At 40.7% G+C, this 144179-nt stretch overlaps 2 protein-coding genes across 2 annotated transcripts in view; both read left to right on the top strand.

The window, feature by feature from the left end:
* LOC123762316 (calmodulin) overlaps positions 1-8294 on the top strand; it is a 16449-nt gene extending 8155 nt beyond the window's left edge. The window contains exons 2-3 of the mRNA XM_045748768.2: positions 5768-5967; positions 7438-8294. Of these exons, the coding sequence (XP_045604724.2) occupies positions 5770-5967; positions 7438-7677 (438 nt within the window). The 5' untranslated portion in view covers positions 5768-5769 and the 3' untranslated portion in view covers positions 7678-8294. The remainder of the gene's footprint in view (positions 1-5767; positions 5968-7437) is intronic.
* Positions 8295-37379: 29085 nt separating this feature from the next.
* Positions 37380-132680, top strand: LOC123762313 (uncharacterized). Its single transcript, XM_069325147.1, is given in 16 exon segments — positions 37380-37594; positions 79306-79514; positions 98044-98168; positions 115380-115674; positions 115923-115960; positions 115963-116051; positions 116318-116425; positions 119811-120359; positions 120690-120830; positions 123064-123273; positions 126641-126889; positions 127369-127599; positions 128409-128563; positions 129091-129207; positions 130523-130601; positions 131418-132680. Coding segments are annotated over 15 exon segments (2562 nt in total). The 5' UTR covers positions 37380-37594; positions 79306-79386; the 3' UTR covers positions 131466-132680.
* Positions 132681-144179: the final 11499 nt, after the last annotated feature.

The following is a 144179-nucleotide window of genomic DNA, read 5'->3' as shown; positions in this document are numbered from 1 at the left end:
TAAATCTCACATATGTAATTATTTACTTTACATATTTTTTGTTAATTTTTTACCTTACATTTTAATTTTTACTTTACAATGAATGTAAATTTTTGTCCAAGGCATATAAACTTTATGCTGGAGGGGTAATGCAGGCGGGACGGGGTTTGGGCGGGGTGATGCGGGCGGGGTGATGCAGACAGGAGACGGGGGGGGGGGGGTGATGCAGGAAGGAGAGGGGGGGGTGATGCGGGCGGGGTGATGCAGACAGGAGACAGGGGGGGGGTGATGCAGGAAGGAGAGGGGGGGGGGGGGGTGATGCAGACAGGAGACGGGGGGGGGGATGCAGGAAGGAGAAGGGGGGGTGATGCAAGAAGGAGAGGGCGGGGTGATGCAGGCGGGAGAGGGGGGGGTGATGCAGGCGGGAGAGGGGGGGGTGATGCAGGCGGGAGAGGGGGGGGGGGTGATGCAGGCGGGAGAGGGGGGGTGATGCAGGCGGGAGGGGGGGTGATGCAGGCGGGAGGGGGGGGTGATGCAGGCGGGAGGGGGGGTGATGCAGGCGGGAGAAGGGGGGGGGTGATGCAGGCGGGAGAAGGGGGGGGTGATGCAGGTAGGAGAGGGGGGGTGCAGGTAGGAGAGGGGGGTGATGTAGGTAGGAGAGGGGGGGTGATGCAGGCGGGAGAGGGGGGATGATGCAGGCGGGAGAGGGGATGATGCAGGCGGGAGAGGGGGGGTGATGCAGGCGGGAGGGGGGGGGTGATGCAGGCGGGAGAGGGAGGGTGATGCAGGCGGGATAGGGGGGTGATGCAGGCGGGAGGGGGGGGGGTGATGCAGGCGGGAGAGGGGGGGGTGATGCAGGCGGGAGAGGGGAGGTGATGCAGGCGGGAGGGGGGGGGTGATGCAGACGGGAGAGGGGGGGTGATGCAAGCGGGAGAGGGGGGTGATGCAGGCGGGAGGGGGGGGGGTGATGCAGGCGGGAGAGGGGGGTGATGCAGGCGGGAGAGGGGGGGGTGATGCAGGCGGGAGAGGGGGTGATGCAGGCGGGAGAGGGGGTGATGCAGGCGGGAGAGGGGAGGTGATGCAGGCGGGAGGGGGGGGGTGATGCAGGCGGGAGAGGGGGGTGATGCAGGCGGGAGAGGGGGGTGATGCAGGCGGGAGAGGGGGGTGATGCAGGCGGGAGAGGGGGGTGATGCAGGCGGGAGAGGGGGGGTGATGCAGGAGGGAGGGGGGGGGATGCAGGCGGGAGGGGGGGTGATGCAGGCGGGAGAGGGGGGGTGATGCAGGCGGGAGAGGGGGGTGATGCAGGCGGGAGAGGGGGGGTGATGCAGGCGGGAGGGTGGGTGATGCAGGCGGGAGAGGGGGGTGATGCAGGCGGGAGAGGGGGGGTGATGCAGGCGGGAGAGGGGGGGTGATGCAGGCGGGAGAGGGGGGTGATGCAGGCGGGAGAGGGGGGTGATGCAGGCGGGAGGGGGGGTAATGCAGGCGGGAGAGGGGGGTGATGCAGGCGGGAGAGGGGAGGTGATGCAGGCGGGGGGTGATGCAGGCGGGAGAGGGGGGTGATGCAGGCGGGAGAGGGGAGGTGATGCAGGCGGGAGAGGGGGGGTGATGCAGGAGGGAGGGGGGTGATGCAGGCGGGAGGTGGGGGTGATGCAGGCGGGAGAGGGGAGGTGATGCAGGCGGGAGAGGGGGTGATGCAGGCGGGAGGGGGGGGGGTGATGCAGGCGAGGGGGGGGTGATGCAGGCGGGAGAGGGGGTGTGATGCAGGCGGGAGGGGGGGGGGGGTGATGCAGGCGGGAGAGGGGAGGTGATGCAGGCGGGAGGGGGGGGGGGTGATGCAGGCGGGAGGGGGGGGGGTGATGCAGGCGGGAGGGGGGGTGATGCAAGCGGGAGGGGAGATGATGCAGGCGGGAGAGGGGGGGTGATGCAGGCGGGAGGGGGGGGGGTGATGCAGGCGGGAGGGGGGGTGATGCAGGCGGGAGGGGGGGTGATGCAGGCGGGAGGGGGGGTGATGCAGGCGGGAGGGGGGGTGATGCAGGCAGGAGAAAGGGGGGTGATGCAGGCGGGAGAGGGGGGGTGATGCAGGCGGGACGGGGTTTGGGCGGGGTGATGCAGGCGGGAGAGGGGGGGGTGATGCAGGCGGGACGGGGTTTGGGCGGGGTGATGCAGGCGGGAGAGGGGGTGTGATGCAGGCGGGAGGGGGGGGGGGTGATGCAGGCGGGAGAGGGGAGGTGATGCAGGCGGGAGATGGGTGATGCAGGCGGGAGGGGGTGATGCAGGCGGGGGGGGTGATGCAGGCGGGGGGGGGGGGTGATGCAGGCGGGGGGGGGGGGTGATGCAGGAAGGAGACGGGGGGGGGGGTGATGCAGGAAGGAGACGGGGGGGGGGGTGATGCAGGCGGGAGAGGGGGGGGTGATGCAGGCGAGAGAGGGGGGGGTGATGCAGGCGGGAGGGGGGGTGATGCAGGCAGGAGGGGGGTGATGCAGGCGGGAGATGGGGGGTGATGCAGGCGGGAGGGGGGGGGTGATGCAGGCGGGAGGGGGGGGTGATGCAGGCGGGAGGGGGGGGGGTGATGCAGGCGGGAGGGGGGGGGGGTGATGCAGGCGGGAGGGGGGGGTGATGCAGGCGGGAGGGGGGTGATGCAGGCGGGAGGGGGGGGTGATGCAGGCGGGAGGGGGGGGTGATGCAGGCGGGAGGGGGGGTGATGCAGGCGGGAGGGGGGGTGATGCAGGCGGGAGGGGGGGGTGATGCAGGCGAGAGGGGATGACGCAAGGCGGGGGTGACGCAAGAGGGGGATGCATGGCGGGGGTGACGCAAGGGGGGGTGACGCAAGGCGGGGGTGACGCAAGAGGGGGATGCAAGGCGGGGGTGACGCAAGAGGGGGATGCAAGGCGGGGGTGACGCAAGGGGGGGGTGACGCAAGGGGGGGGGGTGACGCAAGGGGGGGTGACGCAAGGGGGGGGTGACGCAAGGGGGGGTGACGCAAGGGGGGGGTGACGAAAGGGGGGGGTGACGAAAGGGGGGGGTGACGAAAGGGGGGGGTGACGAAAGGGGGGGGGTGACGATAAGGATGACAGAGGGGGGCATTGCCTAAATATTCCATATACCAACGAATAAGCCTAACTAAATCAGATCACCCTAGTTAATATTGATTTTTCCACATATAACCCTCAGAAACACATTAAATTATCCTTCTTGGCATAACTACAATTCACGACACCATACATAAACATTAAACATAAAAAATAAAAGAAATCACGGTAAAAAAAAAAAATGACAATGACCAGAGGTCCGAGCAGCACGACCTACCTCTGTTGAAGATCAAGGTGGACTGACGGCGGGGCGCCGCACACGCCTTTTATACTTCCCGCCCATTTTCCCGCCCATTTTTTCCGCCCGCCCGCAGTGTCCAAACACCTGTCTTTCCTCACATATCTCTACAAACAATTGTCTAAAAAATATGAATTTATTTTTCAAAGTTGTCAGAATAAATAACGTGAACATGTCATGAGTTCTGTGGCAAAATACTTTTTATTTTTTTTTTAAACTGAAATATATGTGAGATGCAAAAAGCTAATTCACGTTTTACCAAATGTCATAATTTCCGTGACTATTTCACTTTATGCTACGGATGTTTGTTACTATGACACAAAAACACCATCATGACTAGGTTGCTGCTATTTTTGTCTAAATAGGCCTAGGTTACATCCATTTCTGCAATATAATTTGACTGATCTTGCCATTATATTTTTAAAAGATGTTGCCACATCAAGTGGAACTATATCATTGCACGGGTTATGCATGCCTCACCACGTGGAAAGTACGCCTGAGCTGGGAAAGGCATGCTGTGGCAAGGAAAGATATGTCATTTCAATGGTTATGCATGCCACAATGCGTGGAAAAAGTGCCAGAGCAGGGAAGGGCATGCTGTGGCAGGAGAAGACATACCATGGCACGGGTTAGGCATGCCACAGCACGTGGAAAGGATGTCAGAGCAAGGAAATGCATGGTGTGGCAGGGAAAGGCATGCCATGGCACGGTTTATGCATGCCACAGCACGTGGAAAGTACGCCAGAGCATGGAAAGGCATGCTGTGGCAGGGGAAGATAAGTTATAGCAATGGTTATGTATGTCACATCACATGGAAGGGAAGGGCATGTTGTGGCAGGGGAAGACATGCCATGGCACGGGTTATGCATGCCACAGCACGTGGAAGGGATGCTAGAGCAGGGAAAGAAACGCTGTGGCAGGCGAAAAACATGCCATGGCACGGATTATGCATGCAACAGCACGTGGAAGGGATGCCAGAGCAGGGAATGGCATAATGTGGCAGGGGAAAATATGCCATGACTGGTTATGCATGCCTCAGTATGTGGAAGGGATGCCAGACCAGGGGAAGGGATGCCAGACCAGGGAAAGGCATGCTGTGGCAGGGAAAGACATGCCATGGCACGAATTATGCATGCCAAGGCACGGATTATGCATGCCTCAGCACGTGGAAAGCTTGTCATAGCAAGGAATTACATACCATATCAAGATAAATGTATGTCAAGACGCTTTTAAGGAATACCATAACAGCAAAAGGCATACCGCAGGAAGAAAAAAGTCATGCCGCAGCACATTTTTGTTATGTCACGACATGGTAATACATGTAACACTAAGAGAAAAGTATACCACAGAATTGGAGAGGCATGACACAGCATGGACAAGGTATGCCATTTTTTTGAGAAAAGTCGCCATTGCAAGATGAAGTGAAAATGAGACTATCCTGAATGAAGACAAATTGTGAACGCGATATTAATTCCACGTCTTAATCTCCCTTCAGACTTGATCATATCGTTCATTATCTTGCACAAATATAGACTGTGTGTTTAACTAGCTGCAAAATGACATCAACACATAAGTAACATTTATTTGACTCACGAGTCCCGAGGAGATTTTTTTAAGCCTAGTCTGACTGGCACAGCCTAACGTCGCTGCTGAATTTTCTGCCAAGTGGCAACATATGGCGATTGCTTGTTCAGTTTAATTGAAACCAGTCAGCTAGAATGGGGGTTCAAGTGGCCATTATTTTGGTGGGAGGTCCCCAGTCCATTGTTTTGCCCAGGATCTGCAATGCTGTTAGAACAGTCCTGCATGTTGTGAGACGATTTGAATCTAATATTTGCAAGTCGAGTTATTGATAGTAATCCGTGAATACTAGGAGACGCCTAGATCATAGCCTATCATTTCAGCTTTTCATTTTTGTTGGTCTAGTTACAAATAAGAAAAAAACTGAGACTGATTCATTTTTCCAATAATAATAAAAATAAAAAATAATGTACAAGTATCATTATAAAAGTGCGAATGTATTGAAATTTATTGAATATAATTTTGTTATTAGCCTATCATTTACAAAACGTTTGAATTTTTGAAGTGACTATTGTATATATGTTTTGGTTACCAGCCTATTACCAAAAGGAGTTCCATATTTTTGTTTATTTTGGATGATATAGACGTCGAAATTGGTGTTCATGCCAAGAGAACAAACTTCTGACAATCACATGTAGCATCTTTGGTTTAGTGATTTTTTTGGGGGAGGGAGTTATGGAAAGGCTGAATGAGACGTGATTTTTTAAATTATACCATACACAGAGATTAAACACACTGAAAAGTCTGCATATAAAATATGCATTATTATTAGGATTACCCTTAAACATGTTTACGTTTAGTAGAAGGATGCAAAACCCATTTTAAAAATCAATTTGTATTGCAGTCATGAATAATGACCAGTTGGACCATTTTCCTTCAGGTATGCCACGGCAGTTGACCCCAGCTCAAATATCCGAGGCCAAAGAATGCTTCTCCATATACGGTCGGGACGGGCGGATCCCCATAAGAGATGTGGGCAATGCACTTCGATCTCTTGGCATCAATCCTTCCAACTCTGAGATTGCGAAAGTGATCCAGGAAATCGGCTCTCCGCCTTTTGTCAACTTCGAAACATTTATGGTTTGTTCTGCTGGAAAAGCATTTATGAGTCTTATTTTACCGTATACACAACAAAGGCCGAGTTTTGTAAGGTTGGGTAGAGGCCGGGGATATTAGCTAAGTAGTCTGACGACATGTTATATAGAATCACCACAAGGATTAGTGATGTGAGTTAGATTACTGTCAAATTAAATTGCATGGGTAGCGGAAATGCGGATGATTCTGATTAGACTAAAATGATTCAGGCGAGTTTAGATTAGAGTAAAAATTAGAGTCCTATAATTATGAGGTCGATGGAGCCATATAAATATAATGTGGTACAAAATTAATACACGGCGGGACCTGTTCACAGATCGTATGTTAATATGTATGTAACAGTCTTGGCCAAATTCTTCAACCAATTGAAGCATTACTACTTGCCGCAGTAGGATATGGCTTATCAAGAGGATTCCAGTGGGTTTAGAAGGTTTAAAACGCTTTTAGTCTGTGTCCACTTCAGAAGGAGAATAGCACATGGAAATGGGGAGGAGTTGGGGGGTAGTCGTGTCAGGCACAACTGCTCCCACAAAATTTCCCAATGTGTAAGAACAAGGGATGTAACAAGACGGGGGATGGTGTGCACAGCTGTCAGTCTGGTTAAGCACTGAAAGTTCTGGCAGTAAGTGAAAAAGCGGTGAATTGTACGAATGGCTACTTTGTCTTCATTCCCAATTAATTCCTCTTATTTGTGTTTTAATAATTTTGTGCTTTTCTAGTTACTGGCTGTGGATAATTAAGCTATGGTGTTCTTTTACATGCGCTTTTCTAACTATAGGTTAGGTTGAGTTTTAAACTGCAATAGCCAGACCGATATTCTTCAACAATGGTTTATCTGACACAACCATAAAATATAATTACCAGTATTCCTATCTGTAAAATTCCCAGATCATTATCAACAACAAAAACAACACATACCATGAACAAACAATTATTATAAATATTTATTTTTAATTATATGTTAGATTACCTGTTTTTAGTGATCCAATCCTTTCTGTAAGCCTGGGTTGATACATCAGTATGTAATAACCCTTTTATGAATTTACTTTACTATTCTTGCCATTTGCGTAAAGATGTATTTTAGATAATCTTTTCAATATTTGATAACCATAAGCGTATCCTCCCATTTCTAATAATAGCCTAGCAATCCTAATGTTTATCCATTTTGTGTCAGTATTATTTTGCCTTAAATACTTATGTGGAATATTAAGTTTCTAAAATATTGCAGTTGCTAACTCATTATTCTTATGATGGTTGGAGGAGTGTGTGATGGAAACTATATCTTGGTCTAGAGGATGGTAGACAGTAACGGAATGTGTGATGATTGTTAATTAATAGTTGGTTAAGATTGTTTCATATGTAGACATCGGTGAAACACTATAAGATTCGAGCTAGAATCATTGATCTAACACTTTCTGTTACGTGTATATAGCTTATGTATTCTCCTCTCCCCAGTCGCTACTAAGCAAGGACTTCCCTGTCGAGTCCCCTGAAGAGATCCGCGAGGCATTTGGGGTGTTCGACAAGGACGGCAACGGATACATATCGGTTTCGGAGCTGAAGCACGTCCTCATGACCATGGGGGAGAAGCTCTCGCAAGAGGAAGTCGACATAATGATTCACGAGGCAGATATCGACGGGGAAGGGCACATCCAATACGAACAGTTCATCCACATGATGTCCGGCCCTAAATAGAGGTCTGAGATAGATTATAGGCCGTCCCTTTGTAGACTTTGATAGGAATTTAAGAAGCTCTCGTGGGAGATGCTTTTACAGGACTGTCATTGAAGCTTTTCAATGAGAAAGGAAAAAATACCATCTGGATTTGCAATTCAATGAAAGATTAAGATTTAATCTTAATATAAGTGGATTAAGTTAAATAAATGGAAAGAGATCTGGATTGTTATGTGAGAAAGCTTTCCAACATGCGAGTATAACCTCATGTAATCCCAAGCTAATGTTAGCAGGCAAAACCTAAGTTTACCTACCAATAAGAAAGAGAAAAATAAAAATATTATATTATCACTGTAAATAACGAAAGGCATAGTACCAAATACATATATGTTCTGGTTTTATATTATTAGTACTGAATTGACTATATATTGCATACTAGTTAAAGAAAAACTGTACAGCTATTTAATTTGAGTCTAACAGATTTGAATAATTAACTTATCTTACATAGCGACCTGTATTACTAGAAATTCTAGTATTTAGGAAATAATGATGTTATCTTACGCTCTCTTTATTGTCAAATTGACAGTGCCAGCAGTGTATCTAAGTTAAAACTATAAATAAAGTGATATTGCTCACAAGCCTTTGTTAGTTATACCTTACAATTAAAAAAAATAGTTATAACTAGGAACGCACTCACACACACACACACACTCACATTAGGCTGGGAGCCTAGCTCGACCCTGCAAGTTCATCTAGGTGAATACACACGTCCTCCGGAACACTGATACCAGCACTGATATGAGAGATACCATTCCTGATACGGTTTAAAACCGGCTTCAAAACGTCTGGGTTAACAACTTAACTATATCCAGCACAAATAATATCAATGATTACATCAGAAAGTTTGCTTCATGAGTTCACTCCATTTCGTTCTTTAACTATTTTGTTCCGAAAATAGGTGCAATAAAATTATAAGATTGATTTTTGAACAGTTTAAAAGACAATTTAGAAAAAATCAATATGAATAATGAGGGGAAGTATGATTTCTTAGAAACCCTACTATACGTGCTTATAGAGCCCATAGTATATGGTCATATACTCTGTAGCATATGCTCATGTAAAGTCCCAAGTATACACTCACGTAGAGTCCGTATAATATGAATTCACGTTAGAGCCCGTATAGTATACACTCATGTTGAGCTCCTAGTGTACGCTCATGTAGAACCCAATAATATACACCCATGCAGAGCTCCCTAGCATACGCCTGAGTATAGAGACCCTACACTATCCGCTAAACGTTTAAGATGAATTTAGATTTGGAAAGATTTAGGATAACAATAATGAATTACATTCATAAAACTATAATAAATTACAAAGAATTACTGAGGGAAGCAGAAATAACTTCTAATGACAGATGACAATGTTAGTTAATAAGGGCTTGGTCAAGTTTTGTACTTGAAGCCTATTGACACCCCACGGGGGTCATTATAAGGCCTATCAACAATGAGTCAGTACATAAGGGCTATCAATCGCGAGAGTCATTGTAAGGCATGTGATCTGTGAAGTTACTGTCAACCACGAGAATGGTGAATTAAGGCTGCAATTAACAACTTAACTTTCAGTCTCTGTGGTGCAGTGGTAAGACACTCGCCCGGCGCATCGCGATCACTTTGGCCTGGGTTAATTTTCTGGCTGGGGAGGATTGACAGGGCGCCAATCCTTAACAATAGCCTCTGTTCACACAGCAGTGAATGGGTACCTGGATGTTAAACTAATTGGTGGGTCGTATTCCAAGGAAAATTGGGATTAAGGACCTGGCCTAAGCCCTATGTGTGCTGGTGGATTTACAAGAATGTAAGAACTCTTGAATATATAAATAAATAAATATATAAACTAGCTTAATTATTAAACTTGCATATATATACTTCAGTCTGAAGTATGTTGATCAGGCCACACACTAGAAAGTGAAGTGACGACGACGTTTCGGTCCGTCCTGGACCATTCTCAAGTCGATGAAGTCAAGTCATCGACTTGAGAATGGTCCAGGACGGACCGAAACGTCATCGTCCCTTCGCTTTCTAGTGTGTGGTCTGGTCAACATAATTTTAGCTCCTTCGCCGACATTAAAATACATGAATGCTAAAAAGTCAGCCAACCTGTCTTTTGACGTAGTCTACCTTTTAAATGTGCAGCGTCGCATTTTCTCTAAACGCAACTAAGAAAATTAATTTGGTAGCATATTAACGAAAAATATAATTTTGTATAACAATGACCAGCTGTTTATTAAAGTTAACTCAACAATTTAAAGTTAAATTCACGAGGGAGTAGGATATATAGCCTACTGCCAGTTATTCAATAAATTAATTTGTTTAACTGGCAGACGCTGAAAGAAAACGGAACTAGGATTTTTGCTTTTAGCAAGCAGAGAGCGCGTTTAAAGAGTTGTCAGTGCTTCTTGTGCCAGTGTTGTGAACGTGCCGGGGAAGGGAGAGTGTGCGAACTAGTTTAAACAATATATTACAAACGTATGTGTTCAGTGCTCATTCTGAAGTGGCATAAACATTTAACTATGGTCTCGTGTATAACTACATAAAAGAAGATCAGATTTAATTTTCTTTAGGTGCCACGTGTATTCGATATTAAACTATAATTTAATTGCACCTGTTGTAATTTTGGAAATATATAATTGAATATAAAAATAGTTTAAAATTTTAACACACAAGCAGTTTTGAAATTTATTTAAATAAATTGCAGCTATATTCAAAATGTAATCTCTCCTGTAGTTTAAATAACCAAAATGACTCAAAAACATTAATATAATTATACTTACACTAATGTGTGACACATAACCTGAAAGGACATATTTTTATATTATTACTTTCTTTGAGTATTCTTTAAACTCTCGATTGTGAGTGGGAAATGAAGCCAACGTGTATTATGTGTGTTTCATACACATACAGTACGCACATGCAACACCGACTCATACAATACTCACACGTATAACGTTCAATCATACAATAGTCTCTCTCTCTCTCTCTCTCACACACACACACACACTCAAAACATTCGCTGATGCAACGTTTACATATACAACATCTGCTCATACAACGATCACATACATTGGCTCCTGCATTGACCATACATTTAACATCAATACGTAAATACATACAACACAGTCACATACAACGTTCATGCAGATAACTCCCATACTTATAACATACACCTCAACATTAATGTATACTGTAACTCAAATTTCATAACATTATTAAGAGCAGGAAAAAAACATGAACTGAGACAACGATTTTCTCACTCGTTAAAACCATCAAGTATATCATGGAAGACACTTAAGTGCATTATTTGGAAGACACTTACAGTAAGTGTATTTATCCGTAAACCATAACACTGTATAAGAGTTACGTAATACAGGTAATAGTAGGCTTCCTAAATATATCATTTGTCTGGAAGATTGGTTTGGAGTTGAGCTTAACGCCTTTCAAGCTATGTGAGGTTATTAAGGCAGCAACAACAACAGTTTACTGACCAAAAAGCAAGTATACTTTAGGCTAGGACTAAAATATAGAGTAAAGTTGTTCCGGTTGATGTTTTAGATTTAGCTACTTGGAACAAAATTTCCAAGTAGCACGGGCTATGTTGAGCTCGTAGTGGACTTGTTCTGGTAGAGCCAACAGCTCCTTTTCCAGGCAGCCAGCTGAGTGCCGTCTCTCATACGATATTCTTCTTGAAGAATATTTGCTTTGATTGACTCGCTAAACTCGTAATTTTTCCGGTATAGCGAACAGAGATGCTTCTTCCTAAATAGGTCATTTACAGTGACATACGCTTTCCATTTAGTCTCGAACCAATAAGCAGCTTTCACATTTAGCATGTTCAAGATGAACGTGGCTGTTTTGTAACTTGTTTCCCGAGTTACTGTTTTCTTCTGTTTCATAGCTATTTGTGTAACTGTGCACTGCTCTCCACCCCTGTAATATATAAGAAGCCATTGCACTTTACATCTCATTATATAAGAAACCTTTGCGCTCTACCCTTATTATATATGAAAACATTACATTACCTATCATTATATCAGAAACTAATATATACACTGTTCTTTACATTGTATAAGTAGCTTTTGCACTGCACAGCATGCTTCATTAGAAACCATTTCACTGCACACTACACTTCATAAAAACATATTGAACACTATACATAATATAAAACCATTGCAAACACTGTACCCTTATATTTGTAATTAATAAAGTACATGTGCTGTCTCTACCATAATCCGCCAGTGACAAGTAATAATTCCAGTTACAATCCAGATTTCATACAATCATCGTAATTTTCAAGATTTAAAATCAGGGGCACTAGATTGCCGTCTGATGTTAAAACCACTCCACCAATATTTATATAATATACATTATGTAGATATAGTTGAATAAATATATCATCCTGCTGGTGTAAACTTAAAATTCATGGAACGCGGAAAGGCTTGGTTTACTTTTAAACAAAGTCATGTACCGACTGCAGCAGACCATTACTAACACAGCAATCGCATTCCCTTCCATTAACACGTATTGGTGTTTTAAATGTCATTTAGCGCAGATGTGTATCTTTATAAACTAGTGGGTGTAGAAACCTGTATGTACTATTTGTTTACACTAAGGGCTAAATTAGTGGGGACCACTATCACCAGATTTGATAACGTTAGTCAATAAGTTGCCATAAGTTGCGTTTGTCAATAAGTTAGGCTACTAGGTTTGTCACTAGTCAGTCACTTAGTAGGAACTTGAAAAACCACTATATGCAGCTACTTGATAAACATTCAAAGCATACTCGTTCTATATTATACTAACCTGCAATGTATCGCTCATTTTCTAAAATGCTACAGATAACGCTTCACTTCCTACATACAGTATATCACACATATCAGTAAATAAAAATATGGTATATTACGCAGAATAACAATATCTTTAACAATGTATTTTCCTCTGTGCGCTGACACCCTAAACTAACACCGTAAAATTGAAGAACCGAAAAAACTATATATTAAATTTAGACAAACTTTCCAAACTAGTAATCACAGCGGGTCATAAGTGGAACGTTTGCAGTGTTAACCGCAGCGATATATAAGGGTGGAGACTCCGGCGTACACTTAGCTGTATCATCCTCTTCCCGTCCCTACTGCTCACCAGGTCATATCATGAGGCATCACCACATACAGACATCTCTACGCACTCAGAGACACATACGCACACGTGTCCTCGCGGTTGAGCGGACAGCGTTTGTGAGTCGTAGCCTAAAGATCATGGATTCGATTTCCGGCCGCGGCAGAAACAAATGGGTCGTTTCTTCCACCTGATGCATCTGTTTACCTAGCAGTAAATAGATAGCTACTACATGCTGTATCCTGGGAATGTGCGTGTGTGAAAGAGAAATGCATGTAGTACATATGATAGAAGAAAATAAGTACGGAGTCGGCACATTTGATAACCGACAGTTAGAAAGGTCGGGTCCAAGAGTTAACAGCTCGATCCTGCAGGCATAAATAGTAAATATATTCTTTCTCTCTCTCTCGTTGCACCTGTATTGTGCCAGACACACTAACGTTCCATGGCAAGTCTCTGAACCTTTTCCAGTTTCCTTTTATCCTAAAGCTCCACTCTAGCCTCACAAGTCTGTTCAGATCCCGCAGTAACTGTCTTCAGATTTCTTAATGCTATCCTAATATTTGGAAGGATGTACTAGCAGCTGTCTTTATCCCGATCACATGGGCCTTTGGCGTCGGTTTAGGTGTGGAAGGCATCCTTAAGTCTTTGTCTGACTGTAGATGCCATTTTTCTGAAATCTAATACGATATTCATCGTTATAATAATTGTGAATTTATAAGGGTTAAACTCCATGTCGTGTTGCACTTCTCGTCAATAATAATTCTTCTCGTAAATTTCAAATAATGCTAGTATCGACATGACTAAATCGATCGTTTTAAGTAGGTCGTTCATGTATGTCAAGAATAGAATGGGTCTGAATGCTGACTATTGTGGGACACCACTTGTTACACAGCAAATATAATCTCAGTCTGTCATTTTCATCACTGCTTTCTTTTTCCTACTCGTCGAGTCATTTACCCCTGTTTCATTGGCCATTTCCCTATTCACGGGTTTTCTCCCTTTTATTCTACCTCTCCATCGCATACTGTCTCTCTCTGTTTTTACTGTCCATAACCCTTTTAATTATCCCTCCCCCTTTATTAACTGATCATCCAAACATTTAACTTTTCGTCCCATTTTCTGGTCTTCCTCCTTTTACCGCCTTTCCCCCTTTCAGTATTCCTTTTCCCTTGTCTCTATCCTAGCTCCACTTTTCCCGGTTCTCAAACCGGTAGCCAAGAACAGTGCAACACTGAGTGTGTTAGTGTTGGCTGCGGGGCTTGATCGTGGCCCCAGAGTCACGATCGTGAAGACTGATCACCCGCTCAAACATCATGCTTCTTGAAGGTAACGTTAGCCAGTCAGAAGTAGCCTGTGGGACAGCCTCACTTCCATTGGTTCCTGCAACAGGTGTTCCTTCAGAGCCATTTTCAGGTCTTTAGTGTATGATGATTAGCAAATTATTGGCCGAGACAGCCGCATGCGGATTACGACACTAATAATATTAATGACTGAACCTTCGTGTCTGGGTTTGTTTAACCGTATTGGAAGTCGGCCACCTGTGGGTAGGCACGTACTTATCGCCTCATATTTCACTCACTGGCTCTGCACTGCACACATAGCTAACTCTTGACATACTATGTAGCCCTGCATATAGTCTAGGGTAGCTGCATAAATACATTGTACCTATGTAATAAGAAAAACGGTACATTTTTCTAAAATTGATGTAGGTAATAAAATGCCTAAGAGAGAGAGAGAGAGAGAGAGAGAGAGAGAGAGAGAGAGAGAGAGAGAGAGAGAGAGAGAGAGAGAGAGAGAGAGAGAGAGAGAGAGAGAGAGAGAGAGAGAGAGAGAGCGAGAGAGAGAGAGAGAGCGCGCGTTTAAGTGTGTGTTAACGCGCACCAATTCAAATATAAACATAGGGTGGGACGAAGTCACCCCGTACATTCAAACGTTAACAAAGCAGCTATGGAAAAGGCTGCTTTCAACGCCCCATTAAAAGAACTCACTAACCAAATTAACGGTATCTCTAGCCTGGTTAAGTTACTATACCTGCGCTCACATTAATTATAAGGGCGGAGGTAAAGGGGAAGCTTTACCAAGCGTGAGCTGTAGCTATATATTATCAGGGCAAGAACATCTATATGTCTGGTGACTTTCTGAACTGGGTCATGACGCCCTGTATGAATGATATAATTATAGATGCCAAGTTTAGAAATAAGCTGAAAATGATGATGAAGAAAGTAAGATGAGTACCACAACAAAAAAACAAGAGAGAGGGTTTCAAACATACGTCAAGGATAGGATTGAAGATAGTCTTAGTGGCGCTACATAGTCTACCCGGCTTGGTGCTTTCTTTTGATAGTTACAAGCCTACTCTAGTAGTAAAGAAAAGGATGCAAGCCTACGATCAAAATTAAAGAAAAATTTGAAATCTTGTGTAGAAATATAATAGAGCAATTTCGACGCTTGTATCATCCAAAATACATATATATACATGGAAATCTTTTAGTAACAGGTTATCAACCAAAACATAGTCACTTCAACAATTCAAGATGCTTAACTGTATATGAATGTCTAAAGCAAAAAATGTAATTTTATATATGTCAAGCCTATGACACTGTTACAGATAATTGCATATAGAAGTGCAACTGTAGCTTGTACTTTTAATAAATAAAAAGCAATTATAATGAAAATAATAATAATAATTACTTTGGTATGTAAATCTTATCCTAAGTGCAGGGACAGAATATTTAAATCAATATAGTTTCTGTATGCACGAAGAAAGTATTAGACAATTACTTTCATGTTTGCATCAGATTTATTAATAACACTGTAATTTAAAAAAATCATTGGATCTGGATTGGGATCGAACCATGCAACGTTCTGGGTCACCCCAGATTCCCGAATCCCAGGTTAAATAACCTTTAGCACGTCGTAGCCTAAGAGTAAGGCACGCGTATGGGGTGACCCGGGACTTCCTTGTGCAATACTACTTTATTTAAGCTGAAAAAAGAATCAGCTTCGGATTTTCCATATTTCTTGTCCACATTTTCACATGATTTCTCTATTCTTGACCTACAGACACAAGAAACCGAATGTGAAGATGTGATCTCCGATTGAAGGAAATAAAGCAATGCCCGCTGAGTCAACATCTACAGTAGCCTCAACACCTCCGTCATCGGAAGCAGGTTCACAAACAGCCGCAGCAGCAGCATTACCAACGCTTGAGATAGCAGTTCCATTACCGGCAACACCACTTTTGTCATTAAAAAAGGCAGCTGCACCATCAGTGAAACCCCACCCACCCTCCTCTTAAACAATAACCAAATTCTCGTTAATCCAGCTGTTAAACTCTCTGTGAAAGAAAACCACTTTACACTTAGAGCTGATTTCGTTCGAACTTTTCTTAAACAGTGCTTCGCTCTTTTTCTGTGTTCGAATCCTAAATACCTCAAACAATTGAAAACTGAACGAAAATACCAAACTTACCATATCCTGGGACTATCTAAAGACAAAATTGTAGTATGTATTAATATTTTATTCGAGAAAATCCCGGTTTCGGTTACACGTGTGTTTAAATTGACGAGTGTCTTTTGGGGTCGGTCTCAGGTTGGACGAGCATGCCCCGAAAGTACCATCAACAACATTTACCTCTTCAGACGGTGAGGTCACCAACAACAATGAGTTTTTTTCAGGGTAAAAAATGAGAAGTTACAATGACATTATATATGTGCTTATCACGCGCTTTGTTCGTAGAGTTTAGGACACTGATAAAAGTCATAATATATTACAGACTGCAGCGAGTGGCAATTATATATTTAAAACGAGAAAGCAGGACAGGAAAAAAAGTGACTAAGAGGACAGACATACTGATACGAACACTAAATGCCGTAAATTTGGCATAATTATGACCCTTGATCATGTATGAGATAACGCACATCCCGAGCGTGCATGATTAGCTTACTAAACACTTGTACTCACCACCAAGCTGATGCCTACCAGGAAAATGGGGGAACCCAAAACTTCGATTCCTTCTGGCTCGGTGAGGTGGATGGTGGCTAGCCTCGCCCAGGCCAGGGAGGACGAAGGCTACAGGAACGAATATCTGGTTAAGGTAGGTGCTGTGACTGAATGTTGATTTACAAGTCTTAGTTGGTGTGATGTGTGAGTTATGATGGATTTAAGTAAATATATTTCAACTGAAAAGAATCCGCTTTGTATTTTCATATTTTGTATTCTCATTTTCATATGATGTTTTTTTTATCTTGACACTGCTATTGTCGGGGACTGGAACTTTATTATCTACGTGCTTCATTAGGCCAGCAACTGCATGACCTCCCCTTATAGATAAAACTCACTGTTGTCTAATTTCCACGTACCTAATAACTGCTACGTGAACAGAGATATGAACTTGGAACCATTCGGACCACTGTGTTAGCCTTGGTTCAACTTATGCATCAATACACAATGAATTATACAAAATGAATGATGGACCTGTACATAAATAAGTTTGGATGGTCATGTCTGAAGACATTATGCTTGGGCGAGGCATTAATTTAGCTTATTAGTTATTGCCCTACATAAGCAGAGAAATAACAATTTCCAGTGTTACTCCAGTAATTTACTTGGGTTAGTGAAAGTAAGCAATAGTTTTCCATGTAATTAATCCAGTGCCTGATGTCACTCATTCGTATCAAGAAAGATTAAGCAATATGGAATATGGCCAGTAACTTGATGGGATAGAGCAGAAGTAGCCTCGCTCTTCTGTAGAAAACCACATTTAGCCTAACAGATTTCCTGCTCCAAACAATAGTATACCAGTACACAGTATCTAATATAGAAATGATAGAGCCCAGTAGGCTCAGGAATCTGTACAATAGTTGATTGACAGTTGAGAGGCGGGACCAAAGAGCCAGAGCTCAACCCCCGCAATCACAACTAGGTGAGTACACCGTAACTTAATTAGTTACGTTTATAAAAGTTACCTGTAGAAAGCTGTGCGTTTTTTCTTATGAATTTAGACTTCCATTTTCTATGAAACCTGAATCATTTCTCACAGACTTATCAAATCTTAATATTATTATTTTTAATAATAATTCATTGAGTCGGGGGACAGGAAGCCATAGTGTACTGATACACGTTAGACTTATATAGAGGTTTTTGAGAGTTATGAAGTCTAGCTGTTAGGTTGATCTAGGGAGTGATTATATCATATTACCCTACAAGCTAAAACATATATTGCTTTAATTATCATATTTCCTTGCATTAATTTCACAATTCTTTACATTGGTTTTCAAACATTTTTGCATTTATTTACATACGTCTCGGCATTCATTTTCACACATCTCTATTGAGTTCTCAGTTCCTCCAAATCAGAGTTTATCTACCTTTGTTTAATTACAAAGATAGATAAACTAAAATCGCGATCCACATTTGACTTCCTGAATACATTATTGATAAGTTTACCTGCATGGTCATATCTTATAAGGCTAAAATAATACGTGATCCACGCTCCAATTGCTTAGCTCATGGAACATTGTGTTCAAGTTTCTAAAAAAAATATATAATAATAATTATAATAATAATAATAATAATTAATTATAATAATAATAATCATATTTTATTATTGTAAAATACATAAATCTGAAACATGAAATAATAGAGAATTCGTAGGTAAGAAATATACCTTACATGAAGTCACTATACACAGAGCGATTACGGAATAACCTAAAAAAAATTAGAAGTATTTATATGCTTAATTTAGACAAATCCATTACTGTTGACCAGACCACACACTAAAAGGTGAAGGGACGACGACGTTTCGGTCCGTCGTGGACAATTCTCAAGTCGATGGTAATACAATCGACTTGAGAATGGTCCAGGACGGACCGAAACGTCGTCGTCCCTTCACCTTGGACGGACCGAAACGTCGTCGTCCCTTCACCTTGGACGGACCGTAACGTCGTCGTCCCTTCACCTTCTAGTGTGTGGTCTGGTTAACATTCCTCAGCCACGTTATTGTGACTCATCGCCTGCAACTCCATTACTGGCTCTACCATAGCCCGTGCCACTTGAAACTTTTTGTTCCGAGCATCTGAATCTAAAACAACAACATGGCCAAATGTGCTGTACAACCATTCCTTCTGAGCCCCGCAAGTTAAGTATCTGGTCTATTTTTAAATAATTCCATACCGCTGAATGTAAAACCACAATTACGAAATTAATTCAGTTGATTCCCACGATGTATATGTATATGTATACAAATGTATACAGATTTGTATACAAATATGTGTAGTAGTAGGCATTCATCAGTCTCAGGAGACTATGGAGTTGCGCTCTGGTTATCGGTCCGGAATGGCCTCTCCAGGGTGCAAAGCCAGGGTAGATTGATACGGAGGAGAAGCTGTTACCCAAGTAGCAGGTCCTCCCTCTCCAGAGCACCGAAAGTCTCCAATGGAAAGGCAAACGCATGAACGTGAACGAAAGCCTCCATAACCAGTGCAACATTTTCGGTCGAACTTTTTCGAGGAACGCGCTAGCTACAATTTAGTTTGGTGTTGGGCTAAGTATTCACCACTCTCTGGAGAGTTATTAGGGGCATAACGATAGTTTACTTGTCAACCAGCATTTATACTTAAGCCATGATTCCAGGACCATTAAAGTGCTAACTACTGAGCTGCGCCATGTTTTACACTTGCTCCAGTTCTCTCGGTAATATTTACTTGATTTGGATTCCAACAGTTTTTGAACTGTTTTTCCAGATTTCCCATCTCTGTGGAAATTTTACCTCAAGGACTCGAACCCGTTCACTCTCTTTCGGTTCCATGTCATCTACTCGACAACACCATTTTCTTAATCCTTCCTCTCCACGACCAAACATCCCTTCATTCCTTTCTTCACCAACCTCAAAACCTCATCATTACGCGTAACTCTGGTGAAGATGGAGCAAGTTCAAGTTCAAGTATGTTTACTGGAGCAGTGGCTGACGTTGCCCGCCGCCTGGGCTGGTAGGCATAGCGTCCCGTCGCTCCACGGGCTCCCGAGTCTCCTCCAACACATCACTGTTCCTAGTCAACCCGATCTTTTCAACTAATAAGTCTCATTTTGCACGTTTAAGTTAAGACTTTGTACGTTATATGTTGCAACATCACCGATATCTCAACTACCCACCACCAGCGTTCATTCATTACCACCACCACCACCGCTACCACAACCCTCCACCACCACAATCATCCCCACCACCACTACCATCCACCACCTACCCACGAACATCATTACCGTTTCATAACACCTCCCATCTTCGAGGCTGAGCCAACTACACGTATGTAGTAAACATGAAATAATTAGCATATATAATTCAATCAGACCATCATACAGTGCCGTAACGGTACTTATCAACGCTGACGCGGCCCTTTCCCTCCCCCTCTCCCTCCCGGCCAACGCTGGATGTGTGCCATGAACGTCACGGGCAAGAAGCCTGCGTAGTCCTGTTTGGTCAGATGAAACACTTAACTCTTCGAACTGGCAGCGAACCGTGGGGTTTATGCACGTTGACGGTGGAGGGGGATTGTTGAGGGTGGGTGGGGGCTCACTGGTGGAGGGGGGTGTACGGTGGGGGCTCACTGGTGGAGGGGGGTGTACGGTGGGGGCTCACTGGTGGGCTCACTGGTGGAGGGGCTTCCCGGCGGAGCGTATATAGTCATAATCGCTATTCGGAAGAATGTGTGTACAAAGAACTTAGAGTAATGTACAAAGGTAGGGACAGAAATTACACAAACTAATGATGCCACTATTACGCAAAGCGTATCTGGCAAATGCTTTAAAAACACCGTTATACTTAATTCGTTATACGTGAGTAGGTGATGAGGATGGCCTGAAGGTATTTAAAAAATCTAAATCCACCATTAAAAAAATCCAAATTCGAAAATAATTCCAATCAGTCAACAACAACAAAAAAAAAAAATACAAAATCCGCCAACAAATATGAACAAGACGTCATAGAGATATGAAAACAGGGAGCGTATGGCATAGTTAAGATCCACCTGTTTGTCTAACATAGAAACGTTTCACTAACCTCGCTCCCTGGCTCTCACTGGCGTGTCCCCCTTATTCCACAACTGCAGAAACCAAAGCTAACTCACCACGAAGTCTATCTTATGTAATTAACTCCAAGTCTGTCACACGTTAAGTAAGCTTGAGGGAGTAAGGAAGCCACCGACGACCTGTCGCAGCGCCCGGGGTCAGTTAGTTCCCATGTAAATCACAAGTTCACTGGATTGGTTGCCGCATCAGTGTATACTTACGGGTTTACGAGTCTTCGTAAATACTAAGTTATTTAATACTGATTTATTTATACTGTTTATAAAGTTACGGTTTACAAATTATTTATGTTATATACTGTTTACATAAATATATATTTTTTATTATATACTGTTATATACAAGTATACTATTTATAAATTATTTATATACTGTTATATAACTAAATTTAATACTATTATTTAATACTGAAATACAAAGTTATTTATATAATATTAAGCATTCCCGATGCTAAATATTTGGAATTATGTTTCATATTCAACATCATTGTTACATCTAATTAGATCAAACAATAATTCACAGCTTTAAAAATTTTGTACGTGACTATTACGTACCATTAATTGACTACACGTCTTCATCGTGAGCTGGACACACATATCTGACACTCACGTTGGTCCAGCGGCAGGCTCAGTCAAAGTTCAATTCCCGATGGTTCAAGTGGTTGAGCATCGTTCCTTTGATTTGTCTTCTTATCCCAGCTTTCGTTCGATCCCCGTATCTATTCCTATATCTATTCCCCGTGCTATATAGACATACTAGCTTGGCAGGAAGTACTTCTTACGTGTGAGGATAACGAACTGCAGAATGAGTTAGTAGGTAATAACTCAATTAATAAGAAGGTAGAATGAGTAAGCGAGGCTTTGTATAACTCCAAGAAGCATGGGATCTGTTATGGGTTATTCATGCCCATGCCACCGCTTCGATGGCTTAATCTTTATCAAGGGATCGGAATCACTGCATCAGACGCTCGAGTCCTAGCAATTAGGGTCCCGGAAGTTCCGGTTCAACCCTGCAAACATTACCAGGCACTCGACGAAACACTCGCGGGGTACTTGGATCCTTTCTGCTTTAGGAGTGTAACCACTCTGAGGACGCTCGCAGATGATGACGTGACCTGGTAACTCTGGCGTCACTAATACGATAAAATCTCACCAGAGTGCAAATTATTTCCTGTTCAAGCATCGACGATTGACCGTCTCCCACCCTCTTTATTCTTTCATGGTCTGTACCGTCGCCACCACCAGGACCACCACCATCACATCTGCCTCACCATCACCACCACCACGAATACCACTATGATTACGGTCTCAACCTCCACCACCACTTACATAACCACTACAATCAACACCAATGCAACCTCCAGCACCACCATCATCTGCACAACCACGACCACCTCAACCTTAAGGACCACCACAACCTCTGCAGCCATTACTACCTCAACCTCCAACACACCACCACCACAATCCCCGTCCAGTACCACTATCTCCGCCTCCTCCAACACCATACTCACACACACACACACTATAACCCCATCCGCCATTACCAAGACTACCACAACCACTACTTGGTCGAGGTCACTGATGGGTGACTCTCCATCCCTCCCCCACCTCTCCCGCTCCCCCACCCCACCTCCCCCCTTACCTCATCCTCACCAGAAGCCTCCCACAACGCTGCTCACTCCTCCCCGTGAGTCTGGAAGCGTGCGTGTGTGGACCTCCCCAGTTAGCGGCAGTCATCACTGGGCTGGACACTCCCGATGGGGAAGGAGACGTCCTTCCGTATCCCCGCGGCTTAAAACTATATCTTTGGTGTTTCTTCGCTGCTGAAGCTGGACTTTGGATTAACCGTAGGAAGGACTGGTGTTACTGACTTGAGAGTGAAGTGGAAGTTGGAAATTTGCATTGAGAATGATCTGAGTGCTGAAAAAATTAAGTGACCGGTGTTTAAGGGTAATTTCATTAAGGATAGAGTGTCCAGTGAAAAAAGGGACTTTTGTGGAGATTCAATGCCTATCTGAAATAATTACTCTAAATATATTTGGTTCACTGGTGTTTCAGTGCCTTTATTGACTCACGAAAGGACTTATTGTCCTTTTTTAAAACATTCTCTTTATGAATCCAGCGTGTTGGCTTAGACCGAGTGATTTCAGATTCAAAACAGATACATTGTCTGGGTTAGAGGTTTGGTGATTGACGGCTTACTCTTCGCACGTCAAGAAGTGTATGCATCTTGCAACAGTGATTCGATAACTAAGTGCATGATTCAGCGTTGATTGTGAGAATCGATTGCTCACATACTGATGCCGTGTGTGTGTGGTAATGTCCTTGGAAGAGTGTTGTAAGTGTTCCTAGTGGTGAGATAAAGTTAGTCTGTGGCAAACTGACAGTGGTTTTCATGATGCATGTCTCAAGAATGAACGTTGACGCTGAGAGTGTTCTGGCCTAACACCTAAACACTACAGTTCCTGGGACGTAGTGACTTTCCTGGGACGGAGCGACATTTATGGAGCGTAATGAGATCCCTGAAAGGAACGTTGTGCAAAACTTGAAGCAAAGTTTTCGGTCTTGGAAAGTAGGCATATCCACGGAACATAGTGAAATTTTGGAACGTATTGATATCCCTGGAACGTAAAATAACTGAAAAGTACTGAAATTCTAGGTACAAAGTACAATCTCTGCAGTGTAGTGAAATCCATGTAACTGTACGATTTGTGGAACGTGCTGAAATTCCTGTAACGAAAGTCTGTTTCTAAAATGTGTTAAAATCCATGGAACATTGTGCGCAACTCACAACCCTGTAGAGTTGTGCAATGCCCGGAACGTACTGAATTAATCAAAAAATATTTGTTTAACGTAACATCGAAATGCAGAAATATTAACGTAGTTGAATAGCTGAAAGATTTCAGTTAATGGAACACAAGTTGAGTCTATTAGGAATTTTAACATTGTGAAATGTTGTGAATGTTCAGATCTGTGAATGTGAACTTTTGTATCTTTGTTGTTCAATTATAAAACAGCGGTTGAAATGCTCTTATTCCTTTGAAAAAATAAAGTGAATCACATACATGGATGGTAGATAAGTACTATTCAATTAAAAAATATGACAATAGTTTCGAGCAAAACAGCTTTCAATACCTTATACCTCAGTTGAAGAGCTCTCTTCATATGTTTTACAAAAACAAAATAACAAAATTTATCACGAGATCCTAAATAAATAAATCAGAATCCGGATTGACCCCAATTAAGAACGGAAGCGTTCGTCTTTCAAAAGTAAACTTTCTCGTGAATCAAGAGGAGCTTTGAAAGTGTGGGTGCTCCGGCCCCCGGGTAGCCGAGGTGGGTCCAGACTCAGGTCATGCACCAATAACACTCATTTAGGGTCTCTCGGGCGAAACCCAAACAACACCTTCAACATATCAGCACAAGGTGCTACTGAACATTGCTTGCCATCACAGCTTTCAATAATATTTTCTTAATTACATGATACATTATGCAAAATCAGTTCGTCTGTCATTGACTGATCGGCTTTGGTTAAATATACACCTTTTGCTAAAGCCTCCATGTGAAATTAGTTGTATGTTATTTATGAAGTGATGACTAGGCTCAAACCTCTTGGGAATGAACACTAAAGACTCCGATATCTAAAACGAATATAATTCCTGATGAAGCGTCATGCTGGGGTGATAAAACGACCAGAAAATATTTGTAAATATCTCTAGATAACCAGAAATTATTAAAGTCTAGAAGCTATGCAGAGACACTAATCCTCGAGTGATAAATGCCAGCATTACATGTGTGAGCAATCTGGTGACACAGCGACTTTGGGAGCTACCAAGAAATATATATTGTATAATTATTTTACGCAGCAAAGCGTAAACAAATTATAAAATTATCATATCGGTTGATGCACAAGAGCTAATGTTTTTGTAGGACGATAACTATTAACACAGAGGAATGTGATAAAGCTCTGGTAGGATAATTGTTGACATAGGGGTATATGCCCACTATCCGCTACGATACACAAGGAAATCACAATGTGATATTTTCCGATACGATAACTGTTTACAGAGGAGTATATTTCACCACTTGGGTACAATACCTGTTTACATAGGCCATGTATATGGCACAATGCTCCGGTCTAACAAATCGGCGGTGAACCCATACCGCGGAAGTCACGGTAGTGATAAAGCCTGCGCAAAGTATTGTGACCGCAGGTGCGCATAAAGGATTAAAAAACAGCGCTCTCGCAGCATGGACAAGATAACGAAGCAGGCAGATCAGTCTTGAAAAGTATATTATACACAAGAAATTCTTTTAATTTAATAAAGAGAACATTGGAACATTGTATAGAGCATCGAATGAACATTGTATATGGAACATTGTACAGAAATTGCCTGGTCATGGAAGCGGGAAAGTTGACCTTATGTTTATTTGCTCTAATTTTCCCCGCTCGAGTACGTCTGCTCTTCTACCAAATCTAATCGGCGATAAATGTATTTGCATGTGATAAATGAACGTAATTTGATCTATTTGGTCACTTCCCGGGATAAAGAAGACAATCATCTCACTATCACTTAGACTTTCTTGGGTTCTCACAGAAAACGGTGTAGTGAAAGTTGTCTTTCGATGGATTACTATTCCTCATGGAACGTTATATCGTGATACGAACTTATAAGCGCAAACCCCAGTGTTTTATGTTCCATTATAATGCTTATTTCTTAGATAAGATTGTCGCGATGTGCAATACAGAGTTACCAAACTAGAGAGGAATATCGCGATGCGAATAGTTGCCAAAACGCTGATGTTGAGACTGGACAATTCACGTCGATGTCTGCTGTCTGGAACTATATTGCGCCATGAAGTTGAGCCGGTGAGAAAATGAATATGTGAGTGAATAAGCATGAGAAACATGATGATGCAAAAGGCAGGTGAAAGGAAGAGAAATCTCATGGGAAAATCATCTGACAGGAGTAGGAATAAGGAAATGATGTGGAGAGGAGGGACAGGTGGTAAGAGAGAAGAAACAAAGAATAAGGAAATGATAACGACGGGAGAGACTAGCGTAAAGAAAGAGGAAATAAAACAAGACAAATCATTTATAAAAAAGACACCAGAGGAGAAAAATAAAACGAAAGAGAAAGCATTACAGAATGACGAAGATAGGCTCAATAATCTCAACAAAAAGAATTGGAAGAAGAAAAACAATAAGAAACCTAAAGACAAGTCGAAGTCTCACTTCCTGGCAACATCGGACAACACAGGGATCAAATTACTCCACATTCACCGTAATGAGGACAAAGACTCATACGGGAAGACTACAAGTATCCACTCAGCAAACACAGACAGACTGACATTAGCTTACCCCGGACTTGGCAAAACACAGGACAAGTTTTCAAGAGGACCAGGTCCTCCCAGGCCGAGGTTTGATACTTTTCACTCGCTGAGTGACGAAGCTTCTTCATCTCCCAGTTCGAGTTCAACTTCTACGAGGGACATGAATCAAAAGAACATCACAAGAAGCCAGACTTACACCATTCAAGGCGACACGAGTGATTCCTCGTCAGTTTCCTTCAATAACAACGCCAAACAGAAGGGATCATGCATAGATTGTACCTCGAGTTTCTCGTATGTCGACTATAGTAATAACAGCAGAAAGCAGGTCAATCAGAACTGCTCTGTTCCAGCGAATAATATAAAAAAATCAGAGGATTCGAGTACCCTGAATGGCACGTTTGGTACGCGCCCACCAACTCCCAGAACGACATCCGCGTACCAAGGCTCGAGGATCAAGCCTCCAAGAATAATTTACAAGCCTGATGACATCACTTTGCCTCTGCAATCGATAGTTACCACAAATAAAAACTTGAGAAATAGGGATGACAAGCCAGTGTCTAACTGGAATACCGGGTGTGAAGAAACGGAAGATTCGTACTACCGAAGATTGAATGGATCGATGGAACCTAGTGCTAGTAACAATAGTTTTATTATTAACTACAAAACAGTTTCGTCGCCGTCTGTGGAAAATCAGAATAGCAGCCAACTTGAAGTTTTTACAGTAAACAACCCAATCTTTCAAGACGAAGAAACCGTTAAGAGAGGAGAAATTATCCGAACAAATAGCTTCTTGCAAGAGCCAAATAATCAACTTTCCAATAACCATATCAAACAAGTTTCAGCTGAGGTTTACAGACCTAAAGCGGCAGACGAGAGTAGAGGCTTGCTGTCAGAGCTTCTTCAACCTGATAGTATGATTAAAGATCATAAAATAAAGATGAAGGACTTCATCTTCAACCATACGAGCTTCACGATTGAGGAAGAAGATCACAAAGAAGTGGAAGACAGAGACAGAAGAGCCGGAGAAGACGGTGGTAAGGCCCAATCACTTCTATCACAACCGTTGCTATTACAAACACCACCACAACCACTACCAGAACTACAATCGCAACCACTATCATCATCACAAATACTACCACCACCACCACCATCACAACCACCCCCACCACTGCTCTCGTCTCATTCAGTTCCAGAACCACCACCACCTGCTCCACCTCCTCCTCCTCTACTCTGTCAAAGACTTAGACCTGTGCCATCAGACTACTTCTACAGACCCCTAAACGAACATTCTCTTGGCCAGCAAGCGTTGAGGGGCGAAAACCATAATAACGTATCCTGTTCAAGGAGGTCAAACTTTCATCAGACTGTTGGGACTCTAAGTTCTGTTGCTGAAGATCATCCCAGTCAGTTCACACCGGAAAACTCATTTTTCAAAAGCGCAGTTTTTGATGAATTTGAAGACAAACACTTAGGAATAAGTGAAGAAAAGAAAAGAGATGGTGTTCTAACTGAACTACAGCTTACGAAGAGTTTTGAAACCCTAATTATGGAAGGTGATGAAGGCGAAGAAGCCTCGACAAACAACTGGATCTTGCGACAGAGTCCATTCAGTACGATGTCTCCAACTTCTCCACCTCCTCCTCTCCCTAAGAAAGTAAAAAAGAAGGATAAAAGCTTCGGGTATGAGACTTTCTCACGGATGAGAAGCTCTCTGGAAAACTTACTTCAAAACCAAAACTCAAAATCAAAGCAACTCACAAACTCACAAGTCTCCGCTGTGAATATGTGGAAAAACAACCCCACAGATAGATATAAAAACAATTCAAATGATGAAAGCAAAAACAAAAGTTGCAAAATTAAGGCAAAAGACATTAGCCGACCGCTACTTTTAACCAGGATATCGGCGCCTGAACCAGAGAAAAGGTTCACAGATGGCATAACAAACTTGTCTCGGAATCCCGAGGTCTTACCACTGGAGATCCGCGACTCCAGTCCTGCACACAGGTGGGACGCAGCGAACACTTGGAACATAAGAGAATCTTGGTCACGTGACGCCCGTCCGCAAGAGTGCATCAATAACTGTGATCAGCATTCGAAGGATATCAGAATCCCGAATACAAGATCAGCTGAAGAAAACTATATTAGCGCGGCAGCGACAGATTTACAAATCTCTGGGATATCGTTCGAAGACCGTAATGATACACCAGCACACACTGCAGAGTGCGTGAAAAGCAAGACAGAGGTCCAGGATAACACACCGGATTACAAATTTCATAATTCCTTTAAGGACGTAAGAAAAGAAGCCAAATTTCAAAATGAAACTCAGAAAGAGTTGCAATATATTATCGAAACTCCAGCGCAAGTTCCTAAGCTGCAACTAGGCCAGATGAACAACACATATACGTCAGAACTCCTCTGTAAAAATCTCGAGGAAATAAACATCAATGAAAAGAATAATATTCGTAGCAAGGCACAGGAGCACACTGATGACACGAGTATCAGTGCCAAGCTTCCGAAGGGGATCTTGAAAAAAGGTTCAAGAAGAGATCAACGTTCGCCAATTCGCGAGAAAGAGGGAACTGAACGGAAGACTGTTATCACATACTATCTTCCCTCTCCAGTCTCAAATTCCCAGGAATTAGAAGTGGACCCCGGCTACGAATGCGACACTGAACACTCTGTCGGGGAGCTTGACTGCTTGCAGCCTTCACCACTGTCAGAGAGGCTAACAAACTCCTACTCGACACTTCCGCTGACATCCAGGAAACCAATGAAGAGGACGATGGTGAGTATTGGCCAGACAATGTTTTCTTCATGGGATAAGGTCATATTGTACACAGGCGTGTACGGTTTGGGCCTTAAGAGCATCTTTCATGTTTCTCTTTTGCTTCTAACTCCTTGCCATGTAAATTTATCATATACTTTGTAACATCCGTTATAAAATTTTGTATATCTCTTTCTCTCTCTCTCTCTTTCTCTCTCTCTCTCTCTCTCTCTCTCTCTCTCTCTCTCTCTCTCTCTCTCTCTCTCTCTCTCTCTCTCTCTCTCTCTCTCTCTCTCTCTCTCTCTCTCATCTGTCGTATAGGAAACTCTTCCTTCCGTCTTATGAGACGTGTTACATTTTCCTTCCGCCGTTGCCCCGTGTACTGCTCTCCTGCTCTCTGGTCGATATACCAGCATTCAAACGGGTGTCGTCCGAGCCCCAGTGAGGACAGTAATTGAGGAGGAACGACAGCCGCTTCGGATCGTAGAGAAGCTCTGCTCTGTGGGAGTTGTACCCCGTCATGAAAGGAAGAATTTAACCGAACAGTAGTCATCCATCTTCGCTAACGACTTGCATCTGTATATATATATCTTTTTCTCTCATATCACCAAGCGTTGTTGGAAGAAGGAAAGGAACTTATGAGGAGAAAGAGCTAAGCCAGTATGATTATATAGCACATGGAAAGGTTTTGAGGACAGCATATGAGCTGGGATAGGGACATGGAGGTTAGGACCGAAGCCCATCCCTTTTGGCCGTCAGGGATCGAACGCTAATCTGCAAGATGCGAGGCCCTCAATTGTGTCATAATACTTCGTCACTTTGTTCGTTGTTCAATGCTTGTTTGCTATTTTTTTGATCTGCTGAGTAAGTTTTGTTCGACATCCATTTGTACGTAAACATTCGGAAGTCATAAATATATATCATATGAAGGCATGACACCCTTTAGCTCCTCTCGCCGAGAAGTTTCATTTCAGCTTCTAACGACGAGCAGGTGTCATTTCAGGTTCTAACGACGAGCAGGTGTCATTTCAGGTTCTAACGACGAGCAGGTGTCATTTCAGGTTCTAACGACGAGCAGGTGTCATTTCAGGTTCTAACGACGAGCAGGTGTCATTTCAGTGCCGTACGCTGAGCAAGTAACGTCTTCCGCTATGCTGTCTCTTTTCACTGTCCGGAAGAACACGCTAAACGCACAGCTGGAAGCTATTAAGACGAGTTAAGTGACTGGATCCTCCGTGGAGCGCATCACAACTCTATACTCGGTCTCTCATTACTAATTCTCAACTCACAACTCATCTTCTAACGATTCATGCTGAGTCTCACAACTCATTCTCAGTGTTGCACAACTCATTCTCAGTTTCACACAACTCATTCTTAGGGTCTCACAATTTATTCTCAATCTTTCACAATTAATTCACCAATCAGCTCTCTTCCTTGCCTATTTCTACTTCCACCTTTATTCCTTAGTTCATTTTCCTCTTAGATCTTATGTATTCTTATGATTTCTTATAGTTTATTTAACCGCCTCTTACCTCTCTTTTTATCAACTTTAATATAATTTATTAATCAATATATTTATTATGGTAATACTAAATGTGCCGCTGAATAATCATTCACTTAGGGTACAACGAAGATTTCACGTCTTGCAGGGTTGGAGTTCGATCCCCAGTGGTTCAAGTAGTTGGTTACCGTTCCTTAACTCCGGTTTCGTATCCGTGCTCCTTGTTATCGTATCTCTTCCAAATACTGTATCACCATATACGGCCTTAGAGTTCTCTCCTATTTATCACCTTATTTCATGGACAGAACACAATCACAGAGTGACTATAATTGTCGTTGTTTGTTCTTTATCCTCTCGTTTATTCCGCTTCTCTTTGTTATTGCCTATACTGTTTCCATTTCCCTTTAGGGTGTCCTTGCTTTCATTTGTTTTTCTTTCGCTATGTTCGGAGCTTTACTGCTGAGGTGGCTGCCTCTAATGGGGTCATGTTCATTACTGTATAACTGATGGGTAATGATCCAGGTGATTTCTTGTTCAGTGTGTGTGTGTTTGTGTGTGTGTGTGTGTGTGTGTGTGTGTGTGTGTGTGTGTGTGTGTGTGTGTGTGTGTGTGTGTGTGTGTGTGTGTGTGTGTGTGTGTGTTTGTTCATAAATGTAGTCACTGTAAATGTGTTTTGAGAGTTGACTACTAACTTCTTAGCCATGTCTTGCCGGTTTTCTACTATAGTGAGTGACTCTGAGACCTCCCTTTCCTTTCTATGTCTACATTTGATTCTACCTGTTGTTTCAGATTCTGCCTTCTCTTCCTTTCGTCTTTCGTCATGTCCATGTGCTCACTATTCGTACGTTATGCCAATTCTTTCTAACATTTGTATTGCTCTTCTACATCTCAAGTTTCCATCCCTGTCCCTCTTGTTTTTCAATGTCGTATTATATATATATAATCGTTTACAACCGGCCACATAATAATTCCCGAGCATAATCTAATACCAGAGCGCTTCGCCATCAAGTTAGCTTTAGTTACCCCCCAAAAAATTAGTTTTCTCTGATGCACGTATCTAGACACGTTTTCTTTAAAGCGTGAGTCCCAAGGGCCCGTAGCGTTTGATAAATTTGGATTAATGATAATGTTGCCTACGGTCTTCCTGGGTAATATTGTTCTTTTGTTAGGTTTAACCTGATACTTCTCACCATTAACCTGTCTACCTGTCTACGACGGGAAACATAACGTTAATACAAATTCAAATTTAAGTTCTCTCCATTCATCGGTATACCGTTTTTCAGTAGTTTATTTAATAATTTAATGAAAAATTATAAATATTATTGGATATATATATATATATATATATATATATATATATATATATATATATATATATATATATATATATATATATATATATATATATATATATATATATATATATATATATATATATATATATATATATATATATATATTGGGGAAGTGGGGAGTACAAGATACAATTGTGAGTTTTTAGCACAAGGTAGGAAACAATGAAGATGAAATTGGGTACTTTTTTCTATTTTACTTTTGAACACGGCATGGGTTGGACAATTTCTCAATTTCAGTTGAGAAATTGACAAATTGCCAATTGTCAACAAATTGACAATATCAGTTTCATCTCTCTCAGGGAGTGAGTTCCAAAGACTGGGCTCTTTTATTTGCATGGAGTGATTGCACAGATTTAGTCTGACTAAATCACAAGTCTGACTAAATCACGTCTGACTAAATTACAAGTCTGACTAAATCACAAGTCTGAATAAATCACAGAAGGACGCGTAAGGAACCGTTTGGTGGAGAACCTCATGATCTACACAGAGAATAGACCGATAACATGTAAAAAAAAAAAAAAAAAAATGGATTTCTTAACCATTTTGGAGCGTTTAAACTCATTTGTAAGTTTGAGTGGACTTCAGGTTATAATGGTTAGTAAGCCGATCGTGGTCAAGTGGTCAATGGCGTGGGTCAAGAGTGACTCAGGACACGAGTTCGACTCCATTACACTTTGTCACAGTTGGTTCTAAAAAGTGTACCATATCTAAAACAACATTTTATATCTTATTTTTAACTCATCCTCTTAAAATAATAGTATTTACAACAACTGTTTGGTCATATGCACTGCTGTGTACTATTAGACATATAAAAGCTCAAATTTTGACTATTAATATGATTGAGTAAAACAAGAGTAGAGATAAAAACCAAATTTAAACATTCCTAGGCTTAGTATAGCACATATTATGTACTACGTTAGGCATAGGATTACTTGGAAAGATTACATTAGGATCTTTAGAAATATTTCTAATTTTTCTTGAATGCCATTGGTACTAATTCAGTAATAAATAACTTAAACTTTTTGGGAGCCAACTGTTCATATTTGTGCATTTGACGAAATTGTTGCTATAAGCACTATCGTTTTAAGAAAATGGGTTTCTTATTTTCGTTAGGTTACATTAGGTTATGATAGGTTCAGCCAGGTTAGGTTCTTAGGTTAAGTCATGTAAAGTTTAGCCAGGTTAGGTTAAGTAAGATAAGCTAAAGTTTGTTTCTAGACTTGCAAAGACGTAGAGGAGTACATACTTTACTCAGATCTTAGATCCACCTTCAGATTCAAAGATTTTCTTTAAGTAATATATCCTGATACTTCTCAGGCTTCCCAAGATATTTGACCACTTCCCAGTGTTCAACCGACTGTTGCATGCATTAGATAGATTTAAGTTATTCCCAGAAACATTAATGATACTATGATACTTAATTATAATGATACTATGATTGATATCCTTGTAAATGAAACTCACAAAGTTCATCGTGAGATAACCATCTATATCTCCCCCTTCCTCTATCTCCCATCCTTTTCTCTGGCTTTCCCCCTTTCTCTGTCTCTTCCCTTCTCTCTCTCTCTCTCTCTCTCTCTCTCTCTCTCTCTCTCTCTCTCTCTCTCTCTCTCTCTCTCTCTCTCTCTCTCTCTCTCACATCATTTATAATTCTCCTTTCTCGTTAACTCTCTATCTCTCTCGATCTTTAGTTTTAATCAAGTTTACGGAGTATAATCATGCCTCAACCAGCTTTCCGAAGAAGGCCTTCTTGTCCCAATTGGTAAGTCTTAGCATAAGTTAGCTTAGAGTTTGAAGCACAATTGCCCTTGCCGGGGACCTCGTTCAGAAATTTAGTTCTACTGGAAGCAAGATGGTCGCGAGCCATTGCAACATACAACCGGTTTCTAAAACCCGGATTCCAGGAGCTGATACTCTGTAAAAAATAGACGAATGCACACACTGAAGACACCCATTTGTGAAGGCAGTGATGTGGTGGAGGCAACTCCACACATAGTTTCAAACGAAGATACGATAGAGCCCAGTAGGCTCAGGAATCTATAATCAATTTGATTGACAGTTGAGAGGCGCGACTGAAGAGCCGAATCTTATCCCCCGCAAGCACAACTAGGTGAGTACAACTGAATACCCACCCACCCACACAAACACACAACGAAGATGGAGAACGTTCAGAAGGTACTTGTCCCATAACAGAAATGGGATAAGCTGTGTGAAAAGACTAATGTAATTAAGCTTACCTTCACTGGAAGGCGGAAGGAAAGACATGATCAATATATACAAAATTCTCAGTGAAACAGACATGACAGACAAGGAAAGATAATAAAGTGTAGGGGTATTCGATTAAGGGGACACAGACCGAAATTGAGTAACCAAGTGTGCCAGGAACATTATAAATAATGTTTTAATTGTCAGATTAAAGAATAAATGTAATGCACAAGGGAATGAATTGATGTAGGCATGCTTCACATAGCTTCAAATGTAATAGAACTCAATAATTTCAGGAATCTTAACACCAGTCAATTGAAGGCCGAGAGGCAGGACCAAAGAGCTGAAGCTCAACTTCCTCAAGCAGTGCGAGTACACTCTCACTCTGGGATCCTGCAGGAGTAACTAACTGTTGGACATTGAGTAAATTTCACACACGTCCAGGGCAGGTAACATCTGCTTATTTACCCACACTTATCACTGTTGCAGGCGATGAGTCACAATAACGTGGCTAAAGTAAGTTGACCAGACCACACACTAGAAGGTGAAGGGACGGCGACGTTTTGGTCCGTCCTGGACCATTCTCAAGTCGATTGTGTCCCTTCACCTTCTAGTGTGTGGTCTGGTCAACTTATCACTGTTACTTCGTGTACACAGGCTCCTCCCTTACATCGCCAACAGTTCCTGCAATTTCAACAATACCATTTACAATGGTATTGCTGAAATTCGGGTTTTCACTCTGAAAATCTTTCGATTATTCCAAATTTGTTTTATCCCAAGATAATCGATATGAATAATGGTAGTAAATGGTGATATAATTTAACTTTTAATATTATTTTAACACCCGTATTCTTACTGATCGCAAACTTAAATATAGAAAATACGTACACGTAAAAATGTATTGTGATTGATCAATTAGCCGCAAGAAAATTCCGGTGGTTGCTTTGAGGCAGTTATCGTGAAACCACTTCCGGTGTGGTGACTACTGCACTCATCTTGGGAATTTCTGTTACTCTGAAGAAGCTCCTGGCGAAGCCAAAGTACTAACACTATTATCCCATTTGCCTGTGGTTCTTCCTACAATTTGATGTCACGTGGCTGTACACCTTTTTTAGCCAATTCACACCGAATACAGGTGCATTTAAGGCTGACAGAAACTGTGAGCATGGCCTGGTCGGACAAAGCACAGGGGAGGGATGGCATTCGAGGCACAGTGAAGTTAACGACATCATTAAGAATTGCCTCATCATGGCTGGGTGTTTAAGAGTGAGAGAGAGAGAGAGAGAGAGAGAGAGAGAGAGAGAGAAGAGAGAGAGAGAGCCCCGTTACCTAATGTCCCGCAGCTCTGCCAGTCCTCCTGGTCTCCCAGATGGGATCACGGTGCAGCACTGAGAGAACGGTTGGCAGTTAGAGCAGGACTACACGTGCGTATCATCCTTGACTAACATCTGAATTGTCTCAATGTTGGGCATCCGGGTGGTATTACCACTTAAAGGGAATACGTCAAGTCCTGTAAATACAGAAAACTGGATCATCAGAATAGTTTTGCCTCATTGCTTCAGAGATACTTAGTGTCTGGGGTAAAAGGGCCTCTTGTTTTTTTAATGATTTGGTTACTAAGCTTATGGAAACAACGTGAGACCCAAGAGCTGCCAGCCTACTTTCCCAGCGCTTCAGCGTGGCAATACAGAGGTAAAACACACACACTGCATTCTTGGTTCCATCTCAATTATCCAAGAAGCTCGTGTAATTTGACAGTCTGTTACAACTAACTTTCTACCGTCTATGTAAGCACTGTTGTAATCTATCTTGCGTAAAAACGTTTTAAACAAAATATTTACAGAAAAAAGGGGATGGTAGAAGACAATATGCGACTACATGTTGGAGCCCCATAAGGCTCCCCCAGGTGCTGCTGAGCTTCCCTACAAACCCAGAGATAGAACCCCGTCATTTATATATTTTGTCTCTCTATCTCATATACTATGTTATATATATATATATATATATAAATATATATATATATATATATATATATATATATATATATATATATATATATGTATATATATATATGTCGTACCTAGTAGCCAGAACGCACTTCTCAGCCTACTATGCTAGGCCCGATTTGCCTAATAAGCCAAGTTTCCATGAATTAATTGTTTTTTGACTACCTAACCTACCTAACCTAACCTAACCTAACTTTTTCGGCTACCTAACCTAACCTAACCTATAAAGATAGGTTAGGTTAGGTTAGGTAGGGTTGGATAGGTTCGGGCATATATCTACGTTAATTTTAACTCCAATAAAAAAAAATTGACCTCATACATAATGAAATGGGTAGCTTTATCATTTCATAAGAAAAAAATTAAAGAAAATATATTAATTCAGGATAACTTGGCTTATTAGGCAAATCGGGCCTTGCATAGTAGGCTGAGAAGTGCGTTCTGGCTACTAGGTACGACATATATATATATATATATATATATATATATATATATATATATATATATATATATATATATATATATGTATATATAAAGACCCAGGACTTTAAATATGATGAAATCAAGGTTGTCTCTCTGCTGGTCTCTGGTAAATCTTCTCTAGATGATTCTAAAACTTAATTATGTTTTAATGCCATTCTTGGAACTTCCATGGTGCAGATCATGTACTCCATAATGGTTGGCTTGTATGTTACTGCAAATGCACTTATACTTAGTGTAAATTGGGGCACTGCAATAAGGGTAAATAGGGTTAGACGGGGGTTAGTGAAAATGCAAGTCCCCTGCATGAGAGGCATTCCCAGCTGCGAGGTGGGCGATCTCTTGTTGTGACATTGCTGCAGGGAATAAGGCTTCAACCATCCTCTGTTTCACTGAGTTCTCCCAACTGTCCTGTTATTTTATAATATATAACATTTCAGGATAAAATTATAGGGCTACTGAATACTTTCTCATACCATGAATCTATCTGAATATCGCAAATCTCCAAATCAGCAGTACATGATCTCTGGAGAAAAAGTTAGTGCCTTGGAAAAAATATGGCTTGGAATATGTCACATATGTACTTATTTATAAGCGAAATAGTGACTATAAGCAATAAGTCATATATGTGCTGTCTTGTACGAGAGCGAGTTGCAACCGATTCGAGATTATCCCTCCACCTACCACACGGATTTTACGTTACACCCATTGTAATACAAACATGACGACCCTGGTAAACATGACATTCGAGAGTGCTGGCAACCTGTGCACGAGTCCCGTGACCCAGCAGGTGAGCGTTCCGGCGCCAACCGCTCAGTGTGGTAGCGGCACCGTCCGGGTGAGCTGTGTTTCCTGTGGCTCCGTCACCAAGCCTCGGTCGTGTTGCTTCCAGTGGTGCTTTTGATACATTCGGAATAAAGTTCATTTATATAAACAATGACGTCTCTTTAGAAAATGTGTGCGACTGAGTTAGTGACATGGTGAGAAAGTTCTTATCGAGCAACTTGATTATGTGGATGATATATTTGCTGAGAAAAAATGCAAGGTGAGTGAAATAATTATATATATATATAACAAAACTACGTGATTCGGGTATGTGTAAGTATCCACTAAGAAAATTAAACGAAGTTTCCAAACGTTTTCATGTTTCAAGACATTATCAAATATATACAGAAATACTACATTTTCGTGATGTGTTGAAACACGGAAACGTTCGGAAATTTCGTTTAATTTTCCTAGTGGATACTTACACATATGTAATTTTTTTGTAAGGTGTGATTTTTATATTTGTATCCACCTTGGCTGATCTATCTCCTCCACTGTTGGTTAAGCTAGCAGAGGACACCATTGGCTAGCAGCTATATTTAACAATCGCAAGAAATTTGGGATACTGGTGTACATTCGTCTCCATACTCATCGTCTCGGTACTCATGGTACCGAGAGAAAGTGGGACAAGTGCATTTTCAAGAGTTTGGCCTTAGGGCTCATGGCATAAGACTTAGGGGCTGCTAGTTTCCTGTTTCAGTGTCGCCGAAGTGTGGTGATCCGGAGGGAAAACGCTTGCTGTATCACTAGGTTTCTAACTGGCACCTGAGAAGCTATAAGGAATTATTACTTCTGTCTCTGTAGGTTATCTGGGTGTGTTGTTTCTATATGTGGCCCCTTTGTTTGCTCTTTCTACCCCCTTTTGTGTGTGTGTGTGTGTGTGTGTGTGTGTGTGTGTGTGTGTGTGTGTGTGTGTGTGTGTGTGTGTGTGTGTGTGTGTGTGTGTGTGTGTGCGTCTGTGTGTGTGTGTGCGCGTGTGTTTCTGTGTATGTATGTATGATTGAATCAAAGCAAATAATGTCCTACACTCTTTCGTTATCACTTATTAGAATATTGACATCAATCACTTCACCACTAACTCGATACCATCACCATCAACATTACACAAATCACAATGACACCAACACGACAGTCACCATAACCCCACACAAAACAATCATCTTGACATTATCATTATACCCTCACCATATCATCATTCTCACACTACCCAATCACCACATAAGTACTAAAACAATCCAACCACCACAACACTCTAACCACTGGATATACACCACCATAACAGCAGGATGAACACCACTGTAACAACAGGATGAACACCACTGTAACAGCAGGATGTCACACACACAGACACACAGACACACACACACAGACACACACACACACACACACACACACACACACACACACACACACACACACACACACACACACACACACACACACACACACACGCACACACGCACACACACACACACAGACCACCAGGCCCGCCACTCCTCAACCACTACCTTCACCACAGTTGTTATAACTGCCTCGTGGACACGTCGACTCACGTTCAAGTCACCATTAAACATTTCTGCAAAACTCCGCCTTACTTATATACATTTTCTTGAGTCTTGCCGCCTCTATGTACGGCTTCTATAACATTTAGTGCAATGAACTGCGATTATCTTGGTGTCAATTGCAGGGTATTTTTGCTAGTGTTTGCCAGATCTGGAGTTGCAATTTTCCTTATATTTTATTTTTTGCTTGAGTATGTTTGTTTGACTTTGTTTATTGGTTTTTCCTATTCCTATTTCTTAGATAAAATTATACGAGCTGGGGACATCGATCTGACAGTAGATGATGTAGATTATGAGTATTCAACTTAATGGTTCACACTTGTGCATTAAGTTAGTTTTGAGTTAAAGCAAGTTAACTCAACAAAAGGGAGTAGAGACTCATGGAAATGAGTTACTTTTAAGGGTTGAATCAAACAGAAGGGACTGAATGCTCCTATAACTTTTCAAGAATAGGGTATGCTATTTCTGGCTGTTTAATCCTATGATTTCTTCACAACACATAACAAAAATCTTCACAACACATAATAAAAATAATTTATCTGGTATTTCAGGAACACAAGCATACCCTCTGAATGTATTTTTCTGAAATGTATTTACGTCTACTGGGTAGGTGGGTTGGTGGGTTTTTCTAAGATAAAAGTATACACATTGTGCGCTGGTCACATAGTAAAAACGAAATGTAACAGAAAGAGAGAGAGAGAGAGAGAGAGAGAGAGAGAGAGAGAGAGAGAGAGAGAGAGAGAGAGAGAGAGAGAGAGAGAGAGAGAGAGAGAGAGAGAGAGAGAGATATGCAGCATCACTAGAGAAAGAAGACGGAAACCTCTTAGTGAATGGTATACATGATGAATGATGTAATGCTATATTTGGACATACATGAATATATAAATAAATTTAAAAATAAATGAAAGAGTATAACCACTAAGAAAAATGAAACATAAGTTACTTGAAAGCGTGTGTGCATGGCAACACATCCTCGGAAATAATGCAATGTTTTTAATGTCAATATATACACACGAGTAAGACAATGATAGGTGAGATGGGTGTACAAAGCTTTAGGATGTTAGCCAGGGTCAGGTTCATGTCGGCTCTGGTGCAAAACGTCATGCGGGGAGTTGTTGCCCAGTGGTGATTGGGTTTGTTTAAGTGGATCCAAATATTAATTTCTTGAGGTAGTACCCGGCTGCTCCTGGGTCTCTCCCAATTTCTCCATATCCCAATCTCCCTCTCTCCCAATTTGGCCCTTTCTCATTTCTCGGCCTCTCGCCATTTTTCTCCCTCTCCCTCTCCTTCCTCCCCTCTCCTTCCCCTTTTCTAACATCCTTTCCGTTTCTTCCCCCTCTTCCCCTCTGAAAAGAATATATTACGAAGTAGTGAAACTGTCAAATAAGTCTACGGACAATGCAACCAATATTTCAAAATGATAATGAAAATTGCACAAGTGTTTGGGGCGGGGGTTAGGGGGGGGAGGGGGGTGGGGGGTGGGAGGAGTATGTTAGATGATAATATTTCTTAAAGTGTAACACTGTAGCCTACCCTGAATAGCGTACAACACTCCCTTACTCCACTTGTTCATTAGTGAACGTTAGGGCGAGGCTAGCCCCAAGCATCTGGCCTCCGTCCTTGGACCGATAAACATTCTCTCCTATCAAGATACATCAATAGATTGGGCCTTTTTCTTGACGTTATTTTCGAATTAATTTTTATGCTTCTATAGCCATTAAATAATACGTTCCAGGGATGTGCCAAATTGTGGTACACAGTGTATACTGATCTAGGGATCTGTAAATCCCAGGAGTACGTACATAAATAAATGAAACCAATATATTATATTTAAAGATATCTTCAGCTTCTTGCACCATGTCCACAACTTGCAACATGATATCAGGAGGCCAGAGGTTTAACTCTCTTTACACTGACATTCCGGGCATAGCTCCCAAGAGATTACTGAACATTCCACACTATCTTTTCAGTGTCATTATTTTCGATTTACTGCACTGTCGAGGTTTACTTAGTAGTTTCCAGCCCCTGGCCAATGTAGAGATGGCACGAGGCGCATAGATTCGTTGATGTGTTCAAAATACTGGCATCAGAGGCCATGCTGTTCACGCAATTTCGTTTTGGTTCCTGTTGAAGGTCAGTTGTAAAATCTTGTCTGTTTTGCGTGCACTGTGAAGGCTGAACCTCACCGGAGCTTGCAAGTTGAGTCATTCTTTGGGGATTGATCTAGTTCATTGATAGAAATTTATGTCATCAAAATAAAATTTACTTTGATAATGGCTTAAGACCTGTCAATCTCTAGAGGGTTATTAGTGGCTTCCATAATATCTTACTGGTTAACCAGTAAGTTTATTTTAATCCTGAACATAGATCAAGATCTCAGTAAACTTTAAGTATAAATGTGCCAAGAAGCGGAATACAGCTATTGATATATATAGTTCTTGAAAGTAAGATCTGTTGTAGATTATGTGAATATTTTGCTAATTTATATAGATTTCTAACCCAACTAACACATATAAAGTGAAAGGGACGATTCGGTCCGTCCTGACTTCACAAGAGTCCACGATAGACAGAAATGTCGTCACTTTAATTTCATTTTGCATGTGTGAGCTACATTGTTTCAGGCACGTTATTGTGACATATTCTCTGCATATACATTTGTGCGTACTTACGCACAAATGTATATGAAGAGACATATGTGTTCGGACCAATATATGTATATTGGTCCGAGGGCTTTCTTGATTTAACAGATTTTCAATGAATACAGAGGGAAAAAATGTGTCGAATCACGAAAGCGCTTGGATTAATTTTCGTTTAATTTTACTTAAGCGGATACTTACGCATAACTGAATCAACTGACGTTATGATTATTCTTGCATATGAATTTATATATTTTTCTATTAGTTTCCAATTTTCCAAACACTCTGCCCATGAGGAAACCCACTCTTCTTCACGCAAGCACTAGGTTAATATACATCAACACATGAACTGAGAGAAAAATCTATTAAAAGCATAGAATACATGGTAAGGGAGTTGTAGATAATGGAGTCTCCCTGTCAACCTGTCAGGTTGGATGATTAATGAAGATCTGACAAAAGCTTCCTTCGTGTTTGAAATAAAATAATGTTTCACAATCGAGATTCCGTATTTATATATTACCTTCAAGAAAGATCGAGCATTAGGAGGGCATGAGAAAAGATTTGTTAATCAAAAACAGAGACTGAGTAAATGTGAAGGAAAATTATGCAAACTTTTGTGAAAAAAAAATCCAGCCATTTTTCGTGGTAATAGTTGAAAGAAAGTGTATCTTGGGTATTGGCTATTAAGAGAACGGGATAATAAAGATAGAATGTGGGATAATTTTAACAGTTGGAGACGAAAGTATTAATAGGATAACATAATTTGAAAGTCTGATATACGGAATCGTTGAAAGAAGTGCAACTGAAAACATATCACATGTTCCTAATTAGATAAAAATATAAAATATATTTCCGGAAGATAGATCATTGTAGAAAGGCAAGATCATCATTGCAGCTGTGGGAAAGACAGAGCAGAGATGATCAGTGAAACAGAGAAACAAAATTAAAATGAATGTGAGGAATCTGCAAGAAAACGTGAGAAAGTATTACTGTGATGAATGGAAAAAAGCAATGATTATACTATTTTATATATTCATTTATTGATTACAATTTGTTAATTTATTAATGCACCCCATACCTATCCATTGGCCATGAGTCTATGGGGTATATAATAAATGAACATATGTGCATGTGCAAAATTGGTGAGCGTATGAATTAAATAGTCGACTGCGTGTAATAGGCAAATTGTAATAAATATGTTGAAATAGACATATGGCAAATGATCAAGTGTAATAGGCAAAATGAACTACGTAATAGTAATTGAATTTGTGTAAAAAAATAACTCAAAATCTGTTTACTAATGAGGAAGATGGTTTGATGACGGATGAAACAGTTTGGAGCAAATATTTTCTTTGAGGAAGAAAATAGAGAGGTCAGCTTAGAAACACTGTAAGGAAAACATGACCTTTCATGACATGATCGCATGACAGCATGAATAGTGAGGGACTCTGGCGAGTGAGGACGGGCGTGTGTGGAGTTGGAGGAATGCTGTAAAGCGCTATGCAAAGCTGGCCTCCAGGAAGTGTGAGAGTTTATGGTGTAATGTATGACTGGTTTGATTAAAGTGTTGGAGCACAACAGTTTAATGGTCCTATTGATTATTTAAAAGTATAGGAGGGAGAGAGGGAGGGAACTATCAGGAGGAAAGCGTCAAGCCATTACGACTATATAGCAATTGGAAGGGGTCAGGATAAGGATTTGGGATGGGACGAGGGGAAGGAATGGTGCCCAACCACTTGGACGGTCGGGAATTGAAGGCCGATCTGCATGAAGGGAGACCTTCGTTCTACCGTCAAGCCCAAGTGGTTGGGCTAAAATTATAGGAATAAAGAATGATCACGAAGTATAGTATGAAATAAATTGAATCAAAGGAATATGGAGTAAATTAAAAAAAAGAGTAAATTTAATTGGGAATAAATAAAATCTTGTATTATGTAGTATGCAGTTGAATACTAAAATAACAAAGATAATGGTAGATGGGATGAAAGTGAACTAGTTAGTCGTAAAACGGTGATGTTGAAGGAGAGAGAGACTGAGAAGTGAGGGAAGATGAAGACATGCTGGAAACAATTGACGAATTAAAATACCTGAGATGGGTCTTAACACGAGAGGAATTTTCTGAAGCGAAGTTGAAAAGTAGGTTGTGTGAAGGAAGAAATGTGGCAGGTGTAATGAAAGCTCCGGTTAAAAAGGACAAGATAGGAAGAACAGGTGTGGTTAAAGAGCTGCACAAAGGAACAAATCTAGAAGGGCCGTGATGAGGGTTCGAACCTACGTCCGAGAGGATCCCAGACGCGCCTTAATCGATTGTGCCACGACCACGACATGGTAAAAGAATTGCAACCGGGAGTCCTACTGCACAAAGGAGCCGACGTAACAGCTCTTATATAAGTGTAGCAGCTGTAATTTAGTGTTACTTTCAGTGAATAGTCTGAGTGACTTGTTTTATTCTTTCGTCTGGATCTACCTATAGACTTATGATTTTTTATATAATACCCTGTGCTTTGTGGTGTGTTGAAATCTATAATTAAAAAGACGTAATCCAACTTCTATGAATGTAGAGTTACAGTCACCTCAAAACAGAAAAGGGAACTGATCAATATATATATATATATATATATATATATATATATATATATATATATATATATATATATATATATATATATATATATATATATATTGTATAATATAATAACACATTAGGCCATCAGATGGGACAACAAGAATAAGTATTAGTAGACCGGGTGCTGGGATAAAAATGTTAAGCTTGCTCCTCCACAGCACAGGTAGCCAAGCTGAGGTAGGTAAGCATACCCTCCCACAATTATATAATTCTCTCATTCGATCATGGCGCTGGAGAAAGTAGTCGTGTATTAATGATGTAATTCGCAAATAATTGACACATCGAGGTAAAGATACATAATTATGACAAGATATATAGCAAAAAAATGGCACTTTCCCCTCTCCATTCTCTTTTTCGCTCTCTGTATTTGAACGTCCCTCTCACTCTCTCTGTCTGTCTCTTTATATTTCTCCAACAAAACCAGGAAGTCAAAGCCTTTTGGCCCATCGCTCAGTGTATTACACTGAGCCCCGACTCACCAGATATCAGCCGTAGCTCTTTGTTAATATACGGGTGGAGTTGGATTTAACAGAAAACTGCCTATAATTACGACTATTAGGTTAAAATACGTATTTCTTCACTTTCCTGTAATCCTTCTGAGGTTATATCCATGATCTCTCGTTCTGCAGTTGATCAATGTTTACACTTTGGTTCTTGTCAACTTTGTCGGAGGTTTAATAGATCTAAAAGTCCCGAAGAAAATGTAAAGAAACACTTCGTTAATGCCTTTATGGAAGTTATGTTACAAACCTATCAGTTCGGCTATGTCTAAATTTCTAGAGTATTATCAATATCTGTGTTTCCTCGTGTTGTGTGTGCACGCTCAGTTGTATGTACTCACCGAGTTGTGATTACGAGAGTTGAGCTTTGACTCTTTGGTCCCGCCTCTCAACTGTCAATCAACTGATGTACAGATTTCTGAGTCTACTGGGCTCTATCATATCTACACTTGAAACTGTGTATGGAGTCAATCTCCACCACATCACTTCCTAATGCATTCCATTTGTCTACTACTCTGACATTACAAAAATTCTTTCTAATATCTCTGTGGCTCATTTGGGCACTCAATTTTCACCTGTGTCCCCGAGTGCGTGTGCCTCTTGTGGTAAATAGCCTGTCTTTACCTTCCCTATCAAATCCTTTTAGAATCTTGTATGTGGTGATCATGTCCTCCCTAACTCTTCTGTCTTCCAGCGACGTGAGGTTTAATTCCCGTAGTCTCTCCTCGTAACTCATACCCCTCAGTTCGGGTACTAATCTGGTGAAAAACCTTTGAACTTTATCCAGTTTAGTCTTATGCTTGACTACATATGAACTCCATGCTGGAGCTGCATGCTCCAGGATTGGCCTGACATGTATATAAAGTTCTGAATGATTCCTTACACAAGTTTCTAATTGCCGTTCTTATGTTGGTCAATCTGGCATATGCCGCTAATGTTATCCTCATGATATGGACTTCAGGGCAGTGTTGTACATGCTGTTATGGCGGTGTATCCACTTACAAGATGAGTGGCGCTGCCCAATAAACTCGCCCCTCGGGGCAAAATTTAAAAACAAATATTTAAATTTAAGTCTTCATGCAGGTCGGCGTTCAATCCCCGACGGTCAAAGAGATTGGGCACCATTTCATCTCCTTGTCCCAACCCAAATCCTTATCCTGACTCCTTACCAGTGCTATATAGTCGTAATGGCCTTTCGCTTTCCCCTGATTATTCCCCTTCTCTCTCCTGTGCAAAATTTTAAATAATACCATAAATAGTATATTCAAAGAATTTACTCAAGATTAAATACTTGCTTGGTCGACGTACGAAGAATAGAAATTTATAATGATCAGAATTATTAATCAAAAAGTAAACAAAGATCCAGGTGTTAAAATTAGAAGCTGTTTTGATGTTGACCGGACCACACACTAGAAGGTGAAGGGACGACGACGTTTCGGTCCGTCCTGGACCTTTCTCAAGTCGATTGAAGTTATTTATCAATCAACATAGCAACATAAATCGACGGACGCTTACGTTTTGTGGACTAGCTTAAGCAAAAAGATAGATTTTACAAAATTTCGGACCTTCAAGTACAATAGAGGGAAATAGAGAGAATTCTTTGAGTAACTGAGATCTCTATTTAACAGTGAGTGTTTTGAAGAAGTTACGTTATGTTTTGGGCCCAAAATATTTGTGAAGGGACTTACTAACTTACATTAGTCAATTATTTTAGCTCCTTATAAATTGAATAAAAGCGTTATCTATATAATTCTATATTACAATAGGCTTGTTGTGTATATCTATACTAGTAAGAGACCGCGGGTGCGTTTGTTATGTGTGTGCAGGAATTCGGTGTCTGCACACCCAGCTGTCATTGGGCTGGTCCCTCACACTGTACGGACGACCGCTGCCTCTAACACCTCACCGCTAGCTTCTGCAACCATCACTATGGGTCGAGAAGTCACTCAGAGAGTCACTGCTCTCATAGACGATGACTTACAGACGCTTTGGCTCAGTGCCAGTCACTATTACCTTGTGGCTCAGTGCTATCCATTCTTACCTAGTGGCTCAGTGTCAGTCTCGATCACATTTTCTCTGATGCCTTGTTAACCAGCTTCCATCGCGATCGGAATGCTGCAGACTCCGTTAACATGCTCGTTAACTCCATAGTTAGTATGTTCCTCATCTGGAAACAACTTCTCTCTTTGTGAAAGATGTTTTCCAATTGGCTGGTCATACATTTCTTCTTCGTATTTCTGTACCTAGAAAGCGATAGGCGTGAACAGCAAATGACATCAGCGAAACCCAAGATGACTAAGGCTGTATTATGCCCTCTGGAGACACGAAGAAATACTAATTCAAGTGTGTTAGATGATTCTTGTAGGACCTAAATGTGATTTACGGAGTACATGAGCTATAGCAACTCCACACTTTGCCTAGAGTAAACACCATGGATATAGTTCATGTATGCATATGTATGTGTTGTTCTACACACAGTTGGAAGATGGTGAAGGGCCGGGCGCCTAGCCTCTTCACGAGTGAGAGAGAGAGAGAGAGAGAGAGAGAGAGAGAGAGAGAGAGAGAGAGAGAGAGAGAGAGAGAGAGAGAGAGAGAGAGAGAGAGTATATTCTCATTTAATGCTGTCGACCCCTTGTTTACACTTTCCTGGAGAGCTAATATGTAATTTTGTCCTAGCGGCATTAGCCTTAGATACAACATGCAATACTTGTTTCAGGGTATAATTTAGCCTGTATATTCAGATATACCGTAGTGTTTTCAGGTATATGAGCACAAAAATTGCAGGACAAAGTAGAAACACTATTGACTCATATGAGGCAGCTCCTATTTACATGCACCCAAACTCATTCATATATATCTCTAACTTGTGTTTAAAACAATCATATGTTCTCACGTGTATTATGTTCCCCGTAATCCTTTCCACAAATCAACAACCCTGGTTCCATATTTGTAATTACCTTGGTCTTTCCTAAATGTAAACTCAGTATACCGCGAAGTATACTTCTTGATATATCGTGAAGTGTTTCCAAGCATACCATAAAGTATATCATAGACTATTCCAGAACGTTGAAAATATCGAATACATAAAAATTAAGATTAAACAGTAAACTGCTGTAAAGGAAACTAAATAACTCTTAATAATTCCTTCGACTTCGAGTAAACATACCATGAATATCATTGACATTGATCGCAATTTAGAATAAGAATAAGAATAATGATAAAATCAATATGAGAAGCGCAGGGGTTTGAATCAGCGTCCTTGTGACTACTGGACACGCACCCTAATTTTCTCATTGATATGTAATTTTATTGTGATTTCTTTCTGTTGTGATTAATAACAATAACAACAACAACATCAATAATAATAATAATAATAAGAAGAAGAACAAATTATAATAATAGTAATATTTTATAATAGTCATAATAATAATTTCAATAATAATAATTTTAGTAATAATAATAATGAGGGAGAACAACCTCAATATTTATTGAATACAAATAGTTTCAATAATATTAATTATTATATTAAAGATAATAGTTTATTTGTAAAAAAAGCATTAGATAAGATGATGGTACAAAATTTACATGCAAATCACAGTAACTGCATTATTTTTGGGGCAAGGATTCTAATAACACACAGCATCCTATGTGAGGATATGTTCCTTATATGATCCATGAAATATATCCCACTAATTGTTGCTTATACACTAAGAATTTATTTCAACCCTCAGCTTCTGTCCTAACTAAAGCACACTTGTTTCTTGTGCTCATCGAGGACCTGCTTGCCTACGACTGACCATCATTACCGCCTGCAACTCGCAACAGTTGACTATCAGGTACCTGCTCACTTTTAGGAGAACGAGACAGTTGATGTAAAAAAACGTACCCAAACGTTTTGCCCTGTCCAAGAATCAAACCCAGGACCATCGGTTGTGAACCGACTGACTACTCGCTGGATTGCAGTTGAGTTACTGACGGAGGCCAAGACTGCTGGCTGGACGGTGTACAGGAAGTGTTCTGAGCCATTCTAGCGATCAGTCAACTGGAAAATTTCATGGAACCTCCCTCACTGGCTGCTGCGAGACAGCGTTGACGCTGTACTCATGTTAAGTCTATTTCGTTTCCCTGGATTTTAGGGGGAAACCTTCGTCTAGTTCCCACAACACGCTCTGCTTATTACGACCTGTTTTGCCTTGTCACGTTCTGCTGGCCGTTTCCGTGATGCAAATCACTCTCAGAACCTACGACTGAATTTCCACTGACAGCGACGACGACAACTCTAAGCCTGTCTTTGGTAAACTGCGGACATTTGACAAAAATATAAGTAATTTTAAGCCTCGCTGGATAAAAAGAATTGTTAACATTTTCGAATGTGGATTGAGTATGTCTGAATAATAGCGCCGGATGCTGGATTTCCTCCATCCCAGGCAAATTCCCGCCTACAAGCACGATACTCAGTTCCATAAAGATTCGTTCATCTTTCAAGCCCTCTTGTAACTAGAAGTGATCCAAAATGTCTGTACTCTGAGTTGAAAATACAATATTGAGGCCTGTACGAAGGGTTCGAACCGACATCTCTGAATATGTTTATGAGTTGAATATCATTTTCATTTAATGTGCTTCATACACTCATTCATTTGAGTGATCTCATTATCACTTAGGTCCTAGGATCACAGTGCCAATCGGGATCACATAAATTATTGAAACCACAGTACTATGTTCCTTGTAGTGTTTGGCAGAGTAATAACTTATCTGATATGATGAGTGTCATGTGTTTCGAGCTCAAGTCTTGCCAGCGTCGACCAGGTCTTCATGGAGGCTTCCAACATCCAGCAAGTACACAGCTGTCGTGATTACGTGTGTGTGTGTGTGTGTGTGTGTGTGTGTGTGTGTGTGTGTGTGTGTGTGTGTGTGTGTGTGTGTGTGTGTGTGTGTGTGTGCACTGCAGCGAAAAGTAACCATGATCTATGAGCAAGAATGTGAATAGAAGATGTGTTTTGTTTACGTTTCTTACTTCCTTCGCATGAATGGATCAATGAAGGAGAACAAAAACACACACACACTCCTACACGCACTCACAGGGGAGCAACTGCACTTGCAATATGACCAGGATGTGTGCAAGAAACTCAACAGCAGTTTTCAAATGGTTTTTACACCAAAACGGCGACCAAGACCAAAGCTGCAAGGTGGTACGATAATTTATGAAATAGAGTATCAGGATGGTATTTTGGAAAGCTGCATCAATGGATGAAATATTGTTCTGTTGTAAATAAATATTGTTCCTAAGGGAAAGGATCGGAACGAGGCAACGCACATGGATTTAATATAGTTCCAGCGTTTTTGCGGTGTTTAATATGATGTTACTCTTGTTCGAAAGGCTTCGTGGATATTTAGTAAAGTTCCTCGTGCACATACATACCATTGTCCGTGAGCAATTCTATGCGTGTGTGCGTATGTGTACTTGCGTGCATGTGTATTATATTTATTATTATTTTTATTGGGGCGCTGCTGTGTGGTATGCATCTTTATTGATAGATTCCTAACGCGATAAATAATTCTTGACGCAAAAATTAAATATGAGAATATACTTTCGTGAACTAAGGGCAGTGAGTACTGGGAACTCACAGCGAGGGGTAGAAGCGAAATTCACGTTTCGGTTTAATATAAATATACCAAAATTCTTCATACTAGTCATGAGGCGGGGGCCCAATTGCTGGATATCATTCCCTCCATACTTCGTACAGAATTTGCTCTTTAACTCAATTTGGTATTCTGTATTTTACGCTGTCATTACAGTCGCCTGGCTCACTCTCCCTGAGGTGATTTTGTAATTATTTAGTGGCACTTAGCTATCGTTGTTACAACATTCGTTTATCGGTCATCTGTTTGCCTGACACTATTTTCTTTCATAAATAGCTTCCTACCTCTCACTTCCAGTACTCGTGTTGCACTGCATTGTTGAAAAGTTAGTCCTTTTTTAATTATTGACAAGTTTAGGTGCAGACAGTAATGTGCTGCTGCTCTAGTCTATATGTAGGTTTGCACAGTAGAATAGGATAATAACACATTTCTGTGTGTCTAAGCGTGTTGTGTTTTTCCACCTTGCTAATCTTTCTCTCTCTCTCTCTCTCTCTCTCTCTCTCCCCTCTCTCTCTCTCTCTCTCCCCCCCCTCTCTCTCTCTCTCTCCCCCCTCTCTCTCTCTCTCTCTCCCCTCTCTCTCTCTCTCTCCCCTCTCTCTCTCTCTCTCTCCCCCCCTCTCTCTCTCTCTCTCTCCCCTCTCTCTCTCTCTCTCTCTCTCTCTCCCCTCTCTCTCCCCCCCCTCTCTCTCCAATTTATTTATATTTTCATTTTTTTCGCCTCCTTGTATCTGATTTTCCTCTTCTTTTTCTTTCGGCGCTAAAAATTCAGTATTAACGTTTCGTTTTTTATTATTTATTTGCCCCTTGTATCGAATTTCATCCCTTCCCTCTTGCACTTTCCCCCACTGCACCGCTAAGTCTTCTCCTCTTCCATTGTAGCATGTGGCTTCAGTAACCCCTCACCACTCCCTTTTCTCATCGTCCTTTCCACTCCATTCATTCCCTTCCTTTCTTCTACTTGTCTCCTTTTATCGCTGCTACTCCCTCCATCCCTTTCCATGTTCCTTTCATCTTCCTATCTCTTTCTGTTTTATTATTTATAAAACTCTCCTTTTAAATTCGTATACTGATATTTTTTTGGTAATTAATTGCTTTGCATTTTGTCTAGTCTAATATTTTTCTAATTCTGTCCTATGAGTGAGCATAACACTAAACCAGAATCTCAATAAGACGAAAACCCGCTGGGTTGATCTAACAGTCACTTGTACCCAGACGCAGCTAGGCCTCACTTAACTGTTTCAGGTGAATTAACAATCAAACAGAGGATTAACATCTTACAACCCTCAAGTTTGCGTTACTTTGCGGGTGAGAAGCTGAGTGAACCTTTTAAGACTGTATCAATATTCGACACAAATTGCTTTTCTAGCTCGTTTAGGACAGTTTGTCTTGCTTGTCTCATATAGTTTTATGAGTCTATTTCTGTTATCTATTATCTTTTCCTGCATATGTTATTGTTTCTATTTAAATTTCTTTATCCAATTCTCTCCTTTAATGTTTGCCTGTTATTATACGATCATTTCTTCCCTGGAAACACAAACCGAAACTGTCTCTATTTTCCGCTTGTTACAACTTGTAATAAAGTTGGTACATCTTGGCTTAACGTGTTTATGACGTATTAGAACGTTGTTACAACTTGCTATATTGGTTGTTATAACTGGTTAGGACGTGTTAAAACTTGTTCGAACGTTGTACCAACGTCGTAGTTTCGGTGTGTGTTTGGCGGGTTATCGTCCATTCTCTTTAATTATTTCTAAATAATTTTAAATGTTCCCATTTTCTTTAATCTAGTGCTATCTTGTCTATCACAGACCATAACCGACCTGTACTTTTGTTTATCCATTTGATATTATGTTGTCTCGCCGAGTCTCGATTGGTCTTGCTTGATCTGTATGGGTCTGGCCGGGTCTCAGTGGATCTCATTGGGTCCCGGAAGGTCTTCTCTCTGGTTCTCTTTGACTCTCGCTGATCCTCGCTGGTTCTCGCTGGTTCTCGCTGGTCCTCGCTGGTTCTCGCTCGTCCTCGCTGGTTCTGGCGAGCGTCGCTGGTTCACACCGACGCCCGCGAGCCTCGCTGGTTCACATAGACGCTCGTGAGCAGTGCTGGCTCACACCAACTCGCGCGAGCCTTGGTTGCTATATTGATTGCTGACCCCTCTGTTGCCTTGCCTCCTGGCCTCGCTTCCGACCTCAACACCGTGTCAAGGAGCAGTTTCCTACCTAAGCTTATCGCCGGGATATTTTGGGGAAGACTTCATTATTAAGATGAGATATATGTTGGGCGGTTGCATTTATTTACGACTAAGTTATCGTCATTTTAGGAGTTTTCATTAATTGGACGAGAGAGAGAGAGAGAGAGAGAGAGAGAGAGAGAGAGAGAGAGAGAGAGAGAGAGAGAGAGAGAGAGAGAGAGAGAGAGAGAGAGATTAAACGTGTTCATGAATTACTTTGCTACAAACAAGAACTGATTCAGTCGTCACAACACACCAGTTTTCTGGTTACCACAACGACGTCACAAGACGCCAGGTGTCTCATTGCCACAGAAACGTCAGAACATGGTAACTCATTATATATAGGCACGTGCAACAAGGGCGGAGGCCTCATCTAATGCACACGCCACACCTACCCATCTCAACGTAGTGTTTCCTCTTGACGCAAGACTGCCAGACGATAGCCAATTGCCATGTTGTTATCGCGTTAATTTAGTAACAAGATCGATTTTTCTCGTCTCTAAGTGTGAGTCTCAGAGTGGATTATTTTCTCGAGTTAAAAAATTACAACCGACGGTTAGAAAGGCGGGGTCCAGGAGCTAACAGTTCGATTCTCCAGGCACAAAGTATAAACACAAATAGTAAAAATATAAACACACAAAAAGAGAAGAGGAAGTTTGTGGAACGCACGACCCGGAGACAAGTCTTCATAACGGGGACTCTGACCTCAGACAGGAAGCTCCCTCCTCCCACCCACCTCCTACCCACTCACATGTAACTCCCCACTCCGTGGGGAGCCACTCTCCACCCACATATAACTCCCCACTCCATGGGGAGCCACCCTCCACCCACATATACCTCCCCACTCCATGACCCAGCAGGAGGCAGAAAGAACACCCTCCCCTTTCCTATTATTGCCCCCTGCTACCCCTCTCACTCCTGTCTCCCCTCCACCCAAACACGATGCATTAGACGACCAACAATAGGAAAGGCAGGGACACAAGAACCAAGATTCAGTCCTGCAGGTATAAATAGGTAAATACTTGCACATATACACATACAAAGCAAAGTGAATAGGAATATATATTTATCAAGCGAATAAATAACGAAGATTATTTAAAAATTCCTTTATCAAGTTCATAGTTGTTAAGCTATGGGAAATAAATATTAATTAGGAAGTGAGGATTGTAAAGAAAGTAAAGTTAGCTTAGAGAATATATTCCCAGATATGCAGGTGATGTGTCACAATAACGTGGCTGAAGTATGTTGACTAGACCACACACTAAAAAGTGAAGGGACGACGACGTTTCGGTCCGTCCTGAACCATTCTCAAGTCGATTTCCAGATATATCAAGCAAAGGTTTACTAGCACTGAGCCAGAGTAATCTCTCCTCCTACAAAGAACGTTGTACTTTCGATTGTATGCATTACATAAGGCCAAAAATTGTCGTACTAGAAAATGGAAGCGGCTCGTGAAAGTAACGTGACTGTCCCGTTTTCTGTTTTGGGTCCTCTGGTAGGTTAGGAGAGGGCACTTTACAGTTGACCGTTTTCTTGACGTTGGGGAACCTTAGGAAGACGGACAATACTGAGAGCACGGTCATGTCATCAAACATAACGATAACGAAATGGATGCTATTCTAATTAATCTCGATTTTTACTGTAGAAAAAACTTGTCGATGTCGCAACAGTTGCTTACATTAACAAGGGAGTGAAGGTAACGAGCACACTAATAGTTACTTGTTAAGAAGTAATCATGAAAACTAATTCCAGACTTCTTATGTTCTTATGCACATTCCAGTGACTAATCTGTGTTTCTACCTTCCTGGCAAGTCTCTTCATTATGTTGTGTCTCTAATTTGTCGATATCTTTTATTATTTTGTATGTCTGAATCATGCCTCCCACAATTTCGCTTATCTTCGTATATTTAGCTGTAGTTTCCTCAGTCTATCCTCGTAGCCCAACCTCCTTACTTCTGAAATTGATCTCAATGCAAACCTGTGCATTGTCGATGTTCGTTTGAAGCTTCCTCGAGAAGTGGAAACACGTTTTTTTTTGTTTGCAGAGATATTTCTGCGCGGGCCCTAAGCCTCTGGCTGGCCCACTAAGTGTTACTTGTTTCTGTTTTACTTCAGTGTGAGTTTTTATGACTCGTATGGTCGCTTCAATAAGAGTTTGCCCCATGTGTTTAACAACTTCTTCTGCTCTGTTCAATCTAAGCTGAAGTCTTATTCGGTTTGTAACTATGCACTGTGTTAGATACCCTAACACACTTACACTGTATGTGGATGTGTGCGTGTTTGCAAATATCTATATGTATTTCCGGAGCTGACATTCAGCTTTTGGGTCCCATCTTTCATTTTTCAATATACTGGAGTTCAAGTTCTTGAACATCTTGGGTTCTATCATTACATATAAAAGTGTGTTTGTGTGTGCACTCACCTAGTTGTGCTTGTGGTGGTTGAGTTTCAGCTCTTTGGTCCCGCCTCTGAACTGTCTATCAACCGGTGTACAGATTCCTGAAGAATGTGTGTGTGTGTGTGTGTGTCCCTCCACTCCATTTTTCTCATAACTTTACCTGTAAAGTCGAGCTTTCGATCAAGCATCTTGCCTCTCCAGTCAATGATTGATAGTGAATAGTGATCCACCGAATCATAGTGAATTGTCAGACCCGTCGAGCGAGAGTATTTTGAGAGTAATTGTGTGTGAGTGATTTTTTAAATTAAGCGACACGAAAATATTTAAAAAAAATCTCAATATTTTTGTAATATTAAATTAAAAACAATGCCAGTAGCAGTTTCAGAAAAATTAAGACATAATGTCCCCCAAAAGACTCAATATCCTCTTCTACTTAATACTGTAATAAACCTCAGATTGTATATATTGATTTCTACCTCAGGTAAACAAATTCATTTTTGTCACAACAAAATAAATAACCTTTCCACGAACACAGAAATCACATTAAAAATGGAAATTTTTTTTGGTTTACTTTAAACAAAACCAAAATACATTTTTTGTGAGGAAAAGAAAGCATCACTGTATATTAAAATGCTGTACGGTTGATAGTGACACACTCTTGGGGCGCAATTTAAACCTTAACTGCTTGTCAGCGCTCTGCTTGCTAAGGTCAACAGTCCCTTCTATTATAAAGAACTTTGACCTTACAAACAAAAGGTTACCATGACATGCGAGAAGCTAAGACAATGTTGTTGTGAGAGAGAATATAGAGAGTTCTCTGAACCACGTGTATAGCAGTAATGTTTATGTTCCGCCTGATTTGGGAGAAGATTAATTTATTCAATGCAGTCCGTCGGAGTTTATAGCTATTGGCTGAATCAGAACGGAATTTACATGTATTGGCTGTAGTCGGGCGGGAGTTATTATAATTGGTTTTTAAATTTGCCATTATTGATATAAATCGTGGCAAGCAAAACTATCTCTTTACTACTAAAAAATTTGCATCAATGCCATCTCTTCCTCTGCTGTAAAATGTTGGAAACTATGTATGATTTTTGTTGATGTTACTATATGTATTTCATCAACATCATGTAGGTGTTTGATCCTTGAGTTGCTAATAATGCAGACTTATAAATTTAATTAAGGGACAAGGAGCTGGAATATGAGAACACGGATCTGGGATATGAGGGAAAGGAGCTAAGATATGAGGACACGTATCTAGTATACGAGGAAAATAATCTGATATCTGGGATACGAGGATTGGGTGAATGAACGCTGCACAAACACTTGGACAATTGGGGATCGAACGCCGACCCAGCAAGAAGCGAGGCAGCTATTCTACTGATGAGTACAAATTGACTGAAAAACGTCTACATAATTATGGCATAAAGCCTTAATCGCGTAAAACATTACCTTAATGAGTGTGAATAAAGACTTACCTTAATGAATGTGAATTCAAATTACCTTAATGAAGGTGAAGGTGCGAGGAACATTACCTTAATTAATGTGAAGGTAAGTCAAACATTACCCTATTTAATGTGAAGGCGTGTCCCAGTCACTCCCCAGTTGTCACATTAATATCATATAATCCGGAGTTATTCGCTCTCTTGACTAGCTGATAATCAGTAATTACCTTAAAAGTTCATCGTCTTAAAAATATTTCTTCGATGTAAGTTTTCTTCACTGATTTTACCTCGATATTCGCGTTAAATGGCCCGTTGAAGATAACACAATTAATTTTCTCGGTCTGAACGCAGGCGTTCTTGTCGAAACTCTGATTGTAGCCTTCAACCAACCCGACCTCATCATAAGCGCCAAATGCTCGTTAATACAGTCACCAAATCCTTTGTTTATGAATGAGAAGCACTCAAAACTATCCATCTACCTGGAATGGTCAGTACAGCGGATGGTCCAAGTGGTTGGGCACTATTCCTTCCCTATGTGATTCTCTAAACCACACGTATAGCAGTAATGTTTATATTCTGTGTGATTCTGAAGAGTCAGCTCAGAGTCACTCAGCTCCTTTGTTCCTTCGTCATATAGTCCTTCTGGCTTAGTACTTTCTCCTTATAATTACTCCTTACGATCTACAAATGATGACAACCCGTCCTCGACTCAAGTCCATTCCATACAGCGGTCGACCCCACAGACGCATTCATAAATTTTTACATGCTGTTCATTCAAAACGGAAATTTTCTCAAATATAAATATTATAATATATTAGCATATTGGGCATATATATTCATAGGTTAGGTTAGGTTAGGTTAGGTGTTTAAGTTCTGTTGGCGATTATTTGTATTTATAGTAGTGCGTGAAGCATTTACAGCGTTGTGGTTCGAACAAAATTCGTTAGTGAATCATTTGCTCCAGAAGTGTTCGAACGTCAGCAGTTGTGAGTCGTGCGTAAACAGTTTTCCATTCATAAACAGGGGGTTTGGCGGGTGCATGGAATCACTTTTGGGTCTTTGTTTGGAGGACGGGCTGGATGATGTATGTAGTTTTCTCGAGCAGTACTTCGTTCAGGGCCTCTTCTCGAATCGCACCTCTCTAAAAGCTTCATCCACGTAACGTAAATGTAAATTAGTGCCAGCTGAACCTAAGCACCTAATCTAACCTACGCCTAACTATACGTATAATTCTAATGCGTAATAATATTTTTGTATATTTGAGATCGGATTGATCTTGAAGACACATTATGTTAAAATTGATGAGTTTATTTTTCGGATCAGCAGGCACTTGGATTAGTCTAGCTTGAGGATAGGTTGAAGCTTGTACTGATTGTATAGTGGTTTTAAGACAAAATCTTTTATTTGCAAGTACTGTGCAGCACGTCTAATGTGCATTATGTGCGTCAGACACCGGTGCACAGGCGTGACAAACTTGCATATATTTATATATAATTGTTCTCAGCAAGTTTAACATGTCAAGAGTTATTTTTTATGTAACCAGGTTTTTTGCTGTCATAATGCGACAGGAAAATTCCGTTCCCTTCCCACCGCTCCTCTTCCCCACGCACATACTCGACAGCAAGCCCCCCTCTCTTCCTACCGATTTGTATGTCAGGGAAATGAGAGTCGGCTCCACCACGGAGAATATGCAAAGGAAAATCATTATTAGTGAAACATGTCCACACGAGGCATTAAAAAAGCAGACATGTGGAGGGGAGGATTATTGTGTTAACGGTGCCTCGTGAGCGTGGCGATGGAAGGTAATGAAGCTTCGAGCAGAACTTCGAGCAGAGATCCGACGTGGAGAGTTTCGAGAACTTCTTCGATCAGTACATCACGGAGAGCTAGATATATGATAAAAGCCTCAATCATAGCTTCAAAGGAGTACCTAGATACTGAGGAGGGCTTGTGCTTATCAGGCCGGGCTATTAGCTGAATCAAATTTCCTTTTTGCACTGCTGGGTTCTTGCTTCACGGGGCGTTTCTGAGGGGCGGGGAATTCGTTTTAGGATGAGCACACGAAGCTTCATCGTTCAGTGAACCCCAGACTGGTGTGTCGGGTAATGGTTCAGTGTTCACCGCTGCCACAATAGGTGGTCTTTATCTGCGAGAGTGGGACTTACTGGGATACTACGGGAATGTTGTTGTTGATTTAGATTCAGCTACTCGGAACAAAAGTTCCAAGTAACACGGGCTATGGTGAGCCCGTAGTGGACTTACCTGACACAGGAGCGGGGCTGTAACTGTGTGTACTACGGGGTTGCTTGAAGGAGTGGAGATATTGAGAGGCGGGGCAAGGATGAGGATCGGGTTCTGGCTAAACTTGCGGTGGGAGTGCCGTGATTGCTTGGATAATTATAGAAGAATAGTTTATTGGGATTACGAGGGTGAATTCGTAAAATGTTTGTGTATAATCTCACCTCTATGTCGATCGTGTGTGTGTGTGAGTTGGCAGGGCAGGCTTCAACTCCTGGATACCGTCTTTCTGTCGTTGATTGCAATTGTTCCCGACACTCTTGCTTTCCATATACCTATCTATATTTGCAACTGTTGATGAGTTGTGTGTGTGTGCGTGTGTGTGTGTGGGTGTGTGTATATGTGTGAATGAGTAGGAGTCTGATTGGTTGTGACAGTGTCCGGTTGAGGTGGTCATGTCCGAGTGAGGTGATAGTGTCTAATTTTTCTCCCACAGATTGATTGATGAAGATTAAGCCACCCAAGAGGTGGCACGGGCCTGAATAGCCCGTAATTTTCCCACGGCCGTGGCCATATGACAATAATAAGCATACAGTATATAACTTTTTTTGTGTCCTCCATGAACAGGACTAGAGATTTGTTTTACATATATAAAACTAAGATGCAGTGGGTTATAGAGCATACAAGGTGATTTAAGTGCTCTTAAAATGTTAACTGCGTTTACATTTGGTGACGGTAGTGACCGGATGAGGTAGTATTGTCCTCATGGTGGCGGTTCTGTCAAGTTGGTGTTGGAGTGTCAGGTTGGTGTTGGAGTGTCAGGTTGGTTTTGGAGTGTCAGGTCGGTGAAGTGTCAGGTCGGTGGTCGCGATCACCGACTTATTAGTTGTGAAAGTTCCTGAAGCGCCTCGTCTTGACCTCCACCTCCATGACACGAGTGAATGATGTGTAAAAAACCGGAATACGAGAAGAACAAGTCATATATGCGTGTGAACATGACTGGGTATATTTTAAAGTTCCCCCACACATGAGCTCATTATAATCCTTCTGCAGTATCCTATATTCTTATGGCAAGTAACATTTCAGAGACAGCTTTACTGCTAAGTCAACCCGGCCAAACCGTGTACCGGATGTTGCATGCCGTTTTTGCCATATAGTCTAGTGATCCCAATGAAGAAGTAACATCCTGAAGCGTTCCAACTCCTTCATTATCTCTGTGCTGCTTGAGTGATCATCTGTAAGTCTCAAGCGGCCAAGCAAGGCGACTCGGGCTTCCACTGTTATCTTCACTCCAGCTCACAAGTTGGAGATTGTGAGCTGGAGTGATAGTGACCATCATTATGGTGATGGTGTCCGGGAGTGAATGGTGATGGGGGAGGAGACCTGATGGTGATGAGGGAAGAGAGAACGTTTTGAAATGAGATTCAAAGATGCTTTGGAAATCATCTATCCATAAACACACATAAACACTCGCATATACATACACATCATACACAAACTTACGCTAACACTCACACTCACACACACAAGCACACATATACATTCAATGATAAAGTCACCTAAAGCAATCTATGGCATCTAGTGTGACGCACAATACGTGAATGGGTGAAGGCAAAGGTATGACAGGTGTGTGGTGTGCAGGTATGGCAGGTGTGTAGGGACAGGTATGCCATATGTGTTAGGTGCAGATATGGCAGGTGTGTGGGTGAAGGTTTGGTAGGTGTATTGGTGCAGATACGATATGTGCATGGTTGTATGTATAGCATATGTGTGGGTGCAGGGATGTAAAGTGTGTGTGGATGCAGGTGTGGGGTTGCAGGAATGACAAGCGTATGGGTGATGTATGGCAGGTGTGTGAGTGCAGGTGTCAACAGATGCTGCTCAGCTCAAGGACATGGACTCGCTCCAATTTTCCTTTCTTTCACCTGTTATTTATATGTTGTTCACTGCCGTCACGCCTCTATATGTGTGTATGTGTGTGTGTGTGTGTGTGTGTGTATGTGTGTGTGTGTGTGTGTGTGTGTGTGTGTGTGTGTGTGTGTGTGTGTCGGTGTATTCACCAAGTTGTGCTTGCAGGGGTTGAGCTCTGGTTCTTTCGGCCCGCATATCAACTGTCAATCAATCAACCAATTTTTTTTCCACACACACACACACGACCCCCAGAAACAGGCCGTAGCAGCTGTCTAGCTCCCAGGTACCTATTTACTGCTAGGTAACAGGTGCATCAGGGTAAAAGAAACTGTACCCATTTGTTTCCGCCATCGCCCGGTCCCTAAGTCTACGAATCCAGCGTGTTGTTCCCTCACCCACCATGTCCCCCCACCTGTATATGCATGTATTTGTGTGCAAAGAGTTTCCATTGTGTTTGGTGATGTTGTCATGGTAACAGTGGTGGTAATATTGTTTTTGGTGATTTTAGAGATGTTGATTGTTGGTGTGATGTTGGTTGTGGTTGTGATGATAGTGAGAGTGTCGATGGTGTTAATTAGCAGTAGTTGCTAGGGCAGATGGTTTGACGATGGTGGTAATGGTAGTTATGGTAGTCTTGGTAATAGTGGTCGTGTCCAGGAGGCTTGTTGAAGGTGTAGGAGACGTATCAAGGTGGCTTGATAGTGGAGGGCTCGTGCCCAGGTGGCTTGGTGGTGGTGAAGGAGTCGTGACCAGGGGGCTTGGTGGTGGTGAAGGAGTCGTGACCAGGGGGCTTAGTGGTGGTGTAGGAGTCGTGACCAGGTGGCTTGGTGGTGGTGAAAGTGTTGGAGCCAAGAAGACAGGAGTGAGTCAAAGCTGACCTCGAGACTGTCCTTCACTACTTCATCTCTGCGAAATAAAATTGAAGTTATTTATGATAATAATAATGATTGACTGATGAACGACCTGATAAGGAAATCCTCAAGAATCATACCAAAGAGATCATTATCAAAGTATAAACATAAGTGTTACTTTAATTACCATTTGGGTTGGGTTTACAATCTCGGGAGCACTTCTCTACTGGGAAGCTAAAACCGGAAGCGATATGGCTCTGCTGTCCTACATGACCATAGTGTTCATCTCAAGAGAATTAAATACTCTTAAGATGTCTCTTGTCTTTTGGCCATAACAAATATTTCAGAAGCCACGGCCTTCAGTGCCGTTAGAGAATACGATCTTAAATAAAAGTGATTTTCAGAATTGAAGAAATGGTTAAGAATAATGATAAAAGAAAAAATAATTATGTAATTATATTATATATATATATATATATATATATATATATATATATATATATATATATATATATATATATATATATATATATATATATATATATATGTCGTACCTAGTAGCCAGAACGCACTTCTCAGCCTACTATGCAAGGCCCGATTTGCCTAATAAGCCAAGTTTTCCTGAATTAATATATTTTCTCTAATTTTTTTCTTATGAAATGATAAAGCTACCCATTTCATTATGTATGAGGTCAATTTTTTTTTATTGGAGTTAAAATTAACGTAGATATATGACCGAACCTAACCAACCCTACCTAACCTAACCTAACCTATCTTTATAGGTTAGGTTAGGTTAGGTAGCCGAAAAAGTTAGGTTAGGTTAGGTTAGGTAGGTTAGGTAGTCGAAAAACAATTAATTCATGAAAACTTGGCTTATTAGGCAAATCGGGCCTTGCATAGTAGGCTGAGAAGTGCGTTCTGGCTACTAGGTACGACATATATATATATATATATATATATATATATATATATATATATATATATATATATATATATATATATATATATATATATATATATATATATATATATATATATATAATCTGACATATATCACAGTGATACATGTCAGTCTATATATCACTGTATCACTGTCTTTTCTGCTTTTTTGTCTATGTCTTCTGTATGTATGTTTGTCACTGTGTGTCTGTCTGTCTTTCTGTCTCTCCTGTATGTCTGTTTCTTTTTCTCTCTATCTCTCTCTCTCTCTCTCTCTCTCTCTCTCTCTCTCTCTCTCTCTGTCTCTCTCTCTCTGTCTCTGTCTCACACTCTGACCCTCTCTTTGTCTCTCCGTTTCTCTCTCTCTCTCTCTATGTGTCTCTGTCTATATCTGTCTGAATGTCATTTTCTCTATGCCTGTGTATTTCCGTATGTCTGTCTGACTGTGAAGTGGAGAGAGGCTGACTTTGAGAGGTGCAGAGAGAGATTGACTGGGCATCCTTCCGGACAAGCGGTTAGCATTGCTCAACCGTGACTGCAGGCACTTAGAGATATTTAATCGTATTTACCTGGGGAAATTATTGGGAACGCTCTTGGCACCACTAACGTTGCCAATTTTGGCAATTTTCATCACTGATTGACATTCTGTTCTCATAGAAACTTGTAACATTTTTGGTATGAGAAGGGAATATATATATACCAGGTGATCTAAATTGTTTCTTTGGCACTATCAAGAATTCTCTAGTAATTAACAGAATTTCCTGCAGGCTGCATTGAATATGTAGACCCCATATTGTCCATATGGGGTCATGTACATAATGTAAAATCTTCATAAGGTTCACTGAAGTCCATAAGGACTTCACTGGGACTACTGAAGTCCATAAGGACTTCACTGGGACTTCTGAAGTCCATAAGGACTTCACTGGAACTTCTGAAGTCCATAAGGACTTCACTGAGACTTCTGAAGTCCATAAGTATTTCAGTAGATCGGATACTATCCTCGTACCTACAACTGTTGCTATTTCTTAACCTGCAGCTTCTTCCTCGGGGTGTTTAGGACGGGCGGAATCGTGGTTGGTGCGTGAGAACCGTGTCCGGGTTATCCCGCCGGTAATGATGACACTGGTGTTGTTATCCTCCGTCGTGCTCACGTGATGGGCTTGATGATTACCTGTCTTGGCTGTTGCTCCATCTTAAGTCACTTAATGGGTTTCATTTTGTACGTTATGCCTGTGTTGTTGCGGTAAATGTTGGTATTAATAATACGTGTGTGTGTGTGTGTGTGTGTGTGTGTGTGTGTGTGTGTGTGTGTGTGTGTGTGTGTGTGTGTGTGTGTGTGTGTGTACTCACCTAATTCACCTAATTGTACTCACCTAATTGTGCTTGCGGGGGTTGAGCTCTGGCTCTTTGGTCCCGCCTCTCAACCGTCAATCAACTGGTGTACAGATTCCTGAGCCTATTGGGCTCTATCATATCTACATTTGAAACTGTGTATGGAGTCAGCCTCCACCACATCACTTCCTAATGCATTCCATTTACTAACTACTCTGACACTGAAAAAGTTCTTTCTAACGTCTCTGTGGCTCATTTGGGTACTCAGCTTCCACCTGTGTCCCCTTGTTCGCGTCCCACCAGTGTTGAATAGTTCATCCTTGTTTACCCGGTCGATTCCCCTGAGGATTTTGTAGGTTGTGATCATGTCCCCCCTTACTCTTCTGTCCAAGTGTCGTGAGGTGCATTTCCCGCAGCCTTTCCTCATAACTCATGCCTCTTAGTTCTGGGACTAGTCTAGTAGCATACCTTTGGACTTTTTCCAGCTTCGTCTTGTGCTTGACAAGGTACGGGCTCCATGCTGGGGCCGCATACTCCAGGATTGGTCTTACATATGTGGTGTACAAGATTCTGAATGATTCCTTACACAGGTTCCTGAACGCCGTTCTGATGTTAGCCAGCCTCGCATATGCCGCAGACGTTATTCTCTTTATGTGGGCTTCAGGAGACAGGTTTGGTGTGATATCAACTCCTAGATCTTTCTCTCTGTCTGTTTCATTAAGTACTTCATCTCCTATTCTGTATCCTGTGCCTGGCCTCCTGTTTCCACTTCCTAGTTTCATTACTTTGCATTTACTCGGGTTGAACTTCAACAGCCATTTGTTGGACCATTCACTCAGTCTATCCAGGTCATCTTGTAGCCTCCTACTATCATCCTCTGTTTCAATCCTCCTCATAATTTTTGCATCGTCGGCAAACATTGAGAGGAACGAATCTATACCCTCTGGGAGATCATTTACATATACCAGAAACAGTATAGGTCCAAGGACTGACCCCTGCGGGACTCCACTTGTGACGTCTCGCCAATCTGAGACCTCACCCCTCACACAGACTCGTTGTCTCCTGTTGCTTAGGTATTCCTCTATCCACCGGAGTACCTTCCCTCTCACTCCAGCCTGCATCTCCAACTTTCGCACTAGCCTCTTGTGTGGCACTGTATCAAAGGCTTTCTGACAATCCAAAAATATGCAGTCTGCCCACCCTTCTCTTTCTTGCCTTATTTTTGTTGCCTGGTCGTAGAATTCAAGTAACCCTGTGAGGCAGGACCTGCCATCCCTGAACCCATGTTGATGCTGTGTTACAAAGTTCCTTCGCTCCAGATGCTCCACTAGTTTTTTTCGCACAATCTTCTCCATCAGCTTGCATGGTATGCAGGTTAGGGACACTGGCCTGTAGTTCAGTGCCTCCTGTCTATCCCCTTTCTTGTATATCGGGACTACGTTAGCTGCTTTCCAAATATCTGGCAGTTCCCCTGTTGCCAGTGATTTGTTATACACTATGGAGAGTGGTAGGCTCAGTTCTCTTGCACCTTCCTTTAGAACCCAAGGGAAGATTCCATCTGGGCCTATAGCCTTTGTCACGTCCAACTCTAGTAAACACTTCCTTACTTCCCCACTGGTAATCTCAAACTCTTCCAGTGGTTCCTTGTTAGCTATTCCCTCACTTACCTCTGGAATTTCTCCTTGTTCTAAGGTGAGGACCTCCTGGAATTTCTTATTCAATTCCTCACACACTTCCTTGTCATTTGTAGTGAATCCTTCCGCCCTTATCCTTAATCTCATAACCTGTTCCTTTACTGTTGTTTTTCTCCTAATGTGGCTATGCAACAATTTAGGCTGAGTCTTTGCCTTGCTTGCGATGTCATTTTCGTATTGTCTTTCTGCCTCTCTTCTCATCCTGACATATTCATTCCTGGCATTCTGGTATCTTTCTCTGCTCTCCAGTGTCCTGTTATTCCTATAGTTTCTCCATGCCCTTTTACTTTGCTGCTTAGCTAGCCTACATCTTTGATTAAACCATGGGTTTCTCATCTTCTCCTCCTTCTTCTCCCATCTTCTCATCACACACACACACACACACAGTTGTGTGTGTGTGTACTCACCTATATGTACTCACCTATATGTGCTTGCAGGATCGAGCATTGACTCTTGGATCCCGCCTTTCGAGCATCGGTTGTTTACAGCAATGACTCCTGTCCCATTTCCCTATCATACCTGGTTTTAAAATTATGAATAGTATTTGCTTCCACAACCTGTTCCTGAAGTGCATTCCATTTCCCCACTACTCTCACGCTAAAAGAAAACTTCCTTACATCTCTGTGACTCATCTGAGTTTCAAGCTTCCATCCATGTCCTCTCGTTCTGTTACTATTCCGTGTGAACATTTCGTCTATGTCCACTCTGTCAATTCCTCTGAGAATCTTATACGTTCCTATCATGTCCCCCCTCTCCCTTCTTCTTTCTAGTGTCGTAAGGCACAGTTCCCTCAGGCGCTCTTCATACCCCATCCCTCGTAGCTCTGGGACGAGTCTCGTTGCAAACCTCTGAACCTTTTCCAGTTTCATTATATGCTTCTTCAGATGGGGACTCCATGATGAGGCGGCATACTCTAAGACTGGCCTTACGTAGGCAGTGTAAAGCGCCCTAAATGCCTCCTTACTTAGGTTTCTGAATGATGTTCTAACTTTTGCCAGTGTAGAGTACGCTGCTGTCGTTATCCTATTAATATGTGCCTCAGGAGATAGATTAGGTGTTACGTCCACCCCCAGGTCTCTTTCACGCGTCGTTACAGGTAGGCTGTTCCCCTTCATTGTGTACTGTCCCTTTGGTCTCCTATCTCCTAGTCCCATTTCCATAACTTTACATTTGCTCGTGTTGAATTCTAGTAGCCATTTCTCTGACCATCTCTGCAATCTGTTCAGGTCCTCTTGGAGGATCCTGCAATCCTCATCTGTCACAACTCTTCTCATCAACTTTGCATCATCCGCAAACATCGACATGTAGGACTCTACGCCTGTAAACATGTCGTTAACATATACAAGAAATAGAATTGGTCCCAGCACCGATCCTTGTGGTACTCCACTTGTTACTGTTCGCCAGTCCGACTTCTCGCCCCTTACCGTAACTCTTTGGCTCCTTCCTGTTAGGTAGTTCCTTATCCATTCTAGGACCTTTCCCCCCACCCCCGCCTGCCTCTCGAGCTTGAACAGCAGTCTCATGTGCGGTACTGTATCAAAGGCTTTTTGGCAGTCCAGAAATATGCAGTCTGCCCAACCATCTCTGTCCTGTCTTATCCTCGTTATTTTATCATAGAATTCCAGAAGGTTTGTTAGGCACGATTTCCCTGTCCAGAACCCATGTTGATGTTTGTTCACAAACCTAATGTTCTCCAGGTGTGCAACCAGTCGTAGCCTAATTATTCTTTCCAGTATTTTACAGGGGATGCTTGTCAGTGATACAGGTCTGTAGTTAAGTGCCTCCTCCCTATCTCCTTTCTTGAAGATCGGCACGACATTTGCCTTCTTCCAGCAACTGGGCAATTCTCCTGACATAAGTGACTCATTAAAGATCATTGCCAGAGGCACGCTGAGGGCCTGTGCTGCTTCTTTTAGTATCCACGGTGATACTTTGTCTGGTCCAACTGCTTTAGTTGCATCTAGAGTTGTCAACTGTTTCATTACCTCCTCTGCTGTCACCTCTATATCTGATAGTCTTTCATCTAGGGTAACCCCTTCCAACAATGGGAGCTGCTCAGGCTCGGTAGTGAACACTCCATGGAAACTGGCATTCAGTGCCTCGCAGATTTCCTTGTCACTTTCAGTATATGCCCCCTCTGTCTTCCTTAGTCTTGTCACTTGGTCGTTCACCGACATTTTTCTTCTTATATGACTGTGTAGTAACTTAGGTTGTTTTTTCGCTTTGATTGCAATATCGTTCTCATAGTCCCTTTCCGATGTTCGTGTGTGTGTGTGTGTGTGTGTTTAAGTACAGATATACGTATTCTATAAATATTCATTATCCTCGGGAATGTATGCACGCCTACGCTTTGCTTTCAGATATTTCTAAGTGATAATCAGGTGCTGACTGGGATTCTGGGAATGAAGTGAGCTCACGAGTGTGTGTGAGAGAGAAAGAGAGAGAGAGAGAGAGAGAGAGAGAGAGAGAGAGAGAGAGAGAGAGAGAGAGAGAGAGAGAGAGAGAGTTGAAGAAACGTATTATTGTGTTAATTTCTGTTGTCTCTATTGGGATTGGACATTATCTCTGCGAGCGATGGTTTATGATCTCGTTGGAAGCTGTTAACGTCGGATGTGGGGAGCTCAAACGCGGATATCAGGCAATAGTTGCTCGTCTTTCACATTCTTCTCCTTTTGACTCACAACTTATTCTTTTCCTTGTGCCTCTCTTCTTTCATATTCTCTGTGTAAATCTCTTTTTCTATATTCTCCTTGTACCTATTCATCAACCCCCCAAGTCCTTCTCTCTCTCTCTGATTCTTGAAGAATTTCATCTCCAAAATGATACCTTGTATCTGGCCTCCTGCTCCCTGCACCTATCTTCATTACATTACACTTTCTTGGGTTAAACTATAACAACCATTTGTTCGACCATTCCTTCAGTTTGTCCAGGTCTTCTCGAAGCTTCAAAGAGTATTCCTCTGTTTAATCCGTCTCGTGATTTTGGCATCGCCAGCAAACATTGAGAGGAATGAGTCTATACCCTCTGGGAAATCATTTACGTATATCAGAAACAGGATAGGACCGAGTACAGAGCCCTGTGGGACCCCACTGGTGACTTTACGCAAATCTAAGGTTTCACTCCTCACTGTAACTCTCTGCTTCCCATTGCTTAGGTACTCCCTTATCCACTGGAGCATCTTACCAGTTACTCCTGCCAGTTTCTCCCGCTTATGCACCAACCTCTTATTGAGTACTGTGTCAAAGGCTTTCCGACAGTTCAGGAAAATGCAGATCGCCCATCCTTTTCTTTTTTGCTTAAACTTTGTCACCTGATCGTGGAATTCTATTAAGCCAGTAAGGCAAGATTTACCCTCCTTTAACCCGTGTTGGCGATTTGTCACGAAGTCCCTTCTCTCCAGTGTGTGTGTGTGTGTGTATGTGTGTGTGTGTGTGTGTGTGTGTGTGTGTGTGCGTGCGTGAAAGCGGTTAAGTATGTTATACATGCAGGTGAATGAGACTGGGTGTATGGCGGTGGCGGCACGACAATGTGGGAGTATACACAGTTTAACATGGGCGTAGAGATTTGTGAAAGGAGGTGAGGGCCGAGTGGTATAGATAGAAGACAATGTGGCCCTCAAGATGGCCCTTCGTTGTTTAAGAAAGAGGAGGAGGAGGAGGGGGGAAGACAGGAAAGGGAGAGCCGGGAAAGGAGTCAACCGTTTCATTATTTTTTTATGTCATGTCTCACTGCTCGTGAACAGCGTGCTTTACTTTCTGCTTCATTCGGCGTGTGCTTACCTAACAGTACCTACATAATGGTGATTACTGGTGAGCGAGATTTAGCTCCTCGTATCCCGTCTTGCTGTGGCTGTTGTGAATTCATTTAACTGTCCTCTCGGTTGAATGCGTTGTCATATCTGGCCTTGTAGCTTTGGAGGAAGGTGGCTTCCACACCACACGTTCAGGGTAAGAGTATTTACAGTGATTCGACTCATTTGACTTTTTCAGCTTCTATCGTTATCCTTTTGTTTTACATTGCTTTTGAAGAGTACTCGGGTATTAGGCAACTATTGTGGGTAGTTTCCTGGAATATATCAGTTGTCGGGCTACGAGGATCTCGATGATTGGAAACATTCAGATTTAGTCTTAACTACCTCCTCTTTTAGGGGATTTCACTTGCTAATATCTCTCTCACTGAAGATCTTTTTATCTCTGTGATACATTGTTGTTTCTTATTACCTTTTTTGTCCCTTAGTTCCTCGGCTTGTGTGTGTGTGTGTGTGTGTGTGTGTGTGTGTGTGTGTGTGTGTGTGTGTGTGTGTGTGTGTGTGTGTGTGTGTGTGTGTTTGTGTTTGTCTGTGTATTTTCTCGTTGATTTCTCTACTCATGCACACCTACTCTCTCTATCTTAGTTTGTCGCTCTCTATCTGTTTGGAAGGGAGGGTAAAATAGGTTATCCAAACTATAGGTGAGAAGGGAAGACACGAACAGTCATGTCGATGAACAAGAACAGAACGTCAGACACCCTACCATAAATTAATATGCAGTAATGTCATGCAACACTTGCGTTGCAATATATTCCCGGAGTTAACGTGCCTTTAACACCCCTAAGGTCTCCTTGACATCGTTGATCTCATCTTAAAATAACTTTTGGTTGAGTCTTACCTTTATCTTCAGATTGCTTTCCATTTCCCAAGGTTAAACATTTAGAGTTGACATATTTTTGAGGTTTGTACTGATATATTTTAGCAAAATCAAACATATAACGTTACGTTTAATATGTAGTTTCTTACGATAATGAGAGGCAATGATATTTATGCTACTGGTTTAAACTCCTGGAAAACAAAATGTTTCGATTTTCTTTACGTCACGTGGTCGTAACATAGTCGATCACGCGAGCTAATATAACGTCTCCCAAGGAACACGCAACATTGAGGAAACTGGTTGGTGATTACGGCACACGAGGCTGGTATTATAGACCGCTGGAGGGAGAGATGAGTTAGTCATCGGCGCCAGGGGCCGGTTTGGAGCTATTGCTGCCCCTCTCATACTGCCTCTCTCACTCACAATGCCTCGCACCGTCGTCTTTTGTGTACTCTCACTCGCTGTAATAGTGCTTATCTATCAGTGACTATTGGAGAATGGTGTCTAGCTCCTATTGCCCCGTCTACTAGCCGTGTTGTATCTGGTGAGTTTTGTTTAACTTTGCTGATGTTCGAGTTCTTGCCATATCTGGCATTACAAGTTGTCGATAGAGTTAACTTTCACAACTTCTCTTTCAGTGCATTCCACTTATCGACCACCTGGTCAGGGTACGAGTATTTCCTTATATTTCTTCAACTCATTTTCCAGCTTCCAATTACGTCCTATTGTTAGTTTTTTTTTACAGTGGCAACACAGTCCTGGTCACCTCTTCTGTTCCCCGTAATTAATGTTAATGTTAATTAAATATATTAATTATCTCCTCTTGGATTGTGAGATTGAGTTTCCTTAACTTGTCTTCGTAGTTTAGGTATCTTAATTCTTGCACTAGGCTCGTAGCAAACCTGTGTATTTGTACACAATGTTTATCATTCGGATTCGCTCAGAGAAAGGGTCGATCAGAGTGATTTACCCTCTGAAGCAGTGAGAATAATGTACATTATTCAGATTTGTTCGATACAAAAATAAAACTTCAAACAGCAAAACGAGGAAGGTGTCAAGTGCAAGGCCAGATGTGCCAGACAAGGGTAAGGCGACACCCTGGGACCAAACACATCAAAACTCGACCCAACTCCCGTCTAGCTTCTTTTATTTTTAATTTCATTGTCTGTACACAGGTAGGAACGGGAGTAGACGACATATCAATCGCTGTCTGTATGCTTAGAGCTCTCCCTCTTTTATTTCATTTTTAGCCTTACTCAACTAGTATTCCCTGGAATACGATCCGTCAATCTGTTTGCAGCCAGGTCCCTAATTACTGCTGGGTGAACAGGGACTAATAATTAAGGACCGATGCCCAGTCGACACTCCAGGTCCAGGGTTCGAACTGGCCGGATTCGGTTGCGAGGCTCTGGGATGAATGTGCTTCTACTACAAAACAAGGACTGTTATCTCTAGTATCCACCACTTCCTTCATTACAAAACACCAATGCTACACATTTTCTCCAAACAGTTCACTCATGACAAGAAAACCAAAACGTATCACTTTACTACACTTCCTCTGGGAGCGGCGAACATGTCCTTCAAACCGAGCTGGAGGTGAGTGTGAGTATCAAAACACCCTCGACTAATGTTTCAGCTGTCACACGTTCTCCCACATGAATTAAATTGCCTTCCGTGAGACACCAAACTAGCTCCTGGCGATCGGTGACCCTCAACTGTGAACCAAATGATACACTTTGGTAGCACACATTCTAATAGTTTAAACTTTCTTACTTTCGAATTTTTCCCGTCGCATTAAAAACATCTTTGTATTTAGGTAATTGCTGAGTGTTTTTTTGTCATTTCTATTGTGTATTAAGCCATTGTGCGTGTGGACTGTTCCGTCAGTGGGACGGACTCGCTACCCGTGTGGCCGGACGAGAAATCAAAAATTGGTTCCTCGTGAAGGCGTGTGGCGGCCAAGGCAGGTGTTGAAGGTCAGTGGGCGGCAGAGCGAGGCTACGGTCTGGTTTGGCCGGCGGTGATGCGTGTTCCCTTCTCCCTCAGGTCTGGTGTTGCTGCGTGTGGTGTATGTTCCCATCTTTCTAGGGTTTGACGTACGTGTTGTAGTGGCGTGTTCCCTTCTATCTGGCGTACGCTGTAGGTGGCAGCGGTGCTCGTTCCCTCCTCTTCGGCTTCTCCTTGAGCTGATCTGATTGTGATGATTGTTTTCCATCCCACATAAACGCTTTAGTGACCAAGTAAACAACACTAATACCGGGATATACACATGCCTGGATACATGGGGCTCACGGTATGAATTGTTCACGAACTTGGAGCGTGACGCCATTCACGACCTGGTTACTGACATGCTGACATTAAATAAATTGAATATAATTTTAGATTTCATCTTCAACGGAAATATAATTTGTGTTTACTAGTTGTGTTTATGCGGGGGTTGAACTTTGCTCTTTCGGCCCGCCTCTCAACTGTCAATTGTGTTTATGTAAATGAGTTTTGAACACAAACACGCGTATATATATTATGATTATAATAGGAACTGGCTTTAAAAGAAGTAATAATCTTATACAAGGAAGTACATTTAATTAAAAAATTTTTGAAAGATTTTCCCTAATAGGCAGAGTATATTCCCTAATACACTTAATGAGATTTTGAAAGAAATCAAAGAGACAAAATTATATATAGTCAATAAAAATAAATAAAAAAAATGTTGCGTATTTATGATTTTAATAAAAATTAAAATTTGTTTCAAAATCTTACCAGATGTACTTTCAAATATGCTGATTAAAAGTAATGGGTCAAAGAGCTGTAAATTCGAATAATTTAACCTCCAACAACTTCATTGCTGCTTATAATACTAGGACCTATGTATATGTATATGTAAATACCGGATATCTGGGTACTTTTGTTACCATTTTTCTAAGTGAACTTGTTTCTTAGGTATTTGTCCATACAAGTTCCTGCATAAGCGTACCTTGAAGCTACCTAAGCACATTCACAGACTTGTTACCTTCAGCGACCATACAGGGCTTTAATATGGTTGCTGGTCACCGAGTTCACTCAGGTATTCACAGAATAGATTTCTTGTGTGGTTGGCCAGAATGATGGGCATGCATAACGGGCTGGTGTGACGGACAGGTATAACAGGTAGGTGAGACGGGCAGGTGTGACATGCATATGTGACTGATAGGTGTCTCAAGCATGTATAACGAGCAGGTGTGACAAGCAGGAATGACAAGAGGTGAGGCGAGAAAGTATTACGAGCACGTGCTACAAGCAGATGTGACGAGCAGGTAAACTGAGCCGGTGTGACAAGGGGGAAGAGGTGGCAAGCAGGTGTGGCCAACGGGCGTAACAGTGCCATTCATAGTATGCTGTGAAAGGAAGGCGAGGAAGGAGCCTGGGGCATACGTAACGCACTGTTGCTTCAGCACCTGCCTGCTAATGACCGCCGAAGGCTAGTGAAGATAAGACCTGGTCAAGCTTCACTGAGAAACCAAGAAAAACGCTGAAGACAATAATCTACACTTCCAGTCAATATATCGACTAAGGCCCCTCATAAAATACAATCATATACATGTTAATTGGAATTGCTTCGGTATATAACCGAATATTCTTCTAGCATATTAAAAAAGGGATCAAATAAAGGCAAACATGTTGGGAGTGTAGCTACATAGTAAGCCATCCCACCCAACATGGAGTATGTAGATGCATGTGGTGCCTCGCATGTAGGTTATAATTAACGTCAGCCATGCTACACAAGGTCACTGGTTCGATCCACCGCCTTAGTTTGTGTGGGGTTGGTGGAGCTTGGTCTTCAAACATATACACACACTGTGGGGGGTTGATGGTGTTTGGTCTACCCTCCTCCCACACTCTCTGAGGACTGGTGGTATTTGGTCTAAACACACACACACACACACACACACACACACACACACACACACACAGATTCAGAGGTATGCCACCAGACTGGTCCCGGAATTGAGAGGTATGAGCTACCAGGAAAGGTTAAGGGAGCTGAACCTCATATCCCTGGAAAACAGAAGAGTAAGGGGGGCAGATAGACCTACTGACCCGCATGATAAAATGCATTTGTAAAGGTTTTCGACAAATCTAACCAAGATATCACACTGTGTTGTATAACACTGTATTGTGCTGCAAAGTTCTATTGTATGCATTTACCTTGTGTTGAATTATATTACGTTATGCTGTATTGTATTTCATTGTTCTGTATTGTATTTAATTGTGTAACTATTTTCTATAATATTGTATTGTATACAATTATATTTACAAATTGGAATATTTATAGACGAGATAATTCTCCAACTAAAAAAATAATTGAAAACCATTTAAACAAATTAATAATTATTTTTGTTCTGCAAAGCGATGGCTAAGAGGCGACATTTTACAAATAATGAAATCCAAGACCTTGATAATCTTAATTTAGAAAAATAATTTAACATTGAGATATTATTTATACGCAACAATGGTATTAATGATATTGGAAAATGATTTCCGCCATGATAATAAAAATAAGTTTTGTTTAATTCGATGGTGGGGAAATGTAACAGTTTACAAGGCAACAGTTATCGTTACAAGACACAAGTTATCGTTACAAGACACAAGTTATCGTTACAAGACACAAGTTATCGTTACAAGACACAAGTTATCGTTACAAGACACAAGATATCGTTACAAGACACAAGTTATCGTTACAAGACACAAGATATCGTTTCAAGACACAAGTTATCGTTACAAGACACAAGTTATCGTTACAAGACACAAGTTATCATTTCAAAACACAAGCCACCGTGACCCGGGTGTTGGAGCAACAGTTTCGTATATTAACCAGAGTTCCAGTCTTCGATGATCTACATAAGCAAGTGAAAACAAAAACAGGTTTAATTAATAGATTTTCTTGTGATCCGCAACTCATCCAATGCCACCTTAAGAAAGCCCCGAGTCAAGAAATTCTCTCCTCGATAATTTTTCTCAACGTCAAAGCTAATTGATTTGATTATTTTTTCAAGTAGGAATTACGACGATCGTCATTTAAGGGTTATCCAATAATATCCTTCTCATCACACGTCTGCAAGTAATCTTTTTTAGAGATTATTAGTCCTTGAATATTCAATAATGTTTACAGATATTTGCAATGCATCATGTCGGAGGAAATTATTACGCACAGAGACTGTGCTGTTACTGATACTGTGATCGACATCTCACGGTGTTTAAGAAAGAACTTGATAAATCGACTTGAGAATGGTTCAGGACGGACCGAAACGTCGTCGTCTCTTCACTTTCTAGTGTGTGGTTTGGTCAACTTGATAAACATCTATAAGGCATACCTCATCAGCCAGACTGTGATTCATACGTCAGGCTGCGAGCAGCTGCGTCCAACAGTCTGGTTGACTAAATCATCAACCAGGAGGCCCTGGTCGAAGAACAGGCCGTAAGGACGTTGATCCCTAAAGCCAACAGCCAGCCAGTAGTCAACAGGTAGACAGGTACTTCAGTTACCTGACACTACAGTCTGGCTGGTCACAAACCACTCGTAGTTTGACGTGTGTTTGTGTTGACTCGGTTGTATGCGCGCGCGTGGGTTTGTTTCTAGTACCATATCTTGCGAAATGTTAAGTTCAAGCTCGTGTACCTTGACCTTAACATTTCGTAAGATATAGAAAACTTGATTATTAAAGAACAACAGCAGCACTATATTTGCTATACAGGAGACAAATCCTTAACTCTGATTTCACAACTACAAGAAGCTGTTCAGAAAAAAATATATTTTCTTTTTTTTATCACATTGTAGGAAGATATATGTTCCTGACGTGTACCAAAGTCTTTCAAGGAGAGTAATATCTCTCGAAATGATCGAGAAAATATCACAGAATCTTAAATTCAGTCGAATATATCACAGAAACATAAATTCAGTGGAACATGTTCACTCTAGTAAACAATCGCCTTAGAAACCTCAAGTGAGCAACCCTGGCGGAGGTGCGAGACTTGGCGAGCCTCGAACCTTGCACTGGGAAAATCATTCGACGTGTAAATACCACGACCACTGCAGGAGTTTCAGTGCTAATCGTGTGTGCTGGCGAGGGGTGGCCTCCACGAGTCGTTAATCTGGATTATCTACCTTCCCTGTAATGACGGCTACAATTAGGTGGTAGCTGCTGCCTCTGTCTTAAAGGTGCCTCGAACACCACCACAACTACCACCACTTCGACTAGTACTACTACTATTACTACTGCGATGTTATTGTTACTATTACAACTAGTAATGCTGCATGGCAGAACTGTGGTTCTGCTACCATTACTATTGCTGTTATTTTTACTACAACCACAACGTAACTACTATACCGACCACCACCACCACTATCACCACCAAAATAATCACAACCACAACTAATGTTGGAACACTCGTCACTAAACTTTCCCAATGTATCATCGTCCAGTTGGTGTGTGAACTTTTGAAAATGTTAATATTCGTAATGAATATTTACATTCAAAATTCTCCTTCTTTTCTAATTATCTATATTACAATAATTGCTATAATTATAATATTAATAATAATTATTATCATCATATCAAAGGCATCATTGACTATTGATTATAATACATTTTCTCGCACTCGAAATAAAATATTATACTAGCGCTGAAAATTAAAACGAAAATACATTAATTTAGATTATAATATAAATCTTGACGTGACTCGAGACTTAAGCTTCATAGAATAATGATAGAATCAATATGTCTTGTCCGAGCACTATATCATTTGTTTGTCTGACGTCCGGGGTCTCAACAGTTTATATTTTATATATATATATTATATATATAGAGAGAGAACAACACAGTTTGTCAACACCACTTGAACGTTACTACATGGACGGGTCAACACGTGACAACATCAGTATGGGTCCATCACCACTCACAAGATGGGTATGGGTCCATCACCACTCACAAGATGGGTATGGGTCCATCCACCACTCACTAAGATGGCGTATGGGTCCATCACCACTCACAAGATGGGTATGGGTCCATCCACCACTCACAAGATGGGTATGGGTCCATCACCACTCACAAGACCCTCCAGATGGGTATGGGTCCATCACCACTCATAAGATGCGTTATGGGTCCATCACCACTCATAAGATGCGTATGGGTCCATCACCACTCACAAGATGGGTATGGGTCCATCACCAATCATAGATGGGTATGGTCCAGTCACCCTCATAAATGCCTATGGGTCCATCACCACTCACAAGATGGGTATGGGTCCATCACCACTCACAAGATGGGTATGGGTTCCATCACCACTCACAAGATGGGTATGGGTCCATCACCACTCACAAGATGGGTATGGGTCCATCACCACTCACAAGATGGGTATGGGTCCATCACCACTCACAAGATGAGTATGGGTCCATCACCACTCACAAGATGGGTATGGGTCCATCACCACTCACAAGATGGGTATGGGTCCATCACCACTCACAAGATGGTATGGGTCCATCACCACTCACAAGATGGGTATGGGTCCATCACCACTCACAAGATGGGTATAATATATTAAAACTACTAAACTAAATCTAAATAGCTGATGACGTTCGAAAGAGAAAATTTAGCTGATGTTGAGCTTATAAGGCCTATCACCCTCCGAAAATTATTATAATATCATACTGACCAAACAGCAACTATACTTTAATACTGAACGTAATCCACAACTAAATTAAACTCCAAGTGTATGTAAACTACTGCATGTGTATTTACCAGAATTTATCTATGAACTCTCATTGACAGGACACACCAAGCATTTACGCCATCAATACGATGCCTGCGCATCTTTGCTCAATTATAGCGGTTGTATATATTTTCGTTGTATATATTCCTTGCATTATAGCTGGAGTGTTAGTGGAAAATAAAGTGTAAACTGTGATAACTGGCTGTTAGTTCAGTTTCATTATATTTTTATAATACTTTTGGTGAAAATTCGTTACGTAGTAATTTAAATCCCCAGTATATTTTGTAGAATATATGTACAATTTACACACAATTTTAAAATAATTGTACATTGTATTTTCTTGTTATTTTTACATATAAAAAAGCAAAATATATAATAAGATATGTAGATCGACAGTAATTTAAGAATTACATTAGTTTGCCATGACTAATATTGAACATTTTCTGTTAAGGCAAGACTGATGGCATTGCCCGTTTTCTGTGGTGATATTTATAACCTGATAACCTATATATAACCTGAACAGAGTTTATTTATTTATACGGACTACGGATTATATACAATTACTGTACCAGGGTGGACGATATATTTACAATACTATATATTCCTAGATGAAGTACAATCAAAATGTTTCAAAAGTATGAAGGCTATGACACATATATCCTCTCCCGAGTCGAGTCCGCGTTCAGCTTCCGAAGCTGATCCGATATTTTTTTTTTATATAAAAAAGTTCTTACATTCTTCTATAGCCACTAGCACGCATAGCGTTAATCCTAAATTTTCCGCGGCATGCGTCTCGATAAGTCTTTAAACAACTAGTTCACTGCTGGGTTAACAAGCTACAGTTAACGATTGGCACCCGGTCAATTCTCCCCGGTCAGAATACGAACTTAGGCCAAAGCGCCTGGCGAATATTTTACCACTGCGCCACAGGGACTGGTAATGTGTTAATGACGATGTGCATATTTTATCTATGTCAAAGTCATTGTTGCTTAATAAGTAGTATTAAGCCAGAGGATTTTCTAGTCTCTCAACAAGGATTTTCTCAAACAAAAAAAATCATTCCAACGGTTGATTAGTTTAATGTTGGGCTTAAGCCCTATATATGAACCTCTGGAAGGTTATTATGGCCACTACAATCGCTTTTTGACCAACTGCAAGAATACTTTTGACCTGAACAGAGTAAATTCTCAGTGCATATACAACGAGAGGGGAGATATACACTATCCGGGGCTCACATTCGTATGATGAGAGCAAGGATACTGACCTATTGCTTTATATTTTGTTATTAATGTCTTGCTGCAATCCTTGCTTTCTTCCAGATTAGTGGTCTCGTTTAGTCTTTATTACTTTTACCAATTTGATTTTTTTTCAGGCGATCAGTAATATATTTCAGAAATAAACAATCAGTTTATTTCAGAAATTACCTGACTCTTCTATTTTGATTAAAAGATTTGTATTATTTTGAAACATATTGCTTTCTCTACTGAAGTGAATTAATGTATATATAGAAGAAGATAGGTTCCCTTTTTGTTTTAAACCGTTCATTATTTCTGTTCTGCAGGTGCTGAGGGGCTGGCGGCAGAAGTACGAGTTCCTGTTGGGTATAGTGAAGGAACCCGGGCGCCTGCTGCCAGAGTCCCTGATGAAGGAGATACAGATGGTCGAGGTCAAGCGGCAGGGGTACGCCATCGAGCGGGCGCTGGTGCAGGCCAACCTTGAGACCTGGGAGGCCACCATGGGCGGCAACAAGGGCAAGAAGCTGGTCGACAGGTACGTACGCTGAATAAACCCACCTGCACTCATACGGACCAGTTCGTACGCTCACGTACATTTTGTACCCTATCAGGCAACGGGCAGTTTTTGTTCGTACGCTCACGTACATTTTGTACCCTATCAGGCAACGGGCAGTTTTTGTTCGTACGCTCACGGACAAGTCTGCGCTATCCCAGACACGTTCGCAAACTTGTAGACATGTGCGTATTCTCACGAAGAAGTGTAAATACTCATGGTATGTCTTATCCTCATGGACAGGTCTTAACTTCAATGAGAGGTCTTACCCTCTTGGAAGGACTTAGTTTCTTGTTCAGGTCATAACCCTCATGAACAGGGTTTAGCCCCGTAGGTAGGCCTTAGCCTCTTGGGCATATCTACATCAAGCTAGATTAGCAAATTCAGGGAGTATTCTTCCTGCCAAGAGGGTCCCAAGTTCATTACCCGCGGCAGGGCAGAAGTGCTTGGGCAACGTTTCCTTTCAGCTGATGTCTCTATCCATCTTAAAGCACATATGTACCAACTGCCATCAGTAGTTGGCCTAGGTGGACCTCAGCAACGCAAAACTATAATGAGTTACAACAAAATGCATATTTTTCAAATAAGGGTTACACGAACATTTGATTTAGTTATCCATGCATTTGATAGAAAATTGCATTATCATCAGTGGTACTTTAGAAAACGTTCCCAATAGCAAGGAAGACTAGCATAGTTTTATCTTCATATTTTATTTGTATATACAAGAGTTCTTTCATTCTCGTAAATACACTAGCACACATAGCGTTTCGTTATCGGTTTCGGCATTACTATATAACGCTTCCGAATATATAATAATAAGTTGACAATCGATTTGAGAATGGTCCAGGACGGACCGAAACGTCGTCGTCCCTTTATTTTCTAGTGCGTGGCTGAAGTTACCATACTTCAGCCACGTTATTGTGACTCATCGCCTGCATTTAATAATAAGCTTTATATAGATAAGGGAGTACCACCTCTGGCTGGAAGAAGGGGACCCTTGGCCTCGGAGGAAACCACACATAACTCATTAGTGGGAATGTTTAGGTCCCCCTCCAATACAGCTTTAATTGAATATTTTATGTTGTATAAATTATTATATATGTGTATGTATTAAGTCAACTCTCGTATCACGAACGGTTGAGAGCCACAAGGCTAACAACACTGTAAACCGGCAGGACATGGCGGATTTCATTGAAACCTTTAAAATACTGATAAATTTGGAGGATGTTGATCCGGACAATTTCTTTAAAAGGTCAGATGTAACATGAACGAGTAGAAATGGTCTCAAGCTCAACAAGCCACAATATAGGACTGTGAACAGAAGATGCTTTTTCACCCATAAGGTTATTAACCCATGGAACCACCTACCCACTGAAGTTGTAAATGGCAAAACACTGTTGGGTTTTAAAATACAACTGGAAAAGATCACCAGGGCAAATGGGGGGGACCTTTGACAAGCCACCGGCTTCCTGTCCTAGCATTAGTCACCCACAAATAAATTCGAGCACTTTTTTATTTTTCTAAAAAACACAAAAAGAAAAAAAGAAAAACTTTATGCACCGTAATTTTTTGTTCCTGATATCAATGTTTTTATTTGTATTTTTTTATTAAAATTTGTTATAAATTTTGAAGTGAATTAATTATTTAAAGACTATTAAAGTTTAATTTTTATTAATAAATGAAACACTTTTTGATAACCGATATCTATTTATATTACTTTTCGTTAAAAATATTACTGTTAACACTCAGTTTACATCAATAATTGAACAAAAGTTCATGTCAAATGACATGACTTTAGAGGAACAGGTTATCCCTGCTCCTCATGTCACGAGATGCCCCTCATTACAATGAGATAACTAGTAGGATATCCATCGAGCCAATTACATGTCATGAAGGATACACTAGTGGAAAAGGATATGCTTCATATCAATGACATGACTAGTGGAGTAGGATATCCTTCATGTCAATGTTTGCCGACGATAACAAAATATGAGACAACAGAAGTCTATGGCAGAATATTCCAAGTGGACTTCAGACAACAAAACTAGAGAGATGATTTGCGAATTGGCTGCTAGACTTTAATCCAAGTAAATGCAAGGTGATGGGATTTGGGACAGGGATGAGAAAGCTACAAGATGACTACACGATGATAAACACAAATTCGAGTCAAAAAAGTAAAAAAAACAAATAACTGGAGGTATAAGCTAACTATTCAACCTCATGCAAAGTTTGCAAACATTCGTGAAGTCTTAGAACTTTCGTGCTATTTTATACGTCATATGTTAAACCAGAACTAAAATATGTAGCCGCAGTGTAGCATCTCCACCTGAAAAAACACAAAATAAAACAAGAGAATGTCCAGAAGTTTGCTACGAGACTGGACTCTGAACTAAGGGAACTGAGCCCCAGGGAAAGGCTGAGAGAAACCCTCAAGAAAAGAGTGGAAAAAAGGAGCAATAATATTACGTATATAAAAGTCGTCGAGACATTGATAAATTGGACAAAACTGAAATGTTTAGCAATAGCTGCGCGTCCTAAAGAGAATAAAGTCTGATTACTATTACTGCCTGAATCCTGGGGCAGGATACACGGGCATGGCATGTGTCCTGGCGTAGGTCATCAGTATCGTCAGGTTTAGGGACATATCAACATCAGCATCGTCCGATCCAGAGACAGATCAGTATCAGTATCGTCCGGTCCAGAGACAGATCAGTATCAGTATCGTCCGGTCCAGAGACAGATCAGTATCAGTATCGTCCGGTCCAGAGACAGATCAGTATCAGTATCGTCCGGTCCAGAGACAGATCAGTATCAGTATCGTTCAGACCATGGACAGATCAACATCAGCATCGTCTGCATGGATCAGAGCAACACCGGAATGCCGGTATACTGGGTAGACCAACACCAGCATGCCCGGAACAGGAGCAGATCATCACCCAGCATCACCCGTGTTCTGGTAGAAATAGAGAACCACACCCAAGTTTCTTACCAGGTCGGGCGGAAATGACTAGTTGCTTCTGCTTTATACCGTGCAAGATCTCCAGACTAAGATCCCACCTGCCCCATACTTACCCCACACCTACCCAATACCTCTCTCATACCTGCCCCCACACCTGCCCCATGTCTCAAACACTCCTGCCAAGCTTCTGCCGCACCCTAAATTCAGGCTCCGCCTCCTAAATGAGACTCAAGTCTCGAGGGGTCTTGGAAGATAAATACAAAGACATTCACCACATGAAAGACAGACACAGAAGAGCCAAGTGTATTGAGACACAGTACATACTTCGTGCCGTAAATGAGATACAGATACAAACTCCGGGTTCTATAAAATAGACACAGACAGCTCTATAAAAATAGACCACAGAACCTCACAATCATAGATTGGCATAAGGTAAAGGCTCACACCAAGGCGTTAAAGAAAGTAAGATTCACAAAGGTTCTCAGATCTTGTCAGAGTTGTCAGAAGATAATTTATATTCTGTTTTTAATGTTTACTACGACTATTATTGTTATTATTATTATTACTATTAGTCACACTAAACAGTTATCAGTGTCCCTGTCATCTGGCAAAAACAGTTCTATTGTTAACATTCCAGTAATACAATGCACAACAGCTTCATGGTATTTCCTGTCCGTCACCAGCTTCCCCTTCTGCTTTCTGTATACCTATCCTCATACTGTCCACCCGCCAACTGTAACCTATCTTCTTGTCCCGACACCTACCGTAACCTATTCTATCCATCCACCTAACCTATCCTCCCGTTCACTACCCCACCGTAACCTACCCTGTCCAAGCACAGCAATCTATCCTCCTGTCCACCCGTTAAACCATAACCTATCCTCCTCCTGTCCACGGCTCACTAGTCGCATACGATTTCCCCAGCATAATTAACCAGTTGGGTTTGGAATCCAAGGAAGCCACACCCACGGAAATTGGTGATCACAGACACCAGCATCACCATGACGGGCTCAGTTTGTTCTAGACAAAGGCTTATTGTTCGGTGTGTGACGAGGAACAGTTCAATAATGGTAAGGAAAATCCAATAAGCTGAAAATTTCAAGAGGTTAAAGATTAAAGGTTATGTGAGTTATTCATTTGTTTGAACTTTTTTGAGCGCTTTCAGGACTTTTTTTTTTAATGCAGAAAGAATATTGATTGATTAGGATTGTGTTGTGTTGAGGCATATTGAGATTAGGGAATTGTTTACATCACTGGCTTCAGTAAATTGCGTTTCTTTGTTTTAGTTTGTGTGTGTGATATGTGAGTGTGTATGTATGCTGGATATGTGTGTGTTATGTATATGTAATGTGTGTTTACTATCTAAAAAGAAAAAGTTTTAAAAGAAGGTAAAGAAGACTTCGGAAGGTTATACCAAACACGATTACACTAAGGAACAAACATATATAAAGCCAATAATTTTACAGTTGAATTAGTTTATTAAGGACTCAATCCTCATGGTATGGGCGCTGGTGGAAGTGTGACAACCACTCATATTATTCACCATATATAATTCTCTACGACATCTAAGATCTATCTGTTTAACTAAGGAGGGATGAAACACAAACTCTTAGACATGGAGGAAGATATACATACCGGAGGCTCCTCAAATGCAGGCTATGAAGAACATTGTATAGCAGCTGTTTGAGGCAGGTCTGATAAGTTTGAGGCTTAGTTTAGTGCTGAGTTCCAGGCCTGTCAACCTCTGGAGGGTTATAAAGGTCACCACAATTGATTACTAACCAGCCAGCAAGTTTACTTTAGTTCTGAACATAGTCTAGGACTAAAGTAAACTCTCAGTGTACATGAAGAAGCGAGGTATACCTCTCGGTATCGATATACTCAGACTTGGTATGCTTGTAACTGCGAGTCTGGTGACTTCGCAGTGATGGAGGACGCAGCGAGACTGTTGGTGACCAACCTATTCAACAGAAATTGGAGATGATTCTCAAAACAAGTTTCATGTATTTGTTGGAGAACTTACCAACAGTGAGTATACTATCGACTGGTCTCTAGTTCGATTCCCGGACACAGCGTTACGTTTGGGCATATTTCCTTACACCCGATGGCGCTGTTCACTTAGCAGTAAATACGCCCTTGGGAGTTAGTTGACTGGTTTGCATTGCATCCAGTTAAAATGCGTCGAAACCTGTACATCTTTCCACATTTATGGCGGTTTCTTTGCATTTATTAAACAGTTTATTAGCTCCGAAGCACTACAAGGCTTTTATAACACTTATAACCTTGGGATGGGCAGTTATGAACCATGTAAACTTGAATAAATGCAAACAAAGCCATCTTGATTGTTGAAACATGTACAGGTTTCGTAAATGGATGGGTAAATGCTTGATGAATCATGACTCACAATTACAACGGAAACTTTGCCATAATAACATGTACAAGTGAGTTTGTTGGACATATGATTACTGAGAAAAGTTGCTAACAAATATTTGACAAGAAAACCATGGGTTAAATTTTCCTTCTCCAGGAGATTCTTCTTTGTTTACTGATAATTATCCCTAGTGCGAGTCACCAGCCGGTGTTTAAGCGCAACAGTAATACAGACCAACAGGAGATCAAGACCAATAGGAGATCAAGACCAACTGGTATACAGGACCAACAGCAGTACAAATCCAACAGGACTTGTATTGCTAACAGAAATTTAGGACCAACAGGTATAAAAATCCATAAGAGCTTCGCAAGAAGGAAGCTTGCTTAAGACAGTGAGTGGGAGACTTCCTCCAGGGCTCTTAACATACTTGAACAACAATGAACGGCTCAAGAAACTCACTGAGAACAAAGCTGTAGTTTGGGAGGAGCCGAGGAAATGTCAAGGGGGATTTCGCAGCCCTTCTTTAATATTAATCTTTTCAGCTTATGATTACAGAGTTTGTTGACGTCACTGTCATCCTTAAGCTAGACAGAATTAACAGCTTTAAACTTAAATTCTGTAGGAAAGAAGGAATATAATACACAACACTAAAAATCCTAAGACTGTGGAACGGTTTAAAACTGACAGGTCTACAACCTATCTTAAACTTAAACTGAAATCCTTGATCTGACCTTAACTGAACAATGAAGATGGTTTTGTCGATCTTCGTCTGAGGTTCAGACGTAGGAAAGGAGACACACAGGGGTGAGGATGTGATGGGCTTGAGCAGCAGACGATTGCCTGGGTCAAGGAGAAGACTGTATAAAAACACGAAGTAAAGAAATTTTCTATCACGATAATGTGTGTCTGTAACCCTTTCCAACAGCTCAAGGGATGGGTATGGGGGTGCATAATAAAGAAAGAAATTGAATTGATATTGTGGAAGCTTAGAGTTCAGGGAAAATCAGATGGGGGGTGAGGTTAATTGTATAAAATAGTTATATATATAATTATATATAATTATATATATATTATATATTTATATATTTATATATTATATATATATTTTATATATATTTATATTCCTTTCCAAGCAAAGTAGTTTACAGAATTTTGAGGAAATTATAAAATACCTATCGTTCCTTTATCTATTTTTTTTGTCTATCTTTTTCAGCTACTTAACGATAAGAAACTTTTTACCAATCGTTAAAATTGTCCCTAAGATATTCTTTATGTCAATTTTTTATATTTAGGTAATATAATCTATTATATATGAAAGAAACTTCGTATTATTCTCAGACATTCTTATCCATAAAATTGCTTTCAGTATGTCTTTACCAATAATCATAGTACTGGAAACTATTTAAAATCAGTTGACCTCAGATTTTGTGCTGTTTACATTATTATATGTTCGAACTGTAACGTTCGATACGTTGAGAATACCTAACGAAACCTTAAACACAATATCCAGCCCGTCCTCCAAACAAAGATCCAAAAGTGATTCCACGCACCCGCCAAACCCCCTGTTTATGAATGAAAAGCGGTTTACACACGACTCACAACTGCTGACATTCGAACATATCCGGAACAAGTGCTTCACTGACGAATTTTGTTCGAATCACAACGCTATAAATGCTTCACCCACGTACTACAAATACAAATAGTCGCCAACAGAACCTAAACACCTAACCTAACCTATCCTATGCCTATATATACACAATATGCTAATATATTATAATATTAATTTATACTTGCGAAAATTCCCGTTTTGAATGAACAGCATGTTAAAATTTATGAATGCGTCTGTGGGGTTGACCGCTGAATGTAATGGACTTGAGTCGAGGACGGGTTGCAATATCCCAAGCCATCCTCGACACAAATCTATTACATCCAGCGGTCGACCCCACAGACGCATTCATAAATTTGTGCATGCTGTTCATTCAAAACAGGAATTTTCTCAAATATAAATTAATATTATAATATATTAGCATATTGTGCATGTATAAGCATAGGTTAGGTGTTTAGGTTCTGTTGGCGATTATTTGTATTTGTAGTACGTGGGTGAAGCATTTATCGCGCTGTAGTTCGAACAAAATCAGTTGTGAGTCGTGTGTAAACCGTTTTTCATTCACAAACAGGGGGTTTGGCGGGTGCATGGAATCACTTATGGGTTTTTGTTTGGAAGACTGGCTGAATATCCAGCCGCCCTCCAAGCAAAGACCCAAAGTCCATTCTATGCACTCGCCAAACATTCTGTTTATGAATTAAAAACGATTTACACACGACTCACAACTGATGACGTCCGAATACTTCCGGAACAAGTGTTTCTTTCACGTCTTCTGTTCGAATCACAATTCTATCAATGCTCCAACCACGTACTTCAAATATAAATAATCGTCAACATAACCTAAACATCTAACCTAACTTACGCCTAACTATACATAGAATTTGAATATATAATAATATCAATTTTTATATAAGAACAAACCAATGTTTAATACACAGTATGTTAAAATTGATTAATGCGTCTGGGGAGGACGGCCGCTGCTTTAAACAACCTAGTGTGAGAACGGGTTGTGGGTACTCTTACCGTGCAAGTTTGCCCCTTAGGCAAGTTGCGTCCTCTGCTATTTGGGGGGTCACCGGGAAGTAAATGAACCACACCCCCTCTCACTAGCAGCGATTTCACTGTTCTGACTTCCCATTCTAATCGACTAGATCTCAACAACTTGGAATATATCTGAACGCTTAAATGAGACCCGAGTTGGACAGTTCCGAGTCCTCAACACAGCTATTCACTCACTAATTATCGTCTCCTTGATGTACGTTGTTAGGTCTTGATGATTTTTATTTTCTATTCTGTATATAAATCTTGCTTTGTGATTTGAATATATAAATTTTTTTTATTTAGGTTTCATTGTCTTAGTATTTCTAATGAAAGCTGATTTATATAAATTTCTGAACTTATTATTTATGAGTTTTGGCTTTTGACTTCTTTGGTTTAGTACTGATGATGGAGTATATTCTTCAAATCATATATATATATATATATATATATATATATATATATATATATATATTATTGGCTTGGTCCCCAAGCCAATATGCAACCGAAAACTCTTTATTTATATATATTCCCAGTGATATTCGTAATTACTAAGCAACTATTCCCCAACTGAGTAGTAACTAACCAGGAAAATCAGGTCACAGTCTACACATTTTCGACACGATACGAGGCTGTGTATGGTGGGCATCCAGCCCGTCGTGGGACCCGGCGCGCTCCCTACCGCGGAGGAAAGTGTAGCGAGGCGGCGGTAACAGCACGCTATGACTAGCGAACTGTCTCTTCAACCAAAGAGAGAGAGAGAGAGAGAGAGAGAGAGAGAGAGAGAGAGAGAGAGAGAGAGAGAGAGAGAGAGAGAGAGAGAGAGAGAGAGAGAGAGAGAGAGAGAGAGAGAGAGAGAGAGAGACAGACAGACAGACAGACAGACAGACAGACAGACAGACAGACAGAGAGACAGAGACAGAGTAAATCGGAAACAACCCCCTGTTTTTATGTTATTTTACTCGCTGTAAAGTTCCCCAATACCCCTTACGTTCTTCAATAAGTGAATACTGAGGTTTGGACAATAGGCAGACGAGGCTACCGGGGAAAAGTACATGATCATCCGGTATCTTCTGCGATGGTCGAGGCTGCTGAACATCTCGTAGCATCTCAAGGTGAACGAATAAACGGAATTCCTAATTGTTTAAGCTGTAAACGGCTCTCAGGCCAGACCTGCAGACAGGAATCTTTGACACAAAAAGATTGTTCGTCCGTGTTGTGGTTGATTATTTTTTGTATACCTTAGGTTTAATAGCGGATGTGTTTCGGCAGATGAATTGCTTTACAAGAATTTGGCAGTCTTGTGAATGTGTGTGTGTGTGTGTGTGTGTGTGTGTGTGTGTGTGTGTGTGTGTGTGTGTGTGTGTGTGTGTGTGTGTGTGTGTGTGTGTGTGTGTGTGTGTGTGTGTGTGTATGTGTGTGTGTGTGTGTGTACTCACCTAGTTGTACTCACCTAGTTGTGCTTGCGGGGGTTGAGCTCTGGCTCTTTGGTCCCGCCTCTCAACTGTCCATCAACAGGTGTACAGGTTCCTGAGCCTATTAGGCTCTATCATATCTACACTTGAAACTGTGTATGGAGTCAGCCTCCACCACATTACTTCCTAATGCAATCCATTTGTCAACCACTCTGACACTAAAAAAGTTCTTTCTAATATTTCTGTGGCTCATTTGGGCACTCAGTTTCCACCTGTGTCCCCTAGTGTGTGTGCCCCTTGTGTTAAATAGCCTGTCTTTATCAACCCTGTCGATTCCCTAGAGAATCTTGAATGTGGTGATCATGTCCCCCCTAACTCTTCTGTCTTCCAACGAAGTGAGGTTTAATTCCCGTAGTCTCTCCTCGTAGCTCATACCTCTCAGCTCGGGTACTAGTCTGGTGGCAAACCAGACTAGTACAAACACCTGTGTGTGTGTGTGTGTGTGAGTAGTATATAGTAGATATCTAGTAATAAACAGTTATATATAGCTATATATAGCTTTTAGAAACTTTAACTAAAGGACTTTCAGAACAAAGTTCTGTGTTACGTCAGACTCATTGAAGAATAAATTGCTCCGGAATGAAATGCTTATCTGTAAAAATATAAAAATTAAATTAGAAAATTGCATGAATCTTGCAGAAGCTTCTCAGATAATGATTTAGAAAGCTCAACCTCACCTCGTTGGATGAGAGAACGACGAGAGACAAATGATGACAACGAACAAGACAGTAAGGAAAATTGACATACAATATGCCTCATGAGAAACGATAGAACTTGATACCGTGGATAAAAACTAGAGAGACAAACGAGTCTGAGAGATGTTAAGAAGAACTTCTTCAGTCGCTGTGTCAAACAAATGGAAACATGAGGTATAAGAGTTAATTCATTACTTGATCAGTAGTTACGAAGGAACGTCTTAGAATCTAGGGAAGTACATCAAGGTAGGTTTCCCCGCACGTGTATATCCACGCCAGTGAATGAGAAGCAGGAAGATCAGGTCCTCATTACGGGCTGCTACCCATTCAATTTTCACAAGTAACCTACTTACAGCCTCAAGATACGTTACGTAGGAGACCAGAACCTGTGGTCAGCCACAAGACACTTAACGTAGGAGACCAGAACCTGTGGTCAGCCACAAGACACTTAACGTAGGAGACCAGAACCTGTGGTCAGCCACAAGACACTTAACGTAGGAGACCAGAACCTGTGGTCTGCCACAAGACACTTAACGTAGGAGACCAGAACCTGTGGTCAGCCATAAGACACTTAACGTAGGAGACCAGAACCTGTGGTCAGCCACAAGACACTTAACGTAGGAGACCAGAACCTGTGGTCAGCCATAAGACACTTAACGTAGGAGACCAGAACCTGTGGTCTGCCACAAGACACTTAACGTAGGAGACCAGAACCTGTGGTCAGCCATAAGACACTTAACGTAGGAGACCAGAACCTGTGGTCAGCCATAAGACACTTAACGTAGGAGACCAGAACCTGTGGTCAGCCACAAGACACTTAACGTAGGAGACCGGAACTTGTGGTCCGCCAGAAGACACTTAACGTAGGAGACCAGAACTTGTGGTCCGCCAGAAGACACGTACCACAGAAGACCAGTGGACCATTTATAACATAAGAACCCCCTCCGCCACGGCTCGCTCTCACACTCTCGTTTCTCAGATCCATCTACGAACGCATGTTTCTCAGGTAATAAGTCATTAAAGGCTAATGACCACTTCCTGAGTGGATATCTGGAGTACCGAGTCGCGGAAGGTACTCCACGCACCGATTGCTCAGGGGTTACACCACGTACCGTGTCTCGGAGGGTACTGTAGGTACCGTGTCTGGAAGGTATGTACCATACACCAGCGAAAGCAGACGCAATAGAGGAGAGACAAGGCATAGCGACGCTTCAGTCACCGTGTTGAAGAACTCCGCCCTGATTCACTTAACGTTTCTCACAAGGTGAAACTATCGCATATCCTTCACTCTGGCACTCCGAACTGTCTCACTTCCACTTATTGTCTCATTCTCTCACATTCCCTGTTTAACAGTTTCACATTTCCTGTTTCGCTCTTTGACACTTTCTGTTCCACTCTCTCATACTTTCTGTTTCACTCTCACACTTCCTGTATAACATAATCTCGCACTTTCTGTTTCACTTTGACTCACTCCTCCGTCTTTCACTCTGGTACTTCACTAAGTTGTCTGGAACATAACACTAAATAGCAGATGTACAAGTCTGATTTTCACATGACGTCAAATGCATTGAAGTTGCAATAACTGCATAATATTTATAGCAAAAAATTTTAAGTGTACATTTTGGTCCTGTTTCACTTTGATCCTCCAAGTGGACTAAGGGATGGTAGATATGTAAGGGTAGATAATGGTGGACAGGGTGGTGGTAGATGAGGAGGGGGAGAGGGGGAGGGGCTCGATGGAAAGAGAGATGAGGGGGAAAGGGTGGAGAGAGATGAGGTTGGTGAGGAAAGGTGGAAGGGGGGTGTGGGGAGAGGACGAGGCGTGGAGAGGTTCGTGACTTCTATTCAGTCAGTGTTTCGCGTCAGGTGTGTTAGGAAGGACGTGGTGTGTGCCGGGTGTGTTTGGTACATGGAGAGCTTCGTGTATGTGTGTGTGTTGTGTGTGTGTATTTGTGGTGCTCCGGGCCCATGATTAAACACATTTACTATCAAGCCAGGGATTGATAGCTTGTGGAAAGGTATAGAGAACTGCGATTATTACGGATTCTGTATTTGAAACACAGTGACATTATATTATGAACAAACTGACATAGCTGACTGAGACAGTAACTATGTAACAAGCTCAAATAACTGGAATGATGATAAAGCTTGTATAAAACACCACGGAACATTTTAGCACTGAAGGAGTATAGGTTTATAATTGTGATGGGAGAATTGCTGACTAAAATACACTTTAGTGACTCCTCAGCATCATGAGGGTACTGCCTTTTACTTCCTTACCTCCGACTGGCACTCCGAGTAGACACGGAAACACCTGACACTGTGTTGGTAATAGGGTGTGCGTAGCCTAGACACGACACTTCTCTCCAGACCTGAAGATTATCTCACTGTCAACGGAAACAGCTGCTTCTCGCGTCACACCGGGAGGCGCAGGAGTGGATCGACGGAACTCCATTGTGTTATTCTCTCGAACGGCATCTTAAAATATCACATTTTTGCCCCTTCATAACAACCAAGTAAGTGAATTAATGCTTCGAGTTGAGTTACACGAAATGAAATCACATTCGGTGCGAAGTCCTAACTAGAAAGGAAGATGAAGAGAGGTTAAAACAATGTAGAATTCTTTTTGCCTGAGGTGTGGCAGGGCTGAGAAGCGGTACTGGGCTGACTTGGTGAAGCAAGAGACACAAACCCCAGTGGTAGATATATTATATTATTTGTCGTGTCTATTACCATCGCCTCATTTGCCACATTAATTGCTGGAGACTGGAGACGGAAGAGGAGCAGCAGGAGGAGGAGATTAAATACATTACACATTGAGTCCGTTCATTAACCTCATATAACACAATACACCCGTCCATTCGCCGTTTCCTGCGCGTTACACCCGTCAGGTTACCGATTCCTGCGCATTAAACCTGTCCATTCACATATCTAACACATTACATCCGTTCGTTCATCGTGTGGAACATATTACCCCGCCCATTTATCCTGTCTTACACATTACACCCGTCCGTTTATCCTGTCTTTAACATTAATCCCGTCGATTTATCCTGTCTTATTACATCCGTCCTTCAGTGTTACACTCAATACAAAATCGCTGATGATGAAATTGCATTAAAATTTAAGTTACACAAAAATAGAATGATACAAGACTTGTGCTTATTTAGTTGGTCCCTTCGTTGAACATTTAATAATTTCTCACTGGGTTGGTTAACCCTGTGTTTCTCACTGGATTGGTTAACCCTGTGTTTCTCACTGGATTGGTTAACCCAGTGTTGCTGCTAACTGGGTGCAGTGTGTCATTTCATGCCAGTACCACAACGGGTCTGATGAGTCAACTATGCTCGATCAATAGCACTTGATTGACTCACCACACGATCAATATCAGTCGGTTGTTGATGAACGAGCAGAGCAAGCTCAGGGTAGCCACAGTCACCTGTCCCAGTTGTCCCCACCAGGAAGGTATGGTAGAATAGAGGTGCAACTGAGGTGTAACTCAATTACACCTGTAGAATTTATCTTTACTTTATCACGATAATTAGGTTAATTTAGATAATTATTTTTGGCCAGGAGTGATATGCATTTGGCTTCTCCTTCAGGTTTTATTTGGACTTGTGTGCATGTTTTGAGGGTAGAATTTGTCTTTTGCGAAATATTAAATAATGATAAGTTTAAATAATAATAAATAAATAAAAATAAAATAAATAAAAAATAAAAATAATAATAAGTAAGTTTTGAAATCTCCACTGAAATTATGAGTGTGGGGATCACACACGCGCGCGCGCGCACACACACACACACACACACACACAAGAGGGAGGTAAGGGGAGACATGATCTTTACCTACAAAATCCTCAGGGGAATCGACCGGGTAGACAAATATAAACTCTTCAACACTGGTGGTACGCGAACAAGGGGACACAGGTGGAAACTTAGTACCCACATGAGCCACAGGGACGTTAGAAATAACTTTTTCCGTGTCAGAGTAGTTAACAGGTGGAATGCATTAGGCAGTGATGTGGTGGAGGCTGACTCCATACACAATTTCAAATGTAGATATGATAGAGCCCAGTAAGCTCAGGAATCTGTACACCAGTTGATTGACGATTGAGAGGCAGGACAAGAGTTGAAGCTCAACCCCCGCAAACATTATTATGTGAGTACAGATACTCTGGGCAAATATGATCTGTTTGCTTACTTTCTAATTTCTCTGTTTTGTTCTGTTTTGCTAGTTATTTTCTCTCACTCTGTGTTAATATTTTCAAATTCATGGTTCTGCACCTTGTTGTGTTGAGTAATATATGTTGGAGAACAGATGCACTTGGACAACAATATAGGTTAATATAAGGGATAAAAGCTATTAGAATTTTACCACTGTTACTACTAATAATTTATTATTATTATTATTATTATTATTATTATTATTATTATTATTAATTATTATTAATTATTGTTAATTTCATGAATAAAATAACAACCACAATGAAATAATAATAATAATAATAGCTTTTATAATTATATGAAAAAACAGTTTCGTAGTAATGATAAAAATAGTATTTCGGGATATTATCACAACGCGTTCACCGCGGGAACAGTTCCACATCGTCCCGTCCACCGCGGGAACAGTTCCACATCGTCCCGTCCACCGCGGGAACAGTTCCACATCGTCCCGTCCACCGCGGGTACAGTTCCACATCGTCCCGTCCACCGCGGGAACAGTTCCACATCGTCCCGTCCACCGCGGGAACAGTTCCACATCGTCCCGTCCACCGCGGGAACAGTTCCACATCGTCCCGTCCACCGCGGGTACAGTTCCACATCGTCCCGTCATCTGGCGGAATGGTCCGGTCCCCAGTCATGCAGAGACAGAGGCCTCTGTCCATTTCAGTCACCAGACTGTGGGGGAACTTCTCCAGTATGACGAGGAACAAGTATGGCAACTTCTTGAGCCACCAGACTGTTGTTGCTCCTCCTGTATGGCGAGGAATTGGGGCATTTTCTTGAATGACAAGAGTGTAGTGACTCCATTGTGGTGAGAAATTGAGGCACCTTTCTCTAACTAGTGCTTACCTAGTTAAGTATGAAACCATTGGAAAACCAATTCCTTGGCTCTGCCTCTTTGCCTTCCGGTTATCTTTAGGATGATTCTCGGACCCATTCTGCTTTATCATTCTTACTTTGAAAATAATGTGTCGAGTGGACTTCAACTACCTTTTTCTCTGATTCATTCTACTTACGGTGTCGTGATCATGCAACGCTGTTATTTCTTTTAGTCACCCTCTCATTATTCTGTCCATCTGGTCCCTTTTTCTCCCTTATCCGTTCTAATAACATTGCATTTATTAGGCATTATCTCTTGGAACCATTTGTTTGACAACTTATGTAATCTGTTGAAGTTATGTAACCATGCTTCCTTTTACATCGTACAGCAATAACTTGGTGTTAGTTAGTTAATTATAGCACGCCGGACGCTTCTTCATCTAAGTTTATTAGCAACAATTACTCTCTTTTTTGTTTGCCATTCCTTGCGTCCACTTATTTCCGCCAGAGGGTTGGTAGCTGTGTGTGGGGGAGGCGGTGGAACGCGCCGACGTGTTGAAGATGGCGGAGACTCATCGGGTCACTCATCACATGTCGTCTTCCAGTCTCATTATCTGCACTCTGAAGCTTATTCTGACGATTACATATATTGTGCGAACACCAAGATATCTTGCTAGGAAGCTTTTCACTACTGAGGTCATCTTTTGTGAGATAATGGCGCTGATCAGTTTTTGAGGACAGCTCAAAAATGTTGGCATTCTTACGCTGCGAAAAATATATTTTGCCCATTGTCTTGTAAACTGTCTTTCTGTGTCAACGAACTGGACACAATTGTGTTGTAAAAATGCGAATGTTCTTACTCATGTTTGAGTATATAAATATTCCTAATTTGTTTATTCGCTTGTGTCTTCTAAGAAGAGGCTATGTGCAAATCTTCTTTACGTACTTGCAAATTTCTTTACGCAATGCTAATGTGATTAAAATTTGATATTTAAACAAATTAATAAGATAAACAACGTCTTGCACCATTAATTGAAACAATGGAATTGCCAATGACGTTTCGTTACCATTATCAGGCACAACATTCTTCCAGCAATTACATCATCAACGACAATAATCATATATGATTTTGTTATGTTCTTTACAAATTAAGTAAATGTGGCAGGCATCAATAATACAAATGATTAAACATTCAGGTGGTTCTAGGATTTAAATGAATTCAAAGATTTACTTAAAGATTCAAATGCTTTAAGGTTTTCCATGGATTGATTTTTTTACGTTTCTGCAATCCATGGCATTTATTAAAAAATATTCATTATATAAGTGGATTTTAATGAAACATTTGCACATAGAAATAGGATTAGTTGTGTCTATTGGAGCTGAGATCTAGCGTTTATATTGAATGAAACGTATTTCCCAGACATTTTGGTAATGATTTAGGATATATTCGTATGATGATAACATTAGTCAATGCAGTTATGGCATAAAATATAACACAATAATTGTTGTAGTTAGATCATATTAGGAGTTTAGTCACTATTTTAATAAATAAATATACCTGGGCTCTTTGGGGTATATGAATATGTTTCTTCAAGAAGTTACAGTTTACAGAACATACTAAACGACTCTTGTTATTTCATTGCAACATACCTGTGTCATGAGGTTATATCATGGGACCATACCTGTGTCATGAGGTTATATTGGTGACCACAAGAACACACCTTCAGTGTCACTATTAATTTGCTGCAGTTATCTTGACTTACCTGTTCATGACGGTGTTACGGTGACCATCTTGACGGGAATTTATCTTGACACACGTGTTAAACCTTGAAGCACCTCCCCTAGCCCACCTACACACCCGCACCTCCCTCTAGCCCACCTGCACACATCCACCAACACCTACACACCTACCCTTCCCTGCCCTCACTCCTCCGCCCTGCACCGCCCCACCTTGGAATCTTGATTAAAATAGATAGTTTCCATAGAACAAGCCCAATTAACTGCTTTTCGATCATCATATGCGTAATTTTACCAACTGGCGCGCATGTGCCGGGACTAGTGTGGGAGGATGTGGGGCTCAGCACAAGTGCTTATGATGTGAACTGAAGCGGTGTGCCTTCACCGTTTCCCCTTGAGTTATGTAGGTTAACCATGCCGGGGAAATAAAGGTCTTTCTCCGGGCTAACGCCGTGAAACGCTATCGAGAACTTGACGAGCGGAAGACTGTTTCAAAGCTATAAAACTGTGTCGTATGTTGGTGTTTCTCTCTATATCATGTGGTGGTATGTTGGTGTTTCTCTCTATATCGTGTGGTGGTATGTTGGTGTTTCTCTCTATATCATGGGGTGGTATGTTGGGGTTTCTTGCTATATCATAGGGTAGTATGTTGGTGTTTCTCTCTATATCATGGGGTGGTATGTTGGTGTTTCTTGCTATATCATAGGGTGGTATGTTGGTGTTTCTCTCTATATCATGAGGTGGTATGTTGATGTTTCTTTCTATATCATGGAGTGGTATGATGGGCGTTTTTCTCTATATCATGTGGTGGTATGTTGGTGTTTCTCTCTATAGCGTAGTGAGGTATGCTGATGTTTCCCCCTATAGCGTGGGGTGATATGCTGGTGTTTACTTCTATAGCAATGCGTGTTATGGCCCTCTCGCACTCACACATTTATATATATGGTATTTGTTTTTAGTCACAAAAACGTTGCCCAACCAGTAATGCTAAAAAAACCAGTGGCGAACCAAAACTAAACATAATATTAACAAGTAATCGCAACAGACAGTTCATGAGCGATTTGTTATATAAATTGTTCCTGGGAGGAAATTTTTTTTAGGTTGTTATATATATTCCAAATTATCTTTTATCTTGGTCGTATAATAAACAATTTCAGATGCATTAAGACTTAAATTAAAACAACAAATTTAAAATGAGATCACATTCTGTTCACAAATCTATGCTACAGAAACAATAGATGTTATCGTCTCCGTCTCTTATATAGAATTCATAGAGATCGTTGCTGTTGACTGCTGCTGAGCTCTGATCCTGTTTGTAAACATAATCACTTACATAAAAAATGGGATATTCGGGAAACACGAAAGAGCCCACTTATATAATGAGACTGAAATCCTTAATATTAATTTTAAATGTGTCCCATTATTGCTAAATAAATGTGTGCTTATTTTCCCACATAAATTTACCCTCAAATTTCCGGTCAGCATTGTATCTTTTTCTCAGTAAAGTGGGTAATAATTCTAAGTATGAAGTTGTTGAACATGTTGTTTATGGATTATTTTTTAACATCTTGATGTTTTTCGTGTTGACAGCCGTCCTGAGAGCATCAAGTCTCTGTACGAGCAGGTGGCCAACCTAGACTGCATGTTGACCTCGCTGGAGACGCAGATTGAAGTCCTCTCCGCTGTCCAGAACAACCTGCCCAAGGAATTCAATGGTAAGTAGACCGGACGAGCATGATTTTAGCTTCTGGTTTGGTAACTTTTTCCTTTGTCCACCAAACATGAGTGTGGATCTTGAGCTTGTCGTAGAGAGTCTGGTGAGGGGTATTTGTTCAGAATCTGGTGTCCTTGGGATGTTCTATTTTTGCTTAAATGGGGGCAGAATACCCACTGTTATGAGCTTAACCATGACAGTAGTTAAAGTTTTGTTACATTTTCTTTTAATCTAATGTAAAAATATTTTAGTTTGTTTTACTGAGTACTATTGTAAAGAGGAGATGCAAATAGTTTCAGTTTTAAAGAAGTGTATGGTCTAACGTCCAGGGTTTCGTTTTCTTTGAAATCTATTTTTTCGTAATAAAGAAAATGAAATTTCAACGTATACTATGCAAAATATTGAGACTTTTGAGATAGCACGTCTTTTATTTTGAGGAGAGAAATATTTTGTTGCAAGCAGGGTAATAAAGAAAGATGTGCTGTTTTGCCTATCTAGAAACATTCAAACCCAAGCAACCCCCTTAATCTATCAAGGCCAATGCATAGGAAACGTCGATATGTATGTATGTATCTCTTGTATGTATGTACCTTACCTAAATAAACATTTATTTATTTATTATTATTATTATTTATATTATGGTGCTTCAATTGTTATGAACACGAGGCATTTTTAACGGATTGGTTGATGCCGTTATAAATTGCGACGTATTAGGTAAGAGGAGAGATAGAACAGGAAACCTGCACATAGGATTATCGAGGTCCCCTCTACGTTAACTACTGACCTTCTCTAATGTGCAGCCCACAACAGCTGCTTAACTCCTGGGCACCAATTTACTGTCAGGTGCACAGAGGCAATAGGCAAAAGGCAAACCCTCTCTGTTTTAGCCCTGGAATCGAAACCGGTACCCTCGTATGTGAGTCAGAAGAGGTTGTTGGGGTTGCTGCAGTCACTCAGGTACTGCTAAATTTTGTTGCAAGGAGCGGAACACGTTAGTGGTGTCATGGGTTGCTGAGCGGAATGATGGTCAAATTCCCGTTCTCCGGCGTCGTTTACCACTTTCAGGCTTCTTATGTGTGGTACTGTATTATAGAACCTTTGAATATGCTTCGGACAGATGTAGACAGGTAAGATCCATATATTTTGCTTGACTGAGGATTGCAACCAATTTAAATTAACGAATAATACTTAGTACCCTAGGAAGGGTGATTGAGGTTTAATTTCGGTGTCTGGAAGCTCCCACTCTATGGCAGGAACAATGCAATTACTGCGTTTTAATTAATAATTCGATTAATTCGTTCGTTATTTGCGTTTAATATTTACCTCCTACGTTGTTGGGCAGTATGGCCAGGAACCTATATTAGGTCATTTGGCCAACGCAATCTTCCTGATATAAACATAAGGTCATTCTAATGTTCAAATGTAACAACTAAAGAGTTTTACCTTCGTGTAAAGCAAAGTTTAAGTTAGTTCACTTATTATGCACCCAATGCCCATCCTATGGGCTGTAGTGAAGCAGGCTACAGAGGCACATAAAAGGCTCAGGCAATGAAGCCCAAGATTCTTTTAGCTACGAGTTAAGAATGTTTAAATCTCAAATTATATTTTGTTTTCGTCTTGTGATCTTCCGCCAATAATAATACTAATGATGATGATGATAATAATAATAATAATAATAATAATAATAAGAATAATAAGAATATTTTATATATATGGTATATATGGTATATAAAGGTTTATATTACAGGTGTCACAAAGTAGGTACATCGTTTCGAGCATCCATAGGAAGATTCTCCAAATCCCTTACATATCACGGAAAAGAAATAGGTTATAGTCGGAGGGAGAGTGCCCGTTTATGTATTATCAGGAGGGTCTCCTAATTAATGGTGAGGATTTACACGATTTACACACTCGGTCACTAATCCGGTTACTGGCCAGATCTAACACTACTTAACATGACTCACAGAGGGGTCGCGTACATCAAGTATAGAGCCACGCCAATGGTATACATATTCATTAATGCTCCTTCATATTGCGTGGAGAGAGAGATGTAGCTCAGGGGCCCCGCCTTCTTTCTATCAGTAGTAAGGTGAAACTACTCTTTTTTTAATGCTTTGTCACCTCTTCTTGTTGAATTGTGGAGGGAGATTGTCTTCACAATTTCCACTTCTAGTTCATGTAACTTATTTACCTTTCATGCATTAATGTAAAACTTCTTTACCCCACTCAGGCGTCTTTTATTTTTTTAATGTCTACCCTTGTCATCTCGTTCTGTTTTCTGTCGGTTGAAATACCTTGTTTGTCGACTTTGTTTGTAGCACTTAGAATCTTTTATGTTCTGACTATGTCTTCGTTATCATTGATGTCGGGTTCAACTCTTTGAGCTTTTTCTCGCAACTTGTCTCTTTTATCTGTAATAAGACTCATGGTAAAAAAAAAAAAATTATGTATTTTTCAAATGTATTTTTAAGCATTAGAAGATTTTGGATTTATGCACAAACTGCAAAATCTAAGATTAGTCTCACTTAAGTTGGAAAATGTGCAGAATGATTCGTTATATTGGTTTCTAAATGCCATTCTTATGCTATCCAAATTCATATATTGGAGTTGGATAACCCAATATACATGAATCTTCTTTATTTAATATTTCACAGTAAGCCTCTGATGACATACTGAGGAACACGATAGCGATCAGGCATAAATTCTTCCGCTTCCTTTATATTTATATGCAATTATATGAATGGTTCTAGGGCAAAAAAAAAGTCTTCGGAACCTTTTGTGCTGTGATAAGACGCTGGAAAGGAGAATAAGGTCTACACAAAGTTAACTGAATCCATAATGAGAAAAGAATCATGACACCCGTGAGTCACATCCTGGTAGTGTAGCGAATTCCAGATTCCAAGAAATCCCAGTTGGTGGCTCACTCCCTCGCTCACTGTGTGTAGTCCAAGGTTGCTGACATCTTGACTGTACTGTGTGTCACGCCTCGCGACCCCTCCTAGTCACCAGTGGCTTGGGAGGGAGGCTAAAGGAAATGTCGGATTTGTAAACAACAGACTTTGTGACAGCGTCTGCATAAGCTATAGACACCTTCCTTTTGCAGTATGAAATTCCATGTGCAGTTTAACTTTGATCAACTTTGCTGTATATGCACATCTGTGCGAGATTAGAACTCCAAATTTACTCCAAGTATTGCGTTTGTTGTCCTCTGTTGATAATTGGCCGCGAAAGGGGAGGAGAGGGTAGGGGTATGAAGAGGAAAGAAAGGGGCTGAAAATAAGTAGCAGGAAGAGGAAGGGGGGGAATATAAGGAGTGGGATGGGGATGGGATAGTGGAGGAGCAACTGGTGGTTGCATTGTGTGACGTCATTACTTCCTGCCTTCTGGGGTTGGTGGTCCTGGCGGGTGACCAAGCGGAAATGCTCAGTTCTGGAGGCTGCTGCTCCGTGCGGATCGAAGCATATTTTGGTTTGTAAATTCAAGCTCGTAGCACTAGTTAAGTGCGAGTGTATGGAATGGGAGATGCAGACGGGTGAAGACGTAGCTTCAAGAAGGATGGTCGGTCTTCAGGAAAAGAGGGACCCGCCAGGAGCGGAGATAGTGCACAAGAAAATAATATAGTAATGATGTTTCGGCCCGTCTTGAAATCTTATGAAGTCGCAACAAAATAAAATTATATCATGCAAATAACAACAGGGGAAGGGATCGTTATTGACTAAGATTCACACAAGAGACTCCCTCGCCATCTCACTTACCTAACACGAAGGAAAATTTCTTTCGATCCCTTTTCTGGCTTAAACAGAAATTATTATTTTCTATAAAACAGGAAACGTTTCCCTGTTGTCAGGTGCGAGTGCTTCTCTCTAATGAGATTGCGTGTAAATAAAGACACGGAGAATTATAATGCCCCGAAACGTGTTTTATAACTAATGTTGTAAATTCATCTCACCTTCAGCAAAGCATGAAAAGAAAAAAATACCATTTATAAAGCTATAAAAATTGCGATCTTTTTCATAGTTGGTATCTCAGTCAGTCTCAAACGTTTCGGTTGGGTGGTGACTCTCAGGTGGGACTCAGTGTGTCTTTGCCTTCCGTGGTGTATGGACGTGTGTACCGATTCTCTCATTCCTTAAGCTGTCACTGGCATATGCTTATAGTGTGGACTTAATCACTTTATGAGTGAGCAACATATGTGAAATGTGACAAGGATCGAAAATTATGCCTTCAGTTCTTAGACAAATTAAGGTCTTGTAAAAAAATTTATACATTATATGTCTTTTTTACCTAAACCAATATTCGTATTAAAATAGAAAACAAACGAAGAGTCAAGCAGAATAGAGGTTGTAACCTTTTTTATGCTATACTGAAAATAATGTAGGAAACTGTCAGTGGAGAAACCTTGGATGGCAGTGTTATAATTTGAATACAATAATAACTGTTTGGCAATAAAAGGAGCCTTGAGTGCTGAGTGGTTTGGTTTACCTGCTGTAGTGTCTTCAGCAGGATAACTCCAGGGAAACCCATCGTTGATGCCTTAATTATTGGGAACAGGATAGTCTTGGGAATTATCTTAATGACAAAAATGATATACTTGGGAATTCTTGGAAGTTCTTGGAAATTATCTCATGAATAAAGTGATGGTGATATTAGTAGTAAATGTCTGCAGCGCAAGTTGTGCAAGCTAATGAGAAATAATCTTTGTAATAATAATAATAATCGTGAAACCATTAATAGTAGTAATAATTCATTATCACTTATAATGAACGGCTTAATCACTATTAAGGCAATGGCTGGCAATGCCATTGCCAGCCGTAATAATGCCAAGGTCGTAGGTTCTCGCCACCTCAGAGCCCTAGTGGATTTTCCCATTAATATTGAAAATTATTAGTTATAATGATATATACATAGTGTCAATAATAGTCATAATATACATTATTGTTAAATGGTAAATCAAATTTGTAAAGGATCTATCTACCTTGTCTGCCTAGTTTTGATTGAAGAATTCAATGTCGTTACAGCCCGGCCTCTGACCAGGCCTCTTGGTCTGAGGCCTAGTTTGGTCAACCTGGCTGTCAGACGCCGCTGCTCACAGTTTGACGTATGAATCACAGCTCGGTTGATCAGGTTACTGCAGTTGGAATTTCAACTTCTACAATAATAAGAACCTAACTAAAGAAAATATATCCTCTTAGTGGCTGAATTCTCTAATTATAGCTTTGTCACTCACAGTGAAAATATTCTCACTTTTTAACCAGATCCCGTGAAATAAATTCTCACGTTCCACACTCACACAGACATCCGTAGGGGTGTGTGTGTGTGTGTGGAACGTCCATGGCAGGTTATTATGTATAATATTCCCAGCACATTAGGTAGATGAGAGACAGACACACACACACACTCTCTCTTTCTATCTCTCTCTCTCTCACACTCACAGATAGAAATCAAGTGTATCAGATTTTATTCAATTACATGACCGACAGCTGAAAAGACTGCTCTCTACATAAGAGCAGTCAACGTTAGGTCCGGCTTCGCACAATTAAATGAATATAATTAGATGAGTACCCACATAGACAATCCACACAATCTCTCTTCCAACCTATCTCGTCCCGTAGGATTCTTGATCCGTACCATCCGTGTGGTGTCCAGAGATGTCTTCACCGATAACTTGATGAGGAAGGAGGTGATGGCCTCCTCCTTCATCGACAATTTATTTCTCAACTCACTCATTATTTGATTCGATAATCGAATGGATAATTTTTGGGATCAAAATTGGTAATTTGGACTGTTGAACATTCTCTTAATTACTAGTAGTAACGTATTTTTTTATTTGGTTGTTTGCTAATTGGATCATTACGATTATTTAGGTATTTTATTCGATAGAATATTATATCGTCTCTACTTTTTTCTAATTATTCAACTATTAAATGTTATGTTGAAAGACTCTTATTTTATAATTTTTCGCTATAGCTTTCTCAGCTGCGATTAATGAGTAAATTACGTGTGTTCCAGTTTTTGAGCTGGAAAACTTTGACTTTTCCAAACTTTCTTATCTTTCTGTTCTCAACTTTCTTCCTGAGGATAAATTAGCTCATGGATAGTTTGTTGTTATGATTTTTGTTATTTATTTTGACTGTTAGTCTTATATTCTTTAAATTTGTTTTATATGATCATTGCGTGTAACATTACTCACATAGTTGTACTCACCTAGTTGTGCTTGCTGGGGTTGAGCTCTGGCTCTTTGGTCCCGCCTCTCAACTTGGACAATGTCAACTTATTTGATTGTTTCTTTGGTATTCTATTAACTTGTTACGTTTTGTGATTGTTTCTTTCAATATGTAATAGCGTGTTTCATTCTGTGATCAATTTATATGGTGTGGCGCAGTGGTAAAGCACTCGTCTGGCGCTTCACGAGTGCTTTGGCCTGGGTTCTTATCCTTGCTGGGGAGGATTGACTGAGCGCCAATCCTTAACTGTAGCCTCTGTTCACTCAACAGTGAATGGGTACCTGGTTGTTAAATGACTTGAGGGGTCGTATTCGGGGAAAACTAGGATTAAGGACCTGCCCGAAACGCTATGCGTACTAGTGGCTATACAAGATTGTAAGAAGTCTATAATATATAAATAAAATTAAATGAAAATATCACAATGGATTGTTTCTTAAATAAATGGATAGTTTCTTAAATCAAATTTCGTCTCAACTTTCAAAATACTGTTTTTAATATTTAGTTGTTCAAATGCTAGAACTAAAGGAACAATTTATACTGTTACAATAAGATTGCCTAAAGGTAACAAATCCATAAGGACTTGTTCAAAGGGAAGAATTGCAATATTATTTCTGTACCATTGTAAACTTTAAAACTTGAATTAACCCCACAACATTTACTCTGCCTTCCATCATGATAAACTCTCGTTAAATCAGTATTACATTTGCTTGGAAAGTAAAGTAACATACTACTTAAAGATCTAAGTAACATATTGCAACCTGTAAGATTCCAAAACTCTAAGTGTGTTCAAAGTCATTGGAAGAACAATGTGTATAATTTAATTCGATGTCACAGTGACTTCACCCTGGTGTCAGGGAAGAAACGTGTGGTTAACAGCCACGACCAATTGTCACTTTCCCCACAATGTATTTCATAATATTTATTTTCGCTGTTCTTAAACCAAATAGCGAAATTGAATTTGTATAGTTTGCTGCAGTTCCGTGCTCAAATAAGGTTTCATTTTCGGATATTGTTTAAGTGTAGAATAATTTGTTTCAAATTATGATATTGTTTCATGTATTGCTGTTACTTTATGTTATAATATTTTGTTTCTTATTTTGATATTTGTTTTTATTATTAGTTTGTTTCATATTAACTCTCTGTCTCTGTCTGTCTGTCTGTCTCTGTCTGTCTGTCTGTCTGTCTGTCTGTCTGTCTGTCTGTCTGTCTGTCTGTCTGTCTGTCTGTCTGTCTGTCTGTCTGTCTGTCTGTCTCTCTCTCTCTCTCTCTCTCTCTCTCTCTCTCTCTCTCTCTCTCTCTCTCTCTCTCTCTCTCTCTCTCTCTCTCTCTCTCTCTCTCTCTCTCTCTCTCTCTCTCTCTCTCTCTCTCTCTCTCTCTCTCTCTCTCTCTCTCTCTCTCTCTCTCTCTGTCTCTCTCTCTCTCTCTCTCTCTGTCTCTGTCTCTTTCCCCCTCTCTCTCTCTCCCTCTCTCTCACTCTCTCTCTCTCTCTCATTTTATTTTCCTGCTTTTTGGTGTAAATTATGGTGACTCACCGTCCATGAGAAGAGTGCGTGAGTGATAAGCTGTAATTAGTGAGTTAGTAAGCAGGTAAAGAGTAACGGTAACTGCAGAGTCAGGTAATGACGAGATAAACGTTGTGCTGTAATGGAAATACATGTAAGCCAAGACTGTTAAAATCTCTGTAAATTCTTAATAGCTCAACCGAAGTAGGCTTGTTGCATGTTTCACAAGTCGGCTGTGGTTTGTGGTTAATTTTAAGAGAAATCGTTCGTGGGTGTGGAGTATGGCTAGCCGATCGTAAAGCTTCTCTTGATAATTACGAACGTGGTGTCATGGGTGATTGTTTATGAGAGAAAGACGAACAGAGGTAAGCAAGGTTAGTTAACTGGAAAAGGTTGGAGTAGAGGTGAGGTAAAAAGGAAGATACTGTGAGAGAAAAAGAATGATGAAGGTGAGAGAAAGAGGATGGGTGAGTGAGAGAAATAGGGGTGAGAGACCAAGGAGGGTGAGGGATAAGAGTGCATAGAGACAATTTAATTCCAGATACAAAAAATTACGAACAACTGAATATAGAAATGCTAGCGTCTTTTGCTTCAGATTTCAATAAATCAAGTCAGAAACATTGGTAAAGACAAGGAATGGAATCAACAACTAAATCATTAAAAAGTCAACAACCTCAGTCTACAGTACATTAATGAGCTACCTAAAACCCTTAAGGTTAATATCCCTTAACGCCCCATTATTTCGAGCAGAGGTTCTTTTTCTCTAAGTTACCCAAGTTGTTAAATAGTGTACTATCCCCCTTTTAAAGGGCGTTTTCTCAGACTCACACTTAAATAATTACAAGATTTTATACGCAATGTACGGGACATAAATTTCAGTAACGGGAGGAGTTAAACTCAAGTGTTGATTCCGTTAGTACAAATGTTGTGGTAAACGTTGTTTTAACGTTCCCAGAGGCTGAAACATAAAACTAGTGGTGAATATTGCCTCTATTACGGGCTTACTATAGCCCGTGCTACATGGACATTTCATTCTGAGTAGCCAAATCTAAAAACAAAAGAAACAAAAAAAAAATGGCTCAATGTCAGTAAAATAATTGAGTCAACACTGAGCGTTTCTCCTGATAATTACTTTACTTTGCAACTTAGTGAGATATAGAGAGACAGGAAGGGACTTTAAGACCCCACATTATTGAACATAAAACATCTTCCAGATATTACAAGCAAATCTTAACATATACAATAAAATTTATTAGAAAAATTTATGGGAGGATTCTCCCGAGAGAGAGAGAGAGAGAGAGAGAGAGAGAGAGAGAGAGAGAGAGAGAGAGAGAGAGAGAGAGAGAGAGAGAGAGAGAGAGAGAGAGAGAGAGAGAGAGAGAGAGAGAGAGAGAGAGAGAGAGAGAGAGAGAGAGAGAGAGAGAGAGAGAGAGAGAGAGAGAGAGAGAGAGAGAGAGAGAGAGAGAGAGAGAGAGAGAGAGAGAGAGTCCCACCATTATTATAAAAAAACTGTGACTATGGAAGAAATACGATAGAGTCTAATTGTAGAAATACTATTCCAAAAGGACAGTCGATACCAAATTTTGGGAGCGATTATGTAATAAGGAGATCATTCTAAATTCTGCCACATAAAACTAGGTCTAACTTAATTAGTAATTATTGCAGCCAATATCCAATCATTTATTTTGTTCAGAGTATTTGTTTTGTACGATGTGATGTGTATATTACACAGAGATGTGACAAAATGCATAACGCTCTGGTCATAATGAAAATGGATCTTGTCTACCTGAACTGGAAACACACACTCACACACACACACACACACACACACACACACACACACACACACACACACACACACACCCACACACACACACACACACACACACACACACTCACACACACACACACACACACACACACACACACACACACACACACACACACACACACACACACACACACACACACACACACACACACACACACACACACACACATGGCACACGCACTAGGGGACACAGAGATATTAAAAAGAACTTTTTTAGTGTAAGAGTGGTTGACAAATGGAATGCATTAGTAAGTGACGTGGTGGAGGCTGATTCCATACTCAGTTTCAAGTATAGACTTGATAGAGCCTAGTAGGCTCAGGAACCTGTACACCAGTAGATTGACAGTTGAGAGGCGGGACCAAAGAGCCAGAGCTCAATCCCTGCAAGCACAAATAGGTGAGTAGAAATAGGAGGGTACATGATAAAAATATATGTAGTAGACATGGCAGAAGAAAAATAGGTTGGTAGTCAGTACGTTAGGTAACCGACGGTTAGAAAGGTGGGATCGAAGAGCTAATAGCTCAGTCTTGCAGGCACACATAGTAAACACACTTTGTTGTCGTATTACAGTGGTGCAGGTGTGGGTAGTTTAGAGGATCAGATGTGGGATTGCAGTTGTGTATATGTGGGTAGTGTACCGGGGTAGGTGTGGGGTATTGAAGTGGTGCAGGTGTGTGTAGTGTAGCGGGGCAGGTGTGTGTATAATATAATGAGAGCGTAGCTGTGGGTGAAGCACGTGTGCGCGGGAGTGAAAGCGTGTACGTCTTCGTGTGTGTGTCTATGTACGAGTGTTCGTGTGTGTGTATATGTACGTGTGTTTGTGTGTGTGAATATGTACGTGAGTTCGTTTGACTTTATGTACAACTGTTTGTGTGCCTACATGTTCATGAGTCTTCATGTATGTTTCCATTTACGTATATATATTTGGAACAAAACATTTCACGGTGTAGAGCAACAATTGACCATTTAATATTCATGTTTATTGTTGATTAATTTTCTTCAAGAACTTCCCACATATTTTCAAATCGTCGATGCAAGGCCGCTTTTAAAAGATCTCCCAGACGGATTTGTCGAATAAAATAATGTTTTTACGAGAGCATCAAAGATTAACTTGCACCTATGATTGAAACGTTATTAAAATAAGCATAAAGCTTTCACATGCTTTAGCGTTTTCTAATGATTGAGTAAAGCACATTAGTGTAAATAGTGAAGAACGGTGAAATAAGTTTAAAAGCTGCTTAAAACTCTGCAAAAGCCCTGAACATTTTTTTGTATATGTTCCCCGCTACTGAGCGAGGAAGGACTGCGTAATGCGTGATGTTTACCTCGTTACCTTGTACGCGTTCTGCCGGAGGCGACGCTGGCGTAGGTCTCCGGTTCACGCTCCAGTGATGCGATTCTCAGGGGGAGCAGCGAGAAGGCTATCATTAGTACAGTTACTAGCAGGGTTATTCATGTCTGAGGGGTAGGGGGACAGGTGGACTATGTGTGTGTGTGTGTGTGTGTGTGTGTGTGTGTGTGTGTGTGTGTGTGTGTGTGTGTGTGTGTGTGTGTGTGTGTGTGTGTGTGTGTGTGTGTGTGTGTGTATGTGTATGTGCGTGTACTCACCTAATTGTGCTTGCGGGGGTTGAGCTTTGGCTCTTTGGTCCCGTGTGTGTGTGTTTGTTTGTGTGTACTCGTGTGTGTGTGTGTGTGTGTGTGTGTGTTTGAGATGAGTCTGCATGAACAAGCTGCAGCTCACGGGTCCCATCTTTAACTGTGTTATGTGATGGGACAACCCAACCTTCCTTTTGTTATATCATATATTCTCTTCCACGTGAAATTTAACTGCCCATACCATCCCTCTCTTAACCGTACTTTACTCACTTTCCCTAAGCTTCGTTTAACGTTGGGCTTCATGTCTATCACCAGCACGAGGTTTAATAAGGCCGTGAGGGTATGTTAATGACCAAACAGCAAGTATACTTTAGTCCTGAACATAGTCCAGGAATAAAGTAAATTCTCAGTGTATTTACACCGAGAAATTGGTGTATATTTCACTTGAATGGCTCTTTTACTGAAGGAATTGTGGCTTATATCCCCCTACGGCTCATCCGAGTATTTAATTTCTACCTTTCATCTGTTGCGCCATTGTTACTCGGTCAAAATAATATATCTCTGTTTATTTATCCTGATTATTCTCTTAGTCTTCACCACGTCTTTGTATCACAGTTCCCTCTATTCTAGTTCTAGTGTTGCTCTAAATGAATTGGCCCAGGATCCTAGTGCCTGTTGTACCCTGGATCAACAGCCAGTTGGACCCTGAACCAATTTACCCCTTGGATAATTAGACAAGTCAAAAGGAGGTGAGAATGCTGACCAATCCTCATGCTATGCTCGTCCTAGCTTAAGTCGTCTCTAGTTCATCAAGCTATGCTTATTCAAGCTGATACCGTCTCCAACCTGGCCTCATTCTATGCTTTGCTCAGCTTTGTCCTTTTCTGAAGACTCATTTATCAATTTATTGTATTGTGTTAACGAAAACAATATTTTATAATATAGAATTTAATATTATTATATATTACTATTTATGTATAGTTAAGACTTAGGTAGGTTTAACAGATTTAGTTCTGTTGGCAATTATTTGCTTTTGTTGTGCATTGCTGAAGCATTTTGAGAGATACGAATCGAACACAGGTATTGGTCGAACACAGCTGATAGTATTCAGCGAATACTATCAGCTGTGAGCCTAAACAGGAGGGTGACTTCTAGGTTAACGAGCACTTGATCAGTGTTTATGAGGATGAGCTGACAATGCAGATATAAAGTAAGACAGCTTCGTGAATCTGACGTAGCTTAGGTTCAAACCAAACGACGCGTGCAAAGAAATGAAGCATAAAATATGCGTTATAGCTTTCAAGAAAGAGACGGTGTCGCCCTGGCTTGACAACGTTCCAGTCACTCTCATGATGAGTCCAATCGTCTACACTATGCTAAGGCATTATTTCTCTTTTCTTATTTTGTACTAGGTTTTTTCATATAAAATTGTCCAGGTAGTTTGCTGAGTATTGGGCTACTTGGCTTAGATAGCTACGAGAAGTTCAGATGACACGCTGCGTGTGTGTACTCACCAAGTTTTACTCACCTAGTTGTGCTTGCTTGCAAAGAGCGTTGGCTCTTTGGTCCCGTCTCGCAACTGTCAGTCAACTGGTGTACAGATTCCTGAACCTTCTAGGCTCTGTCATATCTACATATGAAACTGTGTATGAAGTCTGCCTCCACCACTTCTCTGCCTAATACATTCAATCTGTTAACTACTCTGATACTGAAAAAGTTTTTTCTAACATCCCTGTGGCTCATTTGAATACTAAGATTCGCCTGTGTCTCCTTGTTCGCGTACCACCAGTGCTAAACAGTTTGTACTCACGTAGTTGTACTCACCTAGTTGTGCTTGTGGGGGTTGAGGTTTGACTCTGTGGTCCTGCCTCTCGACTGTCAATCAACTGATTTACAGATTCTGGAGCCTTTCGGGCTCTCAAATCTATATTTGAAACTGTGTATGGAGTCAGACTCCACCACATCACTGCTTAATGCATTACATCTGTTTACTACTCTGACACTGAACAAATTCTTTCTAATTTTTCTGTGGCTCACGTGGGTACTAAGTTTCCGACTGTGTCCCCTTGTTCGTGTTCGTAAATCCAACATATTGTGAATCGAAGTAATGAAGATTTCATTCGTATGCCTTGTATATCTACCAATTAGTAAATATTTGCTAAAATCTCATAATTTTATGAAACTCTGCCAATTACTCTAGTAGGTATTTATTAAGTAGAGAAAGACTACTCATTAGAGAATATCTGTCAATTAGTGAAAATTGATAAATTTGTACATTTCCATCTACCGTGTCCATCAGCTCATGGTCCAAACCTGGTGCCTGAAAGACCTCTTTCCCTGCTTGAAGGTCTTGGGTATTTACTAATGTGACATTCCCATTGTGAAGTGAAAAGGCAACGGATCTCTCTATTGCATGCCACACTGTTTTTGTGTTCGGCTCGATGACTGAGCTATCGGTCGAGTGTGCAGGCTATCAGAAGGTCCTTTGGGTTCATTCGACACGCCTCACGGGCTTCGTCTTCCCCAGTAATCATCAAGATTTGAGAAATAGTCAGATATGGAGAGACTCATATACGTGGACAAGCGCATACAAACACATATATATGTGTGTATATCACGAAAACAAACACGTGATTAAAAATGTGACAATGTCAGACCACAGAGGAAAAATGAAACAGGAATTTCCTTAAATACTTTCGTATATTAATACATCTTCAGAAGGAGTGGAGTATGGATGGAGCATAGTGAAGTGGAAGGAGTATATTAATACATCTTTAGACTCCTTCTGAAGATGTATTAATATACGAAAGTACTTAAGGAAATTCCTGTTTCATTTTCCCTCCGTGGTCTGACATTGTCACACATATATATGTCCAGATATATATACATTTTCATTTAGTCATTCAGTTGAACAAATAAATGCATACATTAAACTATTATATATTACCTCATCTCCAGATAAATGCTATGAACGCTAAAATAACTTCACAAGCGTGTTTCAGCGCGGAAGTGACAACGTATTCAGAATAAGAATATTAATATTTTATTCTAAAGACAAAAAACAACAATTAATGTTTTAAGTCAGGGTATAGTGGCGACCTTCGTCCTCTTTTGCTTCCTTGTACGCAAGGTAATTTTATCTTTTCGCATCGTCTGTTGCTGTAATTCCCTATCAAGTGGTGCCTTCCCTACTCCCTTCCTCGTGCTGCTGGTGGCAGTGGTGCCACTCTCTCCACACTAGCACACGCCTTTTAAGCTGAGAGACAGTAAGACAAGAGGATATAAGTGGAAGCTGGAAATGCAAATGAGTCGATAAAATGTAGGGAAGAACTCTTAGTATGTTACGGTGTTCAAAACACACACACACACACACACACACACACACACACACACACACACACACACACACACACACACACACACACACACCGAAGAAATATAAGAAAATTCACTTTCGAAAACAGAGTGGAAGACGGTTGGAACAAGTTAGGTGAGAAAGTGGTGGAGGCCAAGACCCTCAGTAGTTTCAAAGCGTTATATGACAAAGAGTGTTGGGAAGACGGGACACCACGAGCATAGCTCTCATCCTGTAGCTACACTTAGGTAATTACACTTAGGTAATTACACACACACACACACACACACACACACCCTCACACTCACACAAACACATTTGGTCCCGTGTTCCGCAGACACGGGAAACCGAGCAAATGTTTTTGTTTATAATGTTCTCGATGCTGGGAAGAATTAATCGTTTTAACTCGTATCTCTATTTTTTTCCCCTTCATCACTCCCTTACTTATACACGCATTTTCTCTCCCGCTCTCTTACTTACTCTCCTACTCTCTCATTCACTCATTCACTCCCTCAGTCATTTGCTCGCTTACTCACTTTCTCAGTTACAGTCTTCCTTTCAGCTCCTATTTCCCTCTTTATCCTTCCTTATCACCATTATGGTGCATATGACAGCAAATCAGACTAACACACTATTACGGATCAGGTGCAACCACGCCCATATGACATCACCCCTTGTGGCTTTACTGATACCTGGAGTTGCTTCCTGGAATCTGGTTTATGCTTAGATGCAGGAAACTGTGGTTGTTCTGGGGGGAGTTTAATCACCCTATTAGTGTCACACGGAAATCCAGGAGCATATATAGGAGTAAACAGGAGTTTGTAGAATTATATATAAAAGTAATATATTGTTCATTCTATTTTTTACTAATTATTTGGATATTAATGAAAAAATATTGGAATTTCAAGGCTGGAGAAGCCCTCGTACAGTCATTATGGAGTCACGTGCAGCTGAGTATAACTTCAGTTAATCCTATTGACTCAGACGGATCCGAATAGTCCGAGACAGACATCCTGTTGTTAATGCATCAAAACAAATTGTTAACTAGACGTAACTGACCCTCATGGTCAACTGATAATGCAAATGAATGCATAAATTCTTTTCATTTACTCATTTCAATAATTAGTGATTCATAAATTATGATAATTCTCGCAAGGTATAGAACTTCAGCTATGACCCTACTTGTATCAATAGGGAGACACACTAAATATTTCAAAATGTGTATCCAAAATTAAAAACAAATTCACATAATTTCTCTAGGTGTTACAGAGCGTCCGAGAACAATAAACTAATTATAAAATTAAGGAAAGTGAAAGAATAAATGGAAAGATGATTAGCCCATACATAAGAATTGCTTGCATGAAACGATTCGGAGAAAACGAGTGTCTTAGCAATAGATTTCCTCGGTGACCCTCGAAGCCCTTGTGAATCACAAAATGATTCACATTTCCCTTAAATGCAATATATACTCATCTGCATGTTGTAAAATAAAGCTATGGGATCTGTGACTGCTCAGTCTATTATGAAAAACTGTGAGTTATCGAGTATTTAATATAAGAAAGAGTGATCGGACCGTGAGAATGAAGAGAGCAAGACTAAACATAATGAATCAGTGAAGTTGAAGGCATTGAACCTGAAATTGTTCACAGGTATTAAAAAGGGAATGCTAACTAAAAATAGCACCAAAAGTGATATTGAAGGCACCAAACTTATAAATGTTCGAATATTGAAAGTGAAGCAATCAAGCCAAAACGTGTTCGAACAGTCGGGTTGAGAGCATCAGAGCAAATAAAAAATGTTCGAATAGTGAGGGTGAAGTCATGAAAATTTTGTGGTCCATTGTTTATCCGCTCCGGAACAAAGGAGTCATGAACGTTAAGATGTCTCATCCACCCAGTGTCCAGTCCGCTGTTCTCTTGACACTGAGGTAGATAATCTCCATACATCCATCCAGGCTCCCCTCACTAGCAGCCATGGAACTGGAGTTCGACTTTCTGTACATTCACCGAGACAAGGAGAGTCGCAGCCTTCAAGTCATCAAGGAAGAGGTCTGGGAGGAGGGTAAGAGCCGCCAGGAGGGTCTGTTTATCCTGTGTGTGTGTGTGTGTGTGTGTGTGTGTGTGTGTGTGTGTGTGTGTGTGTGTGTGTGTGTGTGTGTGTGTGTGTGTGTGTGTGTGTCTGCTTATTTGTTAACTTTAGGTAATCAATTTGTACATCCTCCCCCCACCCTGTCTTCAGGTGAGCGTTGAGCTCATTACTTTCCCACGGTCTCACCCACATATCTGGATATAAAACTCAGATGAGACAAGATGAGCAATGTATTTGAGCAAATAGTTTCGATTACATTTGCTTGTATATATAAAATCACTTGTTTCACATTTTGCAACTTAACTGTTCTTCTCGTGAAAAATAATTGCATTTCAGTATTTTTTCCTCTCAGCCCTACAGAAGATGCTCTTCTACGAGGGTTTTATTACCTTCCCTAAACTTAAGTGTGATAAAACTTCCTTATAAAGATTTTGTTTTGTTCCATTTTGCATTCCTAATTTTGTTCCAAATGTATTCCTTTTCTCAAACACAGTCATTCCCTACGAGATTGATCTCATCCGATAAATAAACTCTTCACTTGTGAAAACCGTCCACGACATGTCCGTCTGTTTTTAAGCATTTTAATGACTCCGGTAATTCTATTGTCTTCGCCAGACACGTTCCATGACTCAGGCACGAGCGGTCATGAGCCAGATAGTTTGGAGGCCATCCAGACGGTGGTGAACGGCGCCGACATGGTCGAGGGCCGCCCTTCACCTGACGGCGACGCAGACGACGGGGGCGGAAGAGTGGTTGGAAGTAAACCCGAAGATGCGGCGATTTTGTTACATCTTGAGCGTTGTAGCCACCGCCAGACGCGACGGACCTTGCATGAGCTGAAGGAGAAGTACCAGACGCTCCAGCAGCAGCTTTCAGAGAGGGCCATCAAACTCGACGACATCGGCGTCAGGTAGGGCTTCCTGCCCTCCCGGCTTGCGTCACCTGTTGCTCCTGTTATGGTGTTTATGCTTAATCTCATTATTGTTTTTTATACATTATCCTTATTGTTAATATGAACACTATTATCATTATACAATAATTAAAAATTCAATGTTGCTTCTGCTATTACTGAAATATTATCAGAAATATTACCTATACAAACAGAAGATTAATTATTACCACTCTACTTTCTCTCATCTCTTGCTGATTTTTCCTCAGGACGGTAGGCAGTGACCTGGAGTGCCTGCACATTGAACAAGAACGGTCCTCAATTCCCTCGAGTCACTTAATTCCATCGCATCTTCAGATCGACTCGTCGACGAGCTCAAGGTAATCCACAGCGATGATGTGGCTTGTCTGAGGGCAAACGGAACCCTTATTTTCTAACAAAGTGAAAAGAACAGTTGCGGTCTCACTAAAAGAGGGACACTTTGTGCTACTAGGGGACTAGGATACTAGGGGACTAGGACTTTACTAGGGGATGTGTAAAGGTCAAAACAAATATTTTCTAGTTTCGTATTAATATTCAATGAATTATGTTTATCTTCATGAGTTGTGTCTGATGCCTAATGATTCATTACATTTCCACCTGATTCTTCACCAGCTGCGCGAAGATGACCATCAGCCAACTGCGCACGAGGGTCCTTCAGCTGGAGAAAGACCGTCTGGATAAGGTTCCCTTTGATGCCGCAAAGGAGATCACCAGACTCAATAACAACCTGGTAGGTGCTTGTTCACACACACACACACACACACACACACACACACACACACACACACACACACACACACACACACACACACACCTCGAGGCTGAGTAGTCCTAAGGGCCGGGTTCGTTCCCCGTCAGAGGCAGAAACAAATGGGCAGAATTTCCTTCACCCTGATGTACCTGTTCACCTAGCAGCAAATAGGTACCTGGGAGTTAGACAGCTGCTACGGGCTACTTCCTGGGGATAAGTGTGTGTGTGTGCGTGTGTTAGAGAGAAATATATGTAGTAGACATAATAGAGGAAAAAAAAACAAAATTGGCTAGAAAGGCAGGGTCTAAGAGCTAATATTTCAATTCTGCAGTTACAAATAGCAATTAGAAACAATAAGTACACACACAGCAATATCTGCATCTCACTACGTCTGTGTTTGTGAAGGTAACAGCAGTGTACAAGGGGTAAAAATATTAGCTATAACTAGGTCGTTCCGGTGAGTTGCGGGCTACACCTATCACTTGCTTAATCCGACCCCACTTCTAGTGTGCCTCACCCTAGAGAATAACACCCTAGTGAGTGTCCCAGTTTTCCCATTCACCTAGTGTTTGTAGGGACCCTCATCTCTCTGGTGCTAAGCATTGCTTCCTGTCTCCCTGTGTGCTGCATGGATCCTCATCTCCTTTGTGTGAAGTGAGGACACCCACCTCTCACACTCCAATGTGCAGCGTGGCTGACTTCTTTGCGTATTCGCTAATCATTATGCTTCGTAATCTCATTCCTTACCTACCTGCCTGTGCGCTCTCTCTCTCTCTCTCTCTCTCTCTCTCTCTCTGTCTCTCTGTCTCTCTCTCTTTCTCTCTGTCTCTGTCTCTCTCTCTCTCTCTCTCTCTCTCTCTCTCTCTCTCTCTCTCTCTCTCTCTCTCTCTCTCTCTCTCTCTCTCTCTCTCTCTCTCTCTCTCTCTCTCTCTCTCTCTCTCTTTCTCTCTCTCACACACACACACACACATAATACCTCTGAATAACAAGAATAAACGAGCCTCTTTTTAGTTAGGTTCCGATCCGTTAATCATTTCACTGAAACGTTGAATTCACTTATTGTAAGCCCAAAGGAAACAAGCGACCAAGGAAGTGCATGGTAAAACAAAAGTAAAAAAAAAAGTACAAGGAAGCGCACGTTAAAAAGAAAGCAAACAAGAGACCATAAGTGTATGGGGTGAAAACAGATAAAAATTGAACTAGGAAGTGTACGTTAAAACTAACAAAACCTTGGCCAGAGTCTGATGTTGACTCTTGTTAAGGTTGCAAGACCTCTGGCGGACGGGCGTAAATAAAGATCACGCCAGAACGTGTGTATCTACATGGACCATGATTATTAGCTTCAGACACTCCCAGCCAAGGTTATAAAGCAGCTTTTTTAAAACACACACACACACACACACACACACACACACACACACACACACACACACACACACACACACACACACACACACACACACACACACACACACACACACACACACACACACACACACACACTTATATATATAGATGCTAAGTTTCTTTCCCGAAGGTGTCAATGAGTGAAAAGCAGATCTATTCATCCTCATTATAACAGATGCGTTTCTGTTGGTGTTTGTCGATACAAGGTGTATATTATTCTCTCATTTCAGACCCTCACATTATCGCTCACTCCTCATTAACTCCTAATTAAAAACATTCATTCGGTGTGGGAGACTTGCGTGTTCTGACGACACAGTGGGCAGTTAAGTGTGACTTGTGAAGCTCGTGTTCTGGTCAAAGGATAGGAGACAGACTAATAGTGATTCATCCTGTAGGGACATGTTTTGTGGTCTTATATTAGGCCACAGAGCCTTATTCCTTCTGGTTTGATTCACTTTGCATGGAAGTCGAGCCGAGACTTATCAACTGTTTGATGCATATTATCTTTGTAAAATTACCGTGTTGTCTCGTTTGGACGGAAATTATTATTCAGTTAATAAAGAAATATATCAGTTGAATTTCATTGTATATATATTTATTCATTATTCTTGATTATATTTTCCGTTGGTCATTCTCTCGCTCTGTTTATTTCTTCATCCTCGTTCATCCCCCAATTTAATCTTTTCATATGTTTCTGCTCGTCAGCTGTCGCCATTTGTTCAGGAGCGATATCGAGTGATCACGTATTTGGGTGATCACGACGAAGGCCTCCCAGCCTGGAGAACAGCGTCTAAGAGTGTTTAGTGTGGCGGGAGGGGGCTGGGTTGATTGGTGGACGGGTGGTTGGTTGAATGGCATCTGTTGTAAAATGTGAATAGCTCTTTTGCAGGAGGTGGATTCGTTGACGGGTGGATTGGTTGATAGATGGATGACATGTGTTGTAAACTGTGTGGATAGACCGTCGTAGGAGGTGGATGGGTGCATTGCAGGTTTCATATACTGCACGGACACTGCTGCCTCCTGGTGTTAATAAGTATCCATCCAACTTAAGTTTACGTTATTTTTAGACCATGTTCGGTAAGACGTAGAGAGCAAGCAACGAATTATTCAAAAGATCATGGCTAGTGATAACAGTTGGGTTCGATTCCCATTTTCGGGGACAGGAATCCTGTTAGGCTTATGAAGATCCCCGTTACCGACGACTGACACTACTACAGAATGCCACTCACAACAGTCGCTTAACTTTCAAATACCTATTTACTCCTTAGAAAACAGATATTATCCAAAGATCAGATATAATGAAGCGTGTCCAAACATGTCACTCTAATTGGGGATCCAACTTAGGATTATGGGGGTTATGAGACGACGATGCTATGTACGTAGTTGACACTGATGTTGAAGAAGCGTAGGATGGAGGATGACGATGCTGACGAGGGTGACACTGACGATAAAGACGTCTATGTCGACAGCGATGTGCTTGGCAGCTCGTATGGCTCGTTCCGGAGGCCCAAACCCACCAATCCCACAGTGATGCAGCTTGATTTATCGCTGTCACCGATGGGATGATTTTCTGCCCATACGACGCTTTTGCTAAGGTGAATTTCCTATAGAAGAGAGTGGAATTAGCCAAAGTGAGATGAATTGAGTTGGAGGAAAAGTGTCTACTGATAATGATGGTTACGATGAGGTTGGGAAACATGTAACAGGAGATAAGGTTATGCGTCGTGAGGCAGGAGATGAGGTCGGATATTTGTTGTCCATAAATTATTCATTACAAAATCTAGCTGAACAGCTGAAAGATAAATTAACCAGCCCATGCATATTTTATTACCAATTAATAATTCCCACATCAAACACATGGGGGGGATAAAGATAATTGATCACCTAAATTATTACCAACAAATCGTTCTGGATTAATGCTCACACATTTCCTAATTTATTATTTATATTTTCACAGATCCAGTTGGAAAAAGCAAGAGATGAGTTAAGTATACAAAACTTTGCTCTCAAGTCCCGTCTATCTGACGTCACCTCTAAGATCCACGACCCAGCCGCCACCTACCAGATAAGTAAAGATTCCATCAGTCTGAAAGAAAGTACGTTACTTCAAAACGGAAAACCCGAAAACGGGAAACTTAAACATGCAGACGACCCAGACGTGGTTAAAGTTCTCAGGAAAGCTACGTATAAAGTCACAAATGACACACAGAAACTGAGACAATTATGTTCAGAGTTCGACAACAAGGAAGAGGAATACAAGAAACGAATAGCAGACTTGGAAACCGAGGTGAAGAACCTTCAGAATGAGAGCTCCAAGCAGCACGATAAAGCGATTAGGGAGATGGAGAACCGCCTGGAGCTGACATCCCAGAAGCTTGAGGCCGCTGAGAGATACCTCACGAGCAAGGAAGAGGAATACAACATGCTCAAACTCGACGTTGACACTCTTAACGAGGAGAATAAAAGGTTAAAAGAAAGCCTCAATGAACTAATACTGAAGGAAAAGGTGAGTAAATAAACAAATTATTACATGGTGGAGAACTAAAAAGACTGACAAGCACGTGTTCTGAACATGTGTACACTTTTAGCGATGCATACTGACACCACCACATAGTGACGCATGATACATAGTAACACGTAATACATAGTGGTGAGAGAGGGAGATCGAAGGAGAGAGACAACAGAGAAAGAATGAGATAGAAATAGTCATTGAAATACCTAGTCAGAGGCAGGAATATAAACAGCGAATTAAAAATATGTACCAAAAATGCAAACCCCGCTTTTAATTATCTTTCTTCAAGACAATTAAGGTGTCTTGTCATTCTGTCTACGACAGAGTCTGGTGCAGGAGTGCGAGGAGTTGACCACCCGGCAGGTGGTGCTGGAGGAACGCTTCGCCAAGCTTGCTGATGAGAACCGGGTACTGGCCGAAGATTTCAACAGAGAAAGAGTACTCAGGAAGAAGTATTACAACCAGGTAATATATTCCTTTCAATCTTCCTACTTGTTTATATCTCTTACGTTCCTTCTCTTCTTGTTGTTTCCCCTGCATGCTTAGTTTCGTCTGTTTTAAAGAAATTAGTCATTTACTGAATAAATGTAACTGAACGACTTCTGTATCAGTGTCTTTTTTTTTACTAGCTTTATGAATTTCTGCGACAAATTTGTGAAGTAAGTTTATGAAGTTCTGTGGTAAGTTTAAGGAATAAGTTTATGAAGTTCTGCGACGAACATTAAGAGTTAGTATATGGAGCTCTGTAACAATTTAACTATTAAAGTAAGTGAAGAAGTTTTGTGACAAACTCTGGGAGAAACCTTATGAAGTTCCGCGACAAACTTTTGAGGAAAGTTCATGAAGTTCTGTGAATAATTGCTCTTTTGGATATATGTTTTTTAGTTCTTTGACCTATTGCTGTTTGCATAAAGATTTTAAGACTCATTTGAACTAATGTTGTGAAACTAGATTTCTAGAAGCCATCACATGAAATTTATTGTACATATTCAGATGGTTACAAATCAATATCAACTTTAATCGAGAAAGCTCATTCCTAAACATGGTATGAGATCAGCAGTGTTAACTGTTGTCAATCATTCACATAACATATTGTCGGGGGTTGTCCCTGAGGCCTCTTTACGTTGACTGTGATCCGTCAACAGTTAAGGTTATACGGTCAAGTCTTACTAGGTCTCCTTTTCAGAAATATCAACAAGTTGGCTGATTTTTTTTATTAAATTAAAGTAGCTGAGTTTCTCGGCATTTCCAATTGTGTTTCGAACATTAGAAGTAAGTGAAGTACTTTTGAGAAAGTTTGTTCTGAAGCCACAGAACCAAAACACTCATGATTAAAAGCAGAGTTGAAGAACTATAACTATACGTATCCTGTGACGTTCCTTGTGTCAGATGGGGGAAGTAATACAAAGTCTGAATGAATAGCTGAACGAATAGTGAATAAATTCATATTTATTTGTATAGCTATGTCCCCGTGCTGTAGTGGTAAGACACTCGTCTGGCGTTTCGCTAATGAGTCCTGGGTTCGTATCCTGGCCTGGGAGGATTTACTGGGCGTCAGTTCTTAACTGTAGCCTCTGTTTACCAAACAGTAAAATAGATACCTTGTTGTTAAATGATTTGGAGGGGTCGTATTCCGGGGAACATAGGATTAAGAACTTGCCTATAACGCTATGCGTACTAGTGGCTGTACAAGAATGCAAGAACTCGTGTATATATAAATAAATAAATAAATAAATAAATAAATAAATAAAAGATAGTGTCGCACGAGTCAGCGCAGAACACTAAAATTACTTCATCAGGTGATAGAGGTTCCTATGTTTGTCCCTTACTCTTGCGATCCTTTGCAAAGACATCTCTATCACTTAATATTTCGTGGTACCATCGGACTCCACACATGACCGCAATCTCTAGTGAGCCGGAAAGTGAGGCGATGCTCAGAGGGTAGGAACGAGAGAAGGCCCCGATGAATGATTTGCCTTCATGGAATATGAACGGGACCTCATTTCCTGTAACATAGATCACGTAGCCTTCTAGGGACCCACCACAACAAACATTGTTTAACGTATCCTACTAGAGACCTACCACAAACAAACAGTGCTTCACGAAGCCTTCTAGGGAACCACCAAAACAAACATTGCATCACATAGCTTTCTAGGGACCCACTACAACAAACATAGCTTCTCGGAGTCTGCTAGGGGCCCCGCCACCACTAGCAGTCCGTGCTCTGGTGAGCTGGGAAGCAAGGCGACACTCGGAGCAGAAACAAGGGAATGTCCCGCTGAGCGGTAGCCTTCACGGGGCTTGCTAGGGGACCCGACCACTAGCAAGCAGCCCGTGTAGTCATTCACGGAACACTTCAGTTCACTGCTCTCGACTTAAGAAGGACAGTTCTTGGTCTGTTCTGCTTATCCCGCTGGTTACATATATTTATATACATACATATGTATTATATATTTATCGCCTCTCTCTGATGATGTAGGTTACTATAAATGCTTTAATTTTTGTTACTTGATTTTATTACCTTAGCAACATTCATACATGCACTCATACATACATAAGAACTTACGGAAGGACCACGGTGTGTCCTCCGACAGAACAGGTCACGGTTGCGATCAATAGTTGTACATGGCAGCGTACGTGTTTATGTTTCCGAACGTGCGTATTTACCTATGCGTAATACTCTCTGTTAAAAAAACAGGTGGAGGAGATGAAGGGCAAGATCCGGGTGTTCTGCCGGGTGCGGCCTGTGAGCGAGGCCGAACGAGGGCAGGACAATGGGCAAGTGGTAGCAACTACTGACGACGAGTACACTCTCTCCCTCAACACCCAGCGAGGCCTCAAGACCTTCCTCTTCGACAGAGTCTTCCAGCCCCATGACAATCAGGACACCGTCTTCCAAGACACTAATGTGAGTGACGGGTCTAAACTTGTGTTATTTTGTATTCTCACTTTTTTTTTTACTGCATTTCAGGTAACAAGAGAAGATAATAAAGAAAACTATAGAATAACTATTGGAACACTGGTGTGATATTTTTTATTGCTTCTGCAGGACGTTAATATTATGTAGGAATTGATAAAAATGAAGGGGAAGCTATTGTTTAATATTTCTGGAACGCTATTGATTAATATGTCGGGGATGGCACGGTCTAATATGTAGGGGAAGCTATTATGGAATATTATCTAACATGTGTCCGTCACAAGCACTATACGAATCCCGTATACGCTTGGTACTCCTTATATATATGCTTGGTGACCCATATATAAATATAATCTTAGTGACCATCGTATACGCTTAGTGACCCCTCAAGTTCAAGTTCAAGTATGTTTATTGAGACAAGAAAGAAATACATCTCAAAGGGATAGAGTAGCTTAGGCTATTTCTACCCCCCTATTGTGACCCCTCTTATACGCGTAGTGACCCCTCGTATACGCGTAGTGACCCCTCGTATACGCGTAGTGACCCCTCGTATACGCGTAGTGACCCCTCGTATACGCTACATATAGTAAGGTTATAGAGTACCGATTGAGAAAGCGCCATAGGGGATATTCTGGCTTCAGCAGGATGCATGGCTCGTCTCCCAGAAATACTGGTCATTAATGGATAAATTTTCCGCTCCGTCTTCCAGTGATTTCAGGTCTCATGGTGCTGAGTCGCTAGTTACGGAAGTCGTCCTGCTGCCGAGCAAACGCCATTAAAAAATCTATTGTAAAAAAATAAATCATAGTATTAAAGCAAATGATCCCAGTTGTTCTTTCCCGCCTAAAAGATACACATTATCGAGCCAATTAATAATGGAAATGAGTAACTTTAAAGGCTTCATGTTTTTGGATAAGGACAACTACGGTACTGATTTTTTTATGTTTAAGATTCAGCTACTGGGAACAAAATGTTCCAAGTAGCACGAGCTATGGTGAGCCCGTAATGGACTTACCAGGCACAGGAGCGGGGCTGTAACTGATACGGTACTGAATTTTCCTTGAGTTAAATACTAAAACGAGACGGATGAGGTGATAGCAGGATGTGAAATGGCCATTAGTGTCCGAGGAGCGTGAAGTGTAGCCTGAAGGATCTTTAGGTCTCGACAAAAGAGACGATATAACCTTATAATATCTGCCTGTATAAGAACATAGGAAACTGCAGAAGTTCTATTAGCAAATAGGAGATATCTCGTAGCACCAATAAGCCTTTAGTTTATTTTATTCAGGGAGATATTATCGGATCATATAATTTTTTGTCGTAGCATAGCGATCGAACAGTACAGTGTCAGATTAGACAGATATAACGTAAAAAAATAGCATGGTGACTGTGCAAGTCTATGTTCATTACTTCTCTTCCGCCTTATGGGTTTTGATTTGCTCTTCAACCAACTCCAGGAAGGAGGCGCCGCCATACTGAACTTCCTCTAATGCTTTGGTCAGCCTTAATACACCTTCCTTCCTTTGGTCAGCCTTAATACACCTTCCTTCCTTTGGTCAGCTTAATACACCTTCTTCACAGTGCGGGGTACTTGCTTTGGTCCTGGGCTTAATACCCATCAACCTCTGGAGAATTATTGATGCTACCAACAGTGCCGAGTGATCAATTAGCAAAGTATACTTTACTTTTGGACATATCCCGGATCCAAAGTAATATAAAATATATAAACCTCTCAGTGTATATAGACTGAGAAGCTTGGTACACTTCTCAGTGTATATAGCCTGAAAATTATGAGGGTGATTAGGGCCATTACATACATTTTTTTAGTGCTGCATCTTTTATGTATACAATGTTATATAGCCAATGTATGGTTTGTATATATATAAATTATTATTATTATTATTATTATTATTATTATTATTATTATTATTATTATTATTATTATTATTATTATTGGAAACACGCAGAAATTACATTAATGTGCATTATTCTCATTACTATTACATATTCATTATTATATTCTCATTATTATTATAATTATTATTATTAATATTATTATTAATAGTAATGCTCGTTGTCAGGAAACATGGAAATCATGTCTTCAGAAGGTTAGTCGTCTCAGAAGAGAAATAGTCTGTGTCTATAAGATACTACTTTTATCGAATTCAGAATCCATCGAACTTGGGCTATGGAAAATATTGCTTAGAGGAGGTATGAGGGTGGTTTATTATCGGCATCGCTGGACCTTAGATGCTCCGGGTTTCCTTCGGCTAAACAAAGGACAGTTTTATCTCTTATCGTTACTGCAGCGTAACGTACGTTTTGCTGTGCTGGTCGTATGTCACACAGCGTGGCTCCTTGATACGTTATTTCATGGTCCTTTACTTGTTAGGTTCATATATATATATATATATATATATATATATATATATATATATATATATATATATATATATATATATATATATATATATATATATATATTGTATATCACGAAAATAAACACGTGATTAAAAATGTGACAATGTCAGACCACGGAGGAAAAATGAAACAGGAATTTCCTTAAGTACTTTCGTATATTAATACATCTTCAGAAGGAGTCAAGTAATACTCAGAAGGTAATACTCCTTCTGAAGATGTATTAATATACGAAAGTACTTAAGGAAATTCCTGTTTCATTTTTCCTCCGTGGTCTGACATTGTCATATATATATATATATATATATATATATATATATATATATATATATATATATATATATATATATATATAAAAGTTTAATTTAGTCATCAACATAGTTCAGGATTAATGTTGACGCCTTTCGGTGTATATCTCAAAAGTGTGCAAGTTATTGTAAGAATCGGAATCAGAAATTATAATCTTAACAGCTTATACAAATCATTACATGCCTGGACTAAGCAGGTTAACAACAGTGTAAATCAAACATATATTTTTGACATCAAGTGAGTAACATTTAGCTTACAGTTTAAACATTTATGTATATTAGAAAGCCAAAGTATAGTTTATCATTAGAACGGTTGGACAGATAATGGCACAATGTTTATCACAATGTTATTATCATGAGACGACAGTTGAAAGGAGAACTAACAAAAACTAATCATACCTGCTGGGCTTAAGGTCTATCAACCGTGGGAGGTTTATTAAGACAATGATACTAACTTACTGACCAACCAGAAAGTAAACTCTAACCCTGAATTAAAAGTTTTCTAGGGGTCAAGAAAACTCTGTAGTATTCATTCACCGAAAAAGAGAATACACCACTTCATGTATCTATCTCGGCGTTAGACAAATGTTGAATTTGTGAATAAATTCTGGTGACTTAAACTTGTGCTTCAGGCTTTGATCCAGTCGGCACTAGACGGGTTCAACGTGACCATCATGGCCTATGGACAGACGGGGTCAGGCAAAACCTTCACCATGTTGGGCACTGAGACCCAACCGGGTATAGCGCCCAGGGCATTCCGGCGACTCTTTCAACTTGTGGAGGGAGGGAAAGCCAGGTACGACGTCACCGTCTCAACCTACATGATGGAGTTGTACAACGATAAGCTAATTGATCTGCTCAAGCCTATCACTGTTACTGAGGTAAGCTGCATGGTGGGACTGCTAATGTGGTGAGTTGGTGAGATTGTTGGAGTTCCATGTGTGATTGTTACTGGGTGTGAGTAGTGAGATTGTTACTGAAGTACGCTTGTGAGTGTTACTGGGATGAGCCTAGTATGATTTTTACTGGTAGAAGCTGGTGGGATTGTTTCTGGGGTGAATTTGTGAGATTGTTGCTAGGGTAAGCTTATGAGACTGTTACTGATAGTAAGCCTTGTGAGAATGGTATTGATATAGCGTGTGAGAATAACACGTATATAAGCTTGTGAGAACTTTATACCATTTTTGAACTTTGGTCAGAAGCAAAACAATACGAAAGTTTCGTTCGGTCAGGTCAAATATCAAAAACTGGTCACAAATCCAGTTATTTGTTCACATAAAACTCTACCCTTACTAAAAAATATATTTGATTACTAATGGTAATATCATCTCATTCTCACCTAATTTTAATTTCTACGTAGAATGAGAGACTAGAGATCAAGCGAGACAAGAAAGGCAGCGTCCACGTCCAGGGTGCCACAGTACGAAGCGTGTCATCTGCCTCAGAGTTGTGTCAGGCGTTTGAGGAAGGTCTAACCAATCGACACACCGCCTCTACCAAGATGAACGTTGAGAGCTCACGGTCTCACCTGCTTATAGTGATTTGTCTTAATGTTACCTCGAAGCAAACTGGAAATGTTCTTATGGGAAAGGTACAGTGTCCTCTTTTAATGGAGTAATTTTGACTTTTTTTTTGCATAACCGTCGTCTTTTTCTGTAATGAAGATTAGGAAAGAATGCACTTATTGATTGTCTTTTGTGAAAACTTATTTCAGCTTTAAATGAAACAATGTTCTCATATTGCGAATTCGTTGCCACCTAGTCCATGTAAGATTTAGTATTTCCATTTGTTTTCTTCCTCCTCTTAAATCTGCATTATTCTGACAGGTTTTCTAACAGCTTTAGGTTTCGTTTTAGCCCCAGATATATTTCCAGAACAAACCATTTCCCCGTTCTTCCTCCAAGCATCTTTCCAGGACTCTTCTTCGTTCCACCCCCCAGTCATCTTTCCTGAACCAGCACTCACCCGTTAAATCCCAAATATCTTTCCAGGACCAACTCTCTCCCTTTCTACCCACAGATATTTTTCCAGGACCAGCCATTCCAGGTTACATTCATGTGATGTGTAACTCTCGTCAAGTTTTTCCCGCATGTATTTTCCTTTCTGCATTCCAAATGGAAAGATATTGGTCATATAAACTTATACCGATTTGCAGTACTTCTCTCAATAAACGTCTATAAGAAAATAATAAATAAATCATCTATAGAGAATTCAGTGCCACCATCTTTGTGTTGAGTGTCGCTGATATTTAGTTTTTCTCGTTTTTGTTTTAGTCCCCCAAGCAAAGAAAACAAAGAACAGAAATATGAAAAAGAGAACCTGAAAATATTATTTGACAATATAATTGAACTTTATTTCTTTGTATTGACCTCATGCACTGACCTCTCGGTTCTTCTGCAGTTGACCCTGGTTGACCTGGCCGGCAGTGAGAGGGTCAGCAAGAGCGGGGCCTCGGCTGACCAGCTCAAAGAGGCCAACTCCATCAACAAGTCACTCTCAGCATTGGGAGATGTTATATCTGCTCTCTCTACTGAGTCCTCTTTTATCCCTTATAGGTAAGCTATATCTCTGGCACATTGAATTGTGCATTTCTTCTACCAGGTTGCATTGTTTTTACCACGTCATGGTGAGGACTTGAGAGTACTAAGTGTGAGGGTTCGAATTCTTCCATAGTTACTATGGTGAAACTCTTTCTCTTTTGTAATTTCTTTCTCCTTTTCTCATTCATATAATTCTCTTTCTTTTATATTTCTCTTATATCTTCCACTTTCTCATTTCTTTCTACCCGATTCTCTGTCTACCTGTCTTTCTGTCTCATTTGATTTTTCTCTGATCTCTGATTCTGTGGAAGAGAGAGAGAGAGAGAGAAGAGAGAGAGAGAGAGAGAGAGAGAGAGAGAGAGAGAGAGAGAGAGAGAGAGAGAGAGAGAGAGAGAGAGAGAGAGAGAGAGAGAGAGAGAGAGAGAGAGAGAGAGAGAGAGAGAGAGAGAGAGAGAGAGAGAGAGAGAGAGAGAGAGAGAGAGAGAGAGAGAGAGAGAGAGCGCATTTTAAATACCTAAAGAGTCTTTTTCCCTCCCTCACAGGAATAGCAAACTGACCATGTTACTTCAGGATAGTCTGGGAGGTAACGCCAAGACTCTCGTCTTCGTTAACGTCTCTCCAGCCGCTTACAACGCCGATGAGACACTTATATCTCTCATGTAAGTCTCATTGTGTCTCGTATAAAGCTCTTCCATGTAATGTCTCATACGCTTTCATCACTAATGAAACATATTTCTATTGCAAATCTTATTTAGTCTATTTAAAGCTCATTTAAGTAATGTCTCACACTCGCTGTCGACACTACTGATGGGGCATATTTCTCCTGCCTGGAATGTGTGATTGCTAATGGAGGAATGTGTGCAATCATGTTGAGAGTCATGAGAGTCAGGACTGGTGCAATGAAAGCCCTGTTTAAGATGAACAAAATAGGAATCGATGCCGCCTGTGAGGTCTGCATGTAAGAGTGGTGGTACAGATTCTTATGTACGGATGTGAGATCATTGATTGGTATAGGTGTAAACACTCATTAGTGACTTGAGAATGGTCCAGGACGGATCGAAACGTCGTCGTCCCTTCACCTTCTAGTGTGTGGTCTGGTCAATACTCATTAGTGAAAGTTGTACAGTGAAATGAGAACGGCTGGGGAGACCAAACATCCAGGTTCGGTCCCATTGTACAGGCGCATTATTTTCCTTTACATATGTTATGGATAACTTGAGAAGCATACATGGTGTTTGAATAGTAGATGGAACAAGAAGCATAGAAAACATGGAGAGATGTGGCAAAAGTTAATAAACTGCAATTGTGTCAAAAGTTAATAAACTGATTAAAGCAAGCTTGCTGAGATGGTTTTGGCATATTGAACGAATAGATGATGGTAGACTATTGAAGAAAATTTATTTAGATCAATTTGAGGATTTGAAGGGGGAAAAAAATTGTCGGCAAGAAGGTAGGGGACATAGTGAGTGTGGACAACTCACGATACAGGGGTAGGTGAAGGCAGTATATAAAAAGAATGTTGTGAATTTATCTGTATTTATCGAACATACAGTATATAAGAAACACGGTATACCTGATCTTTGAAGCAGTGGGATGCTGCTGTAGATGACTACTGGAGTGGAGCAGTATACAGCATCACTGTACGCTTATTGCCATTAAATGGTGGGTTGCTGATGGAGTCTGATAGTCCCTGTTTATCGTTGATGCTATGTATTGAAGTGCGATTAATATAATGAATGAACGAAGCACATTTTAAGCTTTGTTATTTAATATCTTTAACTTTCTAGTTCTACATCATTCACCAGTTTTCTCCGATGTGAAGCCTCCATACCTCCCACGAAAATGGAATACGCGGTAGTGAATATGGCTTTATGCTGATATTCATGTTTTGCTAATTACATAAAAATCTAATGCACTACACATGTTTTTGTCCACTAGGATATTTTCTGTTATTAATACTGATGATAATTTTAGGTACGCCTCAAGAATAAAACAGATTACAAACACCATCAGTAAAAACTCTGACAACAAGGAAATAACCAGATTAAAGTCTGTGAGTATAAGATTATGTTGCTTTCAGAGTGCACGAGTGTATTAAAATCTTTATTATGAGTGCAAGAATGTACTAGTATATATATATTACTGAATGCAGGAGTGTACTGATATCTTTCTTAATGAATGCATGTGCTAATAACTTTATTACTTATTGAGTGCACGAGCGTATTAAAACCTTCATTACGTAGTGCTTGAGTGAGCAAAAGTCTTTATTACTGAGTGCACGTTTGGGCTAATTTCTTTATTAATTACTTAGTGCATGATTATACTAATATCTTTATTACTTAACGAGTGCATGAATGTACTATTACAATTATTACTTATAGAGTGCTTGGGTGTACACTCATATTGTAGCCCTTTACAGCGCACGAATCCACCCACCTAACTAATTGCACCTGAAACTTAACAATATTTTTCTATATTTTGTAACAGTGTAACAAATTTGAAAGCAAATAACAGAGCATTGCAAATATACATTGCAATCAAAAGTGTTTATTTATTGTAAGCAATATAAATGGTTGAAATATTCAAGTTTTAATGAATATAAACGAAAATTGCTAGAAAAGAGAGAAACCTATCAGTTAGCTGACAATAATAATAATAATAATAATAATAATTATAATAATAATAATAATAATAATAATAATAATAATATTAATACTATTACTACAACTACTACTACTAATAATAATATTAATAATAGCATTCTACAACTAAGTATGAATATAAGTCCTTCATGTCTATTAACTTACAGTGACATCAATATATTATTGGATGATAGAAATTAACAACTAGACCATTCCTTTTGTTGCAGATCATATGTAAGCTTAAAAAGGGAGAACCAGAGGAAGAGGCCTCGTGAGGCAAGGTAAAAGGCCCTGTGGTCAATGAAAGAGGTCCTGGGACGCAGGGTAAGAGGTGCTGTTGCCAAAGGTGTAAGCCCCTAGGAAAAAGGGAGGATGATGCAGCCAGGAGCGCATTAGCCTTTACTACCAACCGACATCAACGGTAGAGCCATTTGCCGTTGTTAGGGTGCGGAGCATCAAGGTAGAAAGGACGAGTCTTGAAGGAGAGGACGGCTTCCGTTAGTCATCGCAGGAACAAGAGTCAAGTGTGGCTCTTCTTGTCCATGCAGAAAGCGGTCTCCTGTTTTCATTCTGGCTGTCTAGGTTTTTCTGGTCACAGTAAGGAGTAAAGGATTGGGAAAATCTCTACCCTGCTTGAAACCAGATTTTATATAATAGTTCTAAGCTCTTACGACTCTTAAAAGCTGTGTGTTGAGCTGGTGAAAGGAAGAAAACTTAAAATATATCATAAAAACCAAAGGATATAATTTACATATAAGAAAAATCGCTCGTCTCAATTAAAATATTTGACAGCGTAAATGTATGGCCTTTGTCTTTATCTGTGAAGAATTAAAGAGTAAATTCTAAGTAATAGTTAATTAAGTAAAATGCTTGTACAAAACTATATTATTTTAAAATGATCTTTCGTATATATTAGGTTTTTTGGAAATTGAGGGAGCTTGTTCTAATCATTCTAAGTCAAAAAGTTAATTTTTTATAATATTTACTATATGAGCACAACTGCGTGTTTTAAAAGTTGTATGATAACCATTTTTACATTGAGAAGACATAGTGTAGTCTATGTGAATTAAGTGTGGTAGAGTGAATGTATAATGTATATAGTGAATGTATACATTAGCTTGAGGGATGGCACTAAACCAAAACCGTGCTCAGATGACTCTGTGCTACTCCTGATTAAAGTCAACCTTGATCGTTGATCGTGATGATGTTCGACTTCTGACCAAACAAGAATTTTTGTATCCATTAGACTAAGCCATTAAGTCTTAACATCTTGCAACGCGGGTTCGATAGAGGCTCTCATATTTTACAGGACCTAAAATTTCCAGCTTCACGTTATTGTTAGGTATACAAATAACATGAGTTATAAATCCCCTAACAACTACTTGTTATGGAGCATAATATTATGTTACACAACTTCGTTGTTACTGAGGTTTACCAGAAAGCAGATTTTCATGTTAAGATATGTTTTTATTTCCCTCAATCACCACGAATTTCAGAGAACAAGCCACAAAAACCCTAACCCACATGTATGAAACTGAAATGAAAAGGACTTCTCTTTGTTCGTACTGGCCTTTATAATGTCACGAGTTGAATACGGGTCCAGAACTGCCAAATTGTCGTCACTTTCAATATCATATGTGGATGGGTTATCTATTGATTAAAAAGATTAATATAGACGTAAATTTCCTCATTTGCATTGGTAATACCATTGTATCACCCAACACTCTCATCAGAACCGTTGAGTTTACACTGGTTAATGTTGTTTCATAAAATCATTTTTCTTTGTTGCAAATTATTGCTCTACAAATCAGCTTGACTTCAGAGACTACGTATGATGGATTTTCGTTAATTGCCAGATTTTTATTTCGACTATGCCTTCTTTGTCTATCCACTTGGACTGGTCGGTAAAGTGCTGTCTTTGCACTTTACCGACTCGCAGGTCTGTTGGGCCTGGTGGTCCAATTGGCGTGGTCCTCTTCTCCGTTCCCTTATCCTAGCTTCTATTCTATTCTCACACTCCTTCCACAATGCTAGATAGTTATTTTGGCTAAATACTTTCTTCTTATAATTTACGTTTTCGTGACTTCAATGAAATTATAATTTATCTGAAAGTAATGACACAAAATTATAACATAGGTAACTGATATTAATGTAGATATATGCACAAGTGTTGCCTGGGTTTGATAAAGTTAATAATGAATTATATATATATATATATATATATATATATATATATATATATATATATATATATATATATGTATATATATATATATATATATATATATATATATATATATTATATATATTATATATATAATATATATATATATTATATATATATTATATATATATATATATATAATTTGAACCAGTTTCCTGGGTAATACCAAACGCCTGCCCTAACCCACGACAGGACAAAAGCTATTCAACCTGGGACTGTATTGAGTTCACTAGAACCGCCTTGAGGCCCCATCTGGTGCCACGACCAGGTTTAACGAATAGCCCACCGGTGAGGTGGTGTGGGTAATGAAGGTCTCCACCAGTGTTCCCTTCAGAACACAAAGAAATCACAATGGCGTGGAATATCAATGAGAAAAACCAGTTGGAGCAATGCAGGGATTTGAACTAGCGTCATAGACAATGCCAGACGCGTGCTTTAACCCACTAGGCCACGACAAGGCAAAAAGAACTATTTAACCTAGAACTCTACTGAGGCCACTGAGGAAGTCTGGGCAAATTTCATCTGGTGATCTTTTGTACAAAATCTGTGATTTAGAAAACAAATAATGAATTTCGAAATGCTGCTGAATGTTGCGTTATTATTTCGATTGCGACTACTATCAACATAATGGATGTGATAATGGTAGAAATAAATAACAGTAATTTTTTTGTATTTTAATATCCTGATACATATTATATTCATTGCACTGTATATAAAAAAATGTCCGAGCTTAAATAATGATCTTGAAACATTGTGCGTATTAGTAACTTTAGACATAGTATGTACTAGCTATCTATAAATTCAACATTATGTTTGCAACTCATCTTGTATGTATGTACTTTTACCTGCATAAACATTTGACTTGATTTGATCTGATTTGATGAGGACGGCAGTAAAGACTACACTCAACTTTATTAAGGATTTTTGGATATGAAATACAATTCTAAACATAAAGTTAAAGTAAAAACATTCATCTAAGTAAAATTAAGAAATAATAGAATCTCCTAAAATGATATATTTTATATGTAGGGAAGTTCATAGAAAATGATTTAACAAACTATGTTTCATTGGTAACCCTACTAAAGCTCGCATATTCTTACCCTCTTTCGGCCAACGTAAAGGTACGTCCCTTACAATGTCTACTAGGGCGTGAGATCCAGCTCTGTATGCACGGCCTACTAGCCATGTACCTGTTGCATTACAATTTAATTGCTCTGACATTTAAATTCTTATTACCTTATATTTCTTCGACTCATTTGTGTTTCCAGCGTCAACTTCTGTCCTCTTGTGTTACTTTTTCTCACTTTAAGAGGCTGTCCTTGACCCTCTTGTCTGTTCCTTCAGGGTATATACACTGTGGCCTTAATAACCCTCCAGATATCGATAGAACTTAAGCCCAACTTCGTGAAACGTCTATATCGTCACCTCCTATTCCAGTGGTTGGACAGAAACGGGTGAGCTTCGTTTCCTTTTACCTGGTGGATCTGTTTACCTTGTATTACATAGGCATCCAGGAGTTAAACGATTGGTGCAAGCTACATTCTAGCGAAGGTTATACAATTACCTTGGCAGCGAGTAAGCAATTTTCGTCCCTCCACAAACTCCCCGGAGCGTTACTGGTGTCATGCATGTGCCCCCGTAGTGTAGTAGGGACGCCAAGATGGCCTAGGCCCTGGGGGAATCTCAGTGGGTTAAAGTGTACGTCTGGGAGCACCCAGGACGCTGGATCGATTCCCTTCCTGCTCCAATGATTTTCTCATAGATATGTCACGTTATTGTGATTTAATTGAACATCTTTATAAGCTTACAATAAGTAGGCTTCTGTCCCCAGTTTGTTTCATTCGTTCACAACTATAGTGAAGAGTACAACGTTCGTGTTATTTATCATTGTTAAAATTAAACTGTCTACCTGGTATTATTTGATTTTTCCTGACAGTTTTCCGTATCTTATTGGATATAAATACTATATGGATATAAATAGGAGCTGCCTCTTATGGGCCAATAGGCCTTCTGCAGTTACCTTCATTGTTATGTTCTTATGTTCGTATTGCATCCGCCTATTTTCATCATATTACTGAATATCAGTTTTCAACATTCCTCACCTTAAATAATCAGACCTTTCTCTTGTAACAGCATAAATTCTGAAACCCCCCCAAAATCACCCCCTCTACTGAGCTAGATTAGTAAGTACCGTTACCTCTAGAATGATATGTCTCAATCCTAGTATATACTATTTGTCATATGATATATGTCAATTGTTAATGAAGGATATTACACTGACCTTCCAGCAATTTTCCTTGTCTGAGGTTGATGCCAAATTGCTCTGGATATCTACACTTTGTCAACTCAATTTCTCGGCAGAATATCATATGTGAATTGGATCTCTCTCTCTCTCTCTCTCTCTCTCTCTCTCTCTCTCTCTCTCTCTCTCTCTCTCTCTCTCTCTCTCTCTCTCTCTCTCTCTCTCTCTCTCTCTCTCTCTCTCTCTCTCTCTCTCTCTCTCTCTCTCTCTCTCTCTCTCTCTCTCTCTCTCTCTCTCTCTCCCTCTGTCTCTCTCTCTCTCTCTCTCTCTCTCTCTCTCTCTCTCTCTCTCTCTCTCTCTCTCTCTCTCCCTCTGTCTCTCTCTCTGTCTCTCTATCTCTGTCTCTCTGTCTCTCTCTCTGTCTCTCAGTGCAGCGTCTCATGCAGGAACAGTCGCAATTGTGTTTCTCCATTTACTTTCCTCCTGGAATAAGGTCTGCTGGATCCTGAGCTTCGATTTGCGATGTCTGAGGACGGTGAAAGGGACACTCACAATAGCCGTATTAGGCACTCGACTGGTCCTCTACCGGCATCGTGACTCCCCCTGATGCTGGCATCTGAAAAGTTGTGGCTTTAAACGCTTCCCATGACCTTATTCAATTGTGGCTAACGCATTCCACGAAGGGTAGGGGAGTACAAGAATATTGCTTACTTCTAAGGAATGACTGGGACAGTTTTCTCACAACTAACCGTTACTTGGTTCGATTCCAGAACAAGTCAAGACGTCTGGAGACTTTTTCGTGCATCCGATTGTTCTGTTTACCTAGCAGAAAATAGGCACTTGTTGTGTATTGCATTCTAGGGAATGACCATTCGTTGGAAAACTGTCGAAAACATAATGCCTGTAGACAATTTTAAGCTCTCTGTTTGGCGGTTCCGGGCGTTATCTGAGCTTTTTTGTGCCTGCAGCAATTTAACCAGAAAAATGTAACTTTTTCACCTGTTGTTCGAGGCCACAGGTGTGTGTAGGACACAAATAGGGCTCCACACAACTGTCTCTCAATAGACTTCCTGACAAGCTGAGTGTCTTTGAGTCTATTCTTGTGGTTGACCAGAAAAAGACTCTCCGTTTTATAACATAAAAGTTAAAGTGAATTTTAGTTACATATATATTAGTTCACGACTGTTTGTGCAATTTTCGTTGATATGGCTTCTCATTTTCAGTGATTACCTTTGTGTTTATTTAATGTTTCTGGCATAATTTTTTCTCATAATATTTTTTCGTAATATTTTTCTAAAAATATTTTACTTATAATATTTTTGTCGTAATGTTTATTTATCAATTTTTTTCATCTTGCACAGTATGATGATGACACAGACATGCCATCATTCACATCGTCTCTTTACATATAATACATAATCCTTTGGAGTCTCTACAATCATTTATTTATTTATTTATTTATATATATATAAGACGGTACATTGGGTTTGTGAGAGTACAAAACATTGGTGTTCTTTTACATTCGTTCAAAGCCACTAACAAGCATAGCGTTTTGGGCAGAAACTTCATCATCTTGCTTCCCTTCGGAATTATAATGAATATGAACCTCGATGTTAGAACTCTTTGTAAACAAATATAAATTTGAGTAGTGAAATATAAATACCACAGTTCAGCTTCAGTACGTAATCTACCCCTTGCCAATTGCAGTTTGCTGCTCCCTATCAATCACACCCTTGCTCCACCCCTACCCTTGCATCACCCTCCACCCCTACCCTTGCATCACCCTCCACTCCCTTGCATCACCCTCCCACCCCTTGCATCACCCTCCACCCCCTTGCATCATCCTCCAGCCTTGCATACCACCACTACCAGGCTCTTCATTACACTCCACACCCCTGCACCACGTCCCCTCACCACCCCCCTAATGCTATCCATTCTCAAACAAAACAACATGGAGGAGGACACTACACTTAATCTATAGCCTTAAGCTAATTTTGCAGGATAATTTCAGTGGCACATTTCAACCTGGCGATCATATGAAAAGTATTCATGAACCCCATCAAGGTCTCTTTCAGGATATTGTGCAACACCTATAATTAGTATTGAAATGTGCTGCTCTAGCATATAAGCATATCTTAGCATAACTGAGGACAATTCTTCCATCGGGGTTTCGTCAGTAGTTTGTAATATTTACTAATTAGAAACCGGAATAATATGGAGTTTACGGAGCTTCATGCCCTGGTAACATGAATAAATGTATTCTATTTGTAATTTATATGTAATTCAATTCATTATTCCTGTGTTTATCAGCAGTAAAAGTTTGGCGGATTAAATATATAGTATTCCTCAATAAACACTAATATTATTGATAAATGAATTGAAGTTTTTGTGACAACACCGGAGTTGAGGAAGGCTCGCCACCAGAGTTGTCAGGCACTCGTTTGTTAAACTCGCTACTGGTCGCTCGTTTATTAATCCCGCCACGACCCGTTCGTTGTTTAGACTCGCGACGGTTCACATTCTGTTTACATTAAGACAGCTAGATACGTCTGCATTGGCGACGTTCTACCGAGTTCGTCTTGTATACCCATGTTCATGGATAGTGTTGTGCGGTCAAGGAGTCATTACCACGCCCACTGTATTGTGGACCTCCGGATACAGTAGAAGTTGACGATCATACTCCGGGGAACAGCGTGGGACACCTCCACCCCGTGATGCAGGGAAACCCAGCATTCACCGGTAAGTGTAATAGATTCACAGATATTCCTTTACTGTTTGTTAACGTTTGTATCCCAGTAGATTTGGCACGTAACAACTTGGGCATCATATCGCCACAACTAACCTGCGGCCTGTAAGCTGTCCGTTTCTTTAATAATGTAACTGATAAATATGGGTAATGCAGGACCAGACAGCAGCGATCAACCTGCAAATACAGCTGTAAGGGTTACCTACTAATAACGTTAACACGAACAATGAAGGGACAAAGCTTTTTTGCTAAGTGGTCTCTCACTTTCCCGTATCAGTATAATAATTATTGAGAGCGGTTAGGGTGTCGTTTAAGCGCTTAGCTTTTGATATTATATTTTCTATTGACATTCCCCCACATTAATCTAGCCTTACATAACTAAATTTTAATCTAATCTAACTTAGCCTGACTCAAGCTTTCGTTCCCCCTACCTGGTCCCTGAACCAAGGAGCCGATCTAAAAGTATATTTCATCTTGTACTCACAACGCCAGCTAGATGACAAAAAGTATACATGATCAAAACATATATGTTACTTAGTAGGTTTGGAAATTCTAAAGTGTGACGGTAGTGAGGGATACAGGAGCAAGAATTCAATCCCAGTAAAAGCACACACAAGCCCTTGCTACACACACACACACACACACACACACACACACACACACACATAAACACTCATATCCGTACTACACAGGTGCGTGCGCAACAGAAGCACCCAGCCCAGGCGCGGAGGGAGTGTAGGTGATGATGCTTTAAGTTGGCGAGTGCCGCTTTCTCTCTCCGCCATCGACAACCCCCATCTCTACTACACACTACCTGCGCTGCAACCACCAACACAACATACCCTCCCCAGCAGTACCCCCCCTCTATCCTTTACCTCTAATCCACTACCTATCCCTGCATTCACTAAGCACACCATCCTCACCTAGTCTACGCACAACATCCAACTTTACGTAAACTCACCATCTCCTCCTCTCTTTTTCCCAGTTCCACACTCCATCCCTACTGTTATGTATTGCCTCCTCCACTATCCTTCATCCTTCACCTACAACTTACCAACCTCTCCTCACTCATCTACCACCTCACTATCCCTTGCCATCCCACAACCTCCTCCGCCAATCCCCCAACCTACCCACACCATTTCTATTTACCCTCCCTTATCCATGCCCAATCCTCAACATCATCTCTGTCCACACACAGTGGCGGGGATGGAGGTGTGAGGATTCCCGCCCACCAACACACAAACGCACACATACAATCACGCACTCGCACACATCTGTACATACATATACATATACATGTTGACCAAAACACACACAAGAAGATAAAAAGGCAACGACGTCTCGGTCCGTCTTGGACCATTATGAAGTCGATTGTGATAATGGTCCTGGACGGACCGAAACGTCGTCGTCGATTCATCTTCTAGTGTGTAGTTTCGTCAACATTCTTCAGCTACGTTATTATGAATTATCATCTGTACACGTATACATATACATGCACACACACACACACACGTACTCACATACACCTTTATACATGAATACACACACATACTCACATACACCTATATACATGCATACACACGGAGATGCATACATACGCCCACACAAGCCTAACAATAAGGAAAATATAGGGATTTTTTTGCAAGTTTAAATAACGAGTCAACTGCCTGTCAATGCTTTAAAAAATACACGTATTTTTTCTTCACTGGCCTTGTGCAAGCACTTAATTGCAAAATAGTTTCCCTTCTGTTTTGTTACACCAATTTGTTAGACAATTACTGCAGTTTTATAGACAGTACCCTTCAGTTACGGTCATGAGACAGATATTACAGTCACCGTCACTAGACAGTTACAATAATCCCCGTCACAACACCTTTAGAACAGTCACTGTCATAATGCAGTTGTTGTTCCAGCTGTCATAGAAAATTCAGAAAATCATTCAGAAAATCAAGCTTTTGAGTTTATCTGAGAGATGTAATATTCTGCCAAGACGTTCTTAAATCTTGCAATTTGAGCTTGTATGCCATACAACTTAAGTTAGCTTTTTTCTTGCAATTTAAGAATGCACAATTTATGCAACGGTATACGGAACAAATTGTTAAGTAACTTTGCGTGTCTCCGGCCTGCAGATCCAACACAACTAGCTGGACTGTTTTTCTGCATTTAAAAGTTCATATCAAAACAAAAGAGAAAATATCTCTGTTCGCCACGTTCTAAGTACAAGCGCCGTATGTAGGTAGCAAACACAACGCCTTTAATTTGTTGTAAAACCCGCCGTCAAGGGAATGGCAACACACGATAAAAAAATATTTGTGTTCTCGACAAAGTGGGGAATCTACACATGATTATATATATATATATATATATATATATATATATATATATATATATATATATATATATATATATATATATATATATATATATATATACATATATATATATATAGTATATATATATAATATAGAATCTGTGGTTTCCACGAAGTTACAGGCTTTTTTCCCCTTCTGGCACAGATGGATCCTTAATGGGGCTTGTTCCAAGTTTTGAACACGTTGAAAACATGTTACGACGTGGCTAATGAGCCGCATCCAGGTAAGTCTTAGAGATACATCTGCGTCTCTGTCAGCTTTGCTTCTCCGTCAGCTTATGTTATTTACTTCTCCGTTTCTCCGTCAGTGTTATCTGCTCCGCAACAATTTGGATCCGGTTACTGCTCCCGTTCTACCTGACTTTCCGCTAGTACTATTGGAGAGAGAGCGAAGGAGAGAAAGAGAGAGAGAAAGAGAGAGGAATACAGACTGGGTACAGGAAGTAGTGAAGAGGTTGTGTGTGAAAGAACGAGAATTACAAAAGGTACGGAGCTACATTTGTTCACAATAAATTGGACCCACCAACTAGATGGAGTACAAAGGTGGCGCGGTAGGTTTTTTAGTGGTCTATAGTTAGTATGTGTCGATCATGTAAAAATATAAATAACAATTAAACCGTCTAAAAGGACGATCAGCAAATAATGGAAACATGAAATAAAAATAGGTTTTTATAACATGGAATGAGTCACGTTGGCGTAGAATGGGAGTCTGGAAGGCCTAATAGGGAGTCAGGTTGGCCAAGCGAGCACTACGCTTGCGGCTTCTGGCGGTTACCGTTGCCCCCAGCCAGGCATCAACCGAGCCAGACCAGCCAGCCACCCAGTCAGCGCCCAGCCTCCGCGGGGAACACCTGGATGAGACGCTCGCATCCAGGGGGTTTCTCCTGTTATCACGCGTCCGTCGTGGATTCCCTCTGCAGGTGCCTGGTGGGGTTCGGTGGGGGATGCCGGCGGTGTTGGAGGGAGGGAAAGGGCATGGTGAGTGCGAGGGGACGTGGTGTGGGTCTCTGCAGAGGCAGTATTTAATGATAACTGGAAGTAACAGGTGGCTTGGAGGGGCGGGGTTGCACGAGTCGTCCCAACTTGCTTGCTTACGTGGTTCAAGCACGTTTTCGACTGTTCTTCTCCTCCCTGTTTACCGACGCCAATGGAAAAGAAGAGGGGACCTCACGTATTAATTGTATGGCCGTGTGAGAAAGACGGTGAAGACTCCCATCCAATCTCAAGCGTAAATCTTTCGGAATTTACTGCATTAAACGACTATATGACCTACGTCGAGGATAGATATACAGAATCAGGTTCTATTATAAGGTAAGTTAAGAGCACTATCTCCCATCCCATAGCAATACCATTAAGCTTTAAAAGCAAAGTGGGTAAAATTATGTACGCTTTGCGTACAAATAGCTTTATTAAATACACTTTTTATGTAACAACTATACAGCTATTGTACCCTGTTCTAAGGTATATTTTGTAAATAAAATTATTATTATTATTATTATTATTATTAAAGGTGAAGGAGAGACCCAATATATGTATAATTGTATTAAAAAACTAAATTTTCTGATGTAACCTACGTCCTTTCATTAGGCACTATATACAATTAGCAAAACATTGTATGCAGAACCTTGAGAAGGGATGTCGGTAACATCCCAAAAATTAGGTTTTTAATAAATTTATACATTTATTATATCTTTCTATCACCTTCATTCAAGCATTACGGCAGAGTGCTTGAATAACATCATTAATAATAATAATAATAATAATAATAATAATAATAAATGATTTATTATTATTATTATTATTATTATTATTGTCCCATTCAACGGTAGAGCGACGGTCTCGCTTCATGCAGGTTGGCGTTCAATCCCCGACTGTCCAAGTGGTTGGGAACCATTCCTTCCCCCCGTCCCATCAGGAAATCCTTATCCTAACCTCTTCCCAGTGCTATATAGTAGTCATGGCTTGGCGCTTTCCCCTGATAATTCCCTTTCTCCCCTCCTTTATTATTAGTATTATTATTAATATTATTATTATTATTTGAGTTGTGAGAAGATAATTTAGACTGGGGGATAATATAGATCTGAATAGATCACTTATTTTTGGTAGGTTATTTGGAAAGTGGGCTGGTAGCTATCCTGGTAGGAAGTCTGGTAGTTTATCTGGAAAGTTGTCTAGTAGGTCGTCAGGTAGATCGTTTGGAAGAATGTCTGGTAGACTTTCTAGTGTCTCCGGGAGGTTGCCTATTGGTAGGAGTGTGGTAGATTGTCTGAGGGGGATGTCTGATAGATTATCTATTTGATTGGCTAGTAGGTTGTCTAGTAGGTTTATTTGAAGAATGTCTGGTAGATTGTCTGGTTGTGTGGTTCGTTTTCTGGTTGTTTGCTTGGAAGGTAATCTGGATAACTATTCGAGGGGTTATCTGATTAGTTGTATGGTTAGTTATGTGGTAGGTAGTGTGGTTAGTTGTCCGGTTGATTGTGAGACTGGTTGTCCGGTTGATTGTGAGACTGGTTGTCCGGTTGATTGTGAGACTGGATGTCTGGTAGGCTGTTAGGAAGGTAGCTTGATAGGTTATCTGGATGAATGTTTGGTAGGAGGTTAGGAAGGTAGTGTGCAGGTAGTCTGGTTGTTTGAAAGATTGTTTGGTAGAGTGCCAGGGTTGTTTTTCTGGAAGGTTGTCTGGTTGGGTGTCTGGAAGATTGTCTGGAAGATTGTCTGATAGGTAGTTTAGTTGTATGTCTGGTAGATTGCCTGGGTAGTTGTTTGGATGAATTTCTGACTGATTGTCTATTTGGTTGTCCGGTAGATTATCTAGAAGTTTAGGTGGTAGGAAGTCTAATGGGTGAAGTGGAAGATGAAACTTGTATGTCAACGCGCACATTAACGCAAATACATATCGCCTATTCACGTGCACACATGTATGTACAAACAATGTGAGTGAGTGTATGTGTGTGTGTATGTACATTCATCGAGATGCACGCCCATGGTTCGGCCTCACCTTCATATTATACACTACCTACATAAACCATCTATAAATCACTTGAATACATCATGTTATACATCATCAATATCATATATTTTTTCTCATAATCCAATATCTCATATTTTTTCATTTTCATCATATCTTCTTTTTAAACTGCGAACGGAGTTAAATTCGACTTCCAATTCATCAAACTCATTTGACGTAATTATTAATATTTCATATATGATGTGTCAATTGATCTAAGTATCTATTAAGTCGTAATCATATCCTCTTTGTCTGCCCAGCAACTTAAGGTCACGTTCACACAGTCTCTCCTTTAAGTCTGAGTGCATACATATTTGTACATTAATGCGAGTTTACGTGAGTAAAGGAATGACAGAACAAGTGCGTGTAAGCGCACGCTATTTTCATTATTTATAATAA

Source organism: Procambarus clarkii, chromosome 2, assembly GCF_040958095.1.
Source record: "Procambarus clarkii isolate CNS0578487 chromosome 2, FALCON_Pclarkii_2.0, whole genome shotgun sequence".
In the NCBI taxonomy this organism is placed as follows: Eukaryota; Metazoa; Arthropoda; class Malacostraca; order Decapoda; family Cambaridae; genus Procambarus; species Procambarus clarkii.
Note: the sequence above shows the minus strand (reverse complement) of the source record. Positions and strands in the feature narration are given on the sequence as shown.